Source organism: Gigantopelta aegis, chromosome 4, assembly GCF_016097555.1.
Source record: "Gigantopelta aegis isolate Gae_Host chromosome 4, Gae_host_genome, whole genome shotgun sequence".
In the NCBI taxonomy this organism is placed as follows: domain Eukaryota; kingdom Metazoa; phylum Mollusca; class Gastropoda; order Neomphalida; family Peltospiridae; genus Gigantopelta; species Gigantopelta aegis.
In genome coordinates this window covers 42,654,085-42,798,263 of record NC_054702.1, presented here as the reverse complement: position 1 = coordinate 42,798,263, position 144,179 = coordinate 42,654,085, and the positions used below count along the sequence as shown (strand labels likewise).

General features: G+C 36.5%; 2 protein-coding genes across 2 annotated transcripts; one reads left to right on the top strand and one right to left on the bottom strand.

Annotated features, from left to right (window-relative positions):
• Window positions 1-31,466: 31,466 nt before the first annotated feature.
• On the bottom strand, window positions 31,467-33,614 carry LOC121369846 (carboxylesterase 1C-like). The gene is made up of 2 exons (XM_041494922.1): window positions 32,131-33,614; window positions 31,467-31,794 (listed from the first exon to the last, which is right to left on the bottom strand). Exons 1-2 carry the CDS (start codon window positions 33,612-33,614, stop codon window positions 31,467-31,469), a joined length of 1,812 nt encoding a protein of 603 aa, XP_041350856.1.
• Window positions 33,615-46,326: 12,712 nt separating this feature from the next.
• Window positions 46,327-129,761, top strand: LOC121369845 (cation-independent mannose-6-phosphate receptor-like). The gene is made up of 43 exons (XM_041494921.1): window positions 46,327-46,468; window positions 48,689-48,974; window positions 50,912-51,137; window positions 52,584-52,795; window positions 55,449-55,611; window positions 57,133-57,316; window positions 59,238-59,341; window positions 61,200-61,364; window positions 64,407-64,538; window positions 64,922-65,077; window positions 66,530-66,667; window positions 68,952-69,129; window positions 69,761-70,048; window positions 71,118-71,298; window positions 73,148-73,321; window positions 77,236-77,451; window positions 78,355-78,538; window positions 81,008-81,316; window positions 81,820-82,010; window positions 83,801-83,881; window positions 84,841-84,880; window positions 86,697-87,065; window positions 88,172-88,238; window positions 90,290-90,437; window positions 91,741-91,873; window positions 94,596-94,721; window positions 95,483-95,745; window positions 96,440-96,658; window positions 98,304-98,453; window positions 99,858-100,028; window positions 101,399-101,615; window positions 104,311-104,387; window positions 105,440-105,597; window positions 107,157-107,302; window positions 107,743-107,887; window positions 110,645-110,713; window positions 111,619-111,711; window positions 112,370-112,566; window positions 116,647-116,765; window positions 117,733-117,818; window positions 118,460-118,624; window positions 121,418-121,493; window positions 127,918-129,761. The coding sequence occupies exons 2-43, from the start codon at window positions 48,708-48,710 to the stop codon at window positions 128,065-128,067; spliced, it is 6,933 nt and encodes a 2,310-aa protein (XP_041350855.1). The 5' UTR covers window positions 46,327-46,468; window positions 48,689-48,707; the 3' UTR covers window positions 128,068-129,761.
• Window positions 129,762-144,179: the final 14,418 nt, after the last annotated feature.

The following is a 144,179-nucleotide window of genomic DNA, read 5'->3' as shown; positions in this document are numbered from 1 at the left end:
GTTATGATAACATTTTCTTACATCAAGAGCTAAATAGCAGTATTTGGCCAGAGCTATTGATATTTCATTTTCACTAGTCATTAATAAATAAAAATTATTATCAGAGGTTGAATTAAAACCTTAAGAGGTTGAATTTACAATGCTTAATAATGTGATCTCACGGAACTGTACATTGGACTGGTTATTATGAAGTGCAGGTCATCCTCAATCTTAGGTCAGGTCATAGGGATTTACGTGCACATTCAGAGCAAGCTGTTGTAGCGCACGCCTGTCCAGGACAGGACCGTAATCTTTGGGTTATTTGTGTTTTTATAGAATAAGCAATATCTTTCATTTCTGGGAGTCGTAGGACTCGTGTCTACTAATTTCAATGTAGAATGAGTGCTCATTTGCAAATTAGATACTAGTAGTGTGTTCCTGGATGGTCTTTGGTATATCAAGGCGGTTTTCATTGGAGAAATATTCCTTAAATTGTTTTAGGAACTGAGCTTACCGTTTGTTTTAGAGAAGTTATTAATCTTACTCTGCAAAAAATCCCCATACCGACTTCAATTTATCATTAATAAGTTTAATGTCTAGCTCTTGTGTGTTTCCGTTGTTAATCTTGGGTATACTTAGTAAAGAGAGTATATTATTTAAGGGTTAAACCAAGACTTTTTGTCTGTATTAGCAAGGTTTAGAGCAGATTGCGCAACTTCTTGAAAAAGTTCATTGGAGCTCAAAGCTTATGATTCTAGAATGTGAATTAAGCTAGTGTTCGACAAATGTTTTAGAAAGTCAATAGTAGCATTCATAGAAGTTTTGGCTTGTGCCCTATGTAATATAGTAATGCACCTGATAATTTCCAGTAGCCCAGATCAAACATTCACTAGCCGGGACTGAGGGCTAGTGTGTTTGTTGAACTCTGATTAAGCTATAATAAGGTCAAATACTAATGGATAAACACCCAAATCGCCCTTTACAGCTGCATATGTAGCACCCTTCTTTAACCCTTTCTTTAAGTATTTTTTGGCAGTATTTCAATTGGGGTTTTTTCAATTGGATTATTAAGTACTTTCAAGAATGTAACCTGAAGAGAAAATTTGTTTTAGTATTTGAACGGGACAACATATTTCGGCATCAGCAAGACAAATAGGTTTAATCAGCTGGTTAAATAGCTTAATGGCAATGCTTCGGTTCCCATGATGGGCATTACACCTGGTAAAAATCATTAAAAATATAACATTTGAACAGTGAACCTCACCGTCGTAATTGTGAGCAATTATGAACATGCTTCAAAGTTTTGATGAGGTAGATGCGCAGCTTTACGAGAAAAATATTTTGTGAGATTAAGATTTATGGAAGTTTGTACTTTATTATAAAAAAAGAATTAATATAGTTTTAATATTTGTGACTAGTTTTAACAAGCGTTTCACTGAAAGGGATTGTCCTGACATTGTAGCCATTGAAATGTTTCCTGTCAACAGTCTTTAATTATTTATTTATTAATTAATTTTTTTTTTTTTTTTTTTTTTTGTTAATTGCAAATAAAAATTAACTTGTTTTTTGTTTGTTTGTCAAGGAACAGTTTTGAATGTTGGTTTTTTTTTTTTTTTTTTTTTTTTTTTTACTAACAAAAAGTAGATAACCAAGGCAAACGTTTTTTTTAAAAGACGGGCTTGAAGGTAACTTATTTTGTATCAAGGATTTTTGCCAGAATTAAACGAAAATTCTCTAATCGGGATAAAAACATTTATGCATATTAATATTACTACGAAACGGTAAACGAATAACTACGCACTTATACATGGATTTACTAATATTGTGGGTAGAATTATGGAAATATATGGTGAAACGTTTTCGGGTTTTTAACGACACCACTAGTGCACATTGATTTATTTATCATCGGCTATTGGATGTCAAACATTTGGTAATTTTGACATATAGTCTCAAAAAGGAAACCATCTACATTCTTTTCATTAGCAAGGGATCTTTTATATGCACTATCCCACAGACAGGAAAGCACATACCACTGCCTTTGACATACCAGTCGTGGTGCATTGGCTGGTGGCTGGAATGAGAAATAGCCCAGTGGGCCCCACCAACAGGGATCGATCCCAAACCGATCGCGCATCAAGAGAGCACTTTACCACTGGGCTACGTTCCACCCCACATGGTGTAAAGATTCCGAGCCAGCTAATTTTGCCCGAATGTCTGTCGTTTTGCCCGAATTTGAGGATTTGTTCCGGCACGGGAGTTGCGCGCACGCACACACACACACACACACACACACACACACACACCATCCCGCCTCGATGTGTACTCGAAACAACCCGGGGAATAAACTTCATAATTTGAGTATTCACTGACTAAACTACATTTTATTTCAGTTTATTCTTGTGCTTGTGTCCATTAAGGTTCTGTATTTGAAAAAAAGTACAAAATAAAAGTACCTAACCGTGTGAAAGGACATCTGCCTAATAACAATGGTAGGTCACAGCGACATCCACACTAGAGATCTATATATATATATATATATACTCTGTCAAAAAAGAAACGCATAGGTGATAGGGAAAGAAGAAAAGTGTTTGATTTGACAAAATATCGGTTTTTAGTACAATGTTGCTGAATGACCATGTTTGTTAATGTTCCTGGAATGGGACAGCATGCCCAAATGCACCCTAAAACAAATTTAACGCATTTTGTGGCACGTTGTGCGACAATTGCAGGAAATAGGCGTGAAATGGTCAGATTTTGGCGAATGCACGTGAAACTCGGGGAAAAGATTGGGGTAGTGATGGGTAGTTAAAGCTGCAATGATGCCTCATTTCCATCTCGACGTAGATGAGTTACAAGATGCCAAGACTAAACCAGCTTCTCGAAGTCAGTTCCGAATGGTTTGTGCAGACAGCACAAACCATTCGGAACCGACTTCGAGAAGCTGGTTTACGGGCTAGGAGACCGTATGTTGGCCCCGTCGACATTTACGTGTACGCTGGTGCACGAATGTACGGGGGGGGGGGGGGGGGGGGGGGAGAGAGAACTTGGGAAACTGGCGGCGGGTATGGTTCAGCGACGAGCCACGTTTCCTTCTACAGCGACGTGATGGACGACAATGTGTTTACAGACGCCGCAATGAACGTTTTGCCAACAGCTGTGTCGCCCAAGTTGACAGATTCGGTGGAGGAAGTGTCATGATGTTGGGAGCCATCGCATACACCGGCAGAAGTGAACTTGTGTTCGTACAAGGCAACCTAACAGCTGTACGCTACCGGGATGAAAATCTTCTCCGTCACATGCTTCCCATTTTGAATCGACAGAGAGATCTCTTTGAGCAGGACAATGCCAGGCCGCATACGGCACGTGTAACAATGGATTTCCTACAGAATGAGAACATTAATGTGCTGCCATGGCCATCAAGATCGCCAGATCTCAACGCCATTGAACATCTATGGGACGAACTGGACAGACGTGTACGCCAGCGTGACCTAGAGCCTCAGACACTTCCGCAACTGTCACATGCACTGCTGGAAGAATGGGCTTGGATTCCACGTGCCCGGATTCAGAGACTCATTCAGTCTATGCCAAGGAGATGTCGCGCAGTGATTGCTGCTAGTGGTGGCCACACAAGGTACTGATTTCAGCGCCCTCGTGCGACGCTGTTTGGTGACTAAAAAACGCCTCCAATGTCGTCAGTCTATAGCAAGAACATTGTCACATACTCATGTCAAATGTGACTGTGATACGATCATAAATAACGAAGTTATGCCACTTTGTATTAAAGAGATAATTCCATGAATATTTCGCCTATGCGGGGTTTTTTTTTTGACAGTATATATAATATGTTACAGTCGTGGTCATGTTATCGAAAGATTCACCGTGTTAAAACCTTTTGTAGATGTCCAGTCCGTAGAAGGCATGCTGCTCACTGTAGCTAGAAACTCACCGTGGATGGTTACCTTTATGGTGATTTCTACTGGACTTTTTGGTGAGGAATATTGAGCTTTTAATATGACTGATAGTAATAAACACACTGCAGCGCTTTACGAGTTATATTGAGGTCTGTTAGCAATTTATTTCGAAACCGGTTCACCAAAAGTGCCATTTTGTAATATTTTTATAAAAAAACCCCACCTATTACTGTGTAGATAAAAAACCCAAAATAACTCAAAATGGCCTACAATAGAAATTGTTTCTCCAAATATGCAGCATTTTATTACTCCTTTAAAGATATTTTAACACTTTATCTATTTTCTGTCTTCATCACCAAACACAATTGGTACATTTGATATGAAGACTGTCATTGAGGACTGCCATCGTTTGGTCGTAGGGCGCCATAAGGATCAAACACCTGGATTTCCGCCTTTACTAACTGCCTTTGCAGCAAAAATAAGTATACGATCAATTCTTCATTCAGTTATAAGTTTCAAAAAAGTTACTCTTCAAGAATATTTTAGGGCGAATATGGCAAAGGGGGGGGGGGGTGGGGGGTTGTTCCTGCAGATGTATGTAAAATAGCGAAATATAATATTTTTTATTACACAACATTTAGTGAAATATCTTAAAATATCAGTGAAATAAAAGTTTTATAAGTCACTCAGTGACGATAACACATTTTAGAGTGAAAATTTCACTATTTCATTCTAAAATGTGTTATCGTCACTGTAGAAAGTGTTATTTTCACTATAAGAAAGCCGGAACTATTTTGCTGCTGGCATTTTTTAAAATAAAGGTAAATTGCTAAAAGTTATATAATAAATAGAAAATTTCCTGTTGTTTGTCAAGTATGATTTGTATCTTATCTTGTGAAGTTTTGCAATCATATCTCACGAGTCGCGCTGCCTCTATAAGTTTAATAACTTTAAGAATGCACCTTTACGAATGCACATTTCAAAGCCTACGATAAACTAGGCTGATGTATAGCAAACTAAATTTACGATTTCTTCAAAACCAATTTCTTTCTTTTTCTTTTTTTCGCCATATCTTTATATTCAGCAAAATGGTACCAGTATTCATTCTGCATTGTCGCCTGCAATATAATAAAATGTATGTAACATATCAAAATAATATATTTTTTAAACTATGAAAATTAGGGGGTAATTTTTACGATTCAAGTTCTACATTGATATTTCTTAGCCATGTCATAGTGTTGACTTTTTTTGCATTTTCCTTATTGTAATTGTAAGTTTTCTGGAATGACTTTAACGATCAGACTCGCCCCAGAAGAGGATAATAATAATAAATTAAACATTTTAAAAGAATCGAAAAATGTCACATTGCTTCATGTATGTTTTTTTTTTCTCTCCAGATACTAAGAAATAGCGTTTGTATTGACGCCACCCAAACATAACAATTTAGAAATTGAGCATGCCGGTAGTTCTCCCCCCTACCCCCGCACCCACCCTCCTCCCATACTCTTCCGAAGTATTCCGAATGCTAAGTTTTGACTTGATTATTATTCCAACGACGTTTTTAATTCGTGGAATGAAAAGTCACCTGAACTTGGGATTCAACGGTTTTACTTCGGATGCAATACACGTAATCCGGGATGAAGGAAATGTTTTATTTAACGACGCACTCAACACATTTTATTTACAGTTATATGGCGTCAGACATATGGTTAAGGACCACACATATATTGAGAGAGGAAACCCGCTGTCGCCACTTCATGGGCTACTCTTTTATATGCACCATCCCACAGACAGGATAGCACATACCACGGCCTTTGGTGTACCAATCGTGGTGCACTGGATGGAGCGAGAAATAGCCCAATGGGCCCACTGACGGGGATCGATCCCAGACCGACCGCGCATCAAGCGAGCGCTTTACGTCCCGCCCCTTTCCGGGATGAATGATATAATGTCTCGCAGACCGAGCATTTGAGTGGACTGTCCGAATGAGTTACTCTGTCAAATAAGACCTTTATGTTGGACCTAATCATTACTTGTAATTATACTGTAAAGACGAATATAGCTTCTTTATAAACCATATACGTGTTTGGTGGCATTGCTAATGTGAGCAGTCGTCTTTATCGAGATTTGTGCATTTTCGTTCAAAACCCTTAAAATCGGGCAAACATTGTCCTGCTCCCTACGAAAATTGGATTCTGTACTCCTATGGTGTTTTGCACTGGTATACATTGGTGACTACATTTAGTCCCACTTAACTAACCTTAACTGAATGTCTTTTAGCATAGTAAAGTTTGTTTTATTTAACGACGCCGCTAGAGCACATTGATTTTTTATCTTATCATCGGCTATTGGACGTCAAACATATGGTCATTCTGACACTGTTTTTAGAGGAAACCCGCTGTCGCCACATAGGCTACTCTTTTTACGACAGGCAGCAAGGGATCTTTTATTTGCGCTTCCCACAGGCAGGATAGCACAAACCATGGCCTTTGTTGAACCAGTTATGGATCACTGGTCGGTGCAAGTGGGTTACACCTACCCATTGAGCCTTGCGGAGCACTCACTCAGGGTTTGGAGTCGGTATCTCGATTAAAAATCCCATGCCTCGACTGGGATCCGAACCCAGTACCTACCAGCCTGTACACCGATGGCCTGCCACGACGCCACCGAGGCCGGTCGTCTTTTAGCATAGATGCCAAAACATAATTGGTAGAAGTCATCATGATAAACTTTAAAGAAAATATAATGTTGACGGGGGACAGACATCCAGATGGTAAACGTCATTTTACTGACAGCGCTTGCTTACACCTAGAAACATTAAAGTAAAGTTTGTTTTATTTAACAACGCCGCTAGAGCACATTGATTTTTTATCTTATCATCGGCTATTGGACGTCAAACATATGGTCATTCTGACACTGTTTTTAGAAGAAACCCGCTGTCGCCACATAGGCTACTCTTTTTACGACAGGCAGCAAGGGATCTTTTATTTGCGCTTCCCACAGGCAGGATAGCACAAACCATGGCCTTTGTTGAACCAGTTATGGATCACTGGTCGGTGCAAGTGCTTTACACCTACCCATTGAGCCTTGCGGAGCACTCACTCAAGGTTTGGAGTCGGTATCTCGATTAAAAATCCCATGCCTCGACTGGGATCCGAACCCAGTACCTACCAGCCTGTAGACCGATGACCTGCCACGATGCCACCGAGGCCGGTTAGAAACATTAGGTTTCTTATTAGTTCTGCTTGTATTACATTATTGTCATCAAATCATTATTTTTTTCTGTGTCTTAGTAATTATACATGTAGTATTATTATCTCTCTGTAGAGTAGTGGCAGGGTGTAAAAAAAAAAAAACCCCAAACATAGGCCCTACCCCTATCGGCGGTAAAACAAGATAAACCTTTTTTATTTGAAGCCTGGTGATAGGAATTAATGTTTGTACAAGCCTGAAATGCTTACAAAATGGAAATTAGCCCCGCATCTGGTGTTACATGGGAATTTCTTCCAGTACTATAGTTGTCAATGGTTTTACTGTGGGATACATTTCAAAGAACAGAACAAGTTTTTAATTGTTCCAGTAGTGTATTTTATGTAAGTGCCATGCATATTCCATGGTGCTGTTGGATATAGCCTTTTAAAAAAGACGTACTAAAACGAAATTAGGCAGGGTCAGTCAGGTGGGTTTTGTCTTTTCCACATTCACTCCTACGGGTTCTAAAGTTTGTAAAGTTTGTTTTATTTAACGACGCCACTAAAGCACATTGATTTTTTTATCTTATCATCGGCTATTGGACGTCAAACATATGGTCATTCTGAAACTGTTTTTTTTTTTAGAGGAAACCCGCTGTCGCCACATAGGCTACTCTTTTTACGAAAGGCAGCAAGGGATCTTTTATTTGCGCTTCCCACAGGCAGGATAGCACAAACCATGGCCTTTGTTGAACCAGTTATGGATTACTGGTCGGTGTAACTGGTTTACACCTACCCATTGAGCCTTGCGGAGCACTCACTCAGGGTTTGGAGTCGGTATCTGGATTAAAAATCCCATGCCTCGACTGGGATCCGAACCCAGTACCTACCAGCCTGTAGACCGATGGCCTGCCACGACGCCACTCATACGGGTTCTGATCAAACGTTATGTATGTACTCTTTTTACTTATATATTAATAATAATATATATAATAATACTTTTTTTTTTAAATTCCATCCCTCCAACTCCACCCGTCCCCCCCCCTCTCCCCCCCCCCCCCCCCCCCCAATATAATAATAAAATAATTAAAAAAAATAATAATAATATAAAATTTAAAAATTAATACGGTCGGGGTCCCGGAAACAACACACAATCTTTTAGGCCTATATTGTTAATAAATATTTTCAAAATTGCAGTTAAATATTAGGTTAAGTTATTATGAGCAATTTTGACCTCATAACCAAGATTGTGTTTTTGTGATTTCGTTGTACATAGATTTATTATATAATAAATTACATTTTATAAGCTAGGGTATCAAACCTGATCAGTCAGGATATCCACCTTGCTACTTTATTGTTTGACAGTGAGGGCAGGACATAGACCAGTCGTAACGCGCTCGCTGATGCGCGGTCGGTCTAGGATCGATCCCCGTCGGTGGGCCCATTGGGCTATTTCTCATTCTAGGCAGTCCACTACATCTGGTAAATCAAAGGACGTGGCATGTGCTATCCTGTGTTTGGGTTGGTGCATATAAAAGATCTGAACTACTGATGGAAAAATGTAGCGGTTTCTTCTCTAAGACTGATATGTCAAAAGTACCAAATGTTTGACATCCTGATCCTGATCAATGTGCTCTAGTGGTGTTGTTAAACAAAAACTAACTTTTTCGTCTTCTAGCATTTCGTCTGTACTGGTCCATTTCCAGAATTCAGTTGATATGATTTATTACGTTTACTTATGAAATACCATAAATGGTACGACATTTGCCCGTATATCTATCCTAGTGGGCAGTATACCCACCGGGGCTAAGGGGGTGCATATAAACATGACATCAGACATTTTTGCCCGTATATCTATCCTGGTGGCCAGTATACCCACCGGGGCTAACGGGGTCCATATAAACATAGCATCAGACATTTTTGCCCGTATATCTATCCTGGTGGACAGTATACCCACCGGGGCTAACGGGGTCCATATAAACATGGCATCAGACACTTTTTCCCGTATATCTATCCTGGTGGACAGTATACCCACCGGGACTAAGTGGGTGCATATAAACATAACATTAGACATGTGCCCGTATGTCTATCCTAGTGGGCAGTATACCCACCGGGGCTAAGGGAGTACATATAAACATGGCATCAGACATTTGCCCGTATATCTATCCTGGTGGGCAGTATACTCACCAGGGCTAACGGGGTGCATATAAACATGGCATCAGACATTTTTGCCCGTATATCTATCCTGGTGGGGAGTATACCCACCGGGGCTAAGGAAGTACATATCAACATGGCATTAAAAACACAGTATAATAGCCGTAGTTTAAAACAAGTATCCTTTCTTTGTTGTAATCTGATTCAGTGGCGTATTCGGAGTACAAGTTTGAAAGGGGCTGGTCAAAAGTTTAACAGTGGACGTGCTCGTGAAATGCATGCCCATGAGCCGGAAAGCTTGAAGCTAATAAATTACTATGCCGGGAATGGAGGCCTCAAACACCTTCACACTCACAGTGATCAGTCATCATGATAGTCGCACGTGCTTAATTACCATTCACGCGAATTGTGCACGTGATGTTGTTATATGCTAAGATAAACAATACATTAACATCCGAGGCTATTTTTGTTGTAATTTTATTTTGACACAAAGTCAGTGGGCTATGTTTTGTCAGAAAGAACACTTCTGCTTGTACTGTGGTATATTTCAACTCATTACTCTCTCTTTCATAGCCGCGGCTCAGTCTTCACACTACTCGGAATGTCATCAACAGACGTATTGTTTAAATGGAGGAACCTGTCTGTATATTCCAGCCTTGACTGTTCAGTTCTGCCAGTGAGTGAACCACCCACACACCTATTAGAGTACAGTGAGTAACACACTAGCGCGCTGCAATAGTACACCTATTACAGAATAGTGAGTAATAGGCCCGCAGTAGCGCCCTGCAATAATACACCTATTACAGTTCAGTAACACACTAGCGTGCTGCAATAGTACACCAATTACAGTTCAGTGAGTAATAGGCCCACAGTAGCACCCTGTAATAGTACACCTATTACATAATAGTGAGTAATAGGTCCACAGTAGCGCCCTGCAATAGTACGCCTATTACAGAATAGTGAGTAATAGGCCCACAGTAGCGCCCTGCAATAGTACACCTATTACAGTTCAGTGAGTAATAGGCCCACACTAGCGCCCTGCAATAGTACACCTATTACAGTTTAGTGAGTAATAGGTCCACAGTAGCGCACTGCAATAGTACACCTGTTACAGTACAGTGAGTAATAGGCCCACAGTAGCGCCCTGCAATAATACACCTATTACAGTACAGTGAGTAACACACTAGCGCCCTGCAATAGTACACCTATTACAGTACAGTGAGTAACACACTAGCGCCCTGCAATAGTACACCTATTACAGTTCAGTGAGTAACACACTAGTCCCCTGCAATAGTATACCTATTACAGTTCAGTGAGTAACACACTAGCACCCTGCAATAGTACACCTATTACAGTTCAGTAACACACTAGCGCCCTGCAATAGTACACCTATTACAGTTCAGTGAGTAACACACTAGCGCCCTGCAATAGTACACCTATTACAGTTCAGTGAGTAACACACTAGCGCCCTGCAATAGTACACCTATTACAGTTCAGTAACACACTAGCGCCCTGCAATAGTACACCTATTACAGTTCAGTGAGTAACACACTAGCACCCTGCAATAGTACACCTATTACAGTTCAGTGAGTAACACACTAGCTCCCTGCAATAGTACACCTATTATAGTTCAGTAACACATTAGCGCCCTGCAATAGTACACCTATTACAGTTCAGTGAGTAACACACTAGCGCCCTGCAATAGTAAACCTATTACAGTTCAGTGAGTAACACACTAGCGCCCTGCAATAGTACACCTATTACAATACAGCGAGTAATAGGCCCACAGCAGCGCGCTACACTAGCACACCTATTACAGAACAGTGAGCAATAGGCCCATAGTAGCGCCTGGTGCAATAGTATACCTGTTACAGAATAGTGAGTATAGGTCCACAGTATTATCCCTGCGAGAGTACACCTATTACAGTACAGCGAGTATTAGGCCCACATCAGCGCCCTGTAAGAGTACACCTATTACAGTACAGTAATAGGCCCACAGCAGCGCCCAGGCACGAGTACACCTACTACAGTATAGTGAGTAATAGGCCCACAGCAGCGTCCTGCAAGAGTACACCTGTTACAGTACAGTGAGTAATATGCCCACAGTAGCGCCCTGCAAGAGTACACCTGTTACAGTACAGTAATAGGCCCACAGCAGCGCCCAGGCACGAGTACACCTACTACAGTATAGTGAGTAATAGGCCCACAGCAGCGCCCTGTAAGAGTACACCTGTTACAGTACAGTGAGTAATATGCCCACAGTAGCGCCCTGCAAGAGTACACCTGTTACAGTACAGTAATAGGCCCACAGCAGCGCCCAGGCACGAGTACACCTACTACAGTATAGTGAGTAATAGGCCCACAGCAGCGCCCTGTAAGAGTACACCTGTTACAGTACAGTGAGTAATAGGCCCACAGTAGCGTCCTGCAAGAGTACACCTGTTACAGTACAGTGAGTAATAGGCCCACAGTAGCGTCCTGCAAGAGTACACCTGTTACAGTACAGTGAGTAATAGGTCCACAGTAGCGCCCTGCAAGAGTACACCTGTTACAGTACAGTGAGTAATAGGCCCACAGTAGCGCCCTGCAAGAGTACACCTGTTACAGTACAGTGAGTAATAGGCCCACAGTAGCGCCCTGCAAGAGTACACCTGTTACAGTACAGTGAGTAATAGGCCCACAGTAGCGCCCTGCAAGAGTACACCTGTTACAGTACAGTGAGTAATAGGCCCACAGTAGAGCCCTGCAAGAGTACACCTATTACAGTTTAGTGAGTAATAGGCCCACAGTAGCGCCCTGCAATAATACACCTATTACAGTACAGTGAGTAACACACTAGCGCCCTGCAATAGTACGCCTATTACAGTACAGTGAGTAACACACTAGCGCCCTGCAATAGTACACTTATTACAGTTCAGTGAGTAACACACTAGTTCCCTGCAATAGTATACCTATTACAGTTCAGTGAGTAACACACTAGCACCCTGCAATAGTACACCTATTACAGTTCAGTGAGTAACACACTAGCTCCCTGCAATAGTACACTTATTACAGTACAGTGAGTAACACACTAGCTCCCTGCATAGTACACATATTACAGTTCAGTAACACACTAGCGCCCTGCAATAGTACACCTATTACAGTTCAGTGAGTAACACACTAGCGCCCTGCAATAGTACACCTATTACAGTTCAGTGAGTAACACACTAGCGCCCTGCAATAGTACACCTATTACAGTTCAGTAACACACTAGCGCCCTGCAATAGTACACCTATTACAGTTCAGTGAGTAACACACTAGCACCCTGCAATAGTACACCTATTACAGTTCAGTGAGTAACACACTAGCTCCCTGCAATAGTACACCTATTATAGTTCAGTAACACATTAGCGCCCTGCAATAGTACACCTATTACAGTTCAGTGAGTAACACACTAGTGCCCTGCAATAGTACACCTATTACAGTTCAGTGAGTAACACACTAGCGCCCTGCAATAGTACACCTATTACAATACAGCGAGTAATAGGCCCACAGCAGCGCGCTACACTAGCACACCTATTACAGAACAGTGAGCAATAGGCCCATAGTAGCGCCTGGTGCAATAGTATACCTGTTACAGAATAGTGAGTATAGGTCCACAGTATTATCCCTGCGAGAGTACACCTATTACAGTACAGCGAGTATTAGGCCCACATCAGCGCCCTGCAAGAGTACACCTATTACAGTACAGTAATAGGCCCACAGCAGCGCCCTGCACGAGTACACCTACTACAGTATAGTGAGTAATAGGCCCACAGCAGCGTCCTGCAAGAGTACACCTGTTACAGTACAGTGAGTAATATGCCCACAGTAGCGCCCTGCAAGAGTACACCTGTTACAGTACAGTGAGTAATAGGCCCACAGTAGAGCCCTGCAAGAGGACACCTGTTACAGTACAGTGAGTAATATGCCCACAGTAGCGCCCTGTAAGAGTACACCTGTTACAGTACAGTGAGTAACAGGCCCACAGTAGCGCCCTGCAAGAGTACACCTGTTACCTGTTACAGTACAGTGAGTAATAGGCCCACAGTAGCGCCCTGCAAGAGTACACCTGTTACCTGTTACAGTACAGTGAGTAATAGGCCCACAGTAGCGCCCTGTAAGAGTACACCTGTTACAGTACAGTGAGTAATAGGCCCACAGTAGCGCCCTGTAAGAGTACACCTGTTACAGTACAGTGAGTAACAGGCCCACAGTAGCGCCCTGCAAGAGTACACCTGTTACCTGTTACAGTACAGTGAGTAATAGGCCCACAGTAGCGCCCTGTAAGAGTACACCTGTTACAGTACAGTGAGTAACAGGCCCACAGTAGCATCCTGCAAGAGTACACCTGTTACAGTACAGTGAGTAACAGGCCCACAGTAGCATCCTGCAAGAGTACACCTGTTACAGTACAGTGAGTAACAGGCCCACAGTAGCATCCTGCAAGAGTACACCTACTACAGTACAGTGAGTGACAGTGGTCTGGCTTGACTCTATTGGTGACGCACCGGCCTCGATGGCGTCGTGGTTAGGCCATATGTCTACAGGCTGCTAGGTACTGGGTTCGGATTCCAGTCGAGGCATGGGATTTTTAATCCAGATACCGACTTCAAACCCTGAGTGAGTGCTCCGCAAGACTCAGTGGGTAGGTGTAAACCACTTGCACCGACCAGTGATCCATAACTGGTTCAACAAAGGCCATGGTTTGTGCTATCCTGCCTGTGGGAAGCGCAAATAAAAGATCCCTTGCTGCTAATCGGAAAGCGTAGCCCATGTAGTGGCGACAGCGGGTTTCCTCTCAAAATCTGTGTGGTCCTTAACCATATGTCTGACGCCATATAACCGTAAATAAAATGTGTTGAGTGCGTCGTTAAATAAAACATTTCTTTCTTTCTTTCTATTGGTGGTGCGGTTTCCATCAACCCTAGACAGATTCGAGACGACATTTTGAAACTAGATCTTCACGACAGAATGATGTGAATACACGGTAAACTGTTTTCAGGACAGCTAATTTTGCCCAAACGTCTCCACCATTGTTGGAGATGGGTGGGGGTGGGGTGGGGCGCAGTTGCTCCCTGGCCCCTCCCCCTCCGTTCCATACGCTTGTGAGTAAAGCAAGTACACCTATGAATCGGACACTTATTAAAATGTATGTCCAGTAGATTTAAACAAGCACTTAGTACACAAGTGTCATGCACACCTAATATATTCGCCTGAGGTGCTTGCGGCGTAGGATAGAACATATGAAAATCCTATACAGAAAGGAAGGACATGTTTTATTTAACGACATTTTTTTTACGGTTATATGGCGTCGGACATATGGTTAAGGACCACACAGATATTGAGGGAGGAAACCGCTGTCGCCACATCATGGGCTACTCTTTACTTAGCAGCAAGGGATCTTTTATATACACCATCCCATAGGCAGGATAGCACACACCACGGCCTTTGATGTACCAGTCGTGGTGCACTGGCTGGAGCAAGAAATAACCCAATGGGCCCACTGACGGGGATCGATCCCAAACCGACCGCGCATCAAGCGAACGCTTTACCACTGGGCTACGTCTCGCCCCCCCCCCCCCCCCCCCCCCCCCCCCCCCCCCCCCCCCCCCCCGTACTGGAATACCCCGCACACATTAAGTATTTCTTACTCTTTTTTTTCTTCTTTTATTTGTGGTTGTGTAGCTGCCCATTACAATGGAGAGGGAAACGATGTGAAGATATCGACGCATTTGCAGTTATTCGTGAATTTTCTGGTAATTTCACTTATTGATATTGCAGGGCCGTAGCTAACCTTACATAACGGAGGGTGGGGTGGCAGTAAAAATTAATCAGGGTGATTAATGCAACATTGAACATTGGTGTAGGAAGATACAGGCAGCTGAGATATTGGAGGGGGAGGGTAAGGTGATGGCACAGAGTCCAATTGTTAAACGTCAGGTCATATATGAAGTTCCAAAACGCGATACGCCATATACCTTATTTTGAGAAGAACGTGATTTGACTATATCACATGAAGCACAGTTTTAAGATCCTGGGTACAGATCGCATTTTCAAGGAAACTATTGTCGTATGTTGCTGACTTGTATTTAACATCAGTTTTGTCTAGCTGGAGAAGACCCATATTCCTGATACGGTCCACACACACATTTTAGGGCCTTTTCAAGTCAGAAATTCAAATTTTAAGGTCCCTAGAATATTATTATAATACAATATTATTGAAAAAATTCCGCCCACACCACCTCTTTTGTGTATTGGATTATTGCGTTATTAACTCAACGGGGTTTCTTAATTTGTGTTTGCAAATATTTTCTATGGTTTTCTTACACACCTGTTGGTGAGAACGTCTTGCATTATTTTTTGATAACACATGGGTTGTTAGTTAACACGTATGTGTGTTAACAATTTCAAGACATACGACTGGCTGCTCCTAGGTGATGACCAGGTCACCAATGCCAAGCATCCTATGAAAAACAAAACGGTCGAAATATATTACACTGGGACGTATATGTAACCTGGCAATCATGTTTCTGTGACGCGTATATTAGCTACAAATGCAACAGCTGTAAATAACTTTTAGTCGAAATTTTGCTTAAAACCTGGTTTTAAAGGATATGTAAAAAATATAATAATACATTAGTGTCCGTTAGATACCATTTATCTCACAAGTCGTTGTTTAAAAAATTATCAAACTCGTTTTCGCTTGTTAGATACATTTTAAAACAACTCGTGGTCATATAAATGGTATCTAACGGCCACTCATGTATTATTCTCTATTTCTTCCTCGCCACTTTAGAGACTCGCCATTGTGGTCTTGAAAAGTTAGTTTATTTTGTTTAAAGACACCACTAGACACCATTAATCGGCTATTGGATGTCAAACATTTGGTCATTTTGACATTTAGTCATAGTGAGGAAACCCGCTACATTTGTCCATTAGTAGCAAGGGATTTTTATATGCACAATCCCATATACAGGATAGCACATACCACGGCCTTTGGTGTACCAGTCGTGGTGCACTAGCTGGAGCGAAAAACAGCCCAATGGGCCCACCTATGGGGATCGATCCCAGACCGACCGCGCATCAAGCGAGCGCTTTACCATTGGGCTACGTCCCGCTCCGTCTTCAAAAGTGTCAGATTGTATTACGAAGGGACATAGTCTATGGATCAGAGTCGAAATTGGTATCACCAGGGCTGCCAAATTCTCATGGTGTTTTTTTAACAGTCCTCTGCCTGTAGTTAATAAATTATTATGATAGACTTTTGTAAGGAGTAGGTTTTTGGTGAATATCACCCCATAAACATAGTGAGGCGAGGACAAATTCTTGTACAATATTTTGGGGTAGGGGTAACAAAATTTGCAACCAATGGACACAGCCACACCAATTAGTACTCAAACTGTTTATATGCGCCCCCTCTACACACTTATATATAATATATACCAATTAATGTATTAATGAGGTCACCAGAGGTCAAACGGTCATGACATTTGGTTGATTTTTAAAATCCGACACCTTGTCATTAATGGTACTACTACTTCATGTATGAGGGACATATTTCAACTCAACTGCCTAGAGTGTGAATGATAGACACCCTGTGAGTAATTAAAGGGGTCATTGTTAAATTGTTTTGAAAAAGGTACCTTTACAACAAACGACAGAAAGTCATATTTACAAAACTTAACATAAAAGTGTGAAAAACCCATAATTACGTTGCAGGCAGTCAACAGATCCTTACACACTACCAGTGACAATTTAAAAATATTTTACCATTGCCTTAGATTTCAGCTTTTAAAAGGGACCACTTGTCTTAGATACGTTATGGTCGCCATCATGGATTTCCAAGATGGCCGCCATGCAAAAACCTATTTATACCAATACCGCAGAACTCATACCACTTAGGCTCGTAGCTTTTCTTTTAATCTAACTTAGAGTTTTGAGGGTAATGAATGTAGTTATATCATTCACAATATTACTAAATGGACTCTTATATATAAAATAAGTGAAATATATAGACAACTTATTGAGGAACAAGTCTGCAATGACTATTGTGGGTCTTACCATCTTTTTGCTTTTGTATTAATCTGTTCTCATTAAAACGTGGAAAATGTGTTTCCATTGCCTTAATTTTCAGCTTTTAATAGGGACCACTTATCCAAGATACCTTACGTTGGAAATCGTGGATTTCCAAGATGGCAGCCGTACAATAGCTATTAGTACCAAATATCTCAGAATCCTTACCACCTACACTAACGTTGAGTTTTGAGGTAACTAATGCAGATATATCAGTCAAATTATCACCAGATGGATTTTCATAAAAGTAACGAAATATACAGTCGAGTTATTCAGAGGGGAAAAGGTGCAATGTCAATTGTGAGTCTTGCCATCGTTTTGCTTTGGTGTCATTCTGTTCATGCAAGACGTTTCTATTAAACAATCTACATCTCATAGTAACAAATACAGTTTTCAGTCTAGATGATGCAATTGATGTAAATATGTTGTGGTTTGTGTTTGTTTTCATGTCTATATACACAAAACGTCAATAATTAGTTATTAAAAATTGATTGGCGAGCTGTAAGGTGTATTGCAATGAGCATGACATGTAATTCAAATTATTTATTATGTTCATGTAATTTTAAGCGATTGTGTAATCTAAACTTGATTGGTTGGCGACAACCGAGTATAACTGATAATCGATGATGGAATTCCAACCGATTTCCAACACTAGCAGCAGGGCATATTCGGTGGGTGGAATGGTTTCCATTGTCATCCTATTGTGGTAGTACAACAATTGCCTTGCTTCGTCAACATGTTCCACGTCGCTGGTCTTATTATACGAGAGACCGGCCTCGGTGGCGCCGTGGTTAGCTATTGGTCTACAGGCTGGTAGGTACTGGGTTCGGATCCCAGTCGAGGCATGGGGTTTTTAATCCAGATACCGACTCCAAACCCTGAGTGAGTGCTCCGCAAGGCTCAATGGGTAGGTGTAAACCAGTTACACCGACCAGTAATCCATAACTGGTTCAACAAAGGCCATGGTTTGTGCCATCCTGCCTGTAGGAAGCGCAAATAAAAGATCCCTTGCTGCCTGTCGTAAAAGAGTAGCCTATGTGGCGACAGCGGGTTTCCTCTCAAAATCTGTGTGGTCCTTAACCATATGTCTGACGCCATATAACCGTAAATAAAATGTGTTGAGTGCGTCGTTAAATAAAACATTTCTTTCTTTCTTTTTATTATACGAGATAACTGTGAAATGTTTTATTAGCTAGAAGTGGGGAGCATTTACAATTACTTTTGTGTAACGGGTTGAGTACCATGCATGTAGGTAAATGCACAAGTCACGACGGGGTAGCCGTTTTAAGCTGTCCTTTTACCTTTTCCAGTAAACGCAGAGGTAGTGTCACATTCTGTGAAGTTGTGGAACACAGGCAGCGCCCGAGTTTTTCTTTATACAAGGCGTCATATTATATACTATGATGCCTGCTTCTTCGAATATCCTTTCTTCACTTTCTCTTAAAATGATGTGATGTTACACGTGATGCATGTCTTCTGGAACGTTCGATGTTGTATGAAACGGAGACACGGTCGGCATATTCATCAAATGTCCATTATCTGGTAACAACAGCATTCCAGGAAATTGAGGGGACGTTTTTTTGTGATTCAACGAACAATCAGGAATATTTTGCATTACAAATTCTATCGTAGACTGTACCGAAGACAAGTAAATAAGCATTGCATATAGTGCCGCAGTTATTCTTCTTAGTAGATGCAGTTGCTCTACACTTCCGCTTTTGGAACGTTTCGCAGTTATCTTGTATGCTAAGACTAGGGAACTGGAATGTATTGCCAAAGCCAGGAGAAGACGACGACGACGACGAAGAAGACAATATGAACTGTTTCACCCACCCAGGATGCCCTACTGCAGTATGATTACAAGAGTCTGAGTGGATGTAGGACTAGATGTGTATGCACAAATGCCCATCGGAGCGCACTGAACTGTTTGTGAGAAGTAAAATATTCACTATTCAAATATTCAATTTCATGTGCAGTGAAGTATGGAATCAGCGATATATACCTCTATATATTGTAATTCGCAATCAAGTCAATCTATGCCGCAACTACCTATATTATATTATTCATTTGCAAGGAATGCACATGAATTAAAAGTCTAGTGTCTGCTTTCTCCTGGTCACATGATGGCATTGAACGACTGGGTCATCGAAGAATAACAGTGAAACCAGATATAATGATTATTTACTTCATGACTTTCTGCAATCTTGGTGGTGAACGATCACGAACAAAAACATCATACTAGTTAGACCTACCTGGTTATCAAATACATGACATTTGATATGCATGTCGACAGTGTAAGTTTGTTTCATATAACATAGAACGTTCCAAAAGACGATATTGAATGGGATACATGCATTATGAGTATAATCAAATAATTTAGAAGAGATGAGTAAGATAAAGGTATTCGAGGAAGTAGGTACTATTGTATATATAACGTCTTATAACAGTCTGGGGGTTTGGGGGGGGGGGGGGGGGAAGACAAAAGGACGTCTTGGGGGTGTATGGAACTGCTACTCTGATGTGACTCGTGTCTTTATTTACATGGCACTCATCTCTTACACCAGTAACTCTCATGATAAGACCAGTGGCCTGGAACATGTTGACGAAGAAAGGAATGTGTTGTAATGCCAGAATAGGAAGACAATGGAAACCATTCCACACAGTCAGTATGCTCCATTCAGCATTCAAGACGGTGTGCTTACCAAGCTAATAATATGAGTCACCGGTGAAACATATAAACAACATGCACCCGTTCCCGAGGGACGGGGAAGGACTTTTGATGGCCAGTGCAGGGTTCTTAGCTTCAAAAACCTGCAGCAAAACGACGGTAAATTAAGACTCCCAAAAGACATTGCAGCTTTTTTCCTCAATAATTTGTCTGTATATTTCATTCCTTTTATAAAACACCCATCTAGTGATATTTGGCATGGTATAACTGAATTCATTACCCTCAAAACTATAAGTTAGACCACAGTAAAACCTAGGTGGTATGAATTCTGAGATATTAGAATACCATAACTTCTTTTTTCAAAACCTGCTCTGAATTGGTTAAGTATGGTTACAAAAGTCTGACTGGATGTGGCACTAGATGAAAAGTTTCACAAGTGACGTTGCACTTTTTTTCTGAGTGATTTGACTGTATATTTTGTTATTTGTATAAAAATCAAAATCCATCTAGTGATATTTTGATTGATATAACTGCATTAATTACCTCAAAACATCAAAAATGAGAGTATAGGTGGCAAGGATTCTGAGATATTAGTACTAATAGCTATTGTATGGCGGCCATCTTGGAAATCCACGATTGCCACTATAATATATCTTGGATAAGCGGTCCTTATTAAAAGTTGAAACCTAAGGCGATGGACAAACATTTTCCACGTTTTAATGAGAACAGATTAATACAAAAACAAAACGATGGTAAGACTAACAATAGTCATTGCAGCATTGTTTCTCAATAAGTCTATATATTTCATTTCTTTTATTTAAAACAGCCATCTACTAATAGTGTGAATGATATAACTACATGCATTACCCTAAAAACTCTTAAGTTAGATTAAAAGAAAAGCTATGAGCCTATGTGGTATGGGTTGTGAGGTATTGGTGTCAATAGGTTTTTGCACTGCGACCATGTTGGAAATCCATGATGGCGACCATAACGTATCTTGGACAAGTGGTCCCTTTTAAAAGTTGAAATCTAAGGCAATAGTAAAATATTTTCAAATTGTTAATGGTAGTGTGTGACTGCCTGCAAAGTAATTATGTTTTTTTCACACTTTTATGTTACTTTTGTAAATATGACTTTGCTGTTTGTTGGAAAGGCACATTTAATTGCTCACATGGTGTCTATCATTCACATTCTAGGCAGCTGAGTTGAAATATGACCCTCATGCATGAAGCAGTAGTACCATTAATGCCAAGGTGTCACATTTTTAAAATCAACAAAGTGTCATGACCTTTTGACCTCTGGTGACCTAATTATTAAACCAATTTGTATATCTTGTATGTCAGTGTGTAGAGGGGAGTAATATAAACATTTTGAGTGCTAAATGCGTGTGGCTATGTCCATTGGTTGCAAAGTTATGATGCATTTTCAGTTTTACACCAAATTTTGAATTTTCACATGTGGTGTTAATTGTATGAAAATATCCTTGTTGTAAACTCAGAAACCCGCGTTACCATGTGGGAATACACCTTAGCATGTTATAGTAATACATCTATAGATATACATTCGATATTTCTTTAGTGTCACATTAAAACCAAATTGCGTTTTCAAAGTGTGTCAGTATATATCAGTAAGATCTAACCTGTATAGTAAAACAATCGATAAGCATTTATATTTGCAATAGGGATTCGTCCTATCCAAAGTCGGTAAAAAAAGCATACCTTATGGACTTTGGAATTAGAGTGAAATGGATTTGCTCTGAAGAAAATAACTACAAAAAAATAAAATAGAATGGATATTGCCCAAGCAGCTGCAGAAAGTGGGATACAACAATGTTTCTGTAGAAAACGAACTGAAAAAGGTTGATGCCAAAGGGAACAGCATTGGGTTTACAATTTAAAAAAACAAGAAGACTTATAGTCTTTTAGCGCTTACATTTTCGCGTGGTTACCCAAATATAAGACTAATATTAATACTACTAATTTACTAACCCTGTATAGGTGACACAAGATGCCGAACGTCTTCCAAACCCACCTATAGGCACTGGTTTATAGAAGTGATAACTACTTGAAGGACATCCCAGTACACAAGACAGGTTTTTTTTTAAACAAAGCAGCTAGATGTGAGACATTAATAAAAGCTGACACTTTTGAAAAGCACAATGGAGACAAGTCCAGAGTGAGGAATAACAGTAACTGCAAATGTACCAATGTAGTGTATGCCGTTTTCGGTGAGAAATGTGCAGAATTCATTTATATTAGTGAGACGCGGTTAGTCTGTACCAAGGGAATCATTCAACAATAAGAACAGGATGCAATGATCCGGTGGCATTACAATTCATTTATATTAGTGAGACGCGGTTAGTCTGTACCAAGGGAATCATTCAACAATAAGAACAGGATGCAATGATCCGGTGGCATTACAATTCATTTATATTAGTGAGACGCGGTTAGTCTGTACCAAGGGAATCATTCAACAATAAGAACAGGATGCAATGATCCGGTGGCATTACAATTCATTTATATTAGTGAGACGCGGTTAGTCTGTACCAAGGGAATCATTCAACAATAAGAACAGGATGCAATGATCCGGTGGCATTACAATTCATTTATATTAGTGAGACGCGGTTAGTCTGTACCAAGGGAATCATTCAACAATAAGAACAGGATGCAATGATCCGGTGGCATTACAATTCATTTATATTAGTGAGACGCGGTTAGTCTGTACCAAGGGAATCATTCAACAATAAGAACAGGATGCAATGATCCGGTGGCATTACAATTCATTTATATTAGTGAGACGCGGTTAGTCTGTACCAAGGGAATCATTCAACAATAAGAACAGGATGCAATGATCCGGTGGCATTACAATTCATTTATATTAGTGAGACGCGGTTAGTCTGTACCAAGGGAATCATTCAACAATAAGAATAGGATGCAATGATCCGGTGGCATTACAATTCATTTATATTAGTGAGACGCGGTTAGTCTGTACCAAGGGAATCATTCAACAATAAGAACAGGATGCAATGATCCGGTGGCATTACAATTCATTTATATTAGTGAGACGCGGTTAGTCTGTACCAAGGGAATCATTCAACAATAAGAACAGGATGCAATGATCCGGTGGCATTACAATTCATTTATATTAGTGAGACGCGGTTAGTCTGTACCAAGGGAATCATTCAACAATAAGAACAGGATGCAATGATCCGGTGGCATTACAATTCATTTATATTAGTGAGACGCGGTTAGTCTGTACCAAGGGAATCATTCAACAATAAGAATAGGATGCAATGATCCGGTGGCATTACAATTCATTTATATTAGTGAGACGCGGTTAGTCTGTACCAAGGGAATCATTCAACAATAAGAACAGGATGCAATGATCCGGTGGCATTACAATTCATTTATATTAGTGAGACGCGGTTAGTCTGTACCAAGGGAATCATTCAACAATAAGAACAGGATGCAATGATCCGGTGGCATTACAATTCATTTATATTAGTGAGACGCGGTTAGTCTGTACCAAGGGAATCATTCAACAATAAGAATAGGATGCAATGATCCGGTGGCATTACAATTCATTTATATTAGTGAGACGCGGTTAGTCTGTACCAAGGGAATCATTCAACAATAAGAACAGGATGCAATGATCCGGTGGCATTACAATTCATTTATATTAGTGAGACGCGGTTAGTCTGTACCAAGGGAATCATTCAACAATAAGAACAGGATGCAATGATCCGGTGGCATTACAATTCATTTATATTAGTGAGACGCGGTTAGTCTGTACCAAGGGAATCATTCAACAATAAGAACAGGATGCAATGATCCGGTGGCATTACAATTCATTTATATTAGTGAGACGCGGTTAGTCTGTACCAAGGGAATCATTCAACAATAAGAACAGGATGCAATGATCCGGTGGCATTACAATTCATTTATATTAGTGAGACGCGGTTAGTCTGTACCAAGGGAATCATTCAACAATAAGAACAGGATGCAATGATCCGGTGGCATTACAATTCATTTATATTAGTGAGACGCGGTTAGTCTGTACCAAGGGAATCATTCAACAATAAGAACAGGATGCAATGATCCGGTGGCATTACAATTCATTTATATTAGTGAGACGCGGTTAGTCTGTACCAAGGGAATCATTCAACAATAAGAATAGGATGCAATGATCCGGTGGCATTACAATTCATTTATATTAGTGAGACGCGGTTAGTCTGTACCAAGGGAATCATTCAACAATAAGAACAGGATGCAATGATCCGGTGGCATTACAATTCATTTATATTAGTGAGACGCGGTTAGTCTGTACCAAGGGAATCATTCAACAATAAGAACAGGATGCAATGATCCGGTGGCATTACAATTCATTTATATTAGTGAGACGCGGTTAGTCTGTACCAAGGGAATCATTCAACAATAAGAACAGGATGCAATGATCCGGTGGCATTACAATTCATTTATATTAGTGAGACGCGGTTAGTCTGTACCAAGGGAATCATTCAACAATAAGAACAGGATGCAATGATCCGGTGGCATTACAATTCATTTATATTAGTGAGACGCGGTTAGTCTGTACCAAGGGAATCATTCAACAATAAGAACAGGATGCAATGATCCGGTGGCATTACAATTCATTTATATTAGTGAGACGCGGTTAGTCTGTACCAAGGGAATCATTCAACAATAAGAACAGGATGCAATGATCCGGTGGCATTACAATTCATTTATATTAGTGAGACGCGGTTAGTCTGTACCAAGGGAATCATTCAACAATAAGAACAGGATGCAATGATCCGGTGGCATTACAATTCATTTATATTAGTGAGACGCGGTTAGTCTGTACCAAGGGAATCATTCAACAATAAGAACAGGATGCAATGATCCGGTGGCATTACAATTCATTTATATTAGTGAGACGCGGTTAGTCTGTACCAAGGGAATCATTCAACAATAAGAACAGGATGCAATGATCCGGTGGCATTACAATTCATTTATATTAGTGAGACGCGGTTAGTCTGTACCAAGGGAATCATTCAACAATAAGAACAGGATGCAATGATCCGGTGGCATTACAATTCATTTCAGGACTGACAGTCATAACATAAATATGTTACGAGTAATGGATCTGGAAAACATTATATACTGTTGACACATACAGGAACGCCATAGAACGTATTTGCGCCCCCCCCCCCCCCCCCCCCCCAAAAAAAAAAAAAAAAAAACCCCAAAAAAAATCAATAATAATAATTAAGAACATATAAACACTTTCAACATTATTTTGTTTTCTTGGAGCCTTAAAAATTGAATTCTTGACTTGAAAAGGCCCTAAAAAGGCCTTAAAGTTTGTTGTTGAAAATCTGTATGAACCCTGAAGGTAATGTGGGGTCTTCTTGATCTAGTCAAAACTGAACTTTTAATTTATGTTTTTTTGTTAATTATGTTGTGAGATTTTTGTTTGTTTGTTTGTTTGTTTGTTCATTTGTTTGTTATTTGTGTATGAAAATAATATTATATAATATAAATTAGACACAAAAACACATCAAGTAATTTAACAGTTTAATATTAAAATAATAATAAGAATAGTTTATAGCTGATATAAGTTAAACATGTTTTAAATGTCTTCTATTTTCAGAAGCGGGTCATCTTTGATGTTTATCTGCCGACTGTTGCCATTGGAAACGCTTTCACTTCCGATATAACAATAGTCGCTATGGACTGGTGTGCAACGACAAACTCTTTCACTCTCGTTCATTACACACCTTCTTTTCATGTCAGACTTTATATTATTATCAATAACATATTTGTCATGTAACATGTATTTATATGTATGTGTGACGTATATGCATTGTTTACATAATTCAAGCTACAATCACGAATATATATATATATATATATATATATATATATATATATATATATATATATATACAGATGTTAAATTTCAATAATAAATAAAAAATTCAGCATAGCCAATAATTGTGTAAATGTATTTAGCGCTAGGCCTTTCATACCTTTTGGCAATTTCCAGGCGTTAAAGATTAAAATTTGAATGATTAATAAATAAAATAAAATATAACATAGATGACCCCGACCTGCCACTCTTTGATATCCTTTAAGTTACAGTCTGATACCTTTTAAGTCACCATTAACACGCAAAAACCCGGGACACCTCGTTTAGTGTATTACGGTGTATTTAAAAAATAGCAACACAATTGTTTGTCGTTTAAACACAACTGACTTTATGTGTTGATGGTGAAAAGACAAACATTAATCAACATTATAGTTATTTATACTTTGCATTATTAAATATTAGTATTGTAAGATGGGAAGGTAAATATGGCCGCTTTGAACGAATATTTAATGTATATGTATGTATTCGAAAGTTATATTCATTCAAAAAACTATGCAACACAATGGTAAACTGTAAATTCTAAATTGTAGACAACTAACTAAATTATAATGCAAATTAATGTATTGTGTATTTTTAATTCATATACATGTATTATATTTGTGCTACAAATACAATGTAGCAATGGTTAGAATGCACTTACCAGTATGTGAAGTATGTGACGATATGTGAAGTGAGGGTACAAACACATTATATATAATGTTTGCGCCTGAAATGAGGTGCGAAGGGGGAGGTATACAAATTCCCAATTAACGTCCAGGTTTAAGTAAGTAAGAGTTGCAGATCTGAAATCTACACATATTTTTACATAAGAATCAATGTTCAAACCTTCCTGACTCTCTGACATAGATAAATCGACCCTGGCTCCCTCGGTTCCTATGGACCTGCCTACAACGGACCTATTCAAGTAAAGTTATTTAAATACAAACGAATATGGAATATGTTTTCGCTTTGATTTTGAGGAATTCATTAAGCGTTTTCCTTATGAAATCATTAAGTGAATCAAGATACATATGTACATTTCGATGTCGCTCTCTCTCCAATCCAACACACTTTAATGTACGGGCACATCTCGTCGTCCTCGTTACATTTCTACTTTACATGCGCCACTATCCATACCATCGTCTCCTGCAATAAAATAATCCAAAATGTGTACCATGGTGATGTTGTTGTTGTTGATGATAATGTTGATGATGATAATGATGATAATAAATGCTAAATAATTATTTAGCTTATAGCCCGTTCAAGCACACTTACCTGGTCACGCACCCTGCTTGCAGATTGCATTTGTGGTTTTCCTATGGTGATTAACATTGGCAGAAAATTACAAAAATTATTACCCTTTACTGAAGTATATCAGGCAATTTCACATGATATGATATCCGGATGAATTCCAAGATGGCGTCCATTTTGGCGGGGGAAAACGAAAATGTTGTTTGCTAATTAATCTACATCATTGTAATTAACGTAAAACATTTTAAATTAGCTTGTACTGTAATATAATTTATCTCTCAGATTTGGGATCGATCCCCGTCGGTGGGCCAATTGGACTATTTTTTGATCCAGCCAGTGCATCACGATTGGTATTATCAAAGGCCGTGGTATGTGCTATCATGTCTGTGAGATGATGCATATAAAAGATCCCTTGCTACTAATGAAAAAATGTAGCGGGTTTCCTCTCTAAGACTATATGTCAAAATTACCAAATGGTTGACATCCAATAGCCGATGATTAAGACAATGTGCTCTAGTGGTGTCGTTAAACAAAGCAAACTTTAAACTTTATCACTCGGATATATCCTTACAGTTTAGTTTGAATTTTGGAAGGCATTAATCGCTAGTGCCATGGATTTGAATCTTGAAGATGAGAATATGTTATCACGTTATTTTTCTTCAACCTTTTTATGTGCTAATTATTCCTGAAAACTGACTGCAGCTGTTTCAATGGAACACTCCGTGGCAACCTCCACAACTAAAGTATCTACAAACTTGATTTCATGGAAGAAGCAAGAGAACAGGTTCGTACCAGATTGGTTGACATTTGGGTTGGATATTTAGCTCTGTCAAATGTTGTCCATCTTCATTGATTCAAGTCCAAAAGGATAATGTTGCCAATCCAATAAACATTGATCAGATCAAACACTTCATCTTCCAAGTTCATCCACTGTGTAGTTTGTCAAAAGAGAAATGTTTGCGATTCCAAAATGTTTGACTGCATAATCTGGTACTTGTAAAAGCGAAATGTCCTTGAAAGCCTTCCATTGCAATTGAATAAAACTATACAAGTTTCCCCCATGAGTGTCTTGGTATCTTCAAATGCTGAAGATATTATGTCACATATTAAATCAGTGTGCGCAACTCACATTTGAATTTTTCACTCCAAACATGAATAAAAATATTTTGTTCTATGTTTTTCTTTGTTCATCTGATGATCTTATGGACATTTACGTTCGTTTTATAATCTTCCCAGTAATGCAGAAACAATAGCAAGATACTCATGTCCTTTACATATAATTAACAGTGCAGATTTTTGTCTAAATCTAGTGCAGTAGAGACAATCAGTCTATCAGCATCTGATTTTGTTTCGAGTAGTGAATGAGCACAGCAATGGAAGCTACCGTACTTAAATTATGATTTTAGCAAATAATGTGTCCTCTGTCTTGTTCAGACGACGAGACGGGTACACTTCTTTGGTGGTGGCTGCAAACTGAACTCAGAATTTCCACTTTTACGTTTAAGGGTTGATGAGTACTTGTCCAGACTTCCCGTTAAGTATATACCTGTATATATATATACTGATTCATCGGGGGCTGATTCATCGCCACAAACTATTAATTAGGATTTAAAAGTTAAATTCTAGAAGTGCATGACTTATACAAATAGTAGTATGGTAATAATAATAATAATAATAATAATAATACAAAGGCCAAGTAAAAAAAAAAGGTTCCTGTTACATGCCCGAAACATTAGGTTTCTGTAGGTAGGAAGGGGAAACTTCATTTTTAAAAACCTTTTTTCCCCATTTCTGAGCTAATATTTGCTGAATAGTATTCGAGATTATTATTTTAAAAACAGGTTTTTTTAGTGTTACAATACATACTCTAATCTGTATTATTAATAATTTTTTAGAATGAAAACGTATATATCTCCTTCAACCACAACCTGTAATTTAAACACCACCCAAGTCTAATACTACACAGTAATGTTATTTTCTATGATGACATTAAAAGAACATTATAATTTTTTCAATGAAAACAAGTTTAATATCAAATCTGACAAAGGCAGGGTTTGAAATAAGGAAGTAAAATATGACCTGTTATTTCTTTCCTTTTTTTTTTAGTAGCAGACCAGAAGAAATATGTCGTGTTAAGAAATAAAACATAGCCTGCCGGGAATAGGACCTCGCAGGTGTATTTTAGAACATTATGCAATTAAAATATTTAATTTCGATAATGTGGGGTTTTTTTTAATTTAATAAGAATTATTTAAATTAGTGTGTTTAAAATCGTATAATTTAAAACAATTATTCTATAGGAATCCTCAGCTAGTAGTAGTCACGTGGTTATGTTAACAGCATTTTTTATAACGACTTAGTTTAAACGTTTTGACAAGTCATTTGATAAATACCAAATTAAGATTTCGTTTTGTTAAGTTTAGTCAATTTCAGAAACGTAAGCCAAAATTTAAATTGTTTGGTAAATACGGTCCCTTGTACTTCGCACCCGTATCTTTTAACACGTACAAGCCCGGAAATAATTCTATGGGCCATGCTGGTCAAAAGTTGTGCCTGTCATAGCTGAAGATGTACCTGTCACTAAATTACGGAGACATTTGTAAATATTGAAATAAATAAAGAGAAGTTTTATGGTGTTAGTTATCATTAAAAATGTAATATTAATTAGCATGAAGATAACTTGTTATATGGTCATCGTTGTCGTTTCATTCCAGTGCTAAAAGTTTGGCTAAACCTATTTCCCTCTTCAATTGTGAAGAAACTGTGATAAATGCTGCATGTTTGTAAATCTGATACACTCTAGGAACACTTAGTGTATCTTTATTTGTTTTGAAAATGGTAAGGTATGGACTAACGACAGTTCGCTTTTACAAGTACCGTTCACTTAATGCATTGTTAAACATCTTGGAATTTTATCAAATATCTTCGATGTTATCTACCAAGCATTTCTATAGCTCCGAGTATTTCTACAAATTATTTGGAAACTGGACACCTAAAGTTGTAAAAGCTGAAGTCCCGACCAATCTGGTACGAACCTGTGTACTTATTTCATCAACGAAATCAAGAATGTAGAAACTTTTTGAGGTTGCCAAATAGTGATTCGTCAAAACTGTTTCAGCTAATCTTCAAGGATAATTGGTGCATGAAAAGGTTGAAAATAATCAATGTAAAAATCAGATCTAATTTACAAAATTCAGACAAACATTTACAGATCTTTTGTTCTAACTTTTGTCAGCACTTTATAACTGATGCATGGAAAGGTTGAAAACAATTACAGTGAAATAGTATCGCTATAAGTATTCGAGTTCATGTCACTACAAATCTAATAACCCTAAAAATTCAGACCAAATTGTTAGGATCTGTAATAGAGATAAATAACATTTTATTAAAAGCAGTTTCAAATGTTTTTGATGAGTTAGAATGACTTGAGTTTACCAATAAACAATATTTTTGTTTTCCCCGCCTAAATGGACGCCATCTTGGATTTGATTATAATTGCATCATTACATAATTTTTTTCCATAGACACATTAAAGAGAAATTACTTTTATAACTTCTTGCCATTTATCATTATCATAGAAAGAATACAATTAACTAAGAATTAAAATTATCTCTGAGTTATCTCTACCCCTTATCTCAGTCAGTCTTGGATAAGTCTGGCAGCTCTGATTTTAAAGTCCTGGTGAAAACATTATCCGTGCCCCATACGTGGGAATTTTATTGTTTTAAAACACTATGGGCTACACTAAACTAAAAAACATTTTCCCTTTACTTTTTTCAGAGAAAGGTTTATTTGTAACAAGTGTATAAACAAAAAAGATACTTTTTACTTTTTTTTTTCCTTCGTATTTTTTCAAATATTTCAAAATACTAGTATATAAAAACACTGCTTCAAAATATGCATTAGAATATGTAGAATACAATACTGGACAATATTCAATCAATTGATTAAACCTAACTACAGCCAGTTTTGAATAAGAGGCTAATTTATACTAACTTATAAACAAAATTGCCGTCATTTTCATATTTGGCTGGACTTCTGAAATCGCCATCACATATTTCCATACAATTCAGACATCATAGTGAATTTTAGTCCCTCGATTTGGTAGTCAAACCAAAAAATTCCAGGTCTGACTAATAGTTGGACGTACATAATGGCAATTTGGTATATATAATAACATACTAACACTGACACCAACTGATAACTTGTTTGCCTATAACTTCATCATTATGGTATTATGTGACCTACGACATATCTAAGCTACAATCACCTTCACTTAAGTCCTTGATGATGGACAAGCAGAGACCAGATCTAATGAAGATAGAATACAGCAAGCCACGTGATCATCATCGATACTGACCAATAGAATGATCCTGTGCCAGACGTCTGTGGACTTCCGGGATTGTTCGGCAACGATCCGCTAGGGACAACTGGCGTTCGTGGAGCGATGGTTGTTGATCTAGGAACCAGCCCGGCGCCTTGTCTCAGACGAGGGATGTCACTTAGCCAGAATTGCAGTCGTCCTGGCCACAGGTCATTCTGTGCACTAACTCCTCCACCTAGTCGTATGTAACCTTTGTAAGACACGTTGAATGCGGGCCACTGGACATTTACTGACCCACGTTGACCGTTTGGATTTCTGAAAAAGCGCAGATTTTTAATATCATCTAGCTAATAGGAACTGACATTTTAAAACAAAAAGTAAATACTTATTTATTATCAGTCATATTTGTTAAAATGGTGTCAGACTCCTCGGTATAAGATAATTTATTCGAATATTTCCAATTCCCGTCTTTTACTTATCTTAAAGGGCCAATATCAAACACAAAAAGGGGTTATAATAGGGGTTTTATTTAAAATTAAAGACCGCTTATTTATTCATGTATTATGTATTGCATATGCTATTGGAATGCATTGTTTAGCTAACAATTCTCAAGATTTTAAATTATATCTGCTGGTTTACTTAAATACTAACCCAAACTTAGCAAAGTTTGCCCAGTAGTTCATCATCTGCACCGACAACGCTCTGTTAGCTACACGGGGTGATCCAAATACGTATGCCAGCTCCGCACCGTGATTAGCCCCCCGGAACCAGCCCTGGGCACCACCTCGCGTCTCCGTGAAGAGGTACTGATAGGTTGTATGGTTTTGGTTATTTCTTGCGTGGATCAAGTTTGAGAGTTCTGTAGGAGCCACGAACATCATATCTCCATACATGTTAACGACCTGCCTGGCCTGTTCGGCATCTGACAGGGACTCATTGGAGTACTGCCTGCATATTGCCTGGGCTATTGCCTGAGATCCATTGAAATAATCCATTGCGATGCTTGGCGCTATGTTGTCGCAGAACACTCTTCTCGGAATCCCTTGAGAAATATCAAAATTTAAATTTCTTTGGAAATTTCTCAGAGGCCAGCGGACAAGCCCTCCCTCTGCGTCATTGATACCAGCCATGAAATCGATAGTGGGCATGGGATTATAGTACTGACGGTTGTTTTCACTGATCAGATAGTCTGGTCTATCCGGAACCAACTCTCCATCCACCACAGGTGCAATTTCCAGACGCCATGCTAGCTTTGTTGGAGTTCTAGCGCGTGCAGATGCTTCAAGAATCCTTCGTGTCTGCTGCGTCCTGAGACAGGTCATAAATGCATTGGTGTCGAGCTGTCCACGAGCATCAAGTCTCGTGCAGCCGAGATTGTCACTGAGTCTTCTTGTGAAGCTAATTGGGTCGAACGCCAAAGCACGGGGAGATATTCCAACTCCGCTTTCACATATAGCTCGCTGAAACAGTCCTCGACTTGATGGAATAACAGCGTGAATTCCCACACTATATCCTCCTCCAGATTCTCCGAATATCGTAATTCTGTTTGGATCTCCACCGAATGAAGCAATGTTGTCCTTGACAAATTGGATAGCCATCTGTTGATCCCAAAGTCCGTAATTACCCGGAGACTCGCGATCACCTGTGTAAATGAACCCGAACACATCCAGTCTATAGTTGACGGTCACCACTATGACATCTCCCACTAGAGACAATCTCGTTCCATCGCTCCCCATTCCTTGCCCTACCACAAAACCTCCTCCGTGTATCCATACCATCACAGCTCTTGGTCGAGCTGGAGTCAGAGTACGAGGAACATAGATATTCAACAGCAAACAATCTTCGCTTGTTTCTCTGTTAGGCAGCCATCTTGTATTTCCTCTTTGTGCACACGACGGACCGAATCGTGTCGCGTCCAAAACACCATACCACGCTCTTCTGGGCACTGGCTTTTTGAACCTCAATCGTCCAATGGGTGCCACTGCATAGTGGATTCCGACAAACGTGAACACTGCTTCATTCTGAACCCTACGAACCCGGCCTTCGATCTGCCCTAGGGTGGTGGTAACCACAGGACCTCTCTGTGCGCCGACATCCAGCGTCAGTACAGCCAAAGAACACAACAACCAGATCATATTGAAATCTGAAGAAAAAAACCCCATAACTCATTAACCTTTAAGTGTCAGAAGATCAGATGGTAGTGGTAAAACATAATTTGTATCTGTTTAACTTCACACTATTAATAAAGATGGCAGACGATATACCAAGGGCGGATCTAGGGCAAGGGCACTCCAGAAAACAGCACACAAAAATGGGCCCTTGAATACTGAAATGGTGAGCCATTTACAGGCTTGTTGGGGAGTGGTCCCTAGAGCTTGGTCTAAGCTACGAGAAACCAGCTGATATTATATTCTCGTTTCGTTTCATTAGATAGTTTAACATTTCTGTACCTGAAACGACCATGAAACGTTTCAGAGGCAGTGTCTCGCGGACGTATTGCGTACATGAAGTTAACAAAAAACAGTTTACGATTTTTATTTTTCTCATGTTGACTCGCGGTATTAGAAATTATGCACACAAAACATTTGTAAGTACTGTATTTGTAAATATATGTTAATTTCTTTTAATGTGTTAAGTGTTAATAGGAAAATATTGGACTATTTGATTCACGAAATTTTTTATATGTGTTGTATGAAACCGAGATAGAGGTTTTTTTTATTATTATTGTCCCCAGAAACATAAGCAAGGTCAAGGTAGGGGCGTTGAACCATTGCTGTACATGGTATTATTGTATATACATAAACGATACATAATTAAAGCTATACACTCGTATATAAAGCACTTATTAAACAATATGTGTATACATATGCATGTGTGTGTGTGTGTGTGTGTGTGTGTGTGTGTGTGAGAGAGAGAGAGAGAGAGAGAGAGAGAGAGAGAGAGAGAGAGAGAGAGAGAGAGAGAGAGAGAGAGAGAGAGAGAGACGGACATGTTAGAGTTAGGACTTTACAATGGTTAAAAACATGCCTGCTTTGAATTAATGATTTCATAGAAATCTCTGAAGATCGAAATTATTTTGTAGGTTTCATAATGTTCTTTAACACATTAACTTAATGCATAATGCTTTACTGATAATTACATGTACAGTTAGAAAAAAGAAATTTGATAAGGGAAAAAAATGTATCATCTTACGCGTGGATCACCTTCGACGCGGATAAACGCGAACCACACACTCGTGCAAAGGGATTTTGATAAGGGGGGAAATGTATCATCTTACGCGTGGATCACCTTCGACGCGGTTAAACGCGAACCACACACTCGTGCAAAGGGATTTTGATAAGGGGAAAAATGTATCATCTTACGCGTGGATCACCTTCGACGCGGATAAACGCGAACCACACACTCGTGCAAAGGAATTTCCCTGACCTACTAGATACACGTCACGCGTATGAGGGGCATCACGCGGGACCTCGCGTAGAGAAATATTGAATGTTTTATTATATACAGCACGTTTCAACAGACAGTATATTACGCAGACATCGATACTGGAATTGGAAGGGGTGTGAATGGAGGAGGAGATGTTTAATGCGCCTAATACTTGACACCAAGCGCCTCAACGTACGACGCCAGGGAAGGGGATGTTTAATGCGCCTAATATTTGACGTCAAATACCTCAACGTACGACGCCGGGGAAGGGGATGTTTAATGCGCCTAATATTTGACGTCAAATACCTCAACGTACGACGTCGGGGGAGGGGATCTTTAATGCGCCTAATACTTGACGTCAAGTACCTCAACGTACGACGCCGGGGGAGGGGATGTTTAATGCGCCTAATACTTGACGTCAATTACCTCAACGTACGACGCCGGGGGAGGGGGTGTTTAATGCGTCTAATACTTGACGTCAAGTGCCTCAACGTACGACGCCGGGGGAGGGGATGTTTAATGCGCCTAATACTTGACGTCAACTGCCTCAACGTACGACGCCGGGGAAGGGGATGTTTAATGCGCCTGATACTTGACGTCAAGTGCCTCGACGTACGGCACTGGGGGAGGGGATGTTTGATACGCCTAATACATGACGTCAAGTGCCTCAACATACAGTTTGACCAAATATATCCAAAAGGGGGATATCCGCCCGACCATGCAATACATACCATTACATTTGCCCAGAGGACTGCCACTCCCAGGCTAGTTTACTAAATGAAAACTAGAACAGAGCAGAGCTCATTGGAATATGTACAGCTGTGATGACATGCACTCCTGAATAACTAAATCAGTGCACCACAACTGGTCAAAGGCCGTGGTATGTGCTTTCTTGTCTGCAGGAAGGTGCGTATAAAAAATCCCTTGCTACATTAGGAAAAATGTAACAGGTTTCCTCTGATGACTACGTGTCAGAATTATCAAATAATTGACATCCAATAGCTAATGATTAAGTAATCAATGTGCTCCAGTGATGTCGTTAAACAAAACAAACTAACTTTTCATGAATAACTGTCCAACCAGTGATAATATCAGGTGTTCGTATATCCTGTCCCACCGGTGGCATCCATCATGAGTAGATAGGGGCGGGGCGTAGCCCAGTGGTACAGCGCTCGCCTGATGCGCGGTCGACCTCGGTGGTGTCGTGGTTAAGCCATCGGACATAAGGCTGGTAGGTACAGGGTTCTCAGCCCGGTACCAGCTCCCATCCAGAGAGCGAGTTTTAACGACTCAATGAGTAGGTGTAACACCACTACATCCTCTTTTCGCTCACTAACCACTACCACTAGCAACTAACCTACTGTCCTGGACACACAGCCCAGATACGTGTGTGCCCAGGACAGCGTGTTTGAACCTTAATTGGATATAAGGACGAATATAAGTTGAAATGAAAATGAAATGTACTGTTTTATGTGTTGGAGAACATAAGACATCCTCATAAAACGTAGTTGTCTCTCTCCGTGACTGCCTTTCCGTCTCTCCCCCCTCCCTCTCTCATTGCCTGTGTATGTGTTACACAAACGTGTGTGTGCGTGTATGTGCGTGATCACGGTAAAGCTTTTGGTTACCTTGTTTTATATAACATCTAGTAGTACTTCGTGCAAACAATAATTAAAATGTATTGCAATCAAAACACTAAATACATTATTTTGGGGGTAAATACATATATGCGCGATTCAAACATTTCGAGTTTTCTTCTAGGTTTGAACTATTTTATCAAGTTTCTCTCTCTCTCTCTCTCTCTCTCTCTCTCTCTCTCTCTCTCTCTCTCTCTCTCTCTCTCTCTCTCTCTCTCTTTCCCAAAAAGAAGAAAACAAAACGATAACATACACACACACACACACACACACACACACACACAGCCCATGACTTGCACCTATGATTTGTTTACACGGGAGGTTTCGAATGGGTATCCACACTCTGAAAATGGACACAGAAGGAAAATACGTTTAAGGTCAAGTTTTGGTCAAAGGTACAAAGATCAAACGGCGCGCAAATTATCAGCCTGTGTCTACAATGGAAACAATTCGCTTATGGTGGCGACCGTACTTTGAAATACGGAGAAAATATGCTGGTTTCTTTTTTCAAAAGTATTTTCACCTATTTGGCACGTTAAATACAAAGCAGTATGTGTCAGGTATACGCTTTGTTTTCAGAGGTAAATTGAACACCAACTTGAGTGAAAGTGGAATGTTCTAGTATTTGACAAAAACGTACTGTATACATATCTCAAATTAAATTATCTAAAAAGTAATGATAATGAGAAAATTAAAAAATTAAAACCTAACAAACAATGGAAATAAGTGAAAAGACCATATTTTACTCATATTTAAAAAAAGTAAATAGCAAACAAGAAGAACGGTTAATAACAAAAAAAAGACACATTAAAAATAGTGAAAACAGATTTCAAAACAATATAATAAATAAAAATAAAAAACTGTTTCTATGAACTGGAAAATTGGAACTTTATCAGCGAATTCATGACCCAAATTGAGAAAGAATACAGTACTTCAATTACGGATAAAAATTAAATTATTGAGAAGACAAAACCTGTCTATCAAAATCTGTATTCTTCCAAAGAAAATACTGTAGTTAATACCAATCTATATTATAAAAAACTGAATACAGACCAGGCCGATGCGTTAGAAGGTATGTTACCATACGAAGAGTTGTCAAATACACAAATGAATACAAAGAATAATAAAAGTCTGGGTACAGACTGATTTATAAATTAATTCTTGAAATTTTGGGCAAGAAATAGATTCTTTTTCATAGGTTCATAGACCTCTTAAGTACGAGCGTGTACGCCTGGCGATATTGGAACACGGGTCAGTGAACGCACATCAATGTTAGACGTAAGTTTGTTTATTTAGGTCGGTGTAGTATTTTGTCCGTACCTAATCTTTACCTAAACTATTATAAACTTTTTTTCAAAAAAATAGTTCATACTGTAAAGGAGAATGCATTTATTCAGATGTATGCCATATTAAAAACCCAATGGTCAAATATAAGCGGTTTATTTAGCTGTTAACGACGGATGACTATTGATACAAATATTTGATTTATTGCTCTGTTCTATTGATCCTAAAATTGTTTAATAAATTTCAATATAGTCGTCTATAATAAATAATGTGTGATTTGCCATTTATTATAACACCATTGTGTAGAATGTCAGGTCTGTAAAGTAAGAGGTAACGGTAATAATACGGTTCAAAGAGGCCCACCCTTCCTCAGTGAACGCTTTGAACACTATCAAATTTACATCGGTGTACGCTATGCATCAATGCTGGTGTACGCCTGTCACATGCACTGATCTCGTACGTATATGCTGTTTAAGTATGCATTAATTGTGATTCTCTTTATTCACTTTGCGATAACTGCAACAGAATGGAGTCTTATGCCTGTTGTTATTACATGGACAAGTTCAGCAATTTTAACGATGTTATTTTCCATTATATCTGTGTGCATTCTTCTCAGAAACTTGTCATTAAGAAACTGATATTACGTTCAAGTACTGGTCATTTCAAATATGTGTTAAAAGACTATAAATAGATCCCTGTTTAATTAAACGTTGATGGTAAAGAAATTATAGTGTGTAAAAATTGTGAAGAGAAAATACGTATAATACTAACAGACACTACATCTGCTATAGGCACTCCAGTCACCAAGAAACCACGCATTTCGCAGAAGTGTCAAACATATGATACTTGTGGTGTATCTGGCAGTAAAAGTTAAAGTTTGATTTGTTTAATGACACCAGTAGAGCATATTAATTTATTAATCATCGGCTATTGGATGTCAAACATTTTGTAATTTTGACATATAGTCTTAGAGAGGAAACCTGCTACATTTTTATGTAGCAAGTAACATATGCACCATCCAACAGACAGGATAGCACATACCACGGCCTTTGATATACCAGTCGTGGTGCACTGGCTGGAACGAGAAATTGTATCTGACAGTAATTCAGTTACAATGAAGGGCTTCTTCAGGAAATGACTCGCTTATTTTCATCTGTTTTGGGTGAACTATAGAAAGAGGGACTTTCGAAAATAGATGTAAACTTCAACCAAATGACAAAAGAAAAGAAATTTCCGTTAAATAATACTGCGTTTCTCGGTATAGTAAACTTATATAGCTGTGAATACACAACTCAAAATGTGATATGATAACGCCGTTAAAATATTTTGGTTTGCAGGCTACACACTGTTTCACCGAAATAAATTGAGATTCATGGGTCAAAAAATCGAGGGCAGTCTCAAGAACGATGCTACAATCCATTTGACGCAAACATTAATTTTGCTGCACCCCATATTGATACATTACAATCATTAAATAAATGCTTGCTCTCTGAAAATATTGAACCAGGAATTTTGACAGATGCTCTGAATATTATTAAAAGAGACTAGTGAGGTGATAATCAAACCTCAATGAAGATTTGTTTTGATGGCAAAATAAATAAATAAAAAGTTCCTTAACTAAGGATCAAGGTGATATTAATCTGTTTGGTTGTTAACAATATCCAACACTAGAGGAAATGAGAGAATGGATAAGAATAGAGACTGAAATGGTGGATAGTTTAACTGAGAAAGCCCTGCAAGTAAGTGGCACTGAACAAAGACCTCAGTAATCATTACTATATTCCTCTTTTGTGACTGATATTCATAAATGAATTCGTGTCGTTAGCCAAAGAGTAAAATATTTGAAAGAAACTGTTATCACAAAAAAAGACTGGGGCTTACCAAATTCAAAGCACTTGATCTGTTCGACTGGAGAAAGTCAAAATATCTGCTTATGACCCAAACATCTCTTTCTCAAGTGAATGAAACACCGACAATAAATACAGAAATAGGGAGATAACTGTCGGATAATAGCAAAACATAATAACAAAAATAATAACAAAACATTGTTGACGGTTACGAGTTATGTGCATCTTACGTGCCAAGTTTGAAACAATATTCACGAAATGTTCAAGTAGATGCACAATGTGTCAAACAATGACTGAAACACGAAGCAAATAACTTCTCTAAGACATTCTCTTCCATGTGTCAAATTTTAACATTATTTGTCAAAAACTGTTGCGAGTTTGTTTTAGAAGATTTTAAATTGTAATATCGTTCTCATGACAAGCGTACACACACACACACACACACACACACACACACACACACACACACGCACAAACTTGAATTCAATTCTAAGCGTACACCAGGCGGAGTTCAAAGCGTTCACAGACTTGGGACGGGTGGCCCTCTTTGAACGGCATTATTGCCGTTACCGCTTAGTATACAGATCTGAAATTTTACACGGTGGTACTATGATAAATGGTAAATCACACAATATATTTATTATAGACGATTTCATTTAAATTTACTTATTTATTTTAGAACTAATAGCAAAGAGCAATAAATAAAGCCATTTCATCGAACGTCACCTGTCGTTAGCAGCTAAATAAATCGTTTATATTTAAACAGTTGGCTTGTAATCTGGCATACATCTGAATAAATTCATTCTCCTTTTTTGGTAAAAAGTTTATAATAGTTTAGATATAGACAAAATACTACACCGAAGTAAATAAACAAATTTATGTCTAGCACTGATGTGCGTTCACTGACCCATGTTCCCACATCGCCAGGCGTACCCGCTCGTACGGGGCGAAGTATGTCTTTATTCAATCTAATTAAAATTAGCTCCACTATTACATGTGGATCTAACAGCAGCCAGTTGGAGCTCATGTCCATCAATCAAAACCTTACTTGCAGAATCATGCCAGTGATTTGAAAATAATTTGAAAATAATTTGAAAATATTCCGAATTATCCTGAGGGTATACGATATGTTTCGTGTGAATTACGAATGCCTTATTTAGACCAGTAGAACTAATTTTAATCAGATTGCTAACAACACTGCGTAGTCTCCAATGTCCAGGTAACATTTCGTCTGTAAATAATAATTTAAATATTGACCAATCATACTTCGTCTTTTATAACGTTATTTGGGAGCATACAAATTCTAAAAATATCGGGCGAGTCTATTTTAGTGGCCGCAGTACAGCGAACCATACCAATACGTACGGGATGGGTTATCAGTCTTCAATTTTACATTAAAAATTATTTATTTATTTATAAACAAAAACAAAAACAACTAAATCAGTCTTCAGTTTTACACTACAAATTATTTATTTTATAAAATAAAACATGTTTTAAGGCATTCGTAATTCACACGAAACATGTCGTATACCCGCAGGATAATTCGGAATGTTTTCAAATTATTTTTAAATCACTGGCACGATTCTGCAAGTAAGGTTTCGATTGGTGGACATGAGCTACAACTGGCTGCTGTTAGATCCACATGTAATAGTGGAGCTAATTTATTAGATTGGTCTTTATTAATAGTGAATTATCCGTTACCAAGAAACTTGGTATAAAATATTACATACCGAAAAGTATTAAACCAATTTGTTTTTTCTAAATTAGCATCTGCTTGTGTATCAGAAAGAATTGAAAGGGTACTTCATTTTCTTATCAATAAAGACCAAACTGGCTTCATGACAAATCGATATATCGGCGATAATATAAGAATGTTATTTGTTATTTTATATTACACTCCCGCAATGTTATTACAAGTGCATTTTACATAAGACTCTTGATTTTTTTTTTTTTTTTTTGCAGATATTAAACGATGGATCTCCAACTTATAATAATATCAAATCGAGTGTTATAGCCATAGTTAATAGAAATATAACCTCATGCTTTCAAATATACAGGGGCTGAAGACAAGGAGATCCCTTATCGCCGCATATATTCCTTCCTTATGTAGAAATTCTTTCAGGACATTCCAAAAAAAAAAAAGAGATGGTATTTCAGTGACTGATAAAGAAACACATCGGCTATTGGGTGTCAGACATTGTGATTATAAACTGCATTGCGAAACTTCACTGAGAAATCTGTGGCAAAATGTCATTAATGGTGACCATGAAACAACTTTATCTTCCCTGGTCTTAGATCTGTGCATTCTTATGTTTCGCTTATTAATGTTATAAGTAATTATCTCATTTTGGCTAAGTGATGTGGGTTATAATTAATACCACTCTTTTAGGAGACTATTTATATTACAACTCATGTATTTTCAATCGTATATGACTCCATTTCACCGTAGGCGTACGGGCTCTCATTTTAGTAGGAGGAAGGCTGGTTTTTAACAAATTAAACAAAAGTGTCAGAATCTGAATAACATTTTTTAAATATTAGGATTACTGCCAAACAGCTATCTAGGGTTGGAAACGAATCACTACGTTTGAGAAAAAAGTTTACGAAAGAAAAAAGAAAGAAAAAAGAAAGAAAAAAGAAGAGAGAAGAGGTAAAAATTGGAGAGAAAAAAATATATATATTGATAGATCACTGATAGATAGATACACAGAAAGATATATATATATATATATATATATATATATATATATATATATATAGATAGATAGATAGATAGATAGATAGATAGATAGATAGATAGATAGATTAATAAATATAATAGAAATTAATAATTAAATTTGTAACAGTCATACCTTTTTTCCTCGACTATTTCCTAGAACGTAGTTTAAGCATCAATGTTGAAATCAACTTGTCAGTTTAAAACTCAATAAAAAATTAGGGAAATAATAATAAGAAGGACTCTTTCGCTGATTACTGCGAAGTTGATTGATTGAAATTCATTGATAAAAAAAACGCACACAACTTGTCAGACCTTTAAGCTTCAACTGCGGAGACTAAAAATTCTCCAGAACTGTCAGTCAATCGGGCGCGAGCGTGATATGACCTGTTAAAGTCAACTTACTGAGATGACTTTTGGCTTCGCCCGATGCGCTGTTTCAAGCAGGAAGGCCAACACTGTTTCAAACGTGACTATTCGACGTTAGGATTATTATTTTTGAGGAAAACATTGTTATTTGAAGACCGCAAAACGATATGTGAGCTTTGCCACACCCAAAGGGTGTGTAAATAATTTACATATGATAGATGCATAACAATGATAACTGCAATTTTGATCTTGATTGTTTAGAATTTAAACAACATACAATAATTAGTAGGTTATGAACAGTCAAATTTAATTGGTCCTTCCAGATGGAGTAATAAAAACGTGACCTTTTAAGATTCAATTGGCCGTCTATTCTATACATGCGAATGTGTAATATACTAGATAGTTAAGATATAATTGGTTGTCTATTCAATACGTGCGAATGTGCAACATACTAGACAGTTAAGATATAATTGGTTGTCTATTCAATACGTGCGAATGTGCAATATACTAGACAGTTAAGATATAATTGGCTGTCTATTCAATACGTGCGATTAAAACTTCACTTTAACACAATATCCTGTTAAAGTAATGCATTACAAAATGATATAGCCTAGATGTATATATATATATTAAAAGCCTACATTTGTTCATCGTAGGTAATTATTTTAGTACATGACTGTGATGTTTATAATGCCAGTGTTCAGCATATAGTACAATACAAGTGTATAAAGATTATTATGTAATTTGTGAAAATTCAATAAAAGTGTTTTACATTCACCAGCATTTGTCACGATGAATTTCACTTGTAGAATGCATGGCATTGCTTGGCGGGACATCTGTTTTCAACACTGTCTGGTGGAGCACTCCCCCCAATCTAATTAAAATTAGCTCCACTAGTACATGTGGATCTAACACCAGCCTGTTGGAGCTCATGTCCACCAATCAAAACCTTACTTGCAGAATCCTGCCAGTGATTTAAAACTAACAACACTGCGTAGTCCCCAATGTCCAGGTAACATTTCGTCTGTAAATAATAATTTAAATATTGACCAATCACACTTCGCCTTTTATAACGTTATTTGGGAGCATACAAATTCTAAAAATATCGGGCGAGTCTATTTTAGTGGCCGCAGTACAGCGAACCATACCAATACGTACGGGGTGGGTTATCAGTCTTCTATTTTACATTAAAAATTATTTATTTATTTATAAAAAACCCCAACTAAATCAGTCTTCAGTTTTACATTACAAATTATTTATTTTATAAAATAAAACATGTTTTAAGGCATTCGTAATTCACACGAAACATGTCGTATACCCTCAGGATAATTCGGAATGTTTTCAAATTATTTTTAAATCACTGGCAGGATTCTGCAAGTAAGGTTTTGATTGGTGGACATGAGCTCCAACAGGCTGGTGTTAGATCCACATGTAATAGTGGAGTTAATTTTAATTAGATTGCTCTCCCCCGAGCTTCCCTAGAATTCGTGTAAACGCTACTAAGGGAGTATAACTATTTCAATTAAAGTTTTATTTAAATTAAACAACTGAAAAATTGTAGATTTTTTGGTTACAAAAAATGAAGAAGAAAAAGTTTCTAAAAACCCAATATTATCCTACATATAGGCCTACTGTAATGTATACTTAGAACGAACACGCTTACAACAAAGTTAACTACTGTATACAACGAACTGGTCGTAAAGTTCCTTTTTCTTTCCCGCTATATATTATTAGTACATTTTAATCTATAGAACGAACTATGTGTAACGAATTCACTTTTAAAACGAACCAAATATTTTGTCTCAAATTGTGAATTTCAGTGTAAATTAGTGTGTATACAACGAACCGAACATAAATAAAACTTTACTTAAAGCAAAAGTTGCAAGAACAGATTAAGAATGATTGTTTTTACTTAGTATAGTGGTGTCAATTCAGAAATACAGTTATATAACAGTTAACCCTACTATAACGAACTAATATCATGGTCCCTTCCAGTTCGTTATAAAAGTACTTTACTGTATATATAGTGTGGAAAATACATCCATATCTCTCTCTCTCTCTCTCTCTCTCTCTCTCTCTCTCTCTCTCTCTCTCTCTCTCTCTCTCTCTCTCTCTCTCTCTCTCTCTCTCTCTCTCTCTCTCTCTCTCTCTCTCTGTCTGTCTATATATATATATATATATATATATATATATATATATATATATATATATATATATATATATATATATATATATCTTTCGCATACACACACATGCACGCGCGCGCACGCACGCACACACACACACACACACACACAATATCCACTGAATTGCTAAAATGATTAGCTTGATATTTAAAAACAATAAATGTGTCATTGCAGAAAACATGTGATCCAAATGAAAAGCAAAGTAAAAGGTTTTGGGAAAAGGGTGCAGCCGTGGATATGGTACTGATCCGACATGAATAATGAGATGAAAACAGACACTTTCTACATAAAATAGAAGAGACCGGCATTGAAAGACTAAATTTGATAAACTTAAAGAAGAATGTTTTATTCAATAAAGTTAGAACTAATTTTATATTGAAAATCAAAACAATTAATTACCTTTGTCTAGAAATAATAATTAAAAAAATCATACATTTTCTTATAAATGTAGTATAAAGGAAACAAATAATGTGTATAAAAACAAAAACAATATCATAAAATGTTCATTGAAATAGCATAAAAAAAATTATTAACAGTAATTATCATTCATTATGAGCATACACATCTTTGTTCACATGCTGTTGTATGTTTCTTTACTGATCACAGTCTGAGTGCTGTAATTTCGTTTTCGTAAAAATACATCTAACGGCATCTTAACATGTAGCCTATGCAATACAACCAACACTTCATATGTTGATTACACATGTGTATGCCATTGACACTTAAATTAAGCTGAGTCCCATGTATGTCATTTACAATTCAGTCCAAACTTTGATTCTAACGTCTTTGCCACATAAGTAGCTCAGTTTAGGATACGGTCTCACTCTATCCCTGGATCTGTTATTTACAACGTCCGTAAATTGTTGTTTGTACCACTTCGGTAATTCTGGAAATATAAAATGATGAGGCTGTCAAGTTTATCGACATGACATTTTATATAAATGTGTCAGGTGGCATAATGACTGGGTGTGTTGATACCGTGCTTATTAGTAAACGTTAACATTATTGGCAATTAGAATTGATTTGGCTGGTTGAAACATATAAATGTGCTCAGATGTCGTTAAAACAACAATATTCTTTTTCTTTTTTAAAATAGTATATTCGATAACAAACGAAAGGCCTATGGATCAAAGTCCCATGACAATCATGTGACTTCTTGTTCATCGCGCAGATATAATGTGTATTCGAAACTGCGTTCGCGAACGTCCGAGAACCCGTTCTCGTCACTCCACTATGTGAGGTAGAGGGTGATTTTAGAACGTGAACACGTTCACGAACACGTTCTCGCCTCTTCGAAACGTTTTAAGAACACGTTCCATGCACCAGAACAGAGTTTCGAATACACGGATTGTACACACGAAGTTGTGACAAAATGGTGACTGCCAAGTTGCACGGGGCTTGGTGGAAAGAAAGATGTCATTTTTTTAAATTTTATTTATTTATATTTACAATACTTAATAACCCTGACATTAGTAAATGCACAGAGTGTATTATTGAAGGATACAGTATAACCCAGCTGTCTGCGTAAGTTTACACTAAATTATTAAATATAAAAATTGGCGTGTTGTCAGAATCGCACCAACCTATTTAACATGTGAAACCTTTTCGCTTCCGTGTTTGTAAAAAAAATAAATATATATATATATATATATTTATAGATATCAACAAAGCTATTTAAAAAATAATAAACAGTAAAGAGGTCTGTGTCACCGTATCTCCTTGCAGGGAGTAGTTTACATGTTAAGCAGCAATCTGATTCTGGCCCCCTGCTTATAAGTTATAAACCTTAAACTTAAAGTCTAGATTTTAATGAAGTCCAGACTTTAACATCATGGCAAAGCCATTCAAATAGCATTACGTTAAAGTCTGAACGTTATTAAAGTCTAGACTTTAATTTTTATAAGCACGGGCCCAGGACTCGAATGCATAAAACCGTGCTAAGACCAGTTTAGTCTGAGATAGCTCGAGTCACCTCTAACCTTCCCGTTATTGATATGTTGTAGGGGAGAAACAAAAAAACCTGACGCCTCTATGTAAAACGAATGTGCGCTGTAGGCCTACTTTCTTGTGGTGACGTAGTTCATCAAGATAAACGTCTTTGCCACAATATTTATTATTGTGATGTTTGTTGCTAGTGGTGACGTAGAGCAGCGTGCGTGCCCACGTGACACGTTGGTACTGGTTAATAACATGTAAGTGTAATGTCATGACTGGACTCAAGAATAATCAAACTAAAGTTCTGTGGCATCAGATTTAGACACAATAGCTGGCTACCATTTGGTCTTTGGCCTTTGCCGAAGTATTACACGCAGTCCCCTCTTGCCCTCCCCTACAACATATCAATAAGGGGAGGGCTAGATGTTACTCGAGCTAAGCCTGAGAGAGAGCAAGACCACGTTGTATGAACGGAACTGTATACAGGGCTCAAAACATCCTGTTTGGGCAACTTAAATATTTGAAAAAATAATGGTGTTAGTCGCCCAAATCATATTATCTTCTTTAGAGCTGTAACGTATGAGCCACTATTAATATTTGTATTCCACATTAAAATCTTGCTCAGGTTTGCTTACCATAATTTGCCAACATGCAAAAACGTGTGGATATTTGAAAACATAAGCCACACTTAGATAGGCCAGAAGTATAATACAGGCCACACCTGAATAGGCCAGAAATATAATACATGAGTTGACAAAAAAGAAAGGTCAGTTTTTAATTAAATCACTTTATTGAAATCCAACAGTTAAAGCTCCTATATCCAGTTTCCATGTTATAATATCGAATACTAATGCAAAATAAAAACACAACTGCACCTTTATTACACTCATCTTTCATCGCTATCAACGGATATCGTCAAAAACCTACTACTCAATTCGCAAGACGTAAAAGTGCAGTTATGCCTGCATTTTTATTTCATAATCAATGTTATAACATGGTAACCGGATATAGCAACTTTAACAAGGACTAAACACACAAAACGTCCACACTGTTCAACAGTTAATAATGTTTTTAGCCCCAAAAGACTTCACCACAAGCTTCAAACATATCCTCGAACAGCTGGAGGGGGGGGAGGGCACTACTTTTTTTTATTAACAAATGAAACACTACAAATTAAACCCTGAGATGTGTATGCTATTTTCTGGAGTAAAACAACAAATTCAGAATCTCGCTATCATTTCATATCATGTTTATGTCCCATGTGAAATAATTTTCACTCGGAACATAAACATGATACGAAATGAAAGCTCGTTTAATATCCTATATGTACTACCATTTTATAAATGTCTTTATTGCAAAAACTAATAAGGGTGGCCCATGGGTTAGCACATGTCCATTTTTGTTTTCAGTATTGTGTGTTGTAATAAATATACGGACGTCCAAAAGAAACTATACCAAGACTTGCGAGACTACTAAAGAAAAATCAAAATATATTTCATATTCCAAAGCTATATATACAAGTATACATGTGTGGTATTTTGGCATGATGTGAACAAAATGTCATTTCCATTATCCAAATTATTAAGAGTAAAATACATGTTAACATACATGTATAACGCCCTATTTATACCATACACATATTAGACATAGTAAAATATTAGCCTATGTTCATGGAGTACAGTGTTTTGGATCAATGAACCTTGGGACTATTGAACCTTGGGACTATTCAACATTTGGACTATAGAGCGGTTCCCCATGTGTATAGTAAGCTATATAATGATATTAAAAAATTTTTATGTTTGTTTCCAGATTTAATCCATGGATATCTATGTCAGATGATGGAAATTACAAATTCAAAATTAATTTATGTGAAATGAACAATAAAGATGGTAACTGTCCAAATAATGCTGCAATATGTCGGATGGACAAAGATGGCAGCCATGCTGTATCCTTTGGCAACCAGACTGTGAATGTGGACACAAGAAAAAACTCATCTGAAGCAGAGTTGACAGTGATTTATCATGGTGCTCAGTGTTCACAGTCGCACACAGAACTCTATACAACAACCATTCATTTCAGATGTGGCAAATATCTGGTAGGCATGCTGTATCACTATAATACATTACAAATAATATTATTCATTTCAGAATAATAGTTTTAAAACCATCCTGTATCTACTGCAGGCCATTGGCATATATGTCACCAAATTACTTGTACATGTTTACCTTGTATCAGCCAAAATCAGACATTGCTGTGAAAAAAATTGATGGGAGTGATTAATTGCTCCCCAAACTTAGGTTATAGTCAGCCATTTATGATGTTACCATATTAATTATTACCATATAAATTCCTATGCTAAGGGAATATTCTATGAAAACAAACCACCCCATGGTAAAAATCCAAAGAATACTTTTTGATTGTAGTTTGTTATTTTGCGAGGCTAATTCAAAGACACTGGATAGCTAAGCCATACTGCATAATTCATATACAGTGGACTCTGTCCAAACCGGCTTCTGGTGGAATGGGCAAGTCCTCCTTTTTTCTCACCTCCTCCCATTAATGTTGAATTCACAGTATTCAGTCAAGTCTGTTGTACATAGCATATTTGTTGTGCTAGCATAGTAAATTGAATAAGACTATTAGAAAATTTGTTTCTAATTTTCATTTTTATTCATACTTGCCTAGTGCCAGCACAGCAAAGTTAACCTCTCCACCCCCCCACCCCCACCCCCCACCCAAGGGAGGTCTTCTTTGATTCAGTCATTCCAAACTTTGAATTGAAACTAAGGTCGATGACAGTAATTTGTCGCACCCTTGTTTTGGCTTCGTACACAATAACCCCTGCGAGTGCTGTAACCTCACCGTGGTGCAGGGGTGTAACATTCTCTTTGAGAATGGCCAATACAGCACAAAATTGAAGTTTTGAGTAAAATTCAGTATCCGTAAAATTCTGTGATATTTGTGTTTTTGCACAGTTCTTTACACTGTTTTTATTTGTCTTGAATTTTTATATTGATGTTGATCATCACTTTATTTATTTGCATTACCATAGTTTGACTCCCAATAGCCGATGTATTTTTCATGCTGGGGTGTTGTTAAACATTCATTCATTCATTCGTACACAATAAATATAATCATATCTTACCGTAATTTCACTTGAAATCCATATTTCTTAAAAGGTACTATTATTTAACCACAAGATTTTCCTCAAACACATTCAAGTGCATTAGTAATGTTAAAACAAAAACATTTTAATAGCAATTTTGCATTGCAATTTTTCTGTTAACGAAAATGTCATGTACCCAGTTTAGTGCTATTGTAAGGAGATGTAAAGTAATGTCGTTGGAATACTGATGTCATTCAAATTAAAAATTAGCAGTATTATTACAATGCTTCGCCACATTAAAATAAAAACTGGTCTATTAACCTTGATCCCTGTTAAAATTCTATAACTAGCAGATGGCGCTGTTTACAGGTCAGTATGTTTTTATTTTTCATAATTCTGGACAAAATATTAAGTTTAAATTTTAAAAGATGAAAGAAATAAAAAGTACCTTTTGTCAAATATATCATATCAAAAAATTACCATTGGAGTTGTTATATTTATTGTGTACAAAGCCAAAACAAAGGTGCGAAAAGTGACTGTTGTCGACCTTAGGTTGATGGTGTGTCCAGGCGTAGGTGTACTAACATACGTCTGGCAAAGGAATATAATTCTGCAGTGGAGGTTATGACTCGTGTTTGTATAGCATATTTGTTGTGCTAGCACTAAATAAGTATGAATAATATTGAAAATTAGAAACATTTTCTGATTAAATTTATTTTAAACCTGTTTCTTTTTTAGAATATTTAAGAAATAGAATGCATTCATGTTTGTTAGATTCCTTTTATCTTACAACTTATTTAAAAATGTATCCCAACTTTCTTTTGCTCATTAGATATGTTGGATAAGATAAATATATGAAGTATCTAATGACCACTCGTGTACTATTCTCTATTGAACAAATATTATATAACTGATCTTTTTTGCAGGGCTCTCCAAACTATCTTGGCACCATGGGCTGTGCTGTGTTTTTTCAGTGGGAGTCTATTGTGTTTTGCACAGACATGAAACAGATTAATGAAGTTCCTTGTTTTGTGTATTTAAATGGAGCTAGGCATGACTTATCTCCCCTGATCAAGAAAACTGGTGGATATTTAGTTGACTCATCAAATGACAGAGAATTGTACATCAATGTTTGTAGGGACATTAATGGTGGTGAGTGAACAGCTTTTTTTTTTTCTCTAAGACTATATGTCCCAATGATTAATAAATCAATGTGCTCTAGTTTCCTTAAACAAAACAAACTTTCCTTTCTTTCCATCTTCTGATGTGAACGAACAGTTATCTAATCTAGGAATGGTCATGTACTGCCTGGATGATGAGACCAATTAACCTGTGAAAAGGATGCTTTAAATCCTATCAGGACAATATACCCCAGACAACATACTCGGACAATGTCCTTCTGGCTATAGTGACCCCCCAGGACAATTAATATACCCCCAGACAATATCCTCGGACAATGTCCCCCTGGCCATAGTGCCCCACAGAAATGCAATGTTTACAATGTGCAATCCCATGAAGGTAACCATGTTTTTCGTGGCAGTTTATGCAAATCGCCTTATAACATTGTTGAAAGTTCTGGAAAATGGTGATTTTTGCACTTTGTCCTGGAAATGTCCTTGAAATTTCAAAACCGATGACTGCAGACATTTTCTGGACTTTTCTTTTCCTGTTCCTATAGTCCCGATTCGAACATTTGATCTTGCCCCAAGTCAGGAGTTCCTTTAGCTTATCTATAGTGCACATGTGTGGGTTAAATTTATTGCCTTACCCGAGTTCAGCAGAAAAAGCACTTGATATGTTTTGCAGTTGTTTTCTTTAGTTAAGCTACAAGTACATGTATATGAACTCTGAGTGGTAAAAGTTGGAATGATACAAACCACCCATTAGACTATTCGACAGTGCCAACCGTCAACATGGTTGTAAAATTAGTGCACAGCAATCCTTCAGTCACATGATCCATCACATTCCATGTGGAAAGGTCAAAGTGGTGTCGCAGCACCTTTGAATTTAGATGTAAAGAAGTTTTTTGAGACGTCAGATACATGTTTATTCCTAATTTACTCATCAATATTATGATTGAAACTAATTTAATCAGAGTCAGAAGGTGTAAAAACCGTTGTTAGAAATAATGGGGGGAGGGGGATATTGACAGGAAGGACATTATCCTAGTAGGGTTTAGTCCAGGGGGATATTGTCCAGGATTTTATAGTCTTGCAGGATATTGTCTGGGGTGGATAATGTCCTAGAATCCGTTAAATGTATGCTAAGATGGAATGTTGCTGTTAAGTCATTGATCTAATGTACATTTAAGCGAACTTTTAATTGTGCTAGTATTTTAAGATATAGAGCTATTCCAAAACTGATAACATGGGAGAGGCAAGAGCCATTTAAAAACATACATATACATATACATATACATATACATATACATATACATATACATTTTTTATCCGCACTAAATAAAACTGTTTAAACCATTTGTTGTTTAGGAGGAAACATGCAGCAAACCCACAGTCTGGTAATTAGCTGTACCTCCTGCCCCACCCCATATCATCAGTTCATAAAGCACCCTTTTGACTAAATTGTTTTTATTTTCAGTGGGTTCCAGTGATGCAAGCAAGTGTCCAGTTGGCTCAGCCTCGTGCAGAGTGATTGGTGGGGCTGCAGAAGACATGGGGCAGTTGAACGGATCCTTGCAGAAGTCCGTTGATGGAAATCTGATACTTAAATATGTGTCACCAGTGAAGCCAGACTCCTGTCTAGACAAACCCACAACAACCATCACGTTTGTCTGTCCACAGCGGGGTGGTGTAAGTTCACTTCGTCTAAGTGTAGGCTGAATCGAGAACCCATTTGATGGGGTGGGATGTAGAGCACTCACCAGATGTCTGATGGGTCATAGGATCTATCATCCTTGGTGGACTCAGCTTTTTCCCTGTCCTAACCAGGACCAGGCATGTGATGTCCTGTTACGATATATATTTTAAAAATTATTTTCTGCATTTCGGTAAAAGTAGCATTTATGGTGGAAGCAGGTTCCCCATCTCTTTCTTTAGACCAAAGTGTTGACACCAAATAGGGTAGTTTAAAATGTTATACAGTGTTCAACAAATATTTCTTTCTTTTCTGGAGCCAATCTAAATCTGAGTTGGCTCTGTTGAGACTGCGCTCCATTTTCCATATATATAGGCTGGCTCACTTCACCAATTATTGTCATTTATCAGAGTCTGCTTGTCATTGTCATTACCTTTATTAAGCTGTCATTCATCAGATCGCCATATGCAATTTGAAGTTTAATTTGACAAATATGTCATTCCCAATTCGCCACACAAACATTTTGTTTCAAAGTGTTTAGCAATATTTTGTATGTTTTAAAAATTATTATACAGTGAACTCTTGTTATTACGGTATCCATTACAATGGAATATTTGGGTACCGGCACACTTTTACTGGGAACCAGCATGTTTCAGTTTTAATCTGATCATTATAACGGCACTGGCAGTCATTTACGGTGAAAAAACGTGTCACTGAACACATCTTAGGCATATTATGTCATCCTAAGTAGGAAGAGTGGTTCGACAATTAGCCGTAACCTTTCAGCGACATTTTGATGTGCAGGTGACGACTGGCTTACACCGGATTAGCTACGGTTGATTGCACAGAACTGCGACCACAAGCGGTGTTGTTCAAACGTGCATTGGTTTTGGGTAGGGATGCAATTAAAACATGCCTGAGCTGAGTTAGTCATGTCACTGCTTATTAAAAAAATAGTATTTATTGTAGGGCCTAGTAAGTTATTACATATTACAGTATTACGTGTTCTAAATTTTTAAAGCTAGCAATGTGAACGAATTAGCTGAGGGAGATAACTCTTCACGAAATCGTTGTACCGGCAAACTATAACGGCAATATAAGCATATGACAGACATGGCCGTTATAACGAGAGTTGACTGTATCATAATTCTGAAATTAGCAAATTCATCAGAAAGATGAGTTTAAATCTTCTATTTCACTTCCTCATACTGTAAGTCCCAGGCTGTCCAGTGGTAGTACTTATTTTTTTCTACTTTTTCTTCAAAATACCTAGTTTTTCCTAATTTTTCCTAAGTCTTGTTTCAAAATACTGCAAATTGCTGTTAAAATGTGCATATTGCTTGTTATTATAAAAGTCAACAGTTGTGGGACTTCTCTCTTTTTTTTGCAGCAAGATGTATATCTCCCAATTTGCAGCACCATATAATCTTAACATATTAAATTAACACTTTGAAAGTCATTGTCAGATGAAACTGAATTTCTGGCACTCAAATGTTACTTTTACCATGTCTAAGTAGTGTGCACCTTCGGTACTTAGATGAAGCTGTCTGCTAAGTATTGGAGTTGTAGCACTACTACATTGAGCCAGTAGATGGGTTTTGAAATATATTGGGCCGAATTTACAAAACATATTTAAGTCTACATACGTCTAACAACATACATTTACAATGCTTAAGCACCTGCTTTTAAGAAAAACAGTCTTCGTATTAGTTATGTATTTTTGCCTCTCACATCACTATTAAAATTAAATAATTTTCTGTGTTGTTTTTGAGTCTTATGGGGTGTATACCACAAAATCAAATCCCATTGTAACAGACAGTAGTAGCATATGTGGCTAAAACTCCTGCCTGCAGCATATCAATCAACATATACAACCACCCCTCACCCTTAAAGTGAATAGGAAAACATTGGGGGTCAAGCTACTCATTTCAGAGGTAACTGGTAGCATCTATGACTAGCCTAGTTCCGCACAAAATTTGAGTACTTTTTTTTTTTTTACAGGTACCTCATACATGTTTCAAGCACAAGGCTACTTGACACAGATTTTACCCTCTGGCAGAAACCCTGCTATACGTATATGCCTACAAGTGACATACATTTAGTGTTAGTTTTTTGGCGAATTGGGAACGACGTATTTGCCAAATTCAACTTTAAATTGCATTTGGCGATTTGATGAATGACAGCATAATTAATTAAACCCTCTGACTTGGTTTGAGTATTCAAAACATATTTGTGCTCATTTCCAATGCAGTTGCATCATAAATTTGCGAGTTTTTAAAAGGGCAATTCCACATGATAAACATGACCAAAAAAAAATCATATGAAAAATACAAATTAGTTTATTGAACCAAGTAGACATTGAAGTTTGTGAAAACACTTCATATTTTTTTTCCAATTTAGGCTTTTAAGATTTTTGACAGGACCTTGATGTTAAATGCATTGGTTGTTTATTGCTGATATTGTTTGGAGTGAACCGGCTGTTTAGGGTTAAGTATGTGTATTAAAATAATACTCAAGATTGCATACCTTTACTTAGTTACTATAGGTAGACGTGGTTTTATAACATTATTAAAATCTGCCAGTTAATATAATAATGATTTTATCATCTACATGTCTTTGTAACACGACCGTAACGTTCCATTTACTTAGAGTAAAGATCCATTGTTGCTCGATGACCACAACTGTCAGAACAAAATTGAATGGACGACCGAATATGCTTGCAACTCCTCAATTCTCACCAGTAATGGATGTCAGCTGACCTACGAACACCATAACATTGACTTTGACCTTTCTCCTCTCACCAATGACATAAGTGAGTATTGTCTTATTTTCATCCTTCGTATGTTTTACCTGTATCGAAGTGTATCAATGGAATTGTATGCTTTTTAAATTTTTCTGGAACATCTGACTATATAGCGACATCACAACTGGTATATCAAAGGCCATGGTATGTGCCTGTCAGTGGAATGGTGCATATAAAAGATCCCTTGCTACTAATGGAAAAATGTGGGTTTTCTTTCTAAGACTGTAAAAATTACCAAATGTTTGACATCCAATAGCCGATGATTAATAAATCAATGTGCTCTAGTGGTGTCGTTGAACAAAACAAACAAACTGTATAGCGATAATCACTGACTTGCTGTATCAGTAAATAATTTTGATGTGGATAAGTTTGAACACAATTCTTTTTGCTTTTAGTCATAAAAACACAAAATAAAGTATTTGTTAGATAATGTAAACAATTGCAACTAAACACAACCAACTACAGACATAAACAAAAACATTCGGATACATGCATGCATTTAACATATTAATGAACAACTGTTGGGTAAAATAATTTGAAAGCATGTCTACAGGTATAACACATTTGTCAAAATGGTTGTTTTATGTGTATGGTAAATGTGTGTCAGTTAAATTAGGCACATAGCACTAGAAGAAAATATAATCATATTTATATGTAATATATATATATATACAGTTAACTCTCATAATAATGGTATTCATTATAACAGAATATTCGTGTTCATGCACACTTTTACTGGAAACAAATTAGCATTCATTTCTTTTCATCATTCCAACGGAATATTCGACTTCTGGTACTGGGAGTAATTTGTAGTACGGTAACAATGTGAATTTCTAATTAATTTTTTTCTTCTCATGTTTGGGCTGGTAAAAGGTTTCTTCAATCATGCCTGACGTCGAGTAAAAAAAAGAAAAGAGAAGTAAACTAAAAAACATATCCAATCCTTAACAGAAATGTCACCATTTTTGCTCACCAAGCTCATATGCAAAATCTAATTATTATCAATATACTTGCCAGTTTAATTTTATTCATATCTAATCTGAACAGACAAAAATTATTTCTAAGAAGTTCAGCCATGTTGTTCTCATTGATTTACTTTTCTAAATAATTCACTGTAGGCATAATGCAAACGGTCACCAGTGAAGTAAACCAAATTAGTTTTCATTGCTGATAATATTAACATTTTGTAATGAAACTGATGTAAACAATGTATCGATCTTCTTGGTCAGGACATATAAAAAGAGTTGTACCTTATATTTATTTACCTGCAAAAATTAGGATCATAGCACTTGACATTTGAGATAAATAATGTGTATTAGCAACCCCCAGTTTTGCAAAACAAGTTCTGTTGTTTAGTTTTTGTTAAATGACAGTTGGGGATATACCTATACCAACTATTTTTCATTCATTTATGATTTATTTGGGTAAATTAAGCATACAATACTCGAAGAAAATGTAATCGTATTTCATTTCAAAACGGGTATTACATCTTCCTGTCATCTGTATTATGTTCAAATTCAATGTTTTCAGAATCGGATACTCCGTATTTAGTGAATGTGACAGACGGCAGTGATCACTATGAATATTTTATCAACGTGTGCCAGGAGCTTGGGATTCCATGTCCAGTTGACACACAAGAGTCAGTGTGTCAGTTAAAAGCAGATAATTCCACTTTCGGAAAAAATCTGGGAACCAAAGATAGCATGAAGCTGAGGTAAATATTGTAACTACATGTAAGACTTTGTTCATTATTAAATATTTAAAAAAAAGAAATGTTGACCAAAGCTGAGCTTTTTATATATAATTTTTTCTTTGCATTAGTTTGTTTTGTGTTTCTTAAAAAATGTAATGTCTTAATTAACCTTTAGACTACTGGATTAATTTTTGACAAAAACCACGTTGAGTGGGTACAAGTTTATAATTTTTACTCACATATATTCCCTTAAATAATTTATAAATACATAAAATACAGTTCATATTTGAATCGGTGAGTATTATTTCCGTGGGTTTTTATAATTTTTATGATATTTTAGATCAGTTCATGTTGACTAAAATTAGGCAAAAAATCGAAAAAGTCGCATTTACTTACCAGCATTTGTGGCCAGCTGTCCTGTATTTATGTCTATTATTCCCAATAACAGTGGCCTTCTGACCAGAATTAAAAAAAAAAAATGAACTATTCATATCCCAATATTTGGTGATTTTCGTTGTTGGTAAAACAATCAAATTTGTTATCAAATTAGCTGTCACAATCAGCTATCGATCCATGAAAATTACTGTGACGTGCCGCCATTGTTGTCAAGCGAAAATACTTGCTGAAAACCACTTTTTCAACTCAAAATTACAAGCTATTTTCAATTGAAAAACAAAAACCTAAAGATACAGGAAGCTGAGTTGTCTTCTGTTTTCTGTTATACAAGTCTTTCCGGTGAGTGTCGTGTGCAAAATTGTGGGAAATATGAATTGGGGAATGCTGATCTCAGTCTTAACATTTTTAAAGAAATATTTTTTCAGTTTTGTTTTTTTGAACATGTGCTCACTGAACATTAATGCTTGTTCTGGAGTCACATTTAATAATGTTCAAAAGCCAGTGGCCACATAATTCATTAATTGATATAAGTGGGCACTTTAGCATATTATTTTTATGTTTATGGATAGTACATGTAAAGTTATGATATCTTTTACAAGTTTTTATTTATTTATTTACTTCATACTTGATACTTTTAAAGTATTAGTATTTAAATGATGTATACACCCATGTCACATAAGTCTGTGCGGTATAAAAGTTTGCACATGTTTATTGTAAACAAACAAACAACGTTAATTTAATTCATAAAACAAATATCAAAATAACACATCTTGATTGTGAATATATGTATAAAACTGATAGATAACAATTTGATTGAATAAATCTCTGAATTAATGCACTAAAGGCACACTTTTTCCAGCCACAATCAACATGTTTTCACCTGCCAACACGTGTCTGTTACTGCTGTAATGATCAGCCTTGTATATCAACTTACACATGTTTACATAAAAGCTGCAATACATACCTTATAATTGTAATGTATAAATCCATTAAGTGCCAGATTTAAATGCCACAAGTGTAGTACATATATCAAGATGTGAAAAGTAAAAAAACCTCTGTAAAGTTGTTGTAGATATGCAGTGTATGACATGTTTATGCCTAGACCAGTATGGCAGTCACCATGTTGTTTTCTACACAGGTACTCTGATGTGACCGTGTTGTTTTCTACACAGCTACTCTGATGTGACCGTGTTGTTTTCTACACAGGTACTCTGATGTGACCGTGTTGTTTTCTACACAGCTACTCTGATGTGACCGTGTTGTTTTCTACACAGCTACTCTGATGTGACCGTGTTGTTTTCTACACAGGTACTCTGATGTGACCGTGTTGTTTTCTACACAGGTACTCTGATGTGACCGTGTTGTTTTCTACACAGCTACTCTGATGTGACTGTGTTGTTTTCTACACAGCTACTCTGATGTGACCATGTTGTTTTCTACACAGGTACTCTGATGTGACCGTGTTGTTTTCTACACATCTACTCTGATGTGACCATGTTGTTTTCTACACAGGTACTCTGATGTGACCATGTTGTTTTCTACACAGGTACTCTGATGGAGAGCTCACGCTCACTTACAGCAATGGAGATGCTTGCCACACCCACTTCCACAGAGAAACCATCATTGTTTTCCACTGTAACAAAACTGCAGGTATTCCAATTATTGATTATATTTTAAAATTGATGTTGGGTTATAGCGATGTGATGCTTGATCCTAAAGTCTCGTGGATGAATTAATGTGCTAACAGGGCCCGTGCTTATAAAACTTTTAAGAGTCCATACTCAATCTCTAATGACGTCACACACACACAATTTGTATGGCGTTGTCATGACATTCACGTCTGAGACTCTTATTGGAATCTTCAGTTTAGACTCTAAAAGTTTTATAAACACCTGGCCAGATACTGAATAGATATTGAAGGTAATCTGGAGAAATGTATGGGGTTGAATTTAACAACAGCTAATTTGAACTCTTCACTGAAAGTTTTATTCACCTGTCTTTGATGGGTCGTATTATGGCATGGCATTGTTTGCCCTTTCGTCAGTGTGTCTGTCATTAAATTTTAGTTTCTGAGGTATATCTTTCTCCTCAATTCATATATGATCATCATACTTTGTATACAAATTAATGTATTACATGGAATGGCAGTGTGTTGTGTACCATAACTAGGTCACCACAACTTACTTTTCATGCAATACTGCACATTAAAGGAAATCTTTGTCCGGGTCATATCTTCTTTATTAATTTGTGAGGAAACAGATTTATAATGTTTTACATTTAAGTTGTATATAAATATTTAAAATAGATGAAAATATAGTATCCATTTTGAAACTTGATTAATGTTTGAGTTAAACTCTATTTCGTATTTGTGTACCAAATTTGGTGCTTTTATCATATAACCCACAATTTTCTTTTCTACATTCCATTCAACTGATTGGTTTTGTCTCGTTCAAGCCAGTGCACAACAACTGGTCAAAGACCATGGTATGTGCTTTCCTGTCTGTGGGAAAGTGCATATAAAAGATCCCTTGCTACTAATGAACAAATTTAGCAGGTTTCCCCTCTTAAGACTCTTGTCAGAGTTACCAAATATTTGACATTCAATAGCCAATAATTAATTAATCAATGTGCTCTAGTGGTGTCCTTAAAACAAAAACAAAAATCGTGCTCTCGTGGTGGTGTTAAACAAAAACAAACTTTAACTTTTCTTTTCTACTTAACCTTACCTTAAACAATGGCATACTCTCCTAGGAATAGTAGTCTGGTCTGAACATCCCACATGTTTGATAATAGAGACTTTAGTTCAGTGGCCTTACAGAGCCATTAAAGCTCATTCTGAGTGGAGGCCAGTACTACCAAACTTCAGACCAATGGCTTAAGTGTTTCGTAGTTGTGAAGATACCACTTAACTTACAGTGGGTTGTTTCAAAAGGCTATCTAACGAGCAAAAACAAGGTGGATACATTTTTAAAGGATAAGCTGTAAAACAAATGGTATCTAACAGACATAAATGTAGTATTTTTATTTTTTTAACATATCCTCAAAAAACTAGATTTAATTAAATTTAAATGTCTTTTTCAACTAAAACTTATTTATGGCACTTGCAGTTAAAATATACCTCACAGAGCAATCAGTTTGAAGTTAAGTGATATACCACAAAGCAATTGATTTTGATAGGATTTATTTCATTGGATAGTATAGTTGTGACAACCATATCATCACATTGTTCTTACCACTGGGAGTTACCCGTTGAAAGTAGACTATAGAGCTGGCTCCATAAGCATTACTTTAAGACGTACATGTATGTGCATTTTTTAAAATATGAAAAACATTACATATTTTGACTCAAAACAATTTTCATATTTTACATGGGGTTTTGTTAAACATTCAGTTTTTCTATTTTGTATTTTGAAAAAAAGATTTATGCAAATAAATACTTGTCATTGGTAAAGGCCTATTTGTAAACTCGCATAACAAATTGATACATGCAATTTTGTTGTATTTGCAGAAAATGATGGCAAAGGCAAACCAGTGTTCACAGCTTATGAAAACTGTACCTACATGTTCGAATGGCAAACTAAATATGCTTGTATAGACCACTCAGTGGATGACCTGTGTCGAGTTCGTTACCAAGGTCATCGGTATGACCTTTCTTCATTAGTGAGGAAAACGGGTAAATTAGCTTTTAAGTTATTTTAAGATAATATGTGTCACTTGAAATATTTATGTTCAGTCTCAATAAGATACATTTATTTCATATTAACTATTTATTGGTAGATTTTCCCTCCTGCTTTGCACCATGCATCTGTGGGTAATATTTCATCAAAAGTTTACATACTAAATGCAGCTTATACATTCCAAATTCACCCACAAAACAGCACAGGCTTACTATAATAATGTTTTAAGGCATTACTGTGTATAGAGATGCTAATATTAACAAATAAAAACATTAAACATTTAAGTGCTATGGTTCTGGCCAAATAATAGTTGACACTTAATAGAGAAATAATTCTGTCTTAACAATAAATGAATGGTGTGGTAACTTTGATGTTATTAATAATAAAGTGTAATAAAGTGAAATGTTTTGTATGATATTCCACATAAAATCTCTGGCAACACCATTATTTTATGCCAATGTTGGTAGAGGCAAGGCATCTTCAGTGAAGAGGCGTCGTTAAATAAAACAAACTTTACTTTAACTCTTCAGTGAAGAAGATATGACATGCTTGACTTATTCCAGAATTGATTAAGTGGGGTAGAGGAAGAGGGTGGGAGCCATTTAAAAGATAATTTCCACCACTCACAAAACAATGTTTCAGTAGTTGCAGACCTCACTGTGAAAACCATTGAGGGGAGTGATTAATTGTTCTCTTAGCTTAGATTACAGGGAGCTACTGAAGATATTACCATATTGAGCCCTGATGCAGTGTTCAAGATTAACAAATTTGGGCAGTATCCCAGTTGGATACTAACATTTCAAAATCTGGTATCCCACCTAAGAATTTAGTATCGAACTTAAATGAAATTCATAAATAACATCTTAACAAACTTGGACGACACTGTTACTTAAATGATGACTTTCATCGTTTCATCAAAAAATAAAAACACGTGATTAAAAAAAAAATAATAATAATTATATGGTATCCTGGTGGGATACTGGGTTATTGAAGTCTGGTATCCAAAATTAAATTCTGGTATCCCCGGGATATCGGGATATCGTTAATCTCGAACACTGTATGTGTAATCGTTTTGTTGTCCTCTTTTTTTTTTTTTTTTTTTTTTTTTTATCACATGATAAGAGGAGCTTAAAATGACTCTTCTTGAACTAGTCTCAGAAGTGATGTGGAGCCAGAGTGATAGCGTCACACAGCGAGGTCTGTGTTTATTTTTGTTTTTCTGATGTACCAGCAGTTGGTGTACCACCTGTAGGAATGATATCAGTTGTATGTGTATAGTAAGCGGACGGGGTACAAGCAAAATGTTCTTTTTTAGATGGCTTCAAATGTGATTTCCATCTGAAGAATTTTTTGTTTGTTTTACCTCTGCTAATGGTGTTCATCAGCAGAGCTTTTTTAATACCAATTTGTCTATCAACTTTTCATATGAAGTCTATCTTCTCCTACAGTTTTGATTGAATTGTTCTGAAACTTGGTACAATGGTTTTCAGGGGTACCCTCCACAAACTGATAGAGAGATATTTTGGAAGATTTGGAATTTTTATAAACAATTTTTAACATTTAAATTGCAAATTTGAAAGTATCTTTTAGAGTTTTGATTGGATAGTTCTGAAACTTGGTACTATGAGTCTCTGGGGTAGTCTTCACAACACCAACAACAACAACAACACATATACACTGAATGATATTCTTTTATATTAATTTATTTTTGTAACAAGTTTTAAAAGGAAGCACATCTGCACATGCTTAAACACCCTAACTAAACCGTATATATGTAACTATATACAGAGCAGAAAACAAAAAGCCACTTGTATAATTAAATTTAAGATTAAAGTTAAATTCTATTAATTTATTTTTGTAATATAAACATTTTAATAAGCCTCAGTCCAGTCTATTTATATATGTATAATGTACGCGATTTCGCTCAACTGGCAGAAGTTAAACCGCTGAGTACGGCGACTTTGTCCAACAACAATTGTCAAAAGTAAACAGATGGTAAGACAGTAATAGCTGAAGACAGAAAACAGGTTTGATTTAGTAGGCTTCATGCAGTAAGTAGACCGACCTCGGTGGCATCATGGTTAGGCCATTGGTCTACAGGCTGGTAGGTACTGGGTTCGGATCTCAGTCAAGGCATGGGATTTTTAATCCAGATACCGACTCCAAACCCTGAGTGAGTGCTCCACAAGGCTCAATGGGTAGGTACAAACCACTTGCACCGACCAGTGATCCATAACTGGTTCAACAAAGGCCATGGTTTGTGCTATCCTGCCTGTGGTAAGCGCAAATAAAAGATCCCTTGCTGCTAATCGGAAAGAGTAGCCCATGTAGTGGAGACAGCGGGTTTCCTCTCAAAATCTGTGTGGTCCTTAACCATATGTCTGATGCCATATAACCGTACATAAAATGTGTGGAGTGCGTCGTTAAATAAAACATTTCTTTCTTTTCATGCAGTAAGTGAAAAAGACTGAACATTTCAGAAAAACGTGTCGCTGACTTCGCCTGACATTGGTGGATTAAACAGGGAATCAAAATCAAAACAAAATAAAACCACAACAACATGCACACACATACACATACAAACATGCACTGAATCATAATAAGTTTATAAATAAGATATGTTAATAATGTAAACATTTTAAATATCCACAATCCTGTCAAGTACAGTGACCTTGCCCAACACTAAATGGAATGTCCAGCTATCTCGCCCGGGGCGAAATCACCCGGGCAGTGAGATAGACCTTTGGCGAGATTGACCTACTTTGATGCAAAAAATATTGATCTAACCTAAAACTATTTAAGTTGCACCATAAATTTATGTTTAGGTTATATTACTATGGTTTGAGAATATGTCTGTCTATTGTTACCATGACAACAAAATAAATATGTAGCATTTGTCATAACCAATGTTTACAGGTCCTGGAATACTGCATGGAATGCCAAAATACCAAATGAATGCATGTGTTGTCATATGTTGTCATCGTAAATTATATTGTTATGTGTTTTATTGTTTTTATTTCTTAACTCTGATATTTCAGGTTCCAACTGGGTAGCCCTGGATGGAATAGACCAGACTGAGAAACAACAGTATTTCATAAATGTCTGTCATGATATACTCAAGACAGGTGATGCTAACGGTTGCCATTCCGACAGTGCAGTGTGTGTTAGAGGTATACATAGCAGACACAACAGAATATTGATCATTAATATTAGCCTGTCCTATTACATAGGTTGATGAGAGGACATTTCCACACCATCATTTTGGCTTGGAAACAATAAATATAACATATCTTGCCTTAATTTCACTTTATTTCTATATTTTCTACATGGTACATTTATCTAAATAATAGTATTAATTTCAAACACAGTCAGATGCATTAATTTAGTAATTGTTTTCAGTATTCAGTTTCCAGACCTTTGAACATATGTGATCTTATGACATTTCTTTTGTGTGATTTATTGCAATTCAATGTTGTTAGGCCATACAATTTATTTTTAAAACAATTAATGATGATTTTCTGTCTTTTTTATGGGATAGAACTTTATTTTTTAGCAGATGATGGTGGCACAAAAAGTATTGGAAAGTTTACAACAGGCCCAACGTTTGATCCGACATCTAGAACTCTGACAATTAACTATACAGATGGGCATGTTTGTAACTCCAAGGGCAGAAAGAGTTTTTCTGTAATCACATTTATTTGTAAGCCAGGTAATAATCATTATTATCATAATTTTTAGTTTTTGGTACAAGATATAGTGAACTCCATAGAAAATGTAGCACTCTTATTTTCAGTTACATAAGAACTGTTTCTCAGTTTGGATGAATTTTATTATTGTATAACAGTCATAAATGGTATTAAATCATGTAATGTTGTGAAGTGATGACTACATTTATGACTTGTTATAATAATAATAATGTGTGGAAAAAGTCATGAGTCCATTTCTAATGCTGTATTAAACCAGTACATGCTTTCAAAACACTTTAAATGAAAAACTGGCAAAGCATGTAAGTCATCATCTGCAGACAAGAAATGTATACCAAGGCAAGTTGTGTGTGTCACAAATAAGCTCAATAAAAAAAAAACACCCATAGATTACATCTAATGTGTTAACGACAATGCCAAGATTGACACCCAGGATGCATCAACGCATATTTAGCATGCATCAGACTGGATTGTCTACATGCACCATAGCAAAACGGTTTGGATGTCATTATTCATCAATAATGAATTTGGTAAATCGCAACCAGCAAACAGGTTCAACACATGATCAGTCCAGGCCTGGACAACAGAATGTGACCACACCCAGATAACATTGTGCTCACACATCTTGCTGAGATTGTGATTGGTAACTTCTGGTTGCTAGGACGAGGTCTAGTTAGAACCATCACTATTCAATGGCGGCTACTTGTTGCAGGCCTGCATGCTAAACCCTAACCCTAACCTTAACCCTCACCCTAATCCTAATTGTCGTCATGGTGACATTAGGAAATAGACCTGATGTTCTTTGCTTCAGTTGAGATATTAAACTCAGGTAAACTGCAAAGCTGGGCGGTATACCTTATATACCGTTCAGTATCAATATTATGTCAATACCGATTTACTGTACCGGGCAAATCTCAAAATACCGAAATTTCGGTATTGAAAAATGATTACACCATTTAGTAAAGCACTAGCAATATATCTGGTAAAAACAAAATAGATGAAAAGAACAGAGAGATGAGGGCCTTGTAGATGGAATTTAATTTTATTTAGATGAAATTAGAGGGTGAGACTTAACTTGGGCTTGCATTTAAAGCAGAGTATACCCAAAATACCGCTCGATACCGATATCTTATCAGTATTGTATCATTACCGAATACTGTACCGATACCAAGGTAAACACCCCAAAAATACTGAAGCTGAAATTTCAATACTGCCCAGCTCTAATAAACTGCAGGTTTCACTACATTAGTAGAGATTCAATCGGATAAACATTTTTTTTTACACAATTCTAAAAATTACTAGAAAACATTAAAATTACTAGAAAACATTTTTAGTTAAAGAAAAAGTGTTAATTTAAAATAATTTAGAGAAATCAGGGTTATGTAATTATTGTCAACATAGTGAAAATTATACATGGTAGTGTGATGTTATTTGTATGCTGTTGTTGCACATTACAGGTGACTTGGAGAGTGGTCCCGTTTTGATGCAGAAAATGGCCGACGGTTGTATGTTTGAGTTTGAGTGGTATACTGCAGCAGCCTGTGTTTTGTCACAGAAAACTGGAACCCACTGTAAAGTCTTTGATGATGAAGCAGGTATTGTTTTATTATAAATGCCTGCATTTTGTCTCAACTTCTATCTGATGAATGTTGTGAAAGCCGAAGGTGTATCGTAGTTCTGTTTTTAAGATTTCCGGATTTTTAATGATCTTTACAGTGTTTCTGGGTTTTCTGCTATTTGTCCAAACCTTTCCATATTCTTATTCCAAATATTGTTTCGGCAGATGTTTTGCATGCGTTCTGAATGGGGACCCACCACTTCAGACCATTGTGCAACCCTAACTGTATGGCCAGTCTCAGTATCCAACCACTGATAATAACATTTCGGGGGGGGGGGGTCATAACCTACTATCATATCTTTTTATATTATGTTTTGTCTTGTGTTTAAAGGATATGCTCACTGTCTCAGGAACTGCTTGCTTAGCCAACCTGCATTCACAGAACATGCTAACCACTTGACAGTTCATACATCAGTAGTTAGTTTTATGTGGCAGTATGATAAGTGAGACCCATTAAAAATTATGAGACATCAGGGAACATTTTGTTTCAAAATTCAGATTAGCGATTTTTCTAGTCAATTGAAAATTGATTAGCAACTACTGTTTAATGTTTTTAAAATTGTGTAGCTATCTCTGAAACTTGCGTACTGAATGTGACACGATACTGAACAAAATGTTCCATGGACATATTACTTAATGTACATAAATATATGTGTATTTTGCTGAGACAAAACGGTCAACTATGTTGCTCATCTGCCAACATAATTTTTTTATGTGAATGCCTACATTAGTGGAGTGGCTTATGGGAATGATCATAACTGGCTGGCTCAAAACATCAAATTTGGCACAATTGTACTTCAAGACAGTACAATTTTTTTTACAGGGGTCTATTCCATTTTTTAGGTCGTATTTAGACAGTAACCAGAAATGCTGTGTAAAAGCACTACATTAGCCATATATTTACCCCAAACTTGTACAAAACATTTAGGAGGTTTATCAAATATATTGTCAGTTCCGTATTTTGGCAGCCATCTTGGATGCCATCTTGAATCTTTAAAAATGCTAAAGGGTGCAAAGTTTGCACTCCTTGGGGCCTCAATCAGCACCTTCCAAAGTTGCAAAAACCACAGAGAACAATTATAGGTACTGGACTGCCAGACTAATCTGTGCTATGTCCTAGTTAGCAAGAGTTTATTATAAATGAAATGTATTACCACTAAAGTTCAATCACCTTTTGGCTTAAGGGAGAAATAAACAATTTATATGTTTTGGTAGTCAATGTGATATAATTTTAATTTGACCTTGACTTTTGAAGGTGGATAGCTTCATTTGAAATATTCTTTATGATCCTGAAGTACAGTTATCCCCAGTTTAATTCTTTAAAATTGCTTTTCTAGACTTGATATTTGACCTTGGCCTAACCTTGAACTTGACCTCAAAAATCGGGTACAATTGTGCCAAATTTGGTACTTTGTGCCAATGTGTCACAATATCGCCAAAATTTGGACTTCATTATACCAGGGGCCGGGACGTAGCCCAGTGGTAAAGCACCTGCTCGATGTGTGGTCGGTCTGGGATCGATCCTCGTCGGTGGACCCATTGGGCTATTTCTTGTTCCAGCCAGTGCACCACGCCTGGTATATCAAAGGCCGTTGTATGTACTATCCTGTATGGGATGGTGCATATAAAAGATCCCATGCTGCTAATTGAAAAGAGTAGTCCATGAAATGGCGACAGCGGGTTTCCACTCTCAATAGCTGTATGGTCCTTAATCATATGTCTGATGCCATATAACTGTAAATAAAATGTGTTGAGTGTGTCGTTAAATAAAACATTTCCTTCCTCCTTTCATTAGGGGCGGGACGTAGCCCAGTGGTAAAGCGTTGGCTTAATGCACTGTCGGTCTAGGATTGTTCCCCATCGGTGGATCCATTGGGCTATTTCTCGTTCCAGCCAATGCTCCACGCCTGGTATATCAAAGGCCATTGTATATACTATCCTGTATGGGATGGTGCATATAAAAGATCCCTTGCTGCTAATTGAAGAGAGTAGTCCATGAAATGGCGACAGCAGGTTTCCTCTCTCAATATCTGTGTGGTCCGTAACCATATGTCTGATGCCATATAACTGTAAATAAAATGTGTTGAGTGCGTCGTTAAATAAAACATTACCTTTTCCTTCCTTCATTATACCGGCTGATCATGTAAAAATAATTCTCAATACTACCATTTGCTAATTGTTTGCAAAGAAACAGCATTATGTGACCATATGTTTGACATAGTGATTTACCATGTGTTTTACCTGTCTCTTTTGTTTTTTAGGATACCATTTTGACCTATCTCGACTGACCAAAAAGACTGGTGAATACTACTCTGTCACTGACAAGAGTAGAACATATGACTACTTTCTCAATGTGTGTGGCCCAGTCACTGGAACCAGGTGTGATAATGGACATGTTCCAACGGCAGCTTGCCAGGTGAAAAAGAATGGACAAGATAGGTGAGTTCTAATAATATCATTGCATACTGTAAATTACCTTATACTTGAAGGAATAATGTGGAAATTCGTGAACATTTTTTTTTGGTGCAAATCCTTATGTTGTTGTTTTGGGGGGTTTTAAAGAAAGAAAAAGGAATTAAATATAAATTAATTTATTTTAAATCAAGTCTGAACCCAAACTTACTTTTATCAATTAGCTAGATATAGTTGACTTCACTTAAGGCAGTGCAAATGGTTGATCGTCACATGTAATCAGCCAAAATGTTGGCACATGGTTTTTTAATTAGGTTTTTTTTGCGAATTAATAATTTGCCAAATTCAACTGTTAATCATATTAGACATTTTAAACCATAGTGCATATAAAAATCCTGAAAATATTCCTGTATGGGGTTACCATAAATATGTTAAATTCATTCAAAAGTAATTTCTTGCAAATCTCTAAATATTAATTAATCATTGAAAATAATTTGGTGTAAATGATTTATTGTGCATCTAGTTATATATCCTTTATTCTTAATTTCTTACTGGTAAATAATGTGGATAGTATTTATGAATTGGAATCAAAAACATTTAATTGGTTGAAAATTAAATAAAATATATTATTCATGTGACTGCTTTATTTATTTTTTAGTGATGTTCATAACACAGGAAAACCGAATGGTGATTTACTTTATTTTGATGGGATGATCAAGCTGAACTACAGTGATGGTGATCCATACAGTGACAGTGGCCACACTCCGAGGCAGACAGAGATCGCCTTCCTTTGTGACCTGTCTAAAGGCATGGGTCAGCCAGAGCTGATTGAAGAGAAAAACCATGTATATGCTTTTAAGTGGTACACAGCATATGCATGCCCCGTTCAACCTGTGGAATGCATATTTGTTGACAAAGTTACAAATTATCAATATGATTTGTCTCGGTAAGTTTAGGATGGATATAGTTTCATTTAATTGAATTGTGAAACTTGGTACAGTTATCCTCTGAGGCATCCTCCACAAACTAATAGAGAGATATTATTAAATGTTTTTAAAATTTAAATTGTAGATTTTTAAGTCTATCTTCTCCAAGAGTTTTGATCAGATAGTTGAGAAACTTGGTACTATTATTCTCTGGGGTAGTCTTAACAAACTAATACAGAGATTTTAATTTGTGAATATGTATGATATTTGAACATAATAATTAAAAGACTACATGTATCTTCTCGTAGTTTTGATTGGATAGTTGTGAAACTTAGTATAATCATTATCATGTAGTCTTCACAAACTAATAGAGAGATATTTTGGAAGTTTTATTAAGTTTACAGTTTTGTTTAAAGTTGCAGTTTTGTTTATTAATGATTTAAATAATAAAGAAACAAAATTAACAGTTATGTGATAAATAGAATTCTCTAGTTGTGTTTTTTGACACATGCATATTCTGTTGTAGTGTTTACAACTTAATGAATTATATACTACTGACAATATCGAAAATTAAATAATGGAGCTGTATAGTCTGATAGGCCTTTGTGGTTTGATGTTTAAAACGCAATCCATGATATATCTTATTCATATTTCGAACTACCTTGGTGAATCTATTTAGCTGATTGGGGGTTTTCTTATTCCAACCGGTGCACCACAACTGAACAAAGGCTGTGGTATGTGTTTTCCTGCTTGTGAGAAAGTGCATATAAAAAATCCCTTGCTGCATTAGGAAAAATGTAGTGGGTTTCCTCTGATGACTACGTGTCAGAATTACCAAATGTTTGACATCCTATAGCTGATGATTAATTAATCAAACAAACAAACTTTAAACTTTATTTATGTTTGAAATTGCAGTCCATATTCTTTTGAAAAGTTTAAAATTCTATATTTGTAATGAATGAGTGTTTCATTACTCCCACCTCCCTGAAATGAATTTTTTGTTAACTGTTTGCAAGCCAGTCAATTGTTCCTATGAATTACGACAATTACATTTCAATAATTAATTTGTTTTTTATATTTTCTATTCAGTCTGTCTATGTTTGAAAGTCAGGAAAATTGGGCAGTACTTGATGACTCGAACCCATTGGAAAAGCACAAGTTCTACATTAATGTATGCCGACCTGTGAATCCTGTACATCTTGTATCAGGGGGAACAGTTACTTGTGATGCCTTCGCTGCAGCATGTGAAACAAAAGTAATCGATGGAAAGGTAAAAACAACAAATGATGAATAACTCATTTTTAACCTGAGCTCTAACCAATGGCATTATCTCCCCTTATTTCAAAGTGCTTTGGAGTAGGGAGGTTTCAGTTGGGGTGCAGTCCCCACTCCCAACAAACAGCCACTATATAGGATAGCATTATTTGGGATCATTTATTGCAGAAATAAGCTAATTTATATTTTATTCCTTGAATAAGGTTTTCGGTTCTTTAGTATTAAATACATTTAGTGCCACATTCTTAAAGGTAGGGTCAACTCAAACAAGAGCCTTATCTGTTGGACCACCAACACTTACTGACACTTTAGCAAATGAAAAACGCATAATTTTAGAGTTAATAAAAAAACATGATTATTCCTGCTAACTGGGGGCAGCCATTTTGTTTCGTTTTTGTGACCTCTGGTGGGATAGCCTGGGGCGAAGTGACGTCAGCTCCTGACCATCTTCTGTATGTACAGTGTAAACAAAAGCAGTAATTTTCAACAAGGCGCTTCTCTTTGATCAACCTGACTTGTAAAACAGCATAAATGATGTAATAATGTAATAAACTATTTAACTAAATATATTTCAAGTTGCATTAACGGAACAAAATGGGGTTATGGTATTTTTCTTTGTTAAATAATCCAAAGGAAAAATGTACACTATTAGGCCTATTGATATTCTGCGTTGGAGCAAAAACGACAACCCATGATACCAAAGTGATATTTTTTTGGGGGGGGGGGACTACGTAATCGGTCAGTTCTGTGGTTTTAGATGGAAAAGTCTACTTAATCAATAGTTTTACAGAACTATTTACAGTAATAAACCATGTCCATTACCATTTTAGGGGCGACAGGTAATATTCCACAATACCGGTATATATTTTTGTGTCTAGACAGCGTCATTTAATTGGCTCGTCTGGTTACCAATCAAATACACACCTGCCAATCGGGAATCACATGTAGAAGCAACTAACAGCATAGACCAATTAACTAAGAAAACACCCCGTGTATCATTTCAGTACATAGGTTAATGCATGGACAAAACATTGTTAATTATTTCGACTTGTTGTGTAGTCATTTTGACAATAGTATTTTATTTTGTATTGAAAAATAATATATATCTATAGTGCTGGATATATTTATTGCTGGCTTACTGGGATGTGTATTATTGCAATGTATGACTATTTATCATCCCGCAAAAACCAGGTAGATTGTGCTTCTCTAGTTCTAAGGCTCATTCCTGACGTTACGCGTTAAGTATTACGTAACCACCAGCTCGCCAGAGGGTGTACTCACTGAGATGGTACAAAATGTCTGCACCCGTTACATATAATAGCCGTCACATTTAACCGTTTTATTAATTAACTATACGATTATACTTGTTGATATTAAGCAATAGTGTGCATTATATATCGTTGAATATGCATACCAGGCCAAATGCCTTAATTGTCCCTTCCTTTAATAATTAAATGTTCACACACAGTAACAAAGCATTTAACTTGAAATAGCCATATGTCTGTAAGAAACTGACCTATTGGTCAGGATTGGATGTGTGCCAACAGGCCTACAGGTAGTTGTCAACCTTGGAGCAACAGCTTAACAAGCTTTTATGAATTACATTTTAGTTAGTTGCTGTATAGCAGTGAACTAGACATTTAGAAGCTTGCTATCAGCTAATAACCAACTAAGTTAGAAAGCTTTTGTGAATTTGGCCTGCGGTTACAATTTTCTTTCTATTTGAACCATAATTTGCTATTGTTGGTATTTCATGGCAAATTTCCTAATGTCTGAGTTTTTAAATTCAATATTTAATTTGTTTATTCATATACAGCATTCATTGTATGTAATTTGTTTTACAGGAAGTGTTAGTTCATGCTAATCTTGGAAAAGCAAAAGTTGGGCCAATTGCTGATGGAAACCAACCCGGTCATCTGTTGTTGGAATACACTGATGGTGATGATTGCACAGACATGAATGGCAAACCATCAAAAATGAAAACAACTATCCATTTCATATGTTCCAAAGGCAAAGTGGTATGATGAGTATTCTTTTATTTAAAAATTAAATTATAAATCTTGTGTTGAAGCTACTTTCATTTAAGCTGTGTACAGTATTTATTACTTTCTCAAACAATTTTTTTTTCCTGCTTTGTCTACCCTAGTTCCGCACACAAATCCTTATATTAGTAAAATTCTGCATGTTTCAAGTACAGTAGTAGCTGGTACATTGATATCCTCGTTCAAATTAAAATACATATACTTGAACCTTGTTGAGACGGGGCATTTGGCATTACTCATTGTTTAAAACTAATACATCCCCTGCCATTTGTTTACGTTCTGAGTGTCTCACAGTTGGAAGTCGAGCAGCCAAGACGTTTTAAGTATATCTAATTTTTTGTTTTGTTTTACCTTTAAAATTAATTTTTCTATGCATGAATTAAAATAGGGGAAAACATGTGACCTGTATAGACATTAAAATACTTGTAATTTTTTTAATTTATGATATTTAAGCCCAAAGTATCATCTGCATGTGCTTATTTGTATTTACATATACTGTTCAAAATAAGTAGGGGATTTTCAAATATAACAGATGTATTAATATTTATTGCAATATTAGTTAATGGTAAAACACAAGCACTCATGTGACAAGGGATTGACATTAAAGAGTATAGCCAGGATAGTGATGTAGGTCCGGAGGAGACACAGATAGGCAACAGGGAGGTGCTGGTCAATTTGATATTTTCAATAATTGCACTTAGTCTAGTAATAGGTAATCCGATGTGGCATGCTCCTGATTAAACATCTAATAACATTTGGGGGGATCCTGTCCCATTCATCTTGGACAGCGGTGCCTAATTCTGCCAAGTTGGCTGGATGATGTTGATGTTCTCAGAGAAGTCGTCCAATGATATCCCACATGTGCTCAATGGGTGAAAGGTCTGGGCTTAGATCTGGCCACGGTAGTGTGGTAATGTTCTGTTGCTGCAGGTATGCAGTAACCAGTAGACTCCGGTGAGCATGGGCATTGTTGTTCTGAAAACCAAAATGGTGTCCAGTTTGATGTGCGAAGCACACAGTGATTGGTGCAAGGATGTTGTCACAGTAGTACTGCCCATTGACCCTCCCATGAACAATATGCAGCTGGGTTCTGGCAGTCATCGTGATGTTACCCCACACCATAACGGACCCTCCTCCACATCGGTCATGAGGACGAACGTTGACGTTGGTGTAGCGTTCATTGGGATGTCGCCAGACACGCTCTCGTGGATCATAGAAGTCTAGTGTGATTACTCAATGTGTAAGTCCTAAGGAAGCGGTCCTGACCGGGAGTTGTGGTCCTTGGCTGTCCTGAATGGGGACGATCATCCACATATCTGGTTTGTTGATATTGAACCCAAATTCAGCTAATGACTGAATATGACACATTAAGTCTAAGGGCCACAATTCGCTGGGTGGTGCCAACTTGGAGCATGCCTACAGCCCTCAGACCTTACTGACGTTGGAGATGTCACATTTTTGAAAAGTTGCACAATGTTCAGTGTTCTCGCTGGGTGAAAATTATAGGAGAGTGGCCATGCGGCACCACACCTTTAAAAAATAACAGAGAAAAAAACCAACCAAAAACTGAAAAGCAAAAAAAAAAAAAAAGGGAGGGGGAAGCTTGGCTACTATATTGTTGTGTGTTGGTGGAAAGACATACTCCTTATTTTTCCTACAAAAAAGTGTATACGAAATACAAGCGACTTGTCTTTCAATTGAACCGAAGATGTTATCGGTCTGCCAGTCACGGGCAGTTCCAGTTTTGCTGAAACGATCGAAGTTTTAATGTTATTATTTTAATGACGATTTCAAGATATATGAAAAACAATAAAGATGTTTGTAAAGTGATCCCCTAATGTCGAATACATATTTTGTTATTTCCATCGATCACTGTGATAAAATATTATCGCCAGCTGATAAAAAGTAGTTTCGTTTTTGTAAATGCGGTGTATAGTTTATTTGGCACCCAAGATAAATGATTTTAATGATGAACACTACCACTTCCGTTGTTTTTATAAGCAGTAATATCCCCCCAAAATGAAACGTTTACAATATTTTATAAAGAACTGCTGAATAAACAGAATGACAGAAGTAAAAATCATCAGTTACAGTCAATTATATCTGCAATTGAAGATAGAATATCAGACGATAGTTAGTGGAAACACAAGACAGAATGACCATTCTGATCACGTGACAAATTTGGTGCCAAAATAAGTGGGGGGTTTTCAATCGGAGATTGCCCAATCCGTAAAAAATAAACATGTTTTCATTGCTCAAATAAAATATAACTTTTATTGTGTGTATTAAACATACAAATGGATACAGGTATTGGGACAAAATAGAGGCTGTAAAAATTACTGTTAAATTACGTTACGGTAAATGTTTCGTCCATTGCTTTTTTGTACCAAATGCGGCTTGTTTCCTGTTTAATGTCCAGTGTGCAGACTGATCGTTGTGTTTTTTATATGTGGAAAAAGTGTGCATTTGGAAATAGCGGAGATAGGTGCTGGAAAATAAAGAGGCACGCAGAAAAATAAAGAAGGGAGGAGAATGTGAAAGGAGGCCGGCAAAATGCAATAGCGGGGCGGGCCGTCCCGCTTAAATGGAGCAGCGAGAACACTGATGTTGTAAAGAATGTGACAGCAAGGTTATGATTTAGTGTTCCAGTAACAAACAAGAAAGAATATTGCCACAGTGTGCACATAATTTACACACAAAATAAGTTTTCCATTTTAAATCGCACCCTTCACACGTGCACCATCACATCACGTGCTACGTGATCAAAACAAAATTGGTGCATTTTTCATGCTCCCCAAGTGGGAACATTAACGCACATTGTGCACTTATTTTGAGTTTTATATATCATTTCATTCTATAATTATTGATATTTGAAATGGAATATCCCTTACTTACTTACGTCGGTAAAAGTATGCAGTCACATCAGTTATTTTTCAAATGAGGGCTCATAAAATCAAAAATATAAATTTCAATTCAATCTGCGAATAACACGAAATTTGATTGGCTAATCAAATCCATTTGCGGAAGTAAAACCAGCATTAAAGTGTCGGTAATTTGGGGGATTCTCCATGAGCCTATTTACATATTCATATGCTACTTCTCAATGTTTAGTTGCTCGTATGTACTTTTAAAATGTCACCGTTGAATCTTTTCTGAATCAAAATTTAAATTTTATGACGTAAATGCTGTTTATTAACATGTTTGTGACGTCATCTGTTTGACACTGACGGGAATGCAGAAGTGAGTAACGGCAACTATGCCGAATTATGAATCTTCATTGTCGAGCGTATCTCAACTTCTACCATTTCTGGGTTTTTTTTTAAAGATTCATTGATCTTACAAGGTTTTTTTTCCCACTTCTTTCACTCTTTATTTCCATTTTCTATTTCTAGTACTCTTTTCTTTTTTTTTCTTTTTTTTCCCCTAGTCTCCAGAAAATGTTACCTTCAATTATGTAAGGATTTTGCTTTGTTAATATCCCGCATTACAGTATCACATTAAGCCTGTCAGTTTAATTTTAATATTTAATAGTATGCATGTGTGCATACATCAGTGTGCATTTCTCACGCTCTGTGTCTTCCCTTTCGTTTATCTTTGTCTTCATCCCTATTACTACTCGCATCTGCGTGTCTCTCTCTCTCTCTCTCTGTGCTGTCTCTATCTTTCATTCATTCTTGCACACACACACACACACACACACACAACACACACTCTTGCACATGCCTATGTTTACATATATTATAGTAAATGCATTATATACTATTAAGTGTACAGCTTCAGTTAGGTATTGTTTATGTATATACAATAATACAGTGTACGTATGCATCATGTTTGTGGGAAATAACTGGGGGAAGACATTGTAAATTTGCCTCCAATTCTATATATTTCAGTCATCTGGATCAAGTCCGCCCCATAAAATCAGCAACTGCGAATATTCTTTTATCTGGGAAACTGAGGCAGCATGTCGTATTGACCATGTACAAAATAATTCTCAGTCCTGTTCCATCAAGGATCCCAATTCAGATTTTGTATTCGGCTTGGCACCCTTGAAGAAAAGAGGAAACAGCTTCTATGAAGTTCTAACATCTGACAAGCGGTCACTCCGGGTATGATTAACATCAACATGGACGTCATACAAAATGTAAAGGGAAGGGATTGTGTTTGTGAACTATTATATAATGTTTTCAAAACAGTTTCTAATTTTTATTCGTGAAGTAAAAATGTTAAGTTTGTTTTAATGACACCACTAGAGTACATTGATTAATTAATCATCAGCTACTGGATGTCAAATCTTTGATAATTCTGACATGTAGTATTGGAGAAGATCTAGTACAAAGTGAAAAAGTGAGATATTGGTATTATTTTTTCAGCAATAGGCTGCTTTGTTTTAAACAATATTTTATTACCACCATATTTGTAGTTTTGGGATGGGCCAACAGGCATACACCTATATTAAGTCCTCTCCATAAATAGGGTTCTTTAAAGCTGCCACCTAAGTTTTGCATAATATTAAAAGTAGGTCAAGTATTTACTATAACCTGTGTAATATACAGGCAAAGTAACCTGTGATATGTTTATTTACAGTGGGAAGTGCTTGCCAAAATTAGCATAGTAAAACCTGTCTGGTTATTAATATTATATATGATTATTATTAACAGAATAAATGTAAATTAATATTAAATTGGAAGTGTGTTATATTCTTAATGGATCTTCCAAAAGCATGTATTATCCACTCTCATCTTTTTGTAAACTATGCTGGTGGGTTGTTTGACGGGGAGAGAAATCCCGAACACTACTTTGTACCTGCAACCTCCCTCATACCCCTTAGACCATCACAACCTGCATTCAACTGAAATGTTTGCCAAGGACCTTTCATGTCAGAAAGTGTTCGGGTCGACTCCAGTGCTCCCCAACCAAGTCTTGATTGATTTATTTAAGGAGTAAAGTTCATCACTCCACAAAAACACAGTTGCTGTGATTTACATTACATTTATATTTTCCCATTTTAGTTCAACATTTGCGGACCTGTGTCTGCATCCAGCTGTGACCCTTTACCAGACCATACCCAACCTGCCGTGTGTGAGTATCAGCCACAACGCCGCCCTCCCCTCGCTAGAGTCAGTCACACACTAGAGTACTCGGACGATGGCCAGCTTTTCATTAAGTATGAGGGAAATCGAAACAGGAACACAGGTAACCAAAATATCATCCACCACGTAATGGTTTCAAAAGTAATAATTTAGTGATACCACCTTTATGCATTTAATTTTGTTCTTACAGGGGACAATATTTCAAAATCTTAGGTAACCGGAAGTAAGTTCATGTGAGTTTTACTTAGGTAACCGATTGTTCGGTTACATGAATATAGTTATCATAATCAATGAGTTAGGCCTACCTAATCCTAAAACACTTGAACTACAGTTCTGTGCTACACTGGTGGTTCAAATGTATTTAAAAACAAACTGATTTTTACTTTCATTACTGATATATGGTACTTTAAATTTTAGAATGTAATAGTTCACCATGTAACCAATTAGCGGTTCTCGTGATTTTAAAGTTGTGTAACCGACATGCAAACAGAACAACAGTTCTCGTGAAATTTTGTGCCCTGTCCTTAGCTGGGAATGCCATGTAGCTCAATGGTAGAGGTTTGAGAGTTTGTTTTGTCCTTTCCAACCAAGGCATTATGACTACTGGATTAATTCTGACAAAAACCACATTGAAGTGGATACAAGTTTTTAACTTTTACTTGCATATTTTCACTTGATAGTTTTAAAAATAAATAAATTAATATCCATATTTGAATCAGTAAATATTATTTTGTATGATATTTTAGAGTCTAACCTTCTGACTACTGCAGGCGAGATATCTCGCCCGACGACATGCCAGTCTACATACTGTACACTGTATTCAGTGCGTTCCCTAATTCATATTGCCACCATTTTGCACATGGCACTCACCAGAAACAGAAATATAATACAGAACACAGATTACTTGACAGCATGGTGGGTTTAGTTTTTTGTTTTTCAATGAAAAGTACCTTGGAATTTTAAATTCAAAAAGTGTTTTTTCGGCATGTATTTTTGCTTGACAACAATGGCAGCATGTTGTGGTCATTTTCAGGGATTGATAGCTGATTGTGACAGCTAATTTGATAATAAATTTGATTGTTTTACCAGGAACAAAAATCACCAAATATTGGGATATGAATTGTAGTTTGTTTTAAAAAAAAAAATTCTGGTCATAAAATCACAGTTATCAGGAATAATGGACACAAATACTGGACACTTGGCCACAAATGTCATAAGTAAACATGGCTTTTTCGATTTTTTGCCTAATTTTAATCAATGTGAACTGATCTAAAATAGAAAAATTAAAAAAAACCCACAAAAATAATAAATATGAACTTTATTTTATGTATTTATAAAACATTTAAGTGAATATGTGAGTAAAAATCATAAACTTGTACCCACTCAAGGTGGTTTTTGTCAAACATTAATCCAGTAGTCTAAAGGTTAATGCAGTTCAAAATTATGCAAAAAAAATCGATAAAGTCATGCATTTGTCCATTATTTACAACCATTATTCTGAATCTCTGTGTTTTACTGACTACAATATTTTTGGGAAACAAAACTGTGATAATATATATATATATCCGAATATTTCCTGATTTTCGTTGTTGATAATATGGTCAAATTTATTATCAAATTAGCTGTCACAATCAGCTATCAATTCCTCAAAATGACCGTGTCGTTTTATCATTATAAAAATTTTAAATGAAAATATTTGAGTAAAAGTTATAAATTTGTACACCTTCAGCATGGTTTTGTCAAAATTTAATCCAGTAGTCATAAGGTTAAAACACTAACAAAGTTCAAAATGACCCATTCGTTACATTAGGGTAAGAAAGAAAGAAAAATGTTTTATTTAACAACACACTCATCACATTTTTATTTATTGTTATATTCACCGACACCTTAAATAAAAATATGTTGAGTGTGTCGTTAAATAAAACATGTAGCCAGTTTGCTTAGGCTTGTTAGATACATTTCAAAACAAGTCATTACAAGATAATTGGTACATCGTCTCTCGTGTAATATTTTCTATATAGATCTGTGATACCTTCTGTACCATGTTTTTATTTTAGTTTTATACTCATGGGAATTGTTAAGTCGCAGACCCTAGTTTCAATCTGTGAAAATGGACATTAACTTTGGTTAATTTACAAAGGTATAACACATATGGATAAAATTATAAAAGAGTGAAACAAGAGTCTGATGCTGAAATGGGGAACTATCCTTAAAAATACAGCTCGTCTTCATAACTGTTACTTCTCAAAAGTATGTGCGTATTGTTAAATATGAAAAAAGCATTTCATGGTATTAAAAACACTAGGGTGACCAGAAACACTTCAGATGTATGGAAATTGATAATCAAAACAAAATATAAGTAATGTCCGATTTCAATAATTAATAACAGCTCTAACAGTGAAAAATGTGCCATGTTTAAAAACTAGGGTCTGTCTCTTTAATTATTTCAAAGGGATGCCTATGTTTGACATTCAATCGTGAATATATATTTTGTGCTGGTGTGTTGCTAAATGTTGATGTATGCAGTGTGAAATCCTGGATCTAAATTACATGTATTTGTATATCATTTTAGGTCTGTTTGACTTTATATTGAAAATCTCCTTCACCTGTTCAAGAACTGTGAGCAATGACACGTTGGAGTTTGTGCAACAGGAAGAGCAGACATACATGTTGAAGATAGCTACCCCACTTGCCTGTCCAGCACAAGCCATCGACTGTACAGTGATAGATGCCAAGGGTCAGCAGTATGACCTCAGTCCACTAGCACGGACTGATTCCAACTGGGAAGTTCCTGATTCCAGAGATACACACAAGAACTTAAAATATCTTATTAATGTCTGTCGACCGGTTGTACAAACAGCCTCTAATACAAGCTGTCCAGGTAGAAAAATATTTCACCATCTTTGAGCATGTGTTTACTTAGAAGTTCTTTTTATATATTGGATGGCCAAAAAAACAACCAATAACCCTACTGAAATATTAAAATTACAGTCCCCTTACCTTTTAGTCAATTCAGTATTCAATAGGGTTATTGTTGTTTTGGGCCACCTGATATATGTTTTAATATTTACTGGTTTTGAGCATGTGTTTATTGGCAATTTGTTTTGATAGATATTTTTAAACTATCTACTAGTTTTGAACTTATGTATGTTGGCAATTTCTTTTGATAATAAATACTTTAGAAAAAACAAAACAAAAACGTTTTAATATTTTACAATCTTTGAGGGGTTTTTAACAATTTCTTTTAATATATTTTTTTCAAAATTAAAATGTTATTAACTAGAAGAGATCCTAGAAAAATATATGACTTTTCACAGATTCTTCTCTCTCCCTAATAAATTTTAAAAAGTTAAATTCATTGTTGTTGAACATTATTTTCAACAGGTGGTCCAGTGGGGGCGTGCCAAGTTGGTGGCAGCCATTCTTTCAGCATGGGGTACATACAGTCGAAGCCCACAGTGGCTGTTGATGGAACCATCACACTAAGGTACAGGGGAGGTGATGCCTGTCATGTTGGTACCCCCAAAGAGGCAGCAAGGAGCACAAGAATTGACTTCATCTGCTCATCGTCTGAGGTTGGTGCATATGGTTTATGGTACTCAAAATGTTTCTATATTATCTTGTGTATCACTGATTCTTTCATTGGTGTATCACTGTCTCGGTGTTAACTATACTCTTAAAAAAAAGTAGGGGAACCTGAAATATTAATGTTAATATCAACTATTAGACCGAACATACGTTTTGACCACAGACATCCTAGTAAAGAATGTTCAGGTCTCTTTATCAACACACCGAAACAAATTCCATAGTTTGCACGTGCATCACGCAGTTGCCCCGTACATGTGCGTGGGGTGTCATTCTCGATTTTGACAATTTCTAGGAAGGTCAATTAATCACTGTGGAACATTATTTCTGTCAATCTTTTTCATTCTGTTGATGATACAGTTGTCAATGGGTTTTTTAGTCATTTTTATTGTTTTAATTTGCAATTTACTGATAAAAAAACGTCAACTTTCAAATTTCACTTCTGACCCTAGTCATCCTTCAAGATCTTTGGTGGTCATAAAACCTACTGTAATACTGAACTACCGGTTGTAATGTTTGCCTAATTAGTTCACTATTATCATATAACCATTCCCCACAGGTAATATATCTTACACTTTTGGCAATTGTAAATTCTTATTAGAGTTACCCTACTTTTTTTGAAGAGTATATAATGATTTAACACAAAATTGGGATTTTGGAGCGAGAAATCAACAAAATTAAAAAAAAAACTGGTTATCTGTTCTTGTTTCTTATGATATTCAGTGAAAACTCTTGTAATAAGTAAAACAGTATGATGTAATTTGTTTTTCCTCTTCACATGACGTCACTGACTAAGGAAGCAGCTGGCAAATAGGTCAGTACTGTGTTTTGAACATAATTTGTTGGACTATTGGATATACTAAAACAATAGTTTTAGTATGCTATTAGTTTCCGTTAATGTAAAGTATGGATATTAGTGGAATTTACTTATGTGAAGCAGTATTTAAACCTCATACTGAATTATTTCGATGACTTTGCCTGGCCCAATTTTAGACAAAACCCTGTTATAGGCCTATAAGTGTATAACTTTAAACAATTTATTTTCACTGAATTTTTTTAACAAATATATAAAATAATGTTAATATGTGAAAGGGTAAGTATTATTTTTGTGATATTTTAGGTCACTTAATGTTGTTTAAAGTTACATTTAAAAATTGATTGTTATTTCAGTGGTGATGTTTAATAATAGTTATATTGAGAAATGCTTTTAAACTGTAAGTTCAACTTCTCAAAAATTACTTGACCAATTCCAATCAAAGTTTGTTTGAAGCTTCCTTGTCACATGGAATTTGGTCACTCTGACCCCTCACGGGTCTGAGGGGTGTGGCCCAAAAGAGGAAAATTAATCAAAGTTAAAAAAATCTTATGTACTTCAGACAGTTTATACATGTAAAGGTCAATATATGGTTAATTTTGGTTCCCCTGTTTGTTGGGAGTTTACTATACATGTAGAGAAATGCATTTGAACTTAAGTTCTTCAACTTCTTCTTCAAAACTATTTGACCAGTTCCAAGCAAATTTTGTTTAAAACTTCTTTGATACATGAATTATTTTTCTTATGAATTTGGTAATTCTGACCCACCCCCTCCCAAAAGGAGAAAATTAATCCAATTTTTAACAATCTTTATCTGTACTAAAAGAAATGCAATAACCGAATAGTGTTTATATATTTAAAGATCAATAGATGGTTTATCTAATTAGTAAATGTCATTAATGTCAAGTCCCCAGGGAGGGGGTGAAGTTTAATATAGTTATAAAAAAAGAAATTTCAATTTTTCAGCATGAGCCAGTGTTTATGGGCGAGACTGAAGTGTGTGAATACCTGTTCAACTGGAAGACCCCTAGTGCCTGTCCACAACAGGTGAGAATCCATTAATAATCATTTTTATTTTCAATCCTGCAGTGATGGCTGTTCCAGAAATGGTCACACATATTTCCCTCTTAAAATGTGCAGTCAACTCAACAGCATGTCATCCCCCCCAACCTCCATAATGATCATATGAGGTTTGAAGAGGTTGGCACTGTTGATTGCAGATACACGATCATTGACAAAGGTGTTTAACTTGAAAGGTGTTTATATAGAAAGCAGTGTACCAAGTAGCATCGAAATGCATTTAACTTCAAATAGTGTATTAAATATTGAGAAATGCTTTGAAACAACAAACATGCATGAAAAATGTTGTGAACATGTAGTGATAGCATTTTTTTTTTTTACAGTATTTTGTCTGGCCATCTTGAATATCTCAAGATAATAGGATAAGTAAGGACTTCTTCCTCAAAATGCCTGGAGATGTTTTATTTTTTACAATTTTACCTGTAGTCTATACGCCCTTTTATTAGTATGAAGTCCTTGGTAGTTATCCTGACATAACTCTTTCTTTGTCAGTACAAACCAGTGTTGCCTCTAGGCCTTATCGGACCATGCTCTGACTCCATGAATTTCTTTGCCAGGACTGTAAAAATTGTAACCAGTGGGTAAGAAATAAAACAAATCAACCACCACGAATGCCGAATGGGCCGTGGCACAATTTGTATAAAAGAAACAAAAATAAACTCACACAAATCAGTGAACCATCCCACATGAATATACTTATGATCTAATAATATGTATTTTTCGAAATTTGTTTTGCTTGTAGAGGGTGTGGCACAAGTTCGTGATATCTAAAGAGTTTGAAAAGGATCACTACACACTCATGTTTCTTTTTTGGCAGGGCACATTGGTCAATGCTCCACTGATCTATGTACCCATCCCTGACATGACTATACCTTATTGATCTAATAATGATAGGTATTTTTCTTAATCTTTGTTTTGCGTTGTAGAGGCCATCGGTCTACAGGCTGGGAGAAGGGCAGTGTCCCAGTTCGGGATCCTATCTACCACTACGAGTGCTTGTACCTGTCATCACTACCATCCAAAGATCAATAAAGACCATTTGTGCTGGCTGCCTGTGGGAGGGCAAATAAAACTACTTGCTGCAATGTCGTGTGCTCCATGTGGCGAAAACGGGTTTAATAAAAGAAATTGTGACTGGCATGGGTGCCTGCCATGACTAAACCTTCAAGATGCTCAGCTTTCATATAAACATAGGTAAACATTAGACTTTTGCAATCTTATTGTTCTGTCACTCTCTCTGTCAGTATATCTAATCAAAACAGGTTTTATCGCATATCCAGATGACACTAATGGCAAATGCTGTTGGTCAGTGGCGTTACCCATGGCAGCTTTTTCTTTCTGGATACAAAATTACTACTGGGTATATGTTGGTAGAAGGGATTATTTTTTGTTTTTACTTTTGGCAAATTGTGGTTTTACTAGGGGGGTTTTAATATCCAATTAGTAAGTTTCAACAAAACTTGGTCCAAATGTTCCTCTCATGGCCCTGACCAAGTGTTTTGGGTTGATTCGAAATCCAAACTTGCCACCCTGGCCTTTGATTTGCTGAGACATTTTATAATTTTTCTCAAGTTCCACCATGTCAGACAGATTTCAATCAAATGTAGTTCAATTGGTCATCATTGCTATGAAACAGTATTATTGGCTTGGAATGGAATTAGATGCAAAAATATCAAAATTGAAACAAACATATTAATGACGTCATTTGACCATGTTCCCCCACAGGAATTCTGGTTAATTTTTACCCAGGAGATAGTCAGAACCCATATTTTCACAAAACCCCCAAAATTAGCTGGTATATATATTATGATAGTTGCCACTTCAGTAATTTTTAGAGCACTTGTGGGCCATCTCCTGCATGCCTACAAAGCTTGAGAGAGAAGTGACTGCTCCCTATAATTTGGACCACGTGTGAGGCCTGCATATGCACATCTTCAATTTTTTATGTGAAATTAGAGGTCACCAAATGATCATCTGTGATAAATTATTATTGCTAGCGATGACTTTTCAGAGGTATATAGTTAGTTTAATACTAGGTGAGTGATTCAGGCCCCGTGGGCCACTTGTTTCAGTTATATGGCACATGTGACACAAATCGTGGTGATGGGTCACAATTTGTCATTGAAAGTTTTCCAGCATTCTGAAAATGGAAGCATCATGCACCTACATGTACAATGTAGTTTACTGTTATTGCAGGGAGATGCAAAGAGACATTATTCAAATTCAAAAACAATTACATACATGTATATTCTTCTATTCTTCACCACAGAGTTTCACATTGGGCACACATTGCTGTTTACATGTTATTATGTTTTTATTTTTCATAATTGTAAACAAAATATTAAGTTTAAGTTTAAAAGATGAAAGAAAAGAAAAGTACTATTCGTCAAATATAACATAAAACAAAAGTACCGTTCAATATGTTTTTCTTATTATGTATGAAGCCAAAACAATAGTGTGGCAAGTTGTCGACTTTAATTCTTGTTTTTGTCAACTTAGCCATTTGCTTTGAACAATTAGCTTCCTAGATTCAGAGATGAAAAACCAATGGATTTTTAAAAACAATTTGGATTTTACTTCCACTGTTCATGTCCTTGTTTATTTTTTAAGGAAAAATCTCTTCTGTTCCAAGACCCTGCAAATTATTTTTCCATATTTTTAGTGCAAGGTCATTTCCAACATTGGTCATTGAAACCTAATTAACATCAGTCTTTAAAATTATCTTAACCACAATCCATTTGTATTGCAGAAAATTTTATCGTGTCCTTTTTTTTTTTTTCAGGAAAGCCAAACGACAAGCTTGTATATGATGCCGGGGAGATAACTCTGACCTATACAGAAGGAAAGTCTAAATGTCATGGAAAGTATAACAGAACGACTGTGATCACTTTCGTCTGTGACCACTCCAGTGATGGCAAGGATGGTCCACACCTCCTGGCAGAACACTCGGATTGCACTTATCAGTTCGAATGGCCAACTAATCATGCATGTCCTCCGTATAAAGTGACTGACTGCTCTATCATTGATAAAGATGGCAAACACTACGATTTGTCCCAACTTTCAAGAAGTTCAGACAACTATGAATACCTCATTCAACATGAAAACAAGAAATTTATCATCAATGTTTGCCGGTCTCTTGTTCATCAGAAAGGTTAGTTTGAAATTAAAAAAGAATTATTTAAAAGTTCGAATTAAAAACAAGATTTGATCTATTCTTTAAACTAATTTAATAATATGGTTGTGTAGATTAAATGTTTTTAAAAACTTTGTCTCGCCTTGATGAAGTGAAAAGGTGAGATATAGGTATAAATTGATTGAAAACCTGTTTTATTGTACAAAGAACAAGAGAATCATACATAACCCACAAGCTACATATAGGGTCCTACATTTTAACGATGTCCATAGAAAGTAATGTCATGTAGGATCAGTTGATGTTTTTTCCAATTCCTATAGATACTGATAACAATAACTTTTGTACATTGTCGTAAAATCAATGTTTTGTTTTGTGACCGATACTATCAGTTTCAGGAGTTTTGTCAAGTCGTTTAAGGTGCTAATATTCTCAGGTTGACTGTTTTCTGTGTGTTTAACAAAGAGTTTCATGTCACTAGTCCTGGAAAAGCTTTCCTTCACATCATAGTTTAACACTTTCCGTGTAGAGATGGTGTTTCGCCTTCGTCATGTGCTCGTTGATGAAAAACCTATGAACGTCTGGTGTTTTGTAATCTTTCAGTGAGGAACGAGCTCGGTAAACATGCCTGGTATGTTGTGAACTGGACCATCAAACTTCTGTGTTAAGATCCTATATTAATTGTACAATGGCCGCTTCCCAGGATAGCACATCTGAGCCCCACCCCTCCTTAGAATGACTGGTGTACTTTTGACACCTAACATTTGAACACTTTCTTTAGACATCTTTTAAAATTTATGGATAATTTATGGAGTATCTAAGTTTGGGAATACTGTTTATTTCACCAATATTGCACTGTAAATTAAATGCGCGCATGTCTATAAAGGGACGTGTAACGTTTTGTAAATTCAGTTTAACCAGGCATTTATACACACACACACACGTGTAAGTGGTGTTTAAATGTGCGTGTAAGTTACAGGCATGTAAGAGAAAACACTTCATAAATTCGGCCCATGATGTTTTGGTCTGTTTTATACATGTATTACTAAATATCAAATCTTTACACTTCACATGTTTTACATACATCTAGTAGTAAATCATATTAATTTGTGTTGGTTTATTTTCAGACCAAACTTGTCCATTCAATGCAGCTGCTTGTATGATTGACCTAGCTGAACATAACCTTACTAAAAGGTATAGAGTTGATATTCTGATTTGTTTAGTTAACTTTAATATTAATTGCTAGTGGACTTACTTTGACTTTTATATAAAAATATTAAAGTTGAATTTTAACAATTCCTTGCTGCATTAGGAAAAATGTAGTGGGTTTCCTCAGATGTCAGAATTACCAAATGTTTGACATCCAATAGCCGATGATTAATTAATCAATGTGCTATAGTGGTGGTGTTAAACAAAACAAACTTTAACTTTAAAGATATTTTTTGTGCTATGATGTTGTTAAATATTTATTTATAGTTTAATGTTGTTAATAATTTTTTCAGAAACAATTATAATTGCATAGAGAACAAAGCTAAATGTAATGAAATCTGAATAATTTTTACTGTATTTTCTATATCCCATTTGAACCATCGTATTTTAAGTATTTTAAGTTAACATTATTTATTACTGCTATTTATTTATGACCCAAAAATAGCTTAAAAACTGCAATTAACATGTGTTAATCAAAGAGACACTAACCATGTCTGTTTTTTGTTTTTTTTCTGTACACATCAAAGCAACAGCCAGTATGAAAATTGACAGTGTTACAATGTTATACTCTGTTAGTGTTAGACAGGAGGCCTTGATTTCATGTTACTGCATTTGAGTGGAATATCATTTGTATTTTTCTTACAAGACGTTTGAACTTTTGTCAACATATAGCATACTGCAGATTTTTTTAATCAAAGCAAAATAAATAAATGTATATTTACAACATTCATATTGGGCTTTTAGCATGCTTACAGGCCCATCAACACCATATAACCGTAAATAAAAATGTGTTGAGTGTGTCGTTAAATATAACATTTCCTTCCTTCCTTTCCTGCTTACAGGCCCATAGGAATGCCATCTAGAGTGTGTGGGGGGGGGGGGGGGGGGAGAGACGGTGGGAGCACAAGCCAGATTTTTAGGACAAGGGGTGGGGAGGACACAAGCCCCTCACCTGGGTCCTACATTGTATTGCTAATTTTATTTATTATCATTATTATTTTCTAATTCATTAAATGCAATAAGCAAAATAAATACTATGCACATAAGTTAGGAAGTTATATTTTGCTAATTGCACAATAACATCTGAAACATAGCTACTCCATTGGCTAGTTGATTTTTAGAAAATTCTAGAAGCCCTGTACAGAATTCCAGAGCATCCATGTACACAAACTGTCAACTGGATGACTGCAGAAACAAAAATAAATGTCAATCAATAATTCAGTAACTACACTAGTGTGTAATATGTGCTTGTGCTTAGTTAAATAATTCTATAATTCCTTTTCAAAGTATTATTCATCAAAGTTTTGACAATTATATGCAAATAATAATAAACATAGTTATTATTGAAATATATCTTAAAATATGTCTTTCTGTAGGTGTATATGACAACCATATGTAGCACCTATATGTGTCTAAAAGCAACTTAATTTTCAAAACAATTTATGGGGAGCTTGCCCCCAGATCCCCTAGCATGTCGGGGGCTCAATGTATGTCCAACTAATTTGCCAACCCTCTGAATAAAAATCCTGGGGAAAACACTGAATACAAGCTGATTGTTCATACTACAGCCATTTGTCAATGTGTGATTATTGATTGATTGATTGATTGATTTATTTATTGTTCCATTGAAATAAATATAAATGTATGGTCCAAAAACTGTTCACTAATTTTTAATATTATAAACATTTATGAAAGCAATTTACCCATTCTGTTGTAAAGAAAATATGAAAATATGAGAGTTACATGTCTCTTTCTTTAGATCTCGGAATCTATGCAATTTATGCTATTGTGGGGGTTTTCTGTGTTTTTTTTACTTTTTACTCTTATCTTCCTGATTCCTTCATCTCCCTTTGTTGTCCCATTTATTTTGCCTGATTCCAAACAATCCCAAAACCAGTTTGTAATTGAAAATCAAATTCATAGCTGAGGTATTGACAGAATTTAGTTGAAATTTACCTAACTGAGTATAAAGCAAGACAGACATATATACTAAAAACTTGTAAATGTTACAATAAAACTGATGTATTATTCATTAGATACCACAATATTGGAGAGTTAACAGAGCATCCTGTTAAAATAGAAGATGGTAAAATAGTCCTCAAGTATGAAAATGGGGAGACATGTATGGATGGACAGAAAAAAGCGACAACCACAATTATCATGGTCTGCAGTCCGAACAGCTTTGTAAGTATATATACAGTATTCTAACTACAGGTAACAATAAATATAAGGGTGGTTTGCCCTGCCCCTGTTCTGTGCCACGCTGCTTTGTTTATTGCCACCTACCCTGATTATAAAGTCCCTGTACAAATTAATTGCTGTACCAAAAATAATAAAATCACAACTTACTTTCCTTTTAAAGTATGTACAGATTGGTCATGGCAGTACTCTACAGTTGTGTTTATATTTTACTCTTGTTTGCTTAGTCGACTAAACGATGTACTTTCCATGCATGGAATTTTGGTAGCCACATCATTTCTTCTTCTTTTTGTGTCATCAACCATTTATGCAACACACAAATACAGTTTAATAAAAATTATCTGTTATATATCTGATTCAGACAGCAACTTCAGAACTATATTTTTCAAAGGACACGGGCATATACATTATATACTTGCATTTCAATTTGACGAAAATTGTAATTTAACATTTTGCTGCGTTGAAAGTTGACAAAGAGGACTCTAGGTTTCATCTCCGTCTGTCTTTACAGTAGTCCGTCTGTCCCACATGGTTCTCCGGACGTTTATCACAATGCTTCCAGATATATACCATATATCTTCGCCTGTAAGTCGGCCCTGCCTATAAGTCAAGTCCCTAATTTTAAGTCATGAAAAAAATGTACTGATTTTCTTGCCAAAGTCTAAGCTATAATTTTTAGCAAAAGGTGATTAATATTCATGAAGCTCATCAAGAAAGTGTTGGTCACAGCTTGGTGTGTATGGTACATGTATATACTTTGTACAAAAGATTGTTTGAACAACGATTAATGCCAGAACCAGATTTTATAATAAACACAGGCAATTATTGCGTTTGAAACACACTTAGAATCGCTAATTACTATTGATTCGGTGCTATAATGGCCTATGACATCACACACCATGACCACCATCTTTGTAAGAAAGATCTATAACAGCATGAAGTTTATTTTCTTTTCATTTCAACTTATTTTCGTGCTTACATTCAATTAAGGTTCAAGCACGCTGTCCTGGGCTGTCTGTCCAGGACAGTAGGTTAGTTGTTAGTGGTTAGTGAGAGAGAAGAGGGTATAGTGGTCTTACCCACTGAGTAGTTAAAACTCGCTCTGGGTGGGAGCCGGCACCGGACTGTGAACCCAGTACCTACCAGCCTTATGTCCAATGGCTTAACCACGACACCACCCCGAGGCCGGTTGAAGTTTATAATTAGATTAGATGTGTTTATGAAGACATTTGCATGGCACTGACCAACAGTTTATTTATCCATGCTATATATAACTGTATGATTCCAGGACACACATCCATTGGCTCATTTTGCTGTTGGTGACTGCGACCATCACTTCATGTGGACCACCAAGGCAGCTTGTCCCATATCTTCCCAGGTGACACAGTCTGGTAACTGTACAGTGAGAAACCCTGCCACAGGTAACTGTCACTCAGAAACATTTTCACTTTCACAGTGGGACATTCTTACACACCCTTTTGTGAGAACAGCATACGTTATATTTTAAAAACTCATACTAATAAAATATGAATGAATGAATGAATGAATGAATGTTTAATGAATGTTTAATGACACCCCAGCATAATAATAATAATAATAATAATCTTTATTTAAAGAAGGTTACACAAAAAGTAGGTCACTAATATCCCTTGTGGCGTTCTGTCTATTAAGCATAATAATAGAGATCGGTTATTAAGTGTCAAACAAAGGTAAGTAAATCAATAACATATATAATATTTATATGTGTGATAACAATTTAAAGACATACAACTGGCTGCTCCTAGGTGATTGACCAGGTCACCAATGCCATACCATCCAGTGAAAAAAAGGCATGATCGAAATCGATCAAATCGATATAAGTTAACCTGAAATTGACTTGTCTGTGATGCATATTAAGTTAACTACAACTTGTTCAAGCGCTAAAGACATAAATAGATTTTAGTTAGAAAAGACTATTAAGTTTATTTTAAAACTGTTTTTTAAAGATATGTAAGAAATAGAATAGTACATTAATTTAGGAGTGGGACATAGCCCAGTGGTAAAGTGTTCACTTCATGTCTGGGATTGATCCCCGTTGGTGGGCCCATTGGGCTATTTCTCGTTCCAGCCAGTGCACCATCACTGGGATATCAAAGGCTGTGGTATGTACTACCCTGTCTGTGGGATGGTGCATATAAAAGATCCCTTGCTGCTAATCGAAAAGAGTAGCCCATGAAGTGGCGACAGCGGGTTTCCTCTCTCAATATCTGTGTGGTCCTTAACCATATGTTCGACGCCATATAACCGTAAATAAAATGTGTTGAGTGTGCTGTTAAATAAAACATTTCCTTCCTTAGTACATTAATTTTCTATCTGTTAGATACCATTTATTCTACAACTCGTTTAAAAACGTATATAACTTGCATTCACTCATTAAAGAGGTTTTTAAACAACTCATAAGATAAATGGTATCTAACAGCCACTCATCTAGTATTCTCTATTTACATTTAAAGCTACTTTTTAGTTTCATCTACCTGTAACATTGTTTTGATCACTATATAATTGTATCCTATTCAGGCCTTGCCATTAACATTTTTCAGTTTATAAAATCTGGTAGCCCTCAATAGAAATTTGTAGCCCTATGTATATGTAGTTATAATCCATGATCCAGGACCCAAAATTTTGGCCATTTGTACCACCTGAGGGGATAAATGCTCATAGTGATTTGTATCAAGGCCTACATACCTTGACAAGGCTAGAAAATTCATTTTAATGAGTGAGAAGCAATGCTTGCCTTTTACTCTCAGTTTATATAAATTTATAGTAAATAAAAAAATTAGTGTCTCTGTTCACCCATTTTAAAACTATTTACTCAATCTGATTCTAAAAATAGCTATATTATAGCCAAAAAATTATCCAATATGGGATTTTTATTAGCCACAATGAAAATATTTTACCCAAAATTAATTTTAACAGTAATATACAGAGTATTCATTGAACAAAATAAAAATGTACCTTTTCAAACGGCTAATGTTATGACTTTTATATAAATTTAACTTAATTTAAAATATACATAGATGAGCTGCAGTCAGAACTGAATAGAAATCCAAAGAAGACACAAATATGGGGGAAGTGCATTATATTTAGAGATGGAGACCGATGCCCCTTGCCACCTCCCCACTTCCGGCACCCATAATTATTAAAGTTTGTTTTATTTAACAACACCACTAGAGCACATTGATTTATTAATCATCTGTATACTATACTGACAAATGAAGAGAGTAAAAGAAGCTTTGGTGCACATGGTATAGGTACCCGAGTACAGTTTATACAGTGAATCTCCTCAAAACCGGACACTCTGGGGACCAAATAAAACATCCAGTTTTAAGAGGTATCCGGTATAGAGAGGTTCTCTTATGTACAAATATTTAAAAAGGAACCATAAAAGATGTCCGGTTTTAGAGAATTCTTGTTTACAGAGGGTCTGATTTGGAGAGGTTTCACTGTACATACATGTAGTACATCTTTAAATAAAATAAAATAAATTATCCACTAAAATTATAAACTGCAATATGATTTGTGAAATTACAGACCTGTCATGCTTTTTTTAATAGAAATATTTTTTAATCATGGTTTGTTTGTATTTTAGAGCCTGATTGAATTATATGCTGATTATTAAGGTCTCTGTATTTGTTACCTACCAGTACAGCATATCGAACCAGCCCTCTCACAGTAACTGATCTAGCTCTTGCATGGTTAACATTAAGCTCTTCAGTCATTAAGACTTGCACTTATGAGTGATTTGATGCTAAACATACCCCGGTTTCGTTTTCATTATGAATTGCGACTGGCTTCTAACTAATTATCAGCCAGTGAAAAGCACTTTAACGTTTCACAGCATCATTGCATGGTATTCAGTTCAGCTAGTGGAAGTTATTCAGTAGGAGTAACGTGAGATTGTAGCCAACATCACCCTCCAGTGTCGCAGTAGGTGCATGTTACACATCAAATAGTCATAGGTATACATAATATATGCTGAGGTGTCATTAAAACAAACATTCCTTTCCTTGCTGGAGAACACAGAACTTTGATTACATGACTGTTTCATTAACACACTGCTAAATTACTGACCCTGTAGAATGAGTTTAATGTTTGTTATTGCAGGTTATAGCTTTGATTTGAATATTTTAAAGAAAGCTGAAGGATATGTTGCCAAGTCTCCAAAAGGTTACAATTACACCATCAATGTGTGTGCTGCCTTGAACAATAGCCCCTGTGGACCAAATTCAGGTAACAGCCATTATTTTATGAAATATTCATAACAATCCAGCTAAGTGAATAACTATAGGCTAGAAAATAATAACGAAGAATTAATCATTTCAGAACATTTATTTGTAAGTTATAATGGAATGGTATGGCCGCGGCTTGTTAGCAGTATTGGAGTAACTGCAGGTTGGACAATGCAACACAAATAGATCAATGTATGATATCAGCAAACCACTGATAATACACCATGTCAGCACCCATTGACAGTACGTAATTAACTTACCGCTTGGTATGCTGCACCACACACATTTCCACCATTGTAGTTCTCACTGACAGTAGACCATATCAGTATATAGCACAACAACACACTAGTCACAACCCTGTCACCTAATACCTAACACCAGAATATTAAAATAATTTTTGGAGAAATATGGTCCTTAAATCCGTGACAGTATGCCTTTAAAATTCAGTATAAATAAAGTTGTTAACTTGTTGTTGAAGGACAGCAAAGCATTTTGTCACAAGTTTGTGGTTGTTTACATTAAAATTAGTAGTTGCAATTGCATTACATTACCTACTCATTAACTGGATAGAATTTTTTTTTCTTCGTTGTTTTCATAGGTTAAATCTCAGAGGGCAATATCACTTTTGATTTAACTGGTGGGAATGACTGAGGGCAATATCACTATTTATGGGGTGTGTATGTGTGTCATGTGACTGGTTTTCAACCAATAAGAATACAGATATATTCTCATTATGTTATAATCTCAATTATTGTGTTTCAGGGTCTTGCCAGCATGAACCAACTGGAGACCTGCGATATTTTGATGCTGGAAACTTCACCAGCAATCTGCAATTCAAGGATGGAATTCTAATGTTGAACTATTCTGGAGGAGCTCGTTGTCACCATAACAACTTTGAGCGCACATCAATTATCAGCTTCATATGTAGTGAAAACGCAGGTCAGGGGTCGCCGGTTTATATAGACAGTTCGGATGGGTGCTTGTACTATTTTAACTGGCACACAGAGCTGGCTTGTGAAAAACAGGTAATTTATTCTCTCGGTGAGAACAAGTTGATTAGTCCCCTACCGGTCTAACCAGAGGGGACTATAGGTTTTTTATATCCGTCCTTCTGTCTGTCCTACTGTCTGTCCTACTGTCTGTCCCACGTATAGATTTGTAGATGTATTGTTCACAATGCCTCAAGCTATTCAGTTGAAATTTTGTGTATAGCTTTATCGTATACTACCACAGATCAGATTTGACTTTCATGACGATTTACCAATTTTTCACAGAGTTATGGTCCTTGAAGTTACGAGACACAAAATTTGTTAGGGGACATGCATTGCTTTAGCAGTACTTTCAGAATGCTTGTTTTTCAATGACAATAATATCCTTTCTTGTGATTAATCCATAAAGTTAGTTTGACTGATACTAAACAGTGTGCAGTTTTAGCAGTAATTGTATTGAAATAGAAATATCATTTGCCTTTTTTTTTTTTAAATTAAATAGTGGGGTAGGGTGACCTCCCCCCCCCCCCCCCCCAATCCACCCATTTTATACTGGCAATTTAAAAAATATATATACAAGGCATTTATGTATTAAACCTTTTCTCTGCAACAACACACAAACGTGGTAGCTGATCTTTAAAAGTGTAAATAAATTGAAGACATTGAACGTTAAAAAGTGGTTTATTTTCTAACAATGGTCTTACTGTGTGTATACCCGTTATTTTGTCAGGTGAAATGCAGTGTGGATGTGGGTGGGAACTACACAGTGGACTTGTCACCGCTGATCAAGCGCTCCGGTCATCACCTGGCTGTCGATATGGCCGTCACGTCCAACACGCCGCGGTCACTGTTCTACATCAACATCTGCCGACCACTCAACTCAGTCCAGGGTATACTCTGTCCAGCAGGAGCTAGTGCATGCATGGTCAGAGATGAGCTGCCGCCCAAGGTAGGCCAGCATAAAGAATACCACATTAGTGGCCATTACATACCACATTAGTGGCCATTACATATACCAGATTAGTGGCCTTTACATATACCACATTAGTGGCCTTTAAATATACCACATTAGTGGCCATTACATATACCACATTAGTGGCCATTACATATACCACATTAGTGGCCATTACATATACCACATTAGTGGCCATTACATAGATTAGTGGCTATTACATATACCACATTAGTAGCCATTACATATACCACATTAGTGGCCAATACATATACCACATTAGTGGCCAATACATATACCACGTTATTTTCCATTACATACCACATTAGTGGCCATTACATACCTCATTAGTGGCCATTACATATACCACATTAGTGGCCATTACATATACCACATTAGTGGCCATTACATACAACGTTAGTGGCCATTACATACCTCATTAGTGGCCATTACATATAACACATTAGTGGCCATTACATATACCACGTTAGTGGCCATTACATACAACGTTAGTGGCCATTACATACCTCATTAGTGGCCATTACATATAACACAGTGGCCATTACATATACCACGTTAGTGGCCATTACATACAACATTAGTGGCCATTACATACAACGTTAGTGGCCATTACATACAACGTTAGTGGCCATTACATACCACGTTAGTGGCCATTACATATACCACATTATTGGCCATTACATAACACATTTGTGGCCATTACATACTATATGAGTGGCCATTACATACCACCTTGGTGGTCATTACATATACCACATTAGTTGCCATTACATACCAAATTGCCAACTGACAATTTGATAAAACAATATATATATTATTGTGCATATATCATTAGATTCAAATAACATCATGGTGGTTCTATCATGTTATCAGTGAATGAGTGGGCATTTACTCAGATTTATAGTAAAAATTGCCAAGTTCCAAGTGTAAAAGTGTAGAGAAATTTAATTCAAATGCATTTTTTTCAAAAACATCTGCAAACAAAGAGAGAGAGAGAGAGTTTGCAAATTGTGATTTAAAAAATGTTTTAATTACATTTTAAAACTTTATTGAAATTGAGTATTTTTTGTTTCCTCGCAACAATTTAACAGAATAATTTCACAAAAAAAGCATTTAAATTTTTAATGTTTAACATGAATTTGAGTTTTAAGTGGATTTCTTTGAACTTGGTACAAGGATCCTCTGGGGCAGCCTCCACAAACAAATTGGGAGATATTTTGGGAAATTTGAATAATTGAGTTTTATTACATTTTAAAAATTTAACATTGATATTTTGAAAGTCTTTCTTCTTCTAGAGTTTTAGTTGTATAATTCTGAAATTCAGTAACCTGACAGTAATTCTCAGAAGCAGTATTCACAAACTAACAGGAAATTTAGAATTTTTATTAAAATTTAATTTGAAAATTTGAAAATCCATCTTTTCCTAGAATGTTTATTGCAGTGTTGTGAAACTTAGTACTATGATTCTCTTGGGCAGTCTTAACAAGAGATATCAAGATATTTTAGAAATTAAAAAAATAATTAAATTTTAAGAATTTAATTACAAATTATACATAGAAATTTGAAAGTCAATGAGCTCTCTAGGTCGATAGCATTGTGTTCTTCTGTGCTTGTGTTGTAGAGTTTGGGAAAGATTTCTGGAGAGCCCATTGTTGGTCCACGGCCAGGTGAGATCACCTTAGTTTATGACCACGGTGACCCATGTAAGAAGAACCCAAGCAAGAATATGTCCAGCAGAATTGTGTTCACTTGTAAACCTGGGGCATCAGAGGTATATTCAAACATATTTAGTGGATAATCCTTTTAGGTTTTTTAATTTGCTGATGTATATCCAGCCCTCTACGTTGCGACCATTTTTATATGCCCATCTATGATGGGTCATATTATGGTATGGCTTTGTCGGTCAGTCCATCTATCTGTATGTCTGTCTGTTAACTTTTTCTTGTCCGGACAATATCTTGCATACAGGACCATGAAACCTCACATGTAGGAACAACTTCGGATAGTGGTGTGTTGCGTACTATTACTAGGTCACTGTGACCTACTTTTCATGGTCTACTGCACATAACAGCAAATCATTGTCCGGACCATATCTTGCATACAGATGGATATAGGACCATCAAACCTCACATGTAGGAACAACTATGAAAGCCCCCCCCCCCCCCCCCCCCCACACACACACACACACACTTTTTCACTTCCTAATATATTCTAATGATGAAATTAGTCCAATATGAGACTCGCATCTGAACATTGCTGAGTAAATGGAACATTTTATTCCTAAATAACAGTATGTATGTACTTTCCCACCTGTTGGAAAATGCATATAAAAAAATCCCTTGCTACAGTTGGTGTGAGTAGCTTATGTGGCAGCAGCAGGTTTTTCTCTCTTGTTGTCTAGACCATGTGTCGCAAACACCACGGGCCAGTTGTTCAAATGCTAGATAGCTTAACCAGTGGTTAACAAACATATTCAAAACCAAGGACTGAATCAGTACAAATAATAATGAAAAACAGTATTGAAACTTGATTTAGAACAATTAAATGTATTCATATATAATCAAATCTAAAGTTTATTTTGTATTTATGCAAAAAGAATTAAAAAGAAACCATTAGACTAACCCAGGTTTAATTTAACTATGCTTTGAACAGCTGGGTCCATATGTTAGATATGAAAACAATATAGTTTAAAATGTGCTGAAATGCATGTCATTAAGCAAACATTCCTTTTCTGCTTACCGAAATGATGTCTACTTAAATGACCTTAATATCCTTTTAAGGTAACAGTGTTTCAAAATCTTAGGTAATCTGAAGTCTGTTCATATGATCTTTACCTATGTAATCCATTGTTCTGTATCTATGTAATCCATTGTTCTGTATTTGCGTAACCTAATCAATTACCTAAAACTTGCTTTGACCCTTACTTTGTAATTGCAAAATAAAAACAAAATATTTTAGAGCAAAATATTTTATGGCAAGTTATTTTCGAACAGTTTCTTTGATACATGCACTTGATGACGTGATTTGAGGACCTGTAACAGTTCACCACATGACCTATTGACAGTTCACAGGAATTTAAAGTTGTCTAATCGACATGCAAACAGAACAACCGTTTGCATGAAATATTGTGTCCTATGTAACAGTTGAACAGCATAGAGATTTTGTTTTCTTTCAGGGTACTCCAGAGTTGGATGCTGTCACTGAGGACTGCCAGTATGTTTTTGTTTGGGAGACAGAGGTCGTTTGCCATGGTGATACTCGTGAAAAAGAAAACAAATCCTGCAAATACACTAATCCATTCACCAAGCTTGTATATGACTTGTCTTCACTAAATAATCCCATTGAGGTATTTAACAGTACTGAGGTATCGATTGGTATTTAAGATAATTAGAGCCATTTTGTCTTGAAAATAGTCAAATGAGTAATCGATGTCCGTCAATTTTTTTTTTTTTTTTTTTTTTATATATATATAGTTTCGATTGGAATGTTCTGAAACATGGTACAATGATTCTCTGGGGCACTGTCCACAAACTAACAGAGATATTTTGGAATTCCTCAAGTTTTATTAGCATTTTTCAACTTACAAAATTGAAAATTAAATAGCAGAGCTCTATAGGCTGATAGGCAACTTGTTCAAATATAAGTTACATTAATTCAAAAAGTGCTCCATAAACAAATGTGTTGTCATGATCAAGATTGCACAGCTTCATTTTTAAATTGCTCAAAGCAAAATAGTATGGTTTTTGAGTTATGACAGTTTTCGATAACTGAATCCAGCAATACTGTACATGTTTGTATCTGTGGGAAAATAAATCAAGTATCTGAACAGAATTTTAACTATGTATAAGCCAGGTATGATGTTATAATCTCTAGGTGATGGGACTGGATGTTGCTCAGTGGTCACAGGATTGATCACCCTCTTGGTTGGTTCTTTTCCCCATCCCAACCAGTGCCACACAATTGTACATCAAAGGCAAAGGTATTTACTGTCCTGTTTATGGGGAACATGCACATAAAGATCCCTTTCTGCTTCATTGATAGGAGTAGCCTGTATGGGTTTCTTCTCTTTCTCTCTCGAGCAAATGTCAAAATAATCATATGCTAAGGTCGACGACAGTCACTTATTGCACCCTTGTTTTGGGTTCATACACAATAAATGTAGCATATCTTACCCTAATTTCACTTGAAATATTTCGTAAAAGGTACAATTTTTTAATCACAAGATTTTCTTCAAACACGTTCAGGTTCATTAGTAATGTTCAAACAAAAAAATTTAAACAGCAATTTTGCATTGAAATTTTTCCAGCATTCTTAAAATAGAAACATCATGTACCCAGTGTATGGTTATTGTAAAGAGATTCAAAGTGACGTCATTGGAATACTGACGTTATAAAATTTCAAAATTAGCTATATTATTACAATGCTTCACCACATTAAAATAAAAACTGGTCTACTAACCTTGACTCGTGACAAATTTCTATAACAAGCGGACAACGCTTGTTTACAGGTTGGTATTTTTTATTTTTCGTAATTCTGGACAAAATATTAATTTTAAGTTTCAAAAGATGAAAGAAATAAGAAGTACCTTTTGTCAAATATATCATTACCGTTGGATATGTTTTATTTACTGTGTACAAAGCCAAAACAAGGGTGCAAAAAGTGACTCTCATCAACCTTAGACACCAAATTTGTTAAACATTCCTTTCATTTTTGTAGGTGCCAGTTTCACGACATTCTAGATCAAAGTACTATGTACAGGTGTGTGGTCACATGGACGATGATAAGCTACCGGGGTGTCGGGGCTCTGCTGTCTGTCTGGTGAATGGTACGCAGTCGCTGTCATTCGGCAAGGCAGATCAGGCTGTGTTTGAGATGGCTTCCACGGAAATCCTCAAACTGACGATAAATGGTGGAAAAGAGTGTAAATACAGTGGTGAGCCATTTATTGAAGATTTGTTAACCTCAGTGGTAACAGCACGGATGATACTAAAAGACAAAAAATGTTAATTTTTTTAAACAGATAAAGGGTCCGCATAATGTATCTAGAAAGACCATTAAAAGGTCTTGCATGGAGAATACTAAATGAGTTTCCATAAAAGTCCATTTATATTATGAGTGTGTTTTCAGTCATGCATCACAAACGAAAACAAACTGATGTACAATTGAAAAGATACAAGTTGAAATATAAATGGTCTCTTTTGCGTACGAGTATAGTATTCTACTTATTACACCTCACATCGATGAACAAAAATCGGACAGAATTACTTCTAACATAACTAAACAAGACATGAAATTGCACAAACTGGGGAAATGACGTCTCTTTTTAAATGACATCATTTAACAAATTGACATGATGTGCTGTCACTTGACTTAGCTATATATCGATGAAAGTTTGCATTCCTAGGCCACACATGATGAAGTTTACATGAATGATACTATAAACTTATTCAAGGCTAAACAAAATGATTTTAAAAATATATTTTGTTAAATTATGCAGCTAACATTAATTATAAGAATTAACAGCAAATACTTTTTCGATAATCAAAAATATGAATGGAAAGAACCATGTGCACACTCTTTGCCTGACAATTATGCACAGTCATACTGTGTGACACAGTCCATTCTTGACTCTGGTTTTGTCTACTTATTTCAGTCTGACAATTTCTCGCACATGGTCAAGAGCACGCATGCATTGCATTGCAATTGTGGGAAATGATTGAAAGCAGTTTATACAAATTGCGGTGAAACATATACACTAATCATTTGTTAAATAAAATTACTATATTTATAAGGTTGTGAGGTGACATCACAAAACTGTCAAAGTTAGCTGGATTTTAAATACACCACACAATATTTAGATTGCCATTGATAAAGGCATTGTTTTAAGGGGCTTTTGTCAAGGAATTTTGTTTTTATTTGTCAATTTGGCAACAAATGAAAACACAAAACATTGTAATATTGAGATATGTAATAATAATAAATTTAATAAGTGATAATATAGGAAACGTTAATGCCTGTTACTTGGTAAAATGTGTGAAAGGTTGGTAATGGAAAACCAGGTAATAGTCATGGAAAATCATCAAATTTCACATGCTCAGAAGGTTAACTGGCCCTGTAAAAGATCCCTTGCTGCCTTTTCAGTAGGAGTAGCCTGTGTGGCAGTGGGAGGCTTCACATACTATATAAACGAAGTGTCAAGTAACAAATTTATGTATTAGACACCAAATAGTTGCTATTTAAATGTGTTGAGAGGTTGTTGAACATTCCTTTGATTTACAAGCATATGAACCACTTTTGCATGTGTTATGGTCTGACAGGCAAATATAAAATGGGGTGGGGGGAAAAAGAAGTGTAATTGTGGAGGGACCATGGCCCCATGGATAATATGTAAAGAGTCCTTTAAAGGAATGCTTAAGCAAGGCTTTTGCACTGGTAGGCATATTCAACGATATATAATGAACATTATTGCTTAATATCAACAAGTATAATCATATAGTTAATTAATAAAACAGTTAAATGTGACAGCTATTATATTTAACGGGCACAGCCATTTTGTATCATCCCAGTGAATACGTCAGGAATTAGTCTTAGAACTGAAGAAACAAAACATACCTGATTTTTGCAGATGCATAGCAATGTTCTGTAATAATATTCATCCTAGTAAGCCAGCAATAAGTATATATTATTCATCAATACAGAATAAACCACCATTGTCAAAGTGTCGAAATAACTGTATTATGTTTCGTCCATACATTATCCCATGTACTGAAATGTTAATCAGAGTGTTTTCTTAGTTAATTGTTCTTTTCTTTCCGTGGCCAGTACCTGTGGTTCCTGATTGTCACATGTATATCTTTGATGGTCACCGGTCAAGATGTCTAGACACAAACAAAATATGTGCCTTTTTTATGAAGATCACAGTATTATGGTATAACCACGCAGCCACCCCTATAATCGTAATGGACATTATCAGCCATCCTGTTTTATTACTGTAAATAATTCTGTAAAACTCTTGATTAAGTAGACTTTTCCATCTAAAATCACAAAACTTACCAATTACATAGTCCCAAAGAAAAGAAAATTATCACTTGGGTATCGTGAGTGGTCGTTTTTGCTCCAACATACCCTACCAATAGGCCTAATAATATGTATTTTTTCTTTGGATTTTTTAAAAGAGAAAAATACTATAACCCCATTTCATTCTATTAATGCAAATTGAAATATATTTACTTAAATAGTAATCAAGTCATTTATGTTGTTTTACAAGTCAGGATGATAAAAGCGAAGCACTTTGTCATAAATGACTGTTTACAACGTTTCATACAGGAGTTGGTCAGAGCTGACGTCACTAGGCCCCAAGCTAGAATTCCGGACACCTCGAAAAGAAAAGAAAAATGGCTGCCCCCAGTTAGCAGGAATAATCACGTTTTTTATTAACTCTAAAATTACGCATTTTTCATTTGTTAAAGTGTCAGTATGTGTTGGTGGTCCAGGTATGTATCTTTCCAAAACATAAGGCTCATGTTTGAGTTTACTCTCCCTTTAAAGACAGATGCTTGTTAATTAGTGCAACCTTTGGAACAGCAATATTACCATTGGATTAAATTTTCTAATTTTATTATATTCAGAAACTGGAAAATCAAAGACTGAAATACTGTTCCAGTGTGACTACACAGCTGACAGAAGCAAGCCAACACTTATGCAGGTACGTGTCGTATATAAAATCAGTGGAAAATTCACACTGAAAACTGTTTTCTGGTGCATTTAAAAAATTAGTTTACAATGTATGATTATTAACTCTTTCAGAATTTACAATATACTGTAGATCCTGAAATTAATGTGAGTGGCCTCCCTTTGAAATATTACTTTCCTAGCAACACACTTCTGTGTACTTTTTGATTAAATCCTAGTTATAGGCATCTTCAATGAGATCAACTTACTAACATGTCTGTGTACAGATCAGTTAACCTGTTTAGTCCCAAGTGTTTTTTGCAGCATTCATTTACGTAACGTGTACAGTTACCTAAATCTGGTTAAACAGTAGCATATATGTATCATTATAACTGTATCTCCCTAAGAATGTAGACATATTTCAAAGTCCTAATGAAAGACCATATTCACCCAGTGGTATGGCGACTAAGTTGCAGCGAACTTGAACTTGTGAAAACAAAGAAACAGTTAACCTCAGGATTAGCGTGCTTTCACGTACAATGGATCGTATCGGCTTTTGACAGGGTGGCCAAAGACCCTGCAATTGTCACACGTCTGGCATCTTTCTGGATTATTGGACAATTAGTGTGTCTCACTTACGATGAATTGTGCTCCAGCTGTTTTATAAATGTACAGTATTATAATTTTAACATGTTTGTTTTAAGGAGTGTGACACATACATGTAGCTTGCTGGACAACAATTAGTCAGACTCGCCTACAATGAATTGTTTTTCCAGCTGAGTTTTATAAATATATTAGAATATTCATTATTGTTTGTTTTGTTTTAATAACGTGGGACACATAGACAAAACAGAGAAATAAATGCATCATATTATTAATGTGAATAACACAAACTCGCATTTTCCGCATTAATATTATGATCGCATTAATTTCAGAATCTACAGTAATTATAAAAATTAACTCAAAAATGAGTATGAAAATGAACTTTTGTACTTGAGAATGTTGTTTACAATATATGAAACTGGGCTCTCTTGTACTTGAGAATTTTGTTTACAATATATGAAACTGGACTCTCTTATGCTTCAGAATGCTCCTTGCAATGCTGTTTTCATCTGGAAGACTAAGCTTGTGTGTCCACCAGTAATAGAGGATTGTAGCCTGGTATACAGGGATGTGAAATACGACCTGGAGATCCTGTCACGCGAGAAGGGCAGCTGGAATCACACAGACAGTCAAGGGAATATGTGAGATTCACGGCAACATGTCTGCTTATTTTCTTTTATATGTAAGGTAGAAATAAGGAAGGATAATGTCACACATGGAACTAAATCAAGAATGGTGGTTCAGTTACCAGGGGGTCATGTAAATTAAGTTCAGAATCGTACTTGTTTCTTGAAACAGTCATACTAAATAGAGATAACACTACCTAAATTTGTATTAGAGATGTTTTATTCAAATATAAGATACACAGTCATACAAGAATCAATGCACAGGGCTTACGCAAGGTCAAAATCATAGAGCAAAGTCACTTCAACTTTTGTCAGGAGGAAGACCTTTCTTAAGCGTCCATACAAAGAGGTTGTCAAAAGCAGCCATTTAAGACAAGTGGCCTCTGAATAAAAGGTGCAACTTTTACAGTCTATAATTTTTTTCTTTTCTTTTTTACCGTCTGTACTGCTAATTCATGGACGAGTTTTCTAAAAAATCACCTTTCCACATGTAGCCTTTTTCAGAAATAATGAAATGTAACTGAAAAGCACTAATTTAACCATTTAAATCTCTTTCTCTTACAAGTTTGTCTTCTCTTTTTATTTAATTACTACTCCATGCAGAGTATTATCCTACCAACGATAAGCTTAGAGGCATTTAAATGCATTCCACAATCACAATGTCTTAATTGATACAATGAAGATGTCATTATACCCAGAATTAATTTTTAAACTTTTTATAACACTGATTTCTATATAAAGTTTTAAAATATACTTACCTTGATATTTGTATTGTATTATACTTTTTCCCACATCTCTTTACACTGTGGTTTTACATAATTATATAAATGATATTTCCATATACTTACCTTGTCTGACACCCAATAGCCAATGTGTATTTAGTGTCATTAAATATTCATTCATTTACTTACTGGATATAAATGAGTGCAGATTTAGATATGTGACAGCATGAACGCACTTTCCTTTATTGTGAAAATGTATTAACATTATTTAGGTAATATTTTCCAAAATTAAAAAATCCCACCCACTTATGACCCCTAAAATCACCCCTTTAACATAAATTCTTGATCCACCCTTGAAATTAAAAATACTACAGCAGTACCAATATGTAGACATCACTCTAAAATAGAACAATATAAGCTATTTTGGTTGAAAAATCTACCTGTGCACTCAATGTGTGTGATTAACAACACAAATGGTAACCGTTATTTGACCATGAAAATTTGGGTCAAAATGTCTATCATATCAGAATGTATCACTGAGATGTTCAGCTTTATGAAAAACACCATGAAGTTTAGTTTTCCCAGATGATACCAATAACTTAAATTTGGATGGTCCGGCCCACAGACTTGCATCTTTGTGACATTAGATGGTGACAGTTGGTGGTGACCATGTAATGTCACAGATGTCACATTAAAGATTGGTGTGACATTTGAGGTTACTAAAATCTCACTGACAGCTCCAGAATCTTATTAGAATAGAAAATTTTGTGCCATTTTAATTTTGGCAATTTGACTTTTTATTCCTGGATTTCTTAAAAATTATTTGTACCATATTTCTTTCAATTATAATAGATACTGGATTAACATCTGCCAAGGTTTGCATGGAAACGCCCTTCATCAAGGTTGTCCAGCTCATGCATCTGTATGCAGAAAAAATCCACACAGACCCAACATTGACATGCTTGGACGCCTTGACAGTCAGAAACTCTACATGGACTGTAAGTTTTTACTTTTGGACATACATGTTCAAAATTTTTTAAAATCCTTAAATAAAATTAAAGTTTTAAAAAATATTGCATTGAGATGAACATCAGTTTATGGTAGATGATATATTTATTTGTAATGTATATGTTACTAATTAATGAACCAGTTTATGAAGATAAGATAGTGCTTTTAAATACTCAGGTTGCATGGTGCAGAGTTGTGTTCCTCTAGGAGGTTCTCCGTCCCAGGTCAGCTGCCTGGCCATGCCAGAGACCAGACCTGGGATGGATGTGCCTGAAACCTTTGGGGTATATGAGCATGTTAATAAGAGTTCCAAGCAAAGTCTAGGATGTTTTTTCCTCAAATGTCATGAAAAGCTGTATATTGTTAGAATACTAATGAAAAGATTGTTATGTTATTTGATCTATGTTAACCTGTGAATTCTGTTACCTAGCTGATGGTCAGACAATAGTTCTCGAATACACTGAAGGGGAACCTGCATGTTCACACAATCGCCGGAGAAGCAACAACCCACAGGCCAAAACCATCATCAAGTTTAAATGTGCTGAGACAGTTGGAGGACCAGTGTTCATACCCAGGTTTACAATTAGAGAATACTCAACAACTTAGGCTGTTTACCTTGTCCTTAGCAAGCCTTTGGCGAGTGAAGGACAAATTCGGTTCACAAGTACAAAATAAACAGTATTATTACCCATATATTTAAAAATATTTGCGTACATATCAAAGTGATACATCCTACTAGAATGCGATTGGCGCACTTCAACCTTACAGGAACATAAACCAAAGAAGTTGAGTGATATAAATTAAGATAGATTATGGGTACTAAATAGAATATTAAACTCGCTACCATTTCGTATCATGTTTATGTCCTCAGTGAAATAATTTTTAATTGTCACAAGCTTTAGCTTTAAATCGTGACAATTGAAAATTATTTCACTCGGGACATAAACATGATACAAAATCAAAGCTTGTTTAATATCCTATAATTATTACCCATATGGTTAAAAATATCTTTATGTTCTAATGGAACGTAACATTGATATGAACTAAAGTGGGACGTCATAAAGTGGGACGTAACACCTCAACCTTACTGGAATGTAAGACAAATGAGTACAGGGATACAAATTAAAATTGATTATGGGTAATAAATATAGAGGCATTGATTTTCCGTTTCAAATTTTTCCCTTTTCCGTTTCATAATGTTACAAATTCCATTTTTTTCCGTTTCAGTATTAAACAAATTCTGTTTTTGTTTCACACACACACCGCAATTAATTGCTGGTATAAAATAAATAAATATGCAATGAGGCAAAACATGTCAGTAGTTTGTATTTATTTTTGGTTTAAATTTAAACAAGAATACGCCACAACACAGACTTCAGACATTTTCGGTTTTCTTTACGATATGATCGGGAAAATAATTACAAACGATCACACTATAAACCACTTCCCTTGTATAATTTATTTTGAACAAAGCCTGGCATACAATATGCAATTACTGCATTCTTTTCTGAGATCGGAAATATGGCAATGCCGCAAATGTTAAAAATTAATAAGCAAACATAACATAATATATCTTTCACTTGAGTAAATATCGGACAATTTTAGCTCACAATGTTCGGTTTTCCCCGTTAAATCGCCGGAATAAGCGAAGAAAACACGACTGGTAAAACGTCTAGATACTCTACATTAAACATTTGGCATAACATACAAAGGTACTAGTGTTGTAGTGTAGCACAGGCAGATGTCGGTGTCCATAGTTTCTAGTTCGAAAAATAAATTTTAATTAATCAAATGCGCTATTTAAAGTTAAATAATGTTTTGGAAAAAAATCGGGAATTCCGTTTCAGATAGGTATCAGTGCCTCTATAAATAGGATATTAACCTTCTGGATAGTACAGGCAAGTTGACATACTGTACACTGTATACAGTGCATTCCCAATTCATATTAAAAATAATAATAAAACAACAGGATTAATTGAGAGTATGGTAGCTTTAGTTTGGTTTTCTACACAACAATGGCGGAATGTCACGGTCATTTTGAGGAATCAATAACTAATTGTGACAGCTAATTTAATAATAAATTGATTGTTTTACCATTAACAATATTCACGAAATATTGGGATATAAATTGTAGTTCATTTCCAACAAAAATATGGTCAGGAAAACAATCATTGGGAATAGTGGCTGTAAATACCGGACAGCTAATCCCAAATTTTGTGTAAGTAAGTGGAACTGGATTTTGGGAATATTTTAAAACCACATCAACTGATCAAAAATATAAATTAGAAAACCCCCACGAAAATAGTACTTACTTTTCACATATGAACATTATTTTATGCATTTATAATTTATAACAAAATTTAAATGAAAATATGTGAGAAAACGTTGTCAACTTGTACCCACTCAAAGTGGTTTTTGTCAAAAATTAATCCAGTAGTCAGAAGGTTAAACACGCTACAATGTCACATTATGTTTACGTCCCTCATGAAATAACTTTTTATTTCCCTCGCTAAAGCGACTCGGCATATAAACATGATACAAAATGGAATCTCATTTAATTACTGAGTAGCGAGTTAGATTTTCTATTTATTACCCATAGTCCATTCTGATATGATTTTCATCTGATTTACATACAATATTAAAATACAAAATGTTTGCGTTTCGTTGCTGTGGTTGCTCTTTACTTGCTGTTGTGCTCTGAATATCGGGTCTTGTCGACGGCAAGAAAAATGCTGTGGTGCCCTACCTGGTATACCACTGTGCCCTTCACATACAGTCCATATTGTATCTGTGAAAAATAGTGAAATTATCATTGGAAATATGAGAAAAGGAATCGTTATGTAATAAATGGGCAATTTCTCGTTCCAACTAGTGCACCATGACTGGTATATCAAAGGACGTGGTATGTGTTATCCTATTTGTGGGATGATGCACATAACAGATCCCTTGCTACTAATGGAAAAATGTAGCGGGTTTCCTCTCTAAAACTGTATGTCCAAATTACCAAATGCTTGACATCCAATAGCCGATGATTAATAAATCATTGTGCTCTAGTGTTGTTGTTTTGTTTAACTTTCTAATAAACTGCATAGGCTAGAGACCAAGGCATGAGGGTGAAATTGTTTTTTGTCTGATAAAACTTGAAGGAAAAGTTTGTCTTGGTACCCATCCAACTTGTCTTAGCACCCTTATTTTTGTTATTAAGCTGGAGGCAACACTTACCATGCCACCAAAAAACCCCAAATTCAACCCCTAGTTGGTCCAATATCCTAGATGTTTACCTATAAAACATAATTACGGTATTGGTACACTATTCGCTTCTCATTTTTCAGATCGGAAAATGAAGCTGACTGTGTTTTTGAATTTGAATGGAAAACTCGAATAGCTTGTGCTAAAGAGAGGTAATGGTATTAAAATATTCATATTAATCAGTATTGGTAACCTGACACTACTAAATTCTACAAACAAAACTTTTAAAAGTCTGTGCATGAGAGCTGACTGCCAGAAAACATAATAGAATAATGGCCTAAAATCGTGTTATTCAGATTCAGTGAGACCATTGCATTAACTGATTTCTTGGAGTTTTCTAATGATGATAGCTAAATGAAACAATTATTAGTCCCCTACCCTTCTGTCTGTCTGTCTGTCTGTCTATCTATCCATCAGTCTATCCCACAAATAGTTTTCTGGATGTTTTTTCACAGTGCCTTGAGGTATTGAGTTGACATTTGGTATATAACTTTATCATGTACTGTTACAGATCCAGTTTGACTTTAATTGTGATTTACCCATTTTTCACAGAGTTATGCCCCTTGAACTTGGAAGATGCAAACAAATGTTGGTCCTGGTGTGGGACATGTATTGCTTTATCAGTACTCTCAGAATGCTAGTTTTGTTTGGAGAAAAGATTAAATATTTTGTTTAATCCTGCAATCACTATATACCATCAGCAAGATATGATTAGTTAAATTTCTGTGTGACCAGAAATACAGACTAGATTTTCAATTACATACTGCTACACATCTTGTTATATATATATAAATCTTTGTGTTCTAGAATGATAACAAAACTTAAATATTGATTTACGATGTCATACAATGTAGATAGCATCTTACAAAGAATGACATCATGCTACAAAAGCTTTGCTGTATTGATTGTACACAAATTACTGGAATAGATATGACCGGTTACTGCCTTAAGATATCAGCTTTATGCTTCTCAAGGTGAATGGTGAGTGCTGCTTTGCAGAGCTAGCTTGAGGCAGAATAAAGCCTTATAGATTGTGTTCTTTTGTGGGTTTTTTCAGCCAGGCCATGCCCGTTAGTGAGGTGAATGGTATAATTACTGATCCTAAATCTGGAGGAACCATTGATCTTCACAAATTCAACAATGCAAATGGGTATGTAGAACTTCTAATTTTAGAATGTTGTAGCCTAGGGTGCTCTTTCAAAATGGTGTTGAAGTTCACAAACTTAAAGTAAGTAATAATTATTTAACCCATAGAGTGCTGCGGACAATTTATACACATTCTAGGTCAGGTAAGCTGAAGTCATGTGGAACCGTTGTTGTAGCATCGCTATGAGTGGAATGTTTTAGGGTTTGTTTTTACATATGAAAACGTTAATGGATAATCTGTGCCTTTAAATCTACAAAGATACTGGCAGCTGAGGATCAGTGTTTATTGCAAATTTAAAAAAAACCCAGAAGATGTTTGTTATTTGCAATCTATGAATTTACGGTTATCAATTCATCAGGGTACCCATATGCTACAATGCTGTACATTGCTGTAAGAACAGTGTAGTGTGTAGTATCACTTCAAAATATTACTCAAAAGTAATTACTTGCAACACATTTTACTATAAGGACCTGATGACCTCTAGTACTCAAAAGGTCATTCACATCATTTTCATCTACTGATCACGTGATGTGATTGTTGACCTGGTTTCGCTCTCCCAATCAATTTTATAAGAATGACTTTCTGATGTTATATCACATACATTTACTGTAAAGCAGCTAATATTTATCACAAACAAATGCTCAATGACATGTTTTTTCAGAAACCATTTTGCACTGGAAAGTGATGGCAAGAATCACTTCATGTATGTGATCAGTCTGGATGGTCATTTGAAAGTGGACCAAGTCACGTCATCCTCTAGTGTGTGCATTGGGGCTGCTGTATGTCAGGAAAAACGGGGGGATGCCAATTACCATAGAAATCTGGGCAGCTACAAGTGGAGGAAATACTTTATTAAAGGTTAGTTTACTTAGTTTTATTAATTAGGTCTCCAAGTGTCTAGCGTCGGAGACCTATTGATTCAGTAGAATTATTACTAGGGCTCTGAGTGCCTAAGCAGTGGATCCTTATTGTAATCTTCTGGATTATTACAGTTAATATTGCAACCACCCTAGTTTGCACACACATTTGTGCACCTAGGTAAATTTATTTTCTCATAAAAAAACACCTTGTCACTTAAAATTCCTCAAATTGGCTTACCTAATAGTTGTCAAAATTATGATAAAGTATGAGTTTGCATATAGTGACCACCATGAATTATACACACTACTTCACAATATTTTTAATTCAGTGATTTCTTCAAAATGCCTGCAATGACATGACTGACAGTGCCATTAGTCAAACAACAACATTGGCCCTTTCACCATACTCCATGATTTCAATCTGGTGGCAATTTTGAATTTTGCTGTTTTCCACTTAAAGGGGTGTATCTCAAAATTAAAATCACTGACATGGAGATTTTTTCCAAGGCAACACAACCAACTTATCCTACCCAATAAAAAAGTCAGTGAGAGAGCCACCATGGACAGGTTAATGATGTCATAAATTTCAAAGTTGCTCAGTTTTGCTTCTTTTTTCTTCCTGTCAATAATATATGTTTCGCATTAAGAAGTGAATGCAAATTCCAAATTTTAGACCTGTACTTTATTTTATTTAAGAGGAAAACGTATTTAGGTAAATTGCAAAAATTATTTTATTTCTAATTTTCCCACATTTTTGAAGCCCTTTAATTCTACTTCTGTTCAGGATATAACATTGTTCTTTCTATTAATAGGTTGCCTATTATACCAGGCACAACACACTCCATATAGATATTTCATATTTGGTACCAAATTTGAGAAAGAATAATTTATTAGTGCCATCCAGGACCACACATATAACTTATTTTCAATGTAGTTGGGGGGTTTTCCCCCCAACTTTCAGGATTCCATTCACATCATTTGACTGGTCAAAACAAAAATTCTTTTATTTTGAATTTTTTCTCATATTTGAAGTCTTCTTCTCTTCTTTTCGTTCCTTTTTGTAATGATATCACAGGGAAATGTTTGCTGCCAGGATGAATCTCACAGTAACACGGAGGGATTCCTGGTCTCCATAAACGTTTTTCTTATGTGTTTTTCGGTGTTGGCCAGTGAGCATCTCTGAGTTGGCTATGTTGTTGGCAGTATTGTAGGATGTGTTCAACAGTTTCTGTTGCTTGTTCACAGGGACAGATAGGAGTCCTGTGCACAGTCTGAAGATTGTAACTTGTTCCCCTCGACTGAGGTTGTTGATGGGGTCTGTTGAATTGAAGTTTGGGCACTCACTTTGCCATTTTTTCTTTAGAGAGTGTTTAATTATTGTTTAAATTTCTTTGTGTGAGGATGGTATTTGGTCTTGATGTCCACTGGAACCATCCTTGGCCAATTGGTCTGCCTTTTCATTGCCTGGTACATTATAGTGTGAAGAGATCCACTGCAGGATGAGCTTGTTGACTTATGCTGCAAGTTGGTTTAGTGATATTGTTAGTTGGACGAGTTCTTCATTGTACTGTGAGAGAGATTGCAGGACATAAAGTGTGTCTGTGAGCAGTACAACGTTTTGCTTGTCGGTGATTGGCATATCCTTCAGAACTTCTACTGCTTTCTCGAGGGCCTTGATGTCTGCCTTGTAATTTGTACGTGCTTTCCCAGTCTGGATAGATATGTTGACTTTTGGCAGATTTGGGATCTTGATGTGGATTCCACCACCACCATTTCTTGTAGCTCCGCATGCTGAGCCATCTGTGTAGGTTTGGATCCACTATCGTGGCAGGTATCTTTCCTCCAGGAGTTATTTGAAGTCATATATTTCTGTTTCTCTTCAGGATATGACATTGGTTTTTCTATTTCATTTCATTTCAACTTATTTTCGTGCTTATATCTAATTACGGTTTAAGCATGCTATCTAGGCTGTCTGTCCAGGTCAGTGAGATTAGTTGTTAGCAGTTAGTGAGAGAGAAGAGAGTGTAGTGGTCTTACACCTACCCACTGAGTCGTTAAAACTTACTCTGGGTGGGAGTTGGTACTAGGCTGCATGTCTCGAAACAGCCTGTGGCCAGGTCACGAAATACGACCAAAGTCCTGTTTGGGCGACTTAAATATTAAAAAATAATGGAGTTAATCTTTTTTCTATAACATATGAGCCACTATTAATAATTGTATTGCATATATTTATTCCACATTAAAAACTTGCTCGAGGTTTGCAAAACTGGTACATATCAGCTTACCATAATTTCTAACATACATTTATATTATAAACATTGATGTTGTAGCTAGGTGTAGTCTTGATAAAACAAAGACTTCCTGATCCAGTTCGTAATCATTCGAAACATGTCAACCAAATACGCGATCAAATCCGAACATTCCTGAATGCCATCTGAGGTTTTGTCATCTTCTTCATGGTGTTCTCATTTCTGGGGGTTTTTTAATATTGTTTTAATTAGGAGTTTTCATTGGCCAGTTGATTTGGTGTCTATTGAATTGACTAATGAAATGACTTGTTACCATTTTCGGAGTAAAATCACAATCATGATGTCTTCTGCTGGGTGAAATTTTCTTAATATGTACAGCAACAAGCAAAGGAAAAAGCAAACATGCTGAGGAAGTGCACTTTTTTTTCAAATCTGTCTGGCGCAAATGAAGTTTAGTTCTTTAAGAATAAGGAGAATCTTAATTTTTGTTTTCTAAAATTTTCGTTGTTTGAGGACTAAAAACATTTTGAGGTTTTATAGTTTTAAGGTTTTACAAACCTGAAATGTTAGTAGTTTAAACTGAGTTAAAGTGGAGTTGAAATTGAAGACATCTATAGCAGAATTGAGGACTTGGTTATTATATGGGGTCAGTCAGTTTGAAGCCAATTAGTGGGACTGGTATATCAAAGGTTGTTGTATGTACTACCCTGTCTGTGGGATGGTGCATATAAAAGATCCCTTGCTGCTAATCGGAAAGAGTGGCCCATGAAGTAGTGACAGCGGGTTTCCTCTCTCAATATCTGTGTGGTCCTTAACCATATGTCTGATGCCATATAACCGTAAATAAAATGTGTTGAGTTCGTCGTTAAATAAAACATGTCTTTCTTTCTGATTAGTGGGGAGAAATTAAGCTGCCTGCCTATCTGTTAAATTGGTAGTAAAGTAAAAAGATGTGTCTACCTGCACCCAGCACTCAAACACACATTCATACAGTACATTATAACATGCTCATGTTTGCTTGGTAATATTTTGTCTGTGTAGGTTTTGTTGCTTGTGTTATAACATCTGCTACACTTTGACAGCCTGTGACTTAAACATCCCCGTCCCTTTCTCAAAATCCTAGATGCACCCTTGCATGTTGTTTTAGTCTCAGAACTAAAATGGGTGGTGCTGGACAGTAGTTATATCAGATACGTTTGTCCGCTGGAGTTCAAGAAGTGCTAATGGGCAGTGCTAATCAGAAATCAAATATTTAGCTAAAGTCTGAAGCACATTGTTAACAACTACGATAATTTACTCTCCTACCTTTAATTACCATTAGATTTTCTGCACTTTGTGTCCAAACATAAATTGTGAAAATTTACACAGATCATGAAAACCCCATTGCAATAACACAGATTGATTACACATGCAAGATTATAACCATGTTACTTAAATTGACTTCGCTGAGATCTATTAGGACAAACTACATGTAATTTTTTACTGTCTGCCATTTTTGCTTTTTTATGGAATACTTTTCAAGAGAGGTGGAAGCCTCCCAAGTATGTGACATAATTAATATGACATCATATCAATCAACCCTTCTTGAAGAGTATTCCAGCAAATAATTGCATGTGTTTTGCCATAGGAGATCTCAGCTAAGTCAATTTAGGTGACATGGTTAGAATCTTGCATGTGGAATCTGTGTCATTACAATGTTTTTTTCACGATCTGTGTAAATTTGGACAAAGTGTGGGGACACTCTAATTGTCATTAAAGGTAGGAGAGTAATTTATCATAGTTGTTAACAATGTGGTTCGGACTTAAGTACAACATTTTATTGTTCTCAGATGATCAGCTGGAGGTAAAGTACACATCAACCCAACAATGCACAGACAAGAATGGCAAAACACGAGGCAAGAACATAACAAGCACCATAATTTTCCACTGCCAGCCAGAAGCTGTTACGGTAAGCTTAAATTAACCATTGTTATCAGTCAAATGTTTTCATTTTCATCACAGAGCTCACTTTACTTTTAATGAGAAAGAAAATGAGTGAGAGTGGCCTGTCATCCAGGCATGCGGTGGTTCCACTTGCTGTTGACTTTTTGGCCTAGGGTTACAATTAATGTTTTCTAATAAAAATTGTCAATTATTCATTATTGTAGAACCTTCCTGATCCATAATTAATTGTTGTGGCTCCCATTTTCCCTGAAATACAATGGCATAGGAAGGTCCCAAAATGGGGGGGGGGGACACACACACACACATATATATATATATATATATATATATATATATATATATATATATATAACCATCGCTGCTGACACTGGATCATGAAAAGTGCCCACACCCGCTTCCTATGCCAGTGAATACAGTGCAGTCAAAACTGTATTAACGGAATTAAGATATTGAAATTTCCCATAATTTTTGTGTTTTTGTTAATAAATTACATCTTTTAGACATTAATTTTTCCATTATATTTTGGACTGGACCCGAGTTTTAAAAAAACCCAACTGATGACTACTGGTATATTTTTGACAAAAACTACATTGAGGGTGTACAAGTTTTTAAAGGCATACTGTCACAGACCACTGACCCATTAAATGGCCTAACAAAGTATTACGTGAAACATATGTATTTGATTTGTTCATAAATGTACTTTATTCAACAATCTACGTAACCATCATATTCCACTTATTAATGATATTTTGTAAAAAAAAAAAAATTGAATTATGGCAATGATCCATAATTTAAAAATTTAGATTTGGTTTCCAAACACTGATGTAATTTTCATTTATTATCCACTTTTGGAGAAATAAGATCCTTAAATCCGTGACAGTATGCCTTTAAGTTTTACTCACACATTTTCACTTCAAAATTTTATAAATTACTTTACTGTCTCTGTGTCTTACTGTTGATATGTATTTCAGTTGGAACCAGAACTGATGTTTAAATCACGTGACTGTTCCTTCCTGTTTCACTGGGATACAGAATTTGTATGTGTAGAACCTGGAGTGTAAGTTATAAATTTCATGTGACTATAGATGTGAATAAATTAAATAAACTATAAGAGCAAATTTATCATATACAAACTGGTTTTAGTTTAGTTTTGTAATTTATAAACAGGCTTTAAAACTAGTTTGGCAGTTTCCATTTTGTCAACAAAAGAAATGGTTTGAAATTAGAACAATGGAGGTCTGTAAAGTTAGCTACTGGAGGTATTTTTGTCATACAAGTGTACAAAACCCATTGAAGTGTGATATATTTACCGTCACAACTCTCCATCTTATAGTTTTCTCATGGAGGAGTTCCAAGATTCAAAAATGAGATGGTTGACATGGATTTTTCCTCCATCGTGGTGCATTTAAATCATTTTGAATGATACAGTATTGTGCAGTATGTACCTCCAATTAATGTAAGTTTTGTTTTATATAAATAAGTCACTGTAACTTTGTTATCATATACTTTTAAGACCAAAAGAGCCAAGTAGAAGAAAGGTGATCTGAAACTGGATTCCTATAGCTTGAACACAATAGACAATTTCAGGGGAAAATGAAAAAAGGCAGAGGTCTGGTTATGTATTCATGAAAAGAAAAGTAGCTTATCCTCATTTCAGTGGTTATACCAGCATTGTGTATTATTTTCTCTTGTTTCCAGTGTCATTGAGCCTGCAGTTCCATCAGGTGGGGGGAACAACATGGCAGGTCCAGCCTCTGTGTCTAGGGGGAACCGAGGCAAGACAATCGCAGCAGTGGTTGGTGTGTTTGCCTCAGCCATTGTTGTTTGCTTTGGTCTGGTATACTTCCATAAACAGGAAAGAAGGTATGTTTTTTACATTTCTAGGTTTAAGCTGGTCCAAACACAATCTAATTAAAATTAGCTCCACTATTACATGTGGATCTAACAGCGGCCAGTTGTAGCTCATGTCCACCAATCAAAACCTTCCTTGCAGAATCATGCCAGTGATTTAAAAATAATTTGAAAACATTCCGAATTATCTTGAGGGTATACGACATGTTTCATATGAATTACAAATGCCTTAAAACATGTTTTATTTTATAAAATAAATAATTATTAATGTAAAATTGAAGACTGATAACCCATCCCGTACGTATTGGTATGGTTCGCTGTACTGCGGCCACTAAAATAGACCGCCCGATATTTTTAGAATTTGTATGCTCCCAAATAACGTCGTAAAAGGCGAAGTGTGATTGGTCAGTATTTAAATTATTATTTACAGACTAAATGTTACCTGGACATTGGAGACTACGCAGTGTTGTTAGCAATCTGATTAAAATTAGTTCTACTGGTCTAAATAAGGCATTCGTAATTAACATGAAAACATATCGTATACCCTCAGAATAATTCGGAATATTTTCAAATTATTTTCAAATCACTGGCATGATTCTGCAAGTAAGGTTTTGATTGGTGGACATGAACTCCCAACTGGCTGCTGTTAGATCCACATGTAATAGTGGAGCTAATTTTAATTAGATTGGTCCAAACACAGCATTAGGAATTTGATGAATTATCTTTAAAATGTGGAGCCAAATTCACTTTATCTTAGACAGATAAGTTTGTTTTGTTTAACGACACCACTATAATACATTGATTTATTAATCATTGGTTATTGGATGTCAAACATTTGGTAATTCTGGCATATAGTCTTAAAGAGACAACCCGCTACATTTACCCATTAATAGCAATTTTAGGGATCTTTTATATGCACCATCCCATAGACAGGATAGTACATAACAGTCTTTGATATATTAGTTGTGGTGTACTGGCTAGAACGAGAAATAGCCCAGTGGACCTACCTACATGGTAGACAAATATGATTCAACAAAATAAAGACTCGTTAAGCATAATTAGCTTCTTGGTAATTTATTAATAGTCCAGCAGAAAAGAGATAATTTTTAGTCCAGGACCAATTGTCAACATATAATCTCCTGTGGTTGTTTACAAAGAGAATAACTAGTTAAGGATGTAGGATATCAACTTTATCCATTGACGGTAAGAATTAATTGCAATTCGCCATTAACAGGATAAAGCTGATATCCTACATCATTTACTAGTTATTATTTATAGTCTGCAATTCATAAAAATTATGGGGAAAGGTATTATTTCAGTTATTTAATTCAGCTACAATTGTACAACGACCTAGAGGTCAAAAGAGCAATTTTTGTAAATCATAATCTGCTAGTATACCAAATGAATTTGTTTTAATCGGTCATCATAACTGGCCAATAGAAACAGTGGTTGCAGGATAAATTAGCAGTTGACGTTGCATTACATTACCTGCTCATTAATTGGATATAAATTTGTCTAATCTTTGTTTTCATTGATTAAATCTCTGAGGGCAATATCACTTTTGATCGGACGGGTGGGACTATTTACAGGTCCTGTGACTGGTTTTCGACCAATATGACTACAGATATATTTTCATTATGTAATAATATATTTATAAGACTTGAGATGATATCACAAAACTGTCAAAGTTAGTCACTTGTTTATTGTTACAGACGAAAACTGAATGGTTGTAATAAAATATGATGCCTACAGTCTTATAGACATTTATAAAGAAGAATCTGAAAACAATACAGCAACAACATAGCTGAATAAAATAAACATAAATTACGAAATTGGAACAGTGGATTATAAACAATGCTATTTTTAAAGTGATAGTGAGCGCTGTTTGGAAATTTAAAAGTACTTGGTCTCAGTATTTTATTTTTTTATTTTTTTAAAAAGAAGAGAAAGAAAGAAAAAGGAAAGAATAACACCTTCCACAAACATCCACCCACCCTCAGATTTTTGTGTTTGTTGATTTACGTTCTAATAGTCGGTGGCGTGGCGGTTGATGAGCAATGGGTTTGGGATCGTTCCCCATCAGTGGACCCGTTGGGCTATTTCTTGTTCCAGCCAGTGCTCCACAACTGGTATATCAAAGGCTGTGGTATGTGCTATCCTGTCTGTGAGGTGGTGCATATAAAAAATACTTTGCTACTAATGAAAAATGTAGCAGATTTCCTCTCTAAGATTATATATATATATATATAAAAATGACCAAATGTTTGACATCCAGTAGCCGATGATTAATAAATCATTGTGCTTTAGTGGTGCTGTTAAATAAAACAAACTTTAATAGTTATGGGTGCCGGAAATGGGGAGGTGGCAGGGGTCACCGGTCTTCATCTCTAAATATAATGTACTGCCCCCATATTTGTGTCTTTTGGGATGTCTGAGTAGTTCTGACTGCAGCTCATCTGTGTATATTTTAAATTAAGTTAAATTGATATACAAATTATAACAGCTGTTTGTGTTTTTCAGCTTGTACATAATTAGGTCAAACAGAATAATATGTGTGGTTCTGATAACCAGAAAAATTAGGGTAGGTAGGTAGGCTCAATTAAAAAAAAAATTAGAGGCAAATTATTTTGGATAGGTAGGCATTGTAACGTTTTATACAGACTAAAATATTTCATATTAACAGGGCTCAAATTTAAGAATTTGTCACCCAACACTTTTTTTTTTAGAAAATTGCCTTGGGTAAAATGGCCCACTGATGGTTTTTTTTTTTACTTTTTAAATCATGGGCATCATTTTCATTTTCAGAATTGCTTTTGCTTCCAAAGTTAAGAGAGTATTGAGATGCAACAGGCAAACAGAGAGGCATTTTAAATACTCTGTGGTAAGTAACAGTTATGTATCATATATTTTGATATTCAAATTTTGTTTTTTAAATTCCAAAATAATAGAAAAAAAAGAACAAACATACTGCATTATTAGTTAAAAACTAATATTCAGAAATATAAATCATCTAATCCTTCAGTGGTGATATTCTATAGCTCTTTATGTTATTGGAAATAATTACTAGGACAGGGTTCACTGTATAGTATATGGCGGCTAGGTCACTGTTGATTACTGGTGGCTGCTAGTACATGGTTCACTGTATAGTATATGGCAGCTTAGGTCACTGCTGATTACTGGTGGCTGATAGTACAGGGTTCACTGTATAGTTTATGACAGCTAGGTACAGGTTATTGCTGATTACTGGTGGTTGATAGAACAGGGTTCACTGTATAGTATATGACAGCTAGGTCACTGCTGATTACTGGTGGTTGATAGAACAGGGTTCACTGTATACATGTAGCTAGGTACAGGTCACTGCTGATTACTGGTGGCTACTAGGACAGGGTTCACTGTATACATGTAGCTAGGTACAGGTTATTGCTGATTACTGGTGGCTGCTAGTACAGGGTTCACTGTATAGTATATGGCAGCTTAGGTCACTGCTGATTACTGGTGGTTGATAGAACAGGGTTCACTGTATACATGTAGCTACGTACAGGTTATTGCTGATTACTGGTGGCTGCTATGACAGGGTTCACTGTATAGTATATGACAGCTAGGTCACTGCTGATTACTGGTGGTTGATAGAACAGGGTTCACTGTATAGTATATGGCAGCTTAGGTCACTACTGATTACTGGTGGCTGCTTGGACAGGGTTCACTGTATAGTTTATGACAGCTAGGTACAGGTTATTGCTGATTACTGGTGGCTGCTATGACAGGGTTCACTGTATAGTATATGACAGCTAGGTCACTGCTGATTACTGGTGGCTGCTAGTACAGGGTTCACTGTATAGTATATGACAGCTAGGTCACTGCTGATTACTGGTGGTTGATAGAACAGGGTTCACTGTATAGTATATGGCAGCTTAGGTCACTGCTGATTACTGGTGGCTGCTAGGACAGGGTTCACTGTATAGTATATGGCAGCTTAGGTCACTGCTGATTACTGGTGGCTGCTAGGACAGGGTTCACTGTATAGAGTATGGCAGCTTAGGTCACTGCTGATTACTGATGGCTGCTAGTACAGGGTTCACTGTATAGTTTATGACAGCTAGGTACAGGTTATTGCTGATTACTGGTGGTTGATAGAACAGGGTTCACTGTATAGTATATGGCAGCTTAGGTCACTGCTGATTACTGGTGGCTGCTAGGACAGGGTTCACTGTATAGTATATGACAGCTAGGTCACTGCTGATTACTGGTGGCTGCCCGTACAGGGTTCACTGTATAGTATATGACAGCTAGGTCACTGCTGATTACTGGTGGTTGATAGAACAGGGTTCACTGTATAGTATATGGCAGCTTAGGTCACTGCTGATTACTGGTGGCTGCTAGGACAGGGTTCACTGTATAGTATATGACAGCTAAGTCACTGCTGATTACTGGTGGCTGCTAGTACAGGGTTCACTGTATAGTATATGACAGCTAGGTCACTGCTGATTACTGGTGGTTGATAGAACAGGGTTCACTGTATAGTATGTGGCAGCTTAGGTCACTGCTGATTACTGGTGGCTGCTAGGACAGGGTTCACTGTATAGTTTATGACAGCTAGGTACAGGTTATTGCTGATTACTGGTGGCTGCTAGTACAGGGTTCACTGTATAGTATATGACAGCTTAGGTCACTGCTGATTACTGGTGGTTGATAGAACAGGGTTCACTGTATAGTATATGGCAGCTAGGTCACTGCTGATTACTGGTGGTTGATAGAACAGGGTTCACTGTATAGTATATGGCAGATTAGGTCACTGCTGATTACTGGTGGCTGCTAGGACAGGGTTCACTGTATAGAGTATTGCAGCTTAGGTCACTGCTGATTACTGATGGCTGCTAGTACAGGGTTCACTGTATAGTTTATGACAGCTAGGTACAGGTTATTGCTGATTACTGGTGGCTGCTAGTACAGGGTTCACTGTATAGTATATGACAGCTTAGGTCACTGCTGATTACTGGTGGTTGATAGAACAGGGTTCACTGTATAGTATATGGCAGCTAGGTCACTGCTGATTACTGGTGGTTGATAGAACAGGGTTCACTGTATAGTATATGACAGCTAGGTCACTGCTGATTACTGGTGGTTGATAGAACAGGGTTCACTGTATAGTATATGACAGCTAGGTACAGGTTATTGCTGATTACTGGTGGCTGCTAGGACACGGTTCACTGTATAGTTTATGACAGCTAGGTCACTGCTGATTACTGGTGGTTGACAGAACAGGGTTCACTGTATAGTATATGGCAGCTTAGGTCACTGCTGATTATTGATGGCTGCTAGTACATGGTTCACTGTATATTTTATGACAGCTAGGTACAGGTTATTGCTGATTACTGGTGGTTGATAGAACAGGGTTCACTGTATAGTATATGACAGCTAGGTACAGGTTATTGCTGATTACTGGTGGCTGCTAGTACAGGGTTCACTGTATAGTATATGACAGCTAGGTACAGGTTATTGCTGATTACTGGTGGCTGCTAGTACAGGGTTCACTGTATAGTATATGACAGCTTAGGTCACTGCTGATTACTGGTGGTTGATAGAACAGGGTTCACTGTATAGTATATGGCAGCTAGGTCACTGCTGATTACTGGTGGTTGATAGAACAGGGTTCACTGTATAGTATATGGCAGCTAGGTCACTGCTGATTACTGGTGGTTGATAGAACAGGGTTCACTGTATAGTATATGACAGCTAAGTACAGGTTATTGCTGATTACTGGTGGCTGCTAGGACAGGATTCACTGTATAGTATATGACAGCTTAGGTCACTGCTGATTACTGGTGGCTGCTAGGACAGGGTTCACTGTATAGTATATGGCAGCTTAGGTCACTGCTGATTACTGATGGCTGCTAGTACAGGGTTCACTGTATAGTTTATGACAGCTAGGTACAGGTTATTGCTGATTACTGGTGGTTGATAGAACAGGGTTCACTGTATAGTATATGACAGCTAGGTCACTGCTGATTACTGGTGGTTGATAGAACATGGTTCACTGTATATAGTTTATGACAGCTAGGTACAGGTTATTGCTGATTACTGGTGGCTGCTAGGACAGGGTTCACTGTATAGTTTATGACAGCTAGGTACAGGTTATTGCTGATTACTGGTGGCTGCTAGTACAGGGTTCACTGTATAGTATATGACAGCTTAGGTCACTGCTGATTACTGGTGGTTGATAGAACAGGGTTCACTGTATAGTATATGACAGCTTAGGTCACTGCTGATTACTGGTGGCTGCTAGGACAGGGTTCACTGTATAGTATATGGCAGCTTAGGTCACTGCTGATTACTGATGGCTGCTAGTACAGGGTTCACTGTATAGTTTATGACAGCTAGGTACAGGTTATTGCTGATTACTGGTGGTTGATAGAACAGGGTTCACTGTATAGTATATGACAGCTAGGTCACTGCTGATTACTGGTGGTTGATAGAACATGGTTCACTGTATATAGTATATGACAGCTAGGTACAGGTTATTGCTGATTACTGGTGGCTGCTAGGACACGGTTCACTGTATAATTTATGACAGCTAGGTACAGGTTATTGCTGATTACTGGTGGCTGCTAGGACAGGGTTCACTGTATAGTTTATGACAGCTAGGTCACTGCTGATTACTGGTGGTTGATAGAACAGGGTTCACTGTATAGTATATGGCAGCTAGGTCACTGCTGATTACTGGTCGCTGCTAGTACAGGGTTCACTGTATAGTTTATGACAGCTAGGTACTAGGTACAGGTTATTGCTGATTACTGGTGGTTGATAGAACAGGGTTCACTGTATAGTATATGACAGCTAGGTCACTGCTGATTACTGGTGGTTGATAGAACAGGGTTCACTGTATAGTATATGACAGCTAGGTACAGGTTATTGCTGATTACTGGTGGCTGCTAGTACAGGGTTCACTGTATAGTATATGACAGCTAGGTACAGGTTATTGCTGATTACTGGTGGCTGCTAGTACAGGGTTCACTGTATAGTTTATGACAGCTAGGTACAGGTTATTGCTAATTACTGGTGGTTGATAGAACAGGGTTCACTGTATAGTATATGACAGCTAGGTCACTGATGATTACTGGTGGTTGATAGAACAGGGTTCACTGTATAGTATATGGCAGCTAGGTCACTGCTGATTACTGGTGGTTGATAGAACAGGGTTCACTGTATAGTATATGGCAGCTAGGTCACTGCTGATTACTGGTGGTTGATAGAACAGGGTTCACTGTATAGTATATGACAGCTAGGTACAGGTTATTGCTGATTACTGGTGGTTGATAGAACAGGGTTCACTGTATAGTATATGGCAGCTAGGTCACTGCTGATTACTGGTGGTTGATAGAACAGGGTTCACTGTATAGTATATGACAGCTAGGTACAGGTTATTGCTGATTACTGGTGGTTGATAGAACAGGGTTCACTGTATAGTATATGACAGCTAGGTACAGGTTATTGCTGATTACTGGTGGTTGCTAGAACAGGGTTCACTGTATAGTATATGACAGCTAGGTACAGGTTATTGCTGATTACTGGTGGCTGCTAGGACAGGGTTCACTATATAGTTTTTCTTAATTGTTAGAAATGAAGCTATTGCACTTAATGTTTGACCACCTTCTGACTACTGGATTAATTTTTGACCAAAAAAAATACCTTGAGGGTGTACAAGTTGAGCCTTTACTCATATATTTATACTTTAGCATTTTTTAAATAAATACATTAATGCTAATATTTGAAAGGGTAAGTATTATTTTTATGGGTTTTATTTTCATTTTGATGAAATGTTAGATTAATTAATGCTGTTTAAAAATTAGGCACAAAATCGCGAAAATCACATTTACTTATTAAGTGCATTTTTGGCCACATGTCCTGTATTTATAGCCATTATTCCCAGTGTTCCCAGGCACTCACTGTGCTTTACTGACCACAACCTTTTGTGGAAACAAACTACGATTCATATCCTAATATTTTGTGATTTTTGTTGATAGAAAAATAACCAAATTTATTATCAAATTAACTGTCACAGTCAGCTATCAATTCCATAAAATGTTCTGCCATTGTTATGAAGTGCCAATACTTTTCAACTCAAAATTCCAAGGTATTTCATACAGAAAAACAAAAAGTAAAACAGCCTGTTGTTTTATAATTTCCAGTCAGTCACATGTGCAAACCGGCGGGAAATTTGAATGAGTTAATGCACTGCATGTGGTATACACTCTGTTGGCTTGCGAGATGTATCGTCTGCATAATAGCATACAAGACGGGGGCTGAAGCAAATCCTTAAATTCGGGCAAATACGAAAAAGATATTTATGCAAAATTTGCTAACCTAAGACCTTTTTAACATGTATTTCCATCATTCTACCTGCAAAATTAGTTGTAATCCATGTAAAAATTCATAGTGATTAATTTGCACCCCTATATAGTTGTTTGCCAGTAATGCTAATATTAATAAATGTTGTCATCAAGATTTGGGCATTTTCATTTAATTTAGGGGGGAAAAAACCCTGCCCCCTACCCCCCCCCCCCCCCCCCCCCCCCCAAAAAAAAAGGGATGGAGCCCATACACCTATGGTAGTCAGAAGGTTGAACCTGTATCCCTTTTGAATACATTAATAATGAGAGTCCAATTCCATCCCACCCAAATATTAATTATGTCCTTCCACTTCTCAACTCCTAAAACCTTACTAGATCTACCTCTGGTAATAATGTTTGATAGCTGGTAATTCTTAATGGTTAAAATTATAGATGGTAATTTAAATATAATTTACAAGAATAGAATCATGTATTTGAATTACATTTCTTTTACTTAAAAGTTTGTAAATAGCTGATTTTATGTACGTGTAGTATGTCTAAGATTATAAATGTTTATAATAATACCAACAACTCCTTAACACTTCTTTTATTTTATTTATCTTCTAAGCAAATTCTAAAATTATTTTTTGAAAACAAACAAACAAATTAATCATCGGCATTTGGTAATTTTGACTCGTAGTCATCAGAAAAAACCTGCTATATTTTTCCTAATGCAAGGGATCTTTTATATGCACTTCCCCACAGACAGGAAAGCACATACCACAGCCTTTATCCAGTTGTGGTGCACTGGTTGGAACGGGGAAAAAAAGTCAGCTGAATGGATCCATCGAGGTGGTTCGATCCTGCAACGCAAGCACATTAAGCGAGCACTCAAACGACTGAGCTAAATCCCGCCATTTAAAAAAAAATCCACACTGATGAATAAATCTGATGACACTCAATTTCTTACAATTTCAGCTATCTCAAGCAGAAGATGAAGACCCAGAAGTGGAAGATTTCTTAAATGAGAATGACATTGACAATGATGTGACATGTTTAGACAATACCCATGAAGCTACTAGAGTCAGAAGTTACCATGACGATAGTGATGATGATTTGTTGGAGTAATGTGTATTATTACATTTATTTTACTTTGTTTAAAAGCAGACTGGTTTAAAGCAAAGCTTTTGGACTGATTTGCATATTCAACCATATTTAATGCACATTATTGCTTAAAATCAACAAGTATATTGGTATATTAAATTAATAAAACGGTAAATGGTAATGTGGTGAGCAGGTTGTTACGTAATACTTAACACATATTAGTCTTTGAACTGCATGAACATGGCGATTTGTTGATTTTTGCCAAATGGTGAAATAGGCATGTGTCGCAATGTTCTATAATAATATTTATCCCAGTAAGCCAGCAATAAGAATATATTATTTTCCCAATATAAAATAAACCACGATTGTCAAACTGGCTACAAAACAAATTTGAAATAACTGTCCAACAATGTATCATGTTTTGTCCATGCACTCATAAAAAGCAGTCACAACCACATATGCAGGGTGCTTCGTTTTGATCAGCCTGACTTGTAAAACTGCTAATAAAGCTGGTCTGACCCATGTCACTGTAACTAATGACCGCCAGTAGTAGGGAATATATAGTAGGTGGTTGCAAGTGCCTCTTAACAATGCCATAAATATTACTGAACACTCTCCAAAAAGCTGATGTGAAATGGCAGGTATATGGCACAGATAGTCACAAGAGACAAGCTCATGTTGCAGTTGGAGAGACAAGGACTGGGATGTGGTGGTGGACAGCGAAAGAAATCAAAAGATAGGAATTGCCAGATCGGGAAGAAATGAGATGGAATTCAAAGGAGAGAATTGAAAGGATCAGTGGGATTACAGAACATTGCATGCCTATTTCATCATTCTACAAAAAAACAACATACCGGGTACTGGTACATTCGTTACTTCAGTTCTAAGATTAATACCTGATGTGACGCGTTAAGTATTACAGATTCAATATTACGGATTCAATGGGATGGAACAAAACAGCTGCGCACATTATATATAATGGCCGTTACATGTTTACCATTTTGTTAATTAAATATACCAATATACTTGTTGATTTTAAGCAGTAATATGCATTAAATATTGTTGAATATGTATACCAGTCCAAAAACCTTGCCCAATCATTCCTTTAAAAATAGGATAAAATCCTTGCTGGGATAATATAAGGATGATATTTGGAAGACTAAAATAAAAATCACTTGGACAATTAGTTATTTAATTAGAAACCCACAGAAAGAAAGAAGGACTAATGTACCTAAAATTATTAAAAGTGTCATTTAATAGGGTGCAACACCGGAAATTGTTGTGTTATAAATCAGGGTCAAGAAACAACCCAAACCTGATTTCATTCATTTTATAGAAATTAATCAATTGATAAAGACTTGAAGATGAAATATATGTATTCTCAGTATTTTCAAGAAAATGTGTTATGCACACCGTGTGTCTGGTACCGTGTGTCTGGTACCGTAAGTGGGGTCAACAATTACTCAGGTGACTCTTTAAACGTATAGTGTTGTTGACTCGTGGTTTCAAAGTTAGTCAGTTGTGTAGTTATAGAGCTGTCACAATATGACTGATACAGTATATCATGATAGAAGATCTACACTGTGATGCATTGTTAATCCAGATACCGACTCCAAACCCTGAGTGAGTGCTCCGCAAGGCTCAATGGGTAGGTGTAAACCACTTGCACCGACCAGTGATCCATAACTGGTTCAACAAAGGCCATGGTTTGTGCTATCCTGCCTGTGGGAAGCGCAAATAAAAGATCCCTTGCTGCTAATCGGAAAGAGTAGCCCATGTAGTGGCGACAGCGGGTTTCCTCTCAAAATCTGTGTGGTCCTTAACCATATGTCTGACGCCATATAACCGTAAATAAAATGTGTTGAGTGCATCGTTAAATAAAACATTTCTTTCTTTCTGTGATGCATTGATATGGGGACAGCTGTTTCATGATAGAAATGATATACATTTGTATAATTATGTTTTAATGAGTTTGTGTAAAGAAGATGTAAAATGGACGAACATTATACATTTATAATACAAGAAATGAAAACACAGTTAGCACATTGAATTGCAGAAAGTCCTCACATTTGGTGTCTATATCTATAAATTGCCATGATGTGTTCTTTTATGAAATGTACTGAAAACAAATGTGTGAATTTTCATTACTCAACCCAGTAATGTATATAACATTTAATATCATGCAAATTAGGATAAGTTTCCAATGAAAAGTGCAATTACTAATTACCTGTGGTTCAATTCTGACACCACCTCCCCTCTAAAAAGAAAAAAAAAAAAAAAAAGAAGAGGACTGAATTATTTGACTCACCAGTCAGGTGCCACTATGGTACCAGTAATAATAATAAATAATTATTTCTTTCTTTAACTTATTTTCGTGCTTTTATCCAAGCACGCTGTCCTGGACACACACCTCAGCTATCTGGGCTGTCTGTCCAGAACAGTGGGTTAGTTGTTAGTGAGAGAGAAGAGGGTGTATAGTGGTCTTACACCTACCCACTAAGTTGTCAATACTAGCTCTGGGTGGGAGCCGGTACCGGGCAGCGAACCCAGTACCTACCAGACTTGTGTCTGATGGCTTAATCATGACAGTGCCGAGGCTGGTAATAAATCGTTAATTTAACTTGAGTCACATCTTTCAAGAAAAGAGTGGACTTATTGCAGGATATGACAGGTTAAATATCATATGTATATAGTTGTTCACCGTATCATATATATCACCACCCACACATATCATTGCACTTCTGGATGTAGTGTCTTGCTTTATGGGGTGGGGTTTTTTGACAAGTTTCGATCATGACACATGTGGATATTCTTCCGTCAGTTTACTTGAGATTTGTAGTTGTAAATAATGTTTAATCATAATCTTATGATTCAGTAGGTTGTATATATCATGGGAAAAAAAATATCTTTTATAATTATAATGTTTGTTTATACATGTACATGTATGTATATATTAAAAAGAAATTAATATAAATATATATATTTGAAACTGTTTCTTGTATATTAATGATTGTAAATATTTTGTTCCTTCATATAATGACAGCATTTTGTTGAAACCTGTACCTAGTTAATTGCGGTACCCGTTATTCTGCTTTATTTATTGATGTTTGGTATGGTAATTGGTCTGAAAATTATATTTGAATATTCGATGGAAATGACAGTAATGTTCAAATATCAACTAAATAACAACTTACTCAAACTAACATGGTTTTTTAAATAGTTTGAATTGTGTAATGAACTTTAAATACCCAAAAGAAAAGCAGGTTACAAGAGAATACAAATAAAAATCATAATGCAGGAGGTAATGGGTGTAGATTCGTGAAAAATAATTCACGAGCCTTGTAGAAAAGAGTTAAAAAATTTGTTTAATGAATTTACCCTTCCAAGTGCATTATCCAACTTAATCTATTATTCATTTTAAAAATTGCATCACTGCAAAATTGGCTGCTATATTATGTATTTAATTAAGGAAAATCTTGGTTAAAATGACCCAAAACAATAGGATCCTTCCGGATGTAACCTGAATTATTCCTCCAGTAAATCCTCAGCAGTGGATGGTGTATGTGCTAAATATGTAATCTCTGATTTCTTGTTTTCTTATTTATATAGTTTCCGACATGTTTGCTGGGGGGGGGGGGGGGGGGGGGGGGGAGTAGCTTTAAGTGTACGAGACGGTGGTGTGTGTCAGCTGCTCTCACCACCCCATCCCTCAGTGCTGGAGCTAATCTTCACATGTGGGCAAAGACGGTGAAGATATTCTACTCCTAATATTAGCTGTAATCCATGTAAAAATGTTTAGTGATTCATTTGGAACACTATTTAGCTGTTTGGTAGTCATGCAGATATGAATAAAGATTTTTACCCTTATTCTGGCATTTTCATTTAATTTGGGTAAAAAATCGGCCTTCAACCTCCAAAATGACAGCCCTATGCCACAATGAGAGCCCTTTGTAGCATTCTGACAGTGCATTTTGACCTGATGGATTACCCTCTACAGTAGGGTGGCAGGCTCATTTTGCCCAGGTTAAATGGAATGGACAAATCTGGATAACAACATTTATTTATATTATAATTACTGCCAAACAGTTATATAAGGTTTCAAATGAATCACTACCCATTTTTACAACTTGTATTGTGTGTAGAATGATGGAAATACATGGTGAAAAGGTGTCAGGCAAGCTCATTTTGCCAAATTTGTTTTTGCTAGGATCCTTTGGGGTTTTTTGTCGCCTCTGTTGTGTCATCTTGTAAGAACAGTTTTTGGCCTAATTAGCTTAGGTGGTCGAGTACTTCGGGGGATTGATTGTATTAAAAAAAGTACATGTGTGGGTTATGTGTATTGGCTTCAATCGCAAATTTTGTAGTATTTTGTATTAAAAAAAAAAATTAAAAAATTGTGCCATCTGTTTTGTTATTTTGTTAAAATAATTCGGAGCCCATATAGCTGACATTTGGTAGGTAGGCCCATCAGGGGGATTGACTGTGTTAAAAAAATTATGTGTATTGGCCTCTATCGTGAATTTCTGATTGTATGTCAGTTACTATTAAAATTACAGGTTAAAACTTCTAAAATTCTAGAGGTAGTTTCTACTGCTTATCTACATAAAAATATTTAATTAATCCACTGCTTGCTTCCGGAGAAATTAGAATATCTAAGTTTGGACCCTTTCAGGTAGGTTTTTTTTTCATTTTCAAATTGCGAAAATCATTGTAACATTAAAGTTGGTTTTGTTTAACAACACCACTAGAGCATATTGATTTATTAATCATTGGCTATTGGATGTCAAACATATGGTCATTTTGACAGTCTTAGAGAGAAAACTCACAGACAGGATAACACATATCACGGCCTTTGATATACCAGTCATGATGCACTGGCAGGAACGGGAAATAGCCCAGTGGGTCCGCTGACGGAGATTGACCCCAGACCGACCTTGCTTCAAGTGAGCACTTTATTATAAAGGTTTAAAGTTACACCAATATTTTTTCACTGTTGTAATCTACTTTTTAGAGCTAATAAGCTGTAGATTTACATGTTTGTATTTTTGAAATTTTTCAGATTGATTGCAAATGAAAATTGCACGTATTTGTGCAGTTTGTTTCTTTAAATCTATGAAGGGGACAAAAATAAGATTTATATGCTAGGATTAAGAATTTACTGTTTTAGTAATGTCATTCCAAAAATAAATTGAACATGTTTATTACATATTGATCAGTGTTGTTCAAAGCATAAATTGAACACGTTTTGTTGAAAGTCATCAGTGGTGGAGCTAAGCCCCCCCCCCCCCCCCCCCCCCCCCCCCCCCCCCCCCCCCCCACACACACACGAGCAGGCGCACTCCCCTAAATTTTGTGACAATATATTTTTTACGTTTGATAATCTGAGGAATCTCTTTGGGAACGTTTGTGTCCATCAGCCACATGCCCCCCCCCCCCCCCCCCCCCCCCCCCCAAAGAAAAAGAAAAAGAATAACTAACTGCTTGTATATAAAACTCATGTCTGATTACCAGCAATTAAGAGCTATTATTCGGCCGACTAGATTAGAATAGATGTTTGACAATCTGATTAAATTGAACTCTACTTTGTGAATATAAAAAATAAAAAGTTGAATAAAAACAGATAATACAAATATCACAGATAGATAAATATAAAATTTAGAATAAAAGTCCGTATTATTTAAAATATTGTAGTAAAAGTCTCCTTCCATCACATTTCTTTCACCAAAAGTATCTTTTCTAGTTTCTTTCAGATGCTTACAGTCCACCAAAATGTGGCGTATTGTCAGAGTACACCGATAGTGGTCACAGTGAGGTGGAGGATCCTTCTTCCAGATAAATGAAGGAAGAAAGGAAATGGTTTATTTAACGATGCATTCAATCAAGATAAATGAATGGATCAAATATGTATGACCGATGTGAGCACGACACAAGACTATTTCATCCTTTCTTGCACTGCCTGTAGGAGGACTGCCACTCTCTAGACTGGCTTGATAGCATGAAGTTTGTTGGTAACCACACCGTCCCAATAATTTTGCCAAGTTGAAAAAATAAATTGGTTAATACTATGTTTAAAATCGGTATAGGGCACACCAACCCTGGCATGAGGCAAATCCAAAGCAGACCTGGCAGCTGAATCTGCCTTTTCATTACCCCTGATGCCAACATGGCTAGGCACCAAACAGAATACAATTTATTTACTAGCAATGGATAAAAAGACGCACTTCCATATCACCATCCCAATTAAGGGATGGTCCAGCTTCATATGTAAAGCTTGGAGACACGAAAATGAATCTGTGAAAATAATAAATTTGGATGCAATCGAATCCTTGATTTTTGCTAAGGCTTCAATGACTGCCCAAACTTCAGCATTAAATATTGATGCTGAGTCCGGCAGTCTCATGGGAAGTATTGTGTCCGATGAAAAACTGTAGAACAAGCCACAGAATTCCCATCCCGTGATCCGTCTGTATTAACAGGAATGTAATCTCAGTACTTGTCTTGAATCTCCATGAAAAATTGTTTATATACAACAGCATCTGTACAATCTTTCTTCAGATGCGCAAGATCAATTTTAGGTGGTGTAATACACCAAGGTGGTAAAACAAAATATGAAGGAGTTTCCAAAGTGTCTGATAAATCAATGTTGGAAATTAACACAAAACGCTTAATTCGAAGACCAAATGTACGAATAGCATTTGGTCTTAAATAACTGCATATATTTGTTATCAAACGCCGCATTATGTGTAGGATGTTTCGGTAATGAAAACTGCACGTCTAGCACCCAAACAAGATAAAAGCCCAAGTCCCTGGTTGTGTATAGGATCTAGCATCTGCAAGCAAGACTTGCGCACAGACCCATACACAATGCATCCATAATCAAGCTTCACGACTGGTACATCAACGGCTGTGGTATGTGCTATTCTGTCTATGGGATGGTGCATATAAAAGATCCCTCACTGCTAATCGAAAAGAGTAGCCCATGAAGTGGCGACAGCAGGTTTCCTCCCTCAATATCAGTGTGGTCCTTAACCATATGTCTGACACCATATAACCGTAAATAAAATGTGTTGGAGTGTGTCGTTAAATAAAACATTTCCTTCCTTCCATAATCAAGCTTGGACCTCACAAGAGATCTATACAGATGGAGTATAACCTTTTGGCCTGCTCCCCATTCAGTATTACCAATAACTTTTAAAATATTAAGAGCTTTTAAGCCCTTCTTTTTAACATATTTAAGATGGGGCACAAAGGATAGCTTCCTGTCAAATATAACTCCCAGAAACTTTGGTCTCGTGCACAATTGGAATCGGATTTTTGTCCAGAAACAACTATGGATCTAAGTGGAGACCTGTTTCTGGCAGATATGCATAGAGTCTGCTTTTGAGAACCTAAAGCCATTATCAGTTGCCCATTGATGAAGTTTATTCAAACAAAGCTGCAACTGACTTTCAATGATACTCGTATTGGACGATCTGTAGCAAATCTGAAAATCGTCGACATATAACGAGCAATCAACTCTAGGTTTTAAACACTGGGTGATGCGGTTAATTTTCACAGAAAATAAAGTTACAGACGGGAGACTATCTTGAGGTACATCCATCTCGTGTGGGTGAATGTCAGACAAAGTCGACCCCACCTAAACTTTAAAATATATATCTTTTAAAAATTGAGATATAAAAACAGGCAGTCGACCTCTAAGGCCCATGTCATGGGAGTCGGTTAAAATTCCATACTTCCACGTGGTATTGTAAGCTTTCTCCAAATCAAAAACGACCGATACTATGTGCTGATTATGGATGAAAGCTTCCCTACAAAACGTTTAAAATCTAACAAGATGATCAACCGTGCTACGTCTGGATCTGAACCCACATTGCACGTTAGTAAGTAAATTGTGAGATTTCAAGATACCAGACCAGTCTACGATTGATCATTCGTTCCAGGGTTTTACAAATGCAGCTTGTCAGAGCGATAGGATGATAACTAGTAGGATTTGTTGGATCCTTACCAAGCTTAGGAATAGGTATAATAATTGCTTTCCTCCGAAAGTCACCAGAAATCCAATACGTCGAAATCACTCAAATAGCTCCTTAAATCGCTCCGTACGAGCGTGTACGCCTGACGATATTGGAACACGGGTCAGTGAACGCACATCAATATTAGACGTAAGTTTGTTTATTTAGTTCGGTGTAGTATTTTGTCTATATCTAAACTATTATAAACTTTTTCCCAAAACATATTTCATATTGTAAAGGAGAATGCATTTATGAACCGTTCCAAATCATGCGCCAAAATTACCTCACGAAATTGCGAAAAGTATTTTAAAGTTTTGGACTCAATCCTAGGGGACTTTTTCAAAATTCAGTAGCACCACAAATACCCCGCCCGCTACTGACCCTGGTTGGGCTGCTTGTGCTTTCTCACTTACGAGAGTGGCCGCACTAGTGGTTAGTGAGAGAGAAGAGTGTGTAGTGGCCTTACATCTGCCCATTGAGCTCTGGGTTGGAGCCGGTACCGGGCTACGAACCCTGTACCTATCAACCTGTAGTCCGATGGCTTAACCATTGCGCCACCGAGGCCGGTCCCAAGACAGGTGTGTGCTCTGAATGTGTATATTAAACCCTATGACCTGACCTGACCTCAGCAGCAATTACACGCCTTGGAATGCACTACCATTTAATGCTGCTAACATTTTCATTTGTATTAACATCTCTTCAAGATATGCTACTTACTTACTCACACACTCACTCACTCTCTCTCTCTCTCTCTCTCTCTCTCTCTCTCTCTCTCTCTCTCTCTCTCTCTCTCTCTCTCTCCACACACACACACACACGCACACACCATCTCACCTTCCGTCCGAAATAACCAATCGATGAAAAACAATTACTGAATGCAGTAATAATTCATCGTATGCTGTGATGTGGAAAACAAAAGCGCAATCATGACCATGCAATAGAAATGATATTGATATTAGTAACACATGGATTATTTTGTTTGATTGAGAGGTGTGTGTGTGTGTGTGTGTGTGTGTGTGTGTGTGTGTGTGAGTGAGGTATGCGTGTGTGTGTCTGTTATTTTCTTGTTTGTTTTTGTTTTGATGTTTTTCATTATTATTATTTTATTTTTGTTTCTTTGTCAGTAATTTATTATTATTATTGTTTATTTATGTATGTATTTTGTTATTGTTGTTGTTGTTACACCTGTCTCACATCACAGCGACCACTGTAACCGCCGCTGCCACAATGCTGGCTGTTAGTATGTATACATAGGCGGATGAGATTAGGGTGGAGGTTGTCGGAGAGCGAATGGACTGCTGCATCCCTTCGATTAGGGAATTGTGTAGTTTCAAGATAAGGAATGAATGTTTTAATAACAGTTGTTTTGTCTTATATGTTGAATTAATTCCCAAATACAGGACAGCACATACCACGGCCTTTGATATACCAATCGAGAGACACTGGCTGCGTGTGTGGGGGGGGGGGGGGGGGGGTACGAAGTCAGAAAATGAGTCTAATGAGGTGGTTCAATGCTACGACGCAAGCGACCTGGCCATGGTATCCATGGTAATGGAGGTGTGCTGCTGAAAGATCCACTTGGTGAACAAAATAGCCAAGTAATTTCTGAAACTTAACTAAAACGTCCTAATTGACCTTGGCATCATAGGGTAGGATGTGTGTGCAGTTGAGAAATTAATCAGATGAACACTCGTACCAAATATAAAAACCACTCATTAAACGATTTAAAGGGACATTCCCGAGTTTCCTGCATTGTAAGATGTTTCCGACTAATAATAAAATATTTCAACGATTAAACTTCCATGTTAAATATATTTTCTTGTTTAGAATATCAGTGTCTGTATATTCAATGTGTTTCTGGTCGTTTTAATATTTGTAAGAGCATAAAAATGGATTTTGTCTTAAAATAATTTCGTATGTACGAAAAAATATATATTTTAGGAAATAAAATGAAATTTAACCTAGTACAGATATTAGAACGATCAGAAACACGTTTAATATACATCCATTAATATTTTAAGCAGAATTTTTTTTTTGATATGTAATTACAATCGTTAAAAAGTCTCTGTTAGTTGATAACATCTTTATAATTGCAGCAAACTCAGGAATGTACCTTTAAGACAAAAAAAAATATGTACCGGCTCTTTCCACTCAGTCCCAAAAAGTTCCAGCAAAGGAGCTACCTTTCGATCAATTAAGTGAAATCAACCAATTATCTCCATTTTCAATTTTGATGAATCATTCTAAATTATGCGTCAACATGACCTTCAAGAAATTACGCAACATTTTCTATTTGGTTTTAATCCTATGGGACATTTGCAAATTCAATTGCACCAAAACCAATCCACGCCCGCTACCGACCCTGGCTTGACTGCTTGTGCTCCCTTGCACATGCCAGCGCGGACAACCCACTTTCCCACTCACCCGAAACCTTTTCCTGTCCTGGACAGAGGAGCCGACGAAGATCGACACCTGCGCCCATGACAGGCTACAACGGCTTGTTCTGAATGTTTACGTTGAAACATATGACCTGACCTGGCCTGGATTCAAGAACTAAAATGCAATGAGAAAAACCGAGCGCTAATTGGCCATGACCCTGACCTGAGGTTACATTGTACTATCACGCTGGGCCGGTGAACACTTACATAGCAAATATGAAAGCCGCCCATTAAATAACGAGCTACTCTCGATTCACTAATATCAAAACCTATATTAGCTCGGCCATTTACCTTTCGACCGACCGTTCAAAATTGCGCCAAATTTCTTCAATCAAAATTGCGCACCCTTTTCTCTTTGGCATTAACAACTCCATTCAAATTCCATAGCACCACCACCACCCCCACCCGCCTGCTACCGATTCGATCGGGCTGCTGGTGCTCTCTTGCACCTGCCAGTGCAGGCGGTCCCTCCTCTCCCCTCCCCCCACATTTCCTGTCATGGACGGAGGAGCCGGCCAAGGCCGGCTCTTGTGCCCACGACAGGCGTGCGCTACAACAGCTTGTTCTGAATGTGCACGTAAAACCCTATGACCTGACCTGACCTGCCCATTAAATCATTTAATGGTGCTGATAATTAGAGAAAACCAAACTGTACATTAACTTTTAAATGAGACTGACTTTCCCACATGACCGGACTCGGTGGCGTCGTGGTTAGGCCATCGGTCTACATGCTGGTAGGTACTGGGTTCGGATCCCAGTCGAGGCATGGGATTTTTAATTCAGATACCGACTACAAACCCTGAGTGAGTGCTCCGCAAGGCTCAATGGGTAATTGTAAACCACTTGCACCGACCAGTGATCCATAACTGGTTCAACAAAGGCCATGGTTTGTGCTATCCTGCCTGTGGGAAGCGCAAATAAAAGATCTCTTGCTGCCTGTCGTAAAAGAGTAGCCTATGTGGCGACAGCGGGTTTCCTCTAAAAAAACAGTGTCAGAATGACCATATGTTTGACATCCAATAGCCGATGATAAGATAAAAACAAAAAATCAATGTGCTCTAGTGGTGTGGTTAAATAGAACAAACGTTTTTCTCACATGAGTCCCATTCATAAGGCTGGTTGTGACATCATGACTTAGTGAAAATTCATCAATTCAGAATTAAGTGCAATCAGAGAAAAAAACTTTTGAGCAAATTCTAACCAAATTATTATTCAAACTTTCAAAATTATTGTGAACATACGTAGATGTTGCATTTTATGTATATACTGAGCGACAAAATAAACGCGAGTAGGTACAGATGCCCATTAGCAGGGCTGGATTTAAATATTGGGGGCCCCGGGACACCTCAGGTTCGGGGGCCCCTCAACATAGAAATTAAATTGCATGACAAATAAAAAAAATGAACTAATTTTATAATTATTACTCTTTTTTTATCTAAAGTCCTTAGTCGGGGGGTGGGGGAGCTCTTGTATGGGGGCCCGGGGCAATTGCCCCCTTTGCCCCCTTATAAATCCGACACTGCCCATTAGTGTAATAGTAATGCATATATCATACGATTTGAAACGGAAATCCATTTCTTTTAAATGACCGTTAGTATCAAATCACATTTGCTACATTTCAATGTTCTATATCAAAGCATCACCTAAAACAACACATATTATTATTATTATTCACCTCGTTATTTGCGTTGTTTTTTGTTTTGTTGTTGTTGGGTTTTGTTGTTTTTTGTTTTGTTTTGTTTATTTGTTTGTTTGTTGTTGTTGTGGGGGGTGGGGGGGTAAATGGGAAAGACCACTAATGTGGATGATCTATTCTAATATGACTCTAAATGGATACCAATATAGTACCAGTTAGGAACACGATACGGCCGTCAGAAGTTTGATCAGATACACACCAATTATTGATTGTCTAACGTGTATAATTGGATTATCATTTTGATATATTTGGAATGGGATGGATTAACTGTGTTTTGGACCACTGATAGTGCATTCATTGGACGTGCGGGGGGGGGGGGGGGGGGGGGGGGGGGTAGCCCAGTGGTAAAGTGCTCGCCTGATGCGCGGTCGGTCTAGAATCTCTTCTATTCCTCGCTCCAGCCACGACTGGTGTATCAAAGGCCGTGGTGTGTACTATCCTGTCTGTGGTATAGTGCATGTAAAAGATCCCTTGCTACTAATGAAAAACGTGCAGCGGGTTTCCTATCTAAGACTATATGTCAAAATTACCAAATGTTTGACATCCAATAGCTGATGATTAATAAATCAATGAAATCTAGTGGTGTCGTTAAACAAAACAAACGTTTTTCGACAAGGTAAAGTCGCATTCCGTGAAGATGATTCTGTATGAATTGATAAGAAAGATATGCTACGCAAATGAACAGGTTAACTTATGGACGGACGGATGGACAACCATAATACGATTTGTCAAAGACAGGCGTATACAAATAAGTATATATGTGTATATATATTCGTGATTGCAGCTTTAAAAGAGTATGCATGTAATTACTGACCTACAAGCCAGTCGAGTACAGAATGAACGACTTCGCACATAAATCGTTAATGTTAATGGGCGCAGTTTGACGACCGGGTAGCTCTTCGCAAATTACTGGTATTGATTTGTTGATTAATCTCATGAACCGACTTTTATCACATCAAGTAGTGTCCTGTGGCCCACTTCGTGAACATGTTTGTCTCAGTCAAGGTTTTACTGGGGCATGTTTGTTTGTTTGTTTGTTTGTGGGTTTTGTGGGATTCTTTAGCGATATGATGATAAATATGATGCATCAAAACCATTAACTGTATTTAAGTTTTGTAGCCTATAGTTTCGGTCGGCTAAAACAAGACATTCGAAAGCATATCAAAAACGGTAGTTTCGGTAATTAATGTGATATCAAATCCAGCAGAATTTTTCTCTATCTTGGATTCTTAACATTCCCAGCTTTCTATGTTCCAACTTTAAGCGACCAGCCATCGAAGAAGCCATAGCTACACAATTTTCCACATTTGAACCTAAAACAGAAAATTGATGTTTGTGTTAACATTCAGTTTTTTGTTGTTGTTTTTTGCACTGAAGATGTTATATAAAAAGCTCTCATGTGTCAACAACTAACACACTTGAACCTGTAGTACAAAAAGTGTTTAATAAAATACCAAGTGAAGTAATATGGAATGACTAAATTGGTACATTATTTAATTTAAGGCTATTATTGATGTTCCAATGAAGGTTTATGATCGAAAATGTATACGTTTGGTTCTACCAATATAATAGATAATAAAAATCCATAACCAATTGTGGGGGGAAATCAGGGTTAACCCCAAAATGTTAACGGTTAAATGTTCCTCCTGTTTAGATGATGGGATTAATGTAAATATGTTGGGGTTGATGTTTGGTTTCATGTGTACATAAAGAAAAATAAATTAAATAGTTATTAAACTAGACTAGCCCTGTATATAGTGTGTATCAAGTAGTATATAATCATGTAAATAACTATTCCAATGAAACTGTTAACAATCTTGTCCTGTTTTCAATGACCCAAAATAAAATAATCAACAAAATGCATTTCCAGTTTTTCAGCGATTGTGGTGGACTACATGTGTAAATGCATATACGACAATAGATAACTATTGACAATGTCTAGACGGGGATATTTTGTCTCAAAATATGACGCTATATTGGCTATAAATTAATTTAGAACGGAAAAATAAACATTATTTGACAATACATACCATCTCTATAATTAAAGGGACATACCCTAGTTTTTAAACACAAAGGCATAATTTTCACTGTTAGAGCCGTTTATGATCACTGAAATCAAACATTACTTTTATTTTATTGCTTAGATAATCCATTTCCGTACAACCGAAGTGTTTCTGGTCATCCTGGTGTTTCTAACACCACAAAATGCATTTTTCATGTTTTTAAAAACGCACGTGCGTCTGAGAAATAACAGTTATGGAGTCGAGTTTTAGTCTGTTTTTAACGATATTTTACACTTTTCAACGTCACAGACTCTAACTCTCTTGTAAGGTTGTCCAAATGTGTTACAGGATTGTAACGTAACCAACTTTAGTGTCCATTTTTACGGGTTGAAACTAGGATCTGCGCCTTTAAGATCTATTCCAAATTTGTCTTACCAACTTTCAAGATCGGTGAGTAGTGTTTCACCATCTGGGTCGTTTCCGTTTACCACTTGTCGGACCATCGTTGTCGTATTCCGGCTCAAATTGATAGGGAAGTACCCCTAACGGATTTTATCCTTCTTTGTCACCAATTGAGGTACCATTAGAGTAGACTGATAAATGTGATAAGACCAAAATGTCCAAACTAGCGTCCGTTAAGAATCAGATGTTTTTCGAAAAATCATTCTCTGCTGTCGGCATGTTGACCTACTGAACAGAACAGAACTTTATTCAACTAAGATTGAGGTGGTCTACAAACATATTACACAGTCGGCTGCAGTAAACGCTTGATAAAAATATAAACTATATATATATATATACTCTTCCAAAAAGGTAGAGGAACTCTAATAAGAATTTACAATTGCCAAAATTGTAAGGTATATTAGCTGTGGGGAATGGTTATATGATAATAGTGAATTAATTGGGCAAACATTACAACCGGTAGTTCAGTATTACAATAGGTTTTATGACCACCAAAGATCTTGAAAGACGATTGGGGTCAGAAGTGAAATTTGAAAATTAACGTTTTTTTATCAGTAGTGGGTGATACCGCCACGATATGTCAGACATTCATTCAGTCGACGAGGCATACTATGTATGAGTCTCCCAATGGCCATTTGAAGGAGTCTGTTTCACTCCTCTTGGATCGCCTGGCCAAGTTCCGCTAACGTGGTGGGCGGTCTTTGACGATGACGCACACGTCTCCCTATCATGTCCCAGACGTGTTCAATGGGGGAAAGGTCTGGACTCATTGCTGGTCATGGCATTCGATAGATATTGTGCTGCTGGAGGTGAGCATTGACGATTCGTGCACTGTGAGCACGGGCATTGTTGTCCTGAAAAACAAAACGTCGACCCACACGCCTAACAAACGGGACGACAAAGGGTGTCAGTATGTTGTCCCGGTAGTACTGCCCAGTGACCTTTCCTTGCACAATATGGGCGGGGGGGGGGGGGGGGGGGGGGTTCTGACAGTCATAGTGATACCACCCAACACCATAACCGATCCACCGCCAAATCTGTCACCGCCAAATCATGACGTTGGCGTGCCGTTCATTCGTCGTCGCCAGACCCGACCATGCCTGTCAAGGAAAAAAAGAAAGAAGTGTTTTATTTAACGACGCACTCAACACATTTTATTTACGGTTATATGGCGTCAGACATATGGTTCAGGACCACACAGATTTTGAGAGGAAACCCGCTGTCGCCACTACATGGGCTACTCTTCCGATAAGCAGCAAGGGATCTTTTATTTGCGCTTCCCACAGGCAGGATAGCACAAACCATGGCCTTTGTTGAACCAGTTATGGATCACTGGTCGGTGCAAGTGGTTTACACCTACCCATTGAGCCTTGCAGAGCACTCACTCAGGATTTGGAGTCGGTATCTGGATTAAAAATCCCATGCCTCGACTGGGATCCGAACCCAGTACCTACCAGCCTGTAGATCGATGGCCTGCCACGACGCCACCGAGGCCGGTCCGCCTGTCAAGGAAGTCCAAAGTGAA

Coding starts and splice junctions, on each gene's coding strand:
- LOC121369846 (XM_041494922.1), bottom strand. CDS start 33,614: ATGATCTGGTTGTTGTGTTCTTTGGCTGTACTGACGCTGGATGTCGGC. Junction 31,795..32,130: donor GCAAACTTTGCTAAGTTTGG/GTTAGTATTTAA, acceptor GCGCTTTTTCAG/AAATCCAAACGGTCAACGTG.
- LOC121369845 (XM_041494921.1), top strand. CDS start 48,708: ATGTCAGATGATGGAAATTACAAATTCAAAATTAATTTATGTGAAATG. Junction 95,746..96,439: donor AGCTGGCTTGTGAAAAACAG/GTAATTTATTCT, acceptor TTATTTTGTCAG/GTGAAATGCAGTGTGGATGT. Junction 100,029..101,398: donor CACTAAATAATCCCATTGAG/GTATTTAACAGT, acceptor TCATTTTTGTAG/GTGCCAGTTTCACGACATTC.